Here is a 144,179-nt window from a genome sequence, read left to right on the forward strand (position 1 = left end):
CGCTTCGATATAGAGGAGACCACATTGGGAGCAGCGAATGCAGTAGACCAGATTGAAAGAGGTGCAAGTGAAACACTGCTTAACCTGGAATGAGTGTTTTGGGCCTGGAATGTTAAGCATGGAAGAGGTAAAGGGGCAGGTGTTACACCTTCTGCGATTGCATGGGAAGGTGCCATGGGTGATGGGAGAGGTACTGGGTATGGTGGAGGAGTGGACTAGATTGTCTTGGAGGGAAGGGTTTCTGCAGAATGCTGACAGAGGAAGTGAAGGGAAGATGTATTTGGTGGTGGCATCACGGTGGAGTTGCCGAAAATGGCGAAGGATTATGCTTTGTATATGGAGGCTGGTGGGATGAAATGTGAGAACGAGGGGGACTCTATCCTTGTTCTGGGAGGGAGTGGAGGGGACGAGGGTAGTGGTGCGGGAGATGGACCGCACCCTGTTGAGGGCCCTGTCCACAACTGTAGGTGGGAAATCACGGTCGAGGAAGAAGGAACACATTTTCGAAGCACCATTTTGGAAAGTGGCATCGTCGGAACAAATGCGACAGAGGTGAAGGAGTTGAGAGAAAGAGATGGAGTCCTTACAGGGTGTAGGGTGTGAAGAGCTGTAGTCCAGATAGATGGGGGAGTCAGTGGGCTTGTAGTAGATATTAGTGGATAGTCTATTGCCAGAAATGGAGACAGAAAGATCAAGGAAAGGAAGGGAAGTGTCTGAGATTGTCCACGTGAAAGTGATGGAGGGGTGGAAACTGGAAGCGAATTGAATTTTTCCAGGTCCGGGCGAGAGCATGAAGCGGCACCAAAATAGTCATCAATGTATCGGTAAAGGAGTTATGGCAGGGGCCCCTGATAGGCCTGGAACAAGGAATGTTCCACATAGCCCATAAAAAGGCAAGCATAGCTAGGACCCATGCGGGTACCCATTGCTCCACCTTTGATTTGGAGAAAGTGAGATGAGTTAAAGGATACGGTCCAATTAATTGGGGCCAAGTTCAAGGCCCGCCCAAAAGCGCACAAAGCCCCTTTGGGTGTAAGAAGAAGCCCCCGAGAGAGAATCGCTCTCTTGGACTCGGCTCTCGAAGCGGAGAGACCCGTCCGCCTGCTGCACCAGAAGCAAGTAAGTCCAAGGTCAACGCTCGCCAACAGATGGACGACCTTAGCTGTTCTCCTGTTACACCTTCGCACCCAACAGCCTCAGATCTGAATAACGGCCACTGTTCCTCTGACTGAGTGGGCACCCAAAGTTAAGTATAGGCGTTAGTGTTACAGATAGTTTAGTTTATGGAATTTTGTGCGCGAGTAGATATTACTGTGTGTGTAAATAACTAGTATTGACTTTGAACTAACTGACCTGTTCTTTGATTAGTATTCGGGTTTGAACCTTGTGGCGGTATACCTGGCGACTCTGGAGCAAAACATAATTTGGATTAAGGAAGGCGACCATATTTAGAACCAAATAAACAGACCAACACCACCTGCAGGGTCTTCCCCGTCCACATGAAATTATCACATTCACCTTCCTTTTTCTTGAAATTTAGAGTGCACAATTATTTTTTTCCAATTTCCGATTGGCCACACAATTTAGTGTGGCCAATCCACCTACCCTGCACATCTTTGGGTTGTGAGGGTGAGGTCCACACAGACACGGGGGGAATGTGCAAGCCCCACACGAACAGTGACCCGGGACCGGGATCGAATCCAGGTCCTTGGCGTTGTGAGGCAGCAGTGCTAACCACTGTGCCACCGTGTTGCCCTCCATTCACCTTCCTGAAAAAGGACTTGGGCAAAAAAGATGGGGAGGTTCTGGAACACGAACAAGAGCCTGGGCAACAACGTCATTTTAACCGCCTGCACATGCCAAGCCAGTGACACCAGCAACACAACCAACCTCTCAAAATCCGTCTTCATTCCCTCCACCCAGTCGTGCCAAATTCAATTCATGCAGCTGTGCCCAGCTCCAAGCCATTTGTATCCAAAGATACCAAAACCGGCCACCACCACCACCCAATCCATGAAACCCTGGCCAAACCTGAACCGACCCAGCACCATCGACAAATATGCCCACGCTACCTGATCAAAACCTTCTCCGCATCCATTGCCACTACCACGTCCACCTCCAGCCCCATCAGGGCATCATAATGACATTATCTGTGCTCATTTGTCGACAACTGCCGCCCCATCACAAATCCCATCTGGTCCTCCCCATCACCCCCGGCACGCTGTTCTCTATCCGCAACGCTAACATCTTCGTATCCATATTTAACTGTGAAATCGGGTGTTTGACCCACACTGCCCCCGGTCTTCATCTTCCTTTAAAATCAGTGAAATGGACGCCTGTGACAATGTGGAGGAGGTGGGGAGGTCCCCCAGCTCCCCTTGACTCGTTGCACATCCCCACCAGCATGGGCCCCAGCTCCGCACCAAATGTCTTCTAAAACTTGGCTAGAAACACATCTAGCCCTGGGGCCTTCCCGCCTGCATCATGCCTACACAGTCCATCACCACCCCTAGCCTGTGCACCATCTCCTCCACCCTTGGGAACTCCAGCCCCTCCAAGAACGACCTCATGCCTTCCTCTCCAGGTAAGAGCTCAGACTTATCCAACCTTGTGTAGAAGTCCTTAAACATCCCATCTGGGTTTGACACCACCTTACCTCTCTCACCCCTCACCCTTCCAATCTGCCCGTCACAGCTGGGGCAGCAGGGTAGCATGGTGGTTAGCATAAATGCTTCACAGCTCCAGGGTCCCAGGTTCGATTCCCGGCTGGGTCACTGTCTGTGTGGAGTCTGCACGTCCTCCCCCTGTGTGCGTGGGTTTCCTCCGGGTGCTCCGGTTTCCTCCCACAGTCCAAAGATGTGCGGGTTAGGTGGATTGGCCATGCTAAATTGCCCGTAGTGTCCTAATAAAAGTAAGGTTAAGGGTTGTTGGGTTACGGGTATAGGGTGGATACGTGGGTTTGAGTAGGGTGATCATGGCTCGGCACAACATTGAGGGCTGAAGGGCCTGTTCTGTGCTGTACTGTTCTATGTTCTATGTAAGCTGACTCTTAACATGAAGATACTGGTTTATGAGGCCTGTATCCCTCAGCACCTTGTTGTCTGGCTGTGAAACATGGGATCATTTCGTGATCAAATAAAAGCTCAACAACTTTAATCTTTGCTGTTGTTACACATTCTGAGCATCCTAATAAAAGTAAGGTTAAGGGGGGGTTGTTGGGTTACGGGTATAGGGTGGATACGTGGGTTTGAGTAGGGTGATCATGGCTCGGCACAACATTGAGGGCCGAAGGGCCTGTTCTGTGCTGTACTGTTCTATAGCGAACCTCAAGAGGGTGCGCCAACATCCTACTCGCCATTTTCCCCATGCTTGTACACTGCTCTTTTTGCCCTCGGCAATTGCTCTACCATCTTCACCATCTACATCAACCCAAACTCCATGCGGAGCTTCTGCCTCTTCTTTAGACCGTCCTCTGGTACCACAAATTCCTCTTACCTACCCTCAAAATCTCATCCATCCGGCCTCGCGCTCTCCTCTCATTTCACCTGGTTTCTATGCGCCCAAAGAGTAGAGGCTATGACCTCGCAGTGTCATTCTGCTCCACATAGCTTCAGGTGGTGTCCTCACCCTCTCATACACTGCCACATCCACCATTAAGCCCACATCTAACTTCCACTGTAGCCACTGGGCCTCCCACCCAATTTGGCGTGTGGCTAGAGACCACGACCACCGAATACTCTGAATGAGCAACCCCACCAACACTGCCTTATGCATTACAGAAAATCAATCTGAGAGTACATCTGGGGCACATGCGAGAAGTACGAGAACTCCTTCCGCCCAAAACTACATGGGTCTGCTCCCCCCGCCCAATACGGTCCATGAATCCACTCAGCTCTCTCACTAGCACCGAGATTTTCAACGACCTGGGAAAAGGCCAGTCCAGATCGGATCCAGAACAGCGTTAAAATCGCTCCCCATTATCAGTCAATGGATGTCCAGATCCAGGAACTTCTCTAACACTTGCCTCATAAAGTCTACGTCGTCCCAATTTGAGGCATAGAAGTTCACCAGACCCACAAGCACCCCTCCAACTACCCACTAACCATTATGTATCTGATCCCAGAGTCGGCTGCAAGACTGCCAACTTTGAAGACCACTTTCTTGATGACCAGCACCACCAGCCCCCTCGTCTTCACATCAAACCCCGAGTAGAACACTTGCCTGACCCATCTCTTCCTCAGCCTCGTATGACCTCCCAGTTTCAGCTGCGTCCCCTGAAAGAAAACAATTTCTCCCTTCAAACTCCTCAGGGGTACAAAAATACACGACCGTTTAACCAGCACATTCAACTCCCTGCACGTTCCATGTGACAAACTGGGTTGGGGGGGGCTTCACACTAATCAGCCATAACCTTTCTTTTTAGCCAGCTCCCCCGGTCCACATCATTCACTTTTCCACGCCCACCCCCAAGATGTCCTCCGCCATCCCTACTTAACCACTGTTTCACACAAATCACACCCACATCAGCATCCCTCCACAATCCCGTAACCAAACAAAAATTCAACCCCCCCCCCTCCTCCTGGCATTTCACTCCTGTTAACTAGCCCAGCCAGCTATCATGGTGGCCACCACCTGGGGCCCCTGACCCCTCCCCCCACCCTCCATAATCACAAACATTCAAGGAAAAACCAAAGGCATACTCACCCTCACCACTCCCCCCGTCATAACCATCGACATTCCACACAAACTGTGTGCCCACACTCTATACGAAACACCACTTCAACGTTCAATGTCCTCATACTCCTCCCAGTGCATAGACTCTCAGAAAGTACTTAGCTGCTTACGGCTAGTCAAAATAAAATTCTTGCTTTTGCTGTGTCACCCACGCACAAGCAGGATACAGAACCTCAAACCTCACCCGCTATATGTAGAGGGCAGCCTTGATCCGGTTGTACCCGGCCATCCGCTTGGCCAATTATGCACCCAGGTCCTTATAGGTACGCATCTCATTCTCTTCTCGTGTGCACTTGTTTGCTTCACACACATAAAAATCTTCACCTTGTCAAAAAAATGATGCAGCCTCACCACTATCGCCCTTGGCGGCTCCCCCATCTGCGGCCACCTACTCAGCGCCCTGCGTGCTTAATCCACCGTGAAAGGACGGTCAAAGAACCCTTCCCCCATCAGTTGCTCCAGCATGTTCACCACATACTTTGCGCCCTCCTCACCTTCCATGCTCTCCGGCATCCCCATAATCCGATGATTTTGCCTCTTGGAGTGGTTCTCAAGGTCCCCCAGCTTCTCCCTCGGCCTTTACTGCCTGCTTGTCACTATCCCCTTTCTGCCTCCAACAAGGTCAACCAATCCTCATGTCTCCCCCCCTCCGGTCTCCTCCAACTTTTGGATCGCTGGGCCCTGCATCTTCTGCCTCTGCTCCACGCGCCCAATCGTCACGCAAAGCGTCTCTACCAGCTTAGCCAGGTCCTCGAAGGCCTCCTTCCTTTGCTGCTGGAACTAGTTGTTGAGGAATTCCACCAGCTGCTGTGTATATCACTGGGCAAGCAGTGCCAACCCTCTACTCTCCACCATCTTCTCCTGTGTCGCACCACTAATACTCGCTTGCTTATGCTGCTGTCTCTTTCTTGTTGCACTCCTCGTCCAATGAGCCATAAACCAGTCCCACCAGAGGAGTATTACATTCCCTCAGAGCTCATGCACCTTTTGCCATACAACACAGGCAGGGAAGGACAAAAATATTCCACCTTGAGCTGGACCCACCAAATGTTTGACCACTCACTCATGGCCGCCACAGAAAGTCCTTGTAAACAGATCTGAAGGTTTTGTGGAAGGCAAGACTGGTAATACTTCTCCATTGCTTTGAGGTGTTTGGCGTAGGCTGTCCAAATCTCCAAAGCATTTTCGAGTGCGAGAATCACTGCTACCCGTTAAACCACAGCCTTCGTCTTGAATTCAGCACCCTGGCCCTTTAAGTGGGAAGACAGTGGATTTCTCATAGGAAAACTGGGTGAGCAACCCAGAGATCCAGGCAAATGCTCTGGGGACCTGGGTTTAGATCCCATCATTGCAACTCGTGGAATTTAAATGTAATTAATAAAAACGGAATTGAAAGCTACTCTCAGTAACCGTGACTGTAAAATGATTACCAATTGTTGTAAAAAGCCATTTGGATCTTTGCTGTCCTTTCAGGAAGGAATCTGTGATTCTTACCTGGTCTGGCTACATATGGCTCCAGAATGACAGCAAATGCTTAACGTTTAATGGTCTTCTGAAATCGGCCAAGCAAACCTCTCTGTTCAAGGGCAAAAAATGCTGGCATTGCCAGTTATGTCCACATCCCATGAAATAATTTTTTTTAAATCTATTTTTCCTCAGTTGCCTAAAGTCTGAGCTGGCACATTGGAGCTGATGAAGAATTTTGTCATCTATATCTGCCTTCATCGAGAAGGGCTCAAAAGATACAGGAAATTGTCCACATTTTCAAGGAGTTCACCATTATTCCTCATCAATGGGGACAGCATAGCAGTGGCAAAACACACAATAGAAATCACAAATGGTGAATAGAAAGTGCAAAGGAGATCAAGGCACTCGCAGAAACCAAAGGCATATGCAGATTCTTCAGCACTGTCAAGCCAATCAATGACGCAAGCACTCAATGGCCCACCCTCTGATAGCAAAGCATGGAGGGAAGCTCATTCAGGACAAGGAGGCAGTCAGTGTTCTCTTGAGAGAAAATGATGAAGGATTCCTCAGCCAGGACTCTATCTTTGACTCCAATGGTCTCAATTCCATTACTCAATGCCCTGTCCAATTCAGTATCAGTGCCACCCCAGCCTGGAGCGAGCACAGAAAATCCAATCGGCACTTGAAAAACAATACGGCCTGTGGACGTGATGGAACCCCTGAAGAAATTCTGAAACACAGCAGAGTTAAACACTTGGCACAGCTGCACAACCTCATATTCCTCATCTGGGTAAAGGGATGCATGCCCAGGGAACTCAGAGTGTAGCCACCTAAGATGGACACTGGGCTACAAAATGGAGAACTGCTAAGGCTGCAGGGAGAAAACAGTCTTAGCAAGGACAAGCAGTTTGCAGAAGGCTAATTAGCATTCTGCACATACCGAAACCAGTTTATGGCCAGGTGCAGAATCTCAGCTAAAGGTGTAAATGGCAACAACGATTTGCATAGTAATGAGGTGATCCAGATCTAGGCCCACACAATAGAAACATTTAGGTTTGAATGGATACTTTGAGTGGACGCCCAGACGAAACGGCACCATAAGTATCCATCACAAAGCACCATAGAGACCGCCCCACCCATCGAGAAGCGACCCTCAGATTGGGGGGTTTGGAAAATATCGATTGGGAGAAGACCCAATCGATATACAGCAGGTACAGACCGCCCCGAAGAGGCACGGACTTTGGGGGGACCTATAAAAGTAGACCCCGCACATGGTCCTGTCTGTTGTTTGGCTCCGGCTTCCTGTTGTTGCTCCGGCTTGCTGCTACATCGCATCCTGACTCCAGTTCCATCACCAGCCGTTGAGCCACCAGCCATCGAACTGGAAGTTTCACCACGACGCTCGCTACGTGAACCAGCCTTGCTAGACCCTGACGACCTCTAACTTTCTGAGAGTTGCAGACCAAGAACGGGACGAAGGCCTCGCTCCCTGACCTTGCCTGTTCCTGTTTAGATAAGTATTTTAGTCATTTAGTTTAGAAGTAACTTAGTCTTTAGCGTATGCATGTGTATTTATTATATTTGTTATAATAAATATCAATCGTTTGAACTTACTAATCGGTGTACAGATTTATTACTTTGAACCTGACCTTGATATACTTGTGAGGTGTCTAAATACGGCACCTGGCGACTCCGAGCAGAATTACATACACAGAGCTGTAGTAGTGTTAAGCACACGGCCTTTAAACGGAGGCGTGTTAATACACTCCAATAAAACGCGTAATACACTCAAGTAAAACATGCAACAAGAGGCACTGTGGTTATAATCAAGAACGGAGACAAGTCTGCCTGCGGTAATCACAGACACTTCCCTGCCAGAGATGATCATTGCGTGACTGCTCCTCAATAACATTCTCTTAGTGGCCACAGAGCTCCATCCAGAATCACAGTGCTGTTTTATTCTCATCAAGAAGCATCGTAGACATGGCCTACACTGTGCAGCAAACCCGAGAAAAGTGCAAAATGCACCAATTGTGGTTCCTGACCTTTTTTGACCTCAAAAGAGCCTTTCACTGAGTTAAATGTAAAGTTTTGTCCTGTTTCCTTCTCCAATCTGACTTTCCTCAGATATGTCTCACCATCCTCCACTTACTCCACAATGACATGCAAGCAGTGATCCTGATCAACGGACCCTATCTCAGTGAAGACTAGGATCAGACAAGGCTGTATATTTGCACCAGCATTCCTTCTTCTCCACTTTTCTCTGGCACCTCACATCAAGCAACTTAGCCACAGGCAAGGAAATAATTTACAGAACAGAAAGGAAACTTACATCACCTGCAAAACTTATCCAGAATCAGTCCAACCTCAGACATTCAATTCCAGTTTGCAGGGTCCACGGTAGCAGTGATTTGCGCCAGGGATCAGAGTTCAATTCCCATCTTGGGTCACTCTGTGTGGAGTCTGCACATTCTCCCGGTGGCTGTGGGTTTCCTCCGGGTGCTACGGTTTCCTCCCACAGGTATCAAAAGATGTGCTTGTTAGGTGAACTGGATATTCTGAATTCGCCCTCAGTGTACCCGAACAGGCGCCTTAGTGTGGGGACCAGGAGATTTTCACTGTAACTTCATTGCAGTGTTAATGTCAGCCAAGTTGTGTCACTAATAAAGATTATTATTAGATGCTAGATCTATATGTTAATCCACCCAACTGCTTTGAATCCATTACCCATTGAACAATCTCGACAGTTCCATATTTCGTGTGAAGGGATTTCTGATGTTGCCCCTGAACACACTCTCAATGAGACAAATAGCACTGATTTATACATTTAAATTGTGACAATTATTTTACTCTTGACTTGTTATGCATCCAAGTAAAAGAAATATAATAATCAAAACAAAATAGTAGGGATGCTGTAAATCTGACATTAAAACAGAATGTTCTGCAAATCCTCAGCAGGTTTGGTAGCTTCTATGAAGAGAGAGAAACAGACCAACATTTCCAATCCTATATAATTCTTCTTCAGAATGTCTTTCCAACATTCCGATTTCATTTTCAATTATAATTAGTGTAAATGTTATTGTTCAGATATCTGATGTGAATCTGATTTCAGACCTTCCTCTGAACGGTTCACAAACTGACCTCCATTCCTTCACCAAAGACCCGGATAGAAAATCACCACCACAAAATGGCGGCCGCCGGTAAACCGTACCGGTCAGCGAAGAGGAACTCCGTCTGCTTCCCTCTTCTCACACCAACAACTGAACATGCGAGACAATACTCAGCAGCTCCGACATAATCTGTGGAGCGAGAAAGGCGGCTCACGTTTCGAGTCTGGGTGACTCTTTGTCAAAGCTTCCCTCACCAAGATGGCGGCGCGCTCAATGAACAAGACGCTGCCTTCCTCTGCTAAGATGGCGTCCGGCGAGACTGCTCCCAGTGCGCAGGTGCGGTGGGGCTCTGAGCATGCTCAGTGTCAGTCGCAGTGAAAGAGTGAGGGGATTGTGAGCACAAGGAGAGGAATGGACACTGCGGCTGGACTGGGCACTTTATCAACTGCTAGGGTAGGCCTGAGGCCCCGAATAGGCCGTGTTTACCCCGCGGGGATGGTTGTGCTTATAGTTGGAAAGATGTGGCGGTTCCCAGACTCGTTCAATTCGTGGAGCTTTTAAACCCAGACCCTGGTGGCGGATCCCACATTGAGTGGCTGTGTTTAAAATATTTAAAAAAATATATTATTGATCTACTGATAAATATATTTGTGGAAAATATTTTACAGCATCTGTGAAAAGACCTATTATTAGTAATAGTTTGATGTATTTGCGATGAGAATTTTAATATTACTGACTGACAAATGAAGATAACAGTTTGGGGCAGGATCAATCCTAAAATGATCATGTTTTAATTTACTCCCTCATATCAGATTTCAGTTTTGATTTTTAAAATTTAATTGAGAATATCAGTTCAGGAGCAAATGCTATGTGGTTTTTTAAAAAAAGTACCAGCTGTATTTAGATTCATCTCTCACTTCTGTCAGTCACTGCCTTTGTAGGAAGTATTTACCCTGATTTTGTGGCACAAATAAATGCAGTTTTTCCGAGGAACAGGCTGGTGTTAACAGTCACCATGTTGTTTCAGTAGGCAGAAGAGCATATGTGTGGTCACTGAAAATGGAACAAGGGGGTGTGTCAGGAAAGAAAATTATTGACTTGTTGATTTTACTCTCACTCTGCACACACTGAATTCAGCTGGATTGGGGGGGGGGGGGGGAGGTGCTGGGAATGGAGACATAACATGGTGTGATGCGTTTGGATTTCAGTCCAGCACACAGGGGATTTATTGGGCAAACGAGGAAAAAATGTTCCATCGAAATGAGAATTGGCTGCTCTGATTTTTTTTCTGTGAACTTCTTTTCCAGGATGTTAGAAGAGGAGGATTTACAGATGGGAAACTCAAACTAAACTTCACATCTGACAGAGCCACTGGACTCATCATGACCTAATCATTATTGGCTTTCGACAGTGGTTAGAGAAATATTTCCCTATTCTGTCTCTGGAAGAAGATTTCAATGTGACTGGAAAAGCACCAAGACCCACACCCGAGTCAGAGTGTTCCAGTGTGCTGACTGTGGAAAGAGTTTTAATCGGTCATTTTGTGTGAAAAAAATATCACTGCATTCATAGTGGTAGAAACCAGATACATGTGAATGAGGCTTTAACTGACCATCCAAAGTGAAGGAATTCAAAGACACCGGCACCATGGAGAAGCCATGGAAATGTGCAGACTGTGGGAAAGGATTCAGTTACCCTTCCCAGCTGGCAAACCATCGACGCAGTCACACTGGGGAAAGACCGTTTATCTGCTCCATGTGTGGGAAGGGATTTACTCAGTCATTCTGCCTGCAGTCTCACCAGCGAGCTCACACTGAGGAGAGACCATTCTGCTGCACTTACTGTGGGAAGAGGTTCAGATGTTCATCCAACCTCACTGCACACCAGCGAATTCACACTGGAGAGAGACCATTCACCTGCTCCATGTGTGGAAAGGGATTCACTCAGTCAACTACTCTGCTGACACACCAACGGGTACACACTGGGGAGAGACCGTTTACCTGCTCCGTATGTGAGAAAGGATTCATTAATTCTTCCCAGTTGCTGAAACATCAACGCGTTCACACTGGGGAGAGACCATTCACCTGCTCCAAATGTGGGAAAGGATTTGCTCAGTTAAACAACCTGAGGAGACATCAGCGAAGTCACACTGGGGAGAGGCCATTCATATGCTCTGTATGTGGGAATGGCTTTACTCTCTCATGTAACCTGCTGACACACCAGCGAATCCACAGCGGGGAGAGACCGTACACCTGCTCCGTGTGTGGGAAGGGATTCACTCGATCATCTCACCTCGTGACACATCAGCGGATTCACAGTGGGGAGAGGCCATTCACCTGCTCTGTTTGTGGGAAGAGATTCACTCAGTCACAGCATCTGCTGTCACATCAACGGGTTCATAAGTGACTGTAGGTGTTGGATTCTGCTGATATTGCTGCTGTTAATGACGTCTAGGATTGAGAGTTTGACAATATTTAGTTTGCTCGTTGTAATGTTAGCTCTCTGGAGTTTAATATTCCAGATCTATCGCTGATTTTCATGATGGCCCTGTCAGTTACTTTTCAGTCGCATCTCCTGTGATCTTACCTTAATTTAAGAATTCCCAAAGGAACTGGTTTACTATAAAATACTGAACTTTTACTTCAATCCTCAGTTGATCTTCCATGCAAAATCTACAGTTCAGTTTCTGGAAACTGAAAACATTTCCAGTTATAAAATGCTGATTAATTCTTGCTTCCAATTCTTACTGACTCCATTAAAAAATAAATAAGTGGTGAAATATTTTACAACATCTGTACAAAATATGATGGCGATATATTGGACTAATGAGAGATGAACAGGATAGTACCAGTTTAGCTCACTGGCTTTGAAAGCAGACCAAGGCAAGCCAGCAGCACGGTTCGATTCCCGTAATAGCCTCCCCGAACAGGCGCCGGAATGTGGCGACTAGGGGCTTTTCACAGTAACTTCATTTGAAGCCTACTCGTGACAATAAGCGATTTTCATTTTTCTTTTTTATTTGTAATAAGAGAGATGACAGAAATATGAAAGAATTATTTTGTGTCATTGTTTCTCAAGGAGATAGAACAGTTCAACATGACACTGAATGATGAGAGGACATTGAATGTCAAGAGGAATAATAATACATCGAAAGGATGAATTGAACAAATAACCAAATGCAAAAGAGGATAAAGTGGTCCGGGTGAGTTGATAGCTTTAAAAAATAATTTAGGGAAGCGACAGCAGTGGATTTACTACATATATTTAATAATTTGTTAAAAAGGTGCAGTGCCAGAAGACTGGTGAAAAGCGAATGTTATTCTTATATTTAAAACGGTGGACAGAACATGCCCAGGGAATTCTAGACCAGTCGGCTTCATATTGGTGGTGGGATAAATAATGGAACCTTTCTAAAGGAGAAAATAGAAAATAAATATAACAGTGAGCATGGATTTCAAAAGGGAACCTCACCAACCTTATTGAAAGTGCTGAGGAGATAACAGAGAGTTGATGATGGAAATGCAGTAGATGAGAAAGATCTGGATTCTCAAAGGCCTTTGATAAAATATCCCACAGTAAACTAATGAATCAGGGAAGAGAATGTGGAGTCAGGGACAAGGCGGCACCGCGGTTAGCACTCGCGCACCAGGGACCCGGGTTTGATTTCGACCTTTGGTAACTGTGGTGTTTCCACATTTTCCCCCTGTCTGTGTGAGTCTCCTTCAGATGCTCTGGTTTCCTCCCACAGTCCAAAAATGTGCGTTAGGTGGATTGGCCATGCTAAAGTGCCCCTTAGGGTGGGGTTCCAGGACTAGGACGAAGGATTGGGCCTTGGTGGTGTCAACTTGATGGACCGAATTGCTTCCTTCAGCACTGCATAGATTCTGGGATCAAAAATCTGAAGTGGCAGAATAGATTGTGAGCTGGCTTCAAGGCAGCGAATGGGAGAAAAGGGAAAGATATTCCATAGGTGGGAAATGATGTTCCACAAAGATCAGTGCTGGGACCACAGTTGTGCACAATTTATATCAACGATTTGGCCTTTGAATCAAATTTACAATTACTGAATTTAATAATTACACCGAATTGGGAGGTTGGTCAATACTGAGGAGGAACAATTATTTTGTGTCGTGATTATCATGTTAGCTTCACAAGCAAAGGACCCCAGTTTGAAACCAGTCAGAAGCTTTATCAATGCTGAGAAGGACTGCAACAGATTAGAAAATGTTTACAAAATGCAGAATGGGCAAATAATTATCAAATGAAGTTCAACACTGAAAAATGTGAGGTAATATGTTTTGTGTGACGAATCGGGAGAACAGTTATTCTTTGGAAGGTGTGAGTATGGGGTAGAGCAGCAAAGGGAATTTGGTGAATAAATGTATTGGTCATTAAATGTTGTGTGCCAAGTTAGCAAAGATGTAAAAAAAAAACATGCAACAGCTTTTATTTCTGGAGGGATAGAATTGAAAAGTCATGTTATTAATCTTTATTGCACCATGGTTAGAGCAGGTGGATACAGTGGTTAAGAAAGCATACTTGTCTTTATTAGCCGAGGCATAGAGTTCAAGAAACCACATGGGATTATGGGTAACTTATTAGTTTGGGTAGAAGACTGGCTGACGGACAGGAGACAGAGTCGGGATTTTCTTTTCTGGGTGGCAAGGTGTAACTAATGGGGGTCACAGGGTTCAGTCCTTGGGCCTCAGCTATTTACAATCTATATGAACGACTTTGGATACAGGGATCAAAGGTTCTCTAGCCAAATTTACAGATGACACAAAAATAGGTGGAACAGTAAGTTGCAATGAGGAAATAAGAACCTGACAAATGGATATAGCTAGGTTAGCAGAGTGGGCCAAAATATGGCGGATGGAGTTGAACGTTGATAAGTGTGAGGTCATGCATTTTGGTCGTAAAAATAGAAAGGCAATTTATTATCTAAATGGGGACTTTGGGGTGCTCCGGTGCAGAGAGAACTGGGTGTCCTCTTGCATGTGTAGCAAAAACAGAGCATGCAAGTGCAGCAGATAATAAGGAAAGCAAATAGAATGTTGGCATTTATAGTCAAAGGAATTGATAATAAAGGTAAGGGAGTGTGGTTGCAAGGCATTGTTAAGACCGCAGCTGAAGTATTGTGCACAGTTTTGGTCCCCTTATTTAAGGAAAGATGCAGTCGCACTGGAGACAGTTCAGAGGAGGTTCACTAGATTGAATCCAGAGATGAGGGGTTTGTCGTATGAGGAGAGATTGAACAGTTTAGGCCTATACTCTCTAGAGTTTAGAAGAATGAGGGGAGATCAAATCGAGGAATACAAGATGATAAAAGGAATGAATGAATGAAGTAGATGTGGAGCAGCTGCTTCCTCTTGAGGGGCATTCTAAAATGAGAGGCCATAATCTGAGAATGAGGTAGCAATTTTAAAAAAAGATTTGAGGAGAAGCTACTCCCAAAGTGTTGTGAATCTGTGGAATTCGATACCACAGAGTGCGGTGGATGCAGGGACAGTGAGTAAATTTAAGGAGCAGTTGGACAGATTTTTAATTGGTAACGGGTTGAAGGATTATGGCGAACGGTCGGGACAGTGGAATTGAGGCCAGGCTGGGATCAGCCATGATCACATTGAGGGTGTTAGGCTCGGGAGGCTAAACTACCTACTCCTGCTCCTAGGTCATGTGATCTAGGGAGGAGATGCCCTGACTGATTTTGCAATCCAACTCTTGGTCTGTACCACTGTAGGTAACAGATGAGGAACATATCAGCCATGATAGAATGGCGGAGCAGACTCTGGTTGAATTACCTAATTTTGCTCCTAAAACTTTTGAACGCAAGAGCAAGGAGGTTATGCTAAAACTGTATTAAAATGTTGGTTAGGCCATAGCGAGAATATTGTGCGGAGTTCTGGAATCCACATTCGAGGTGGAATGTGATAGCACTGGAAAGGGTGCCGAGGGGATTTACAGTACTTGCCTCAGCTGGAGAGTTTTAATTATGAAGAGAGATTGGATAGACTGAGAACATAGAGCATAGAAAAATACTGCACAGAACAGGCCCTTCGGCCCACGATGTTGTGCCGAACTTTTATCCTAGATTAAGAACAAATTAATCTACACCCCATCATTCTACCGTAATCCATGTACCTATCCAATAGCCGCTTGAAGGTCCCTAATGTTTCCGACTCGACTACTTCCACAGTCAGTGCATTCCATGCCCACACTACTCTCTGGGTAAAGAACCTACCTCTGACATCTCCCCTATATCTTCCACCATTCACCTTAAATTTATGTCCCCTTGTAATGGTTTGTTCCACACGGGGAGAAAGTCTCTGACTGTCTACTCTATCTATTCCCCTGATCATCTTATAAACCTCTATCAAGTCGCCCCTAATCATTCTGCGTTCTAATAAGAAAAGGCCTAGCGCCCTCAACCTTTCCTCGTAAGACCTACTCTCCATTCCAGGCAACATCCTGGTAAATCTCCTTTGCACCTTTTCCAAAGCTTCCACATCCGTCCTAAAATGAGGCAACCAGAACTGCACACAGTACTCCAAATGTGGCCTTCCCAAGGTTTTGTCCAGCTGCATCATCACCTCACGGCTCTTAAATTCAATTCCTCCGCTAATGAACGCTAGCACACCATAGGCCTTCTTCACAGCTCTATCCACTTGAGTGGCAACTTTCAAACATCTATGAACATAGACCCCAAGATCTCTCTGCTCCTCCACATTGCCAAGAGCCCTACCGTTAACCCTGTATTCTGCATTCATATTTGTCCTTCCAAAGTGGACTTGGATTGTTTTCCTTGGAGCAGAGGAGACTCCGGGGGGGGGGGGGGGGGAATATGATTAATATGCCCAAAATTATGAGGGGATTAGATAAGAAAAAATCTTTCCCATAGTGAAGGTATCAATGACCAGGGAAGTTAATGGGCAGGAGATTCAGAGGGGATGTGAAGGAAAACCTGTTTACTTTCAGCACGGTAGGAGTTTGGAACTCGCTGCCTGAAAGGGTGGTGGAGGTCGAGACCCTCAAATCATTCATGAAGTATTTAGATGTGCACTTGTGTTGCCAAGACGATGGGGCAAGTGCTGGAAAATGGGGTTAGAATAGTAAGGTGGTTGTTTTTGACTGGCACAGTTGCGATGGGCCTTTTCTGTGACTCCAGAAACACCAGTCAATTCATATTGAGGAGAAGCAATAAGATTTACTCTGTGGGAAGATTCACTCAGTTATTCAGCCTCTGGACAACCAGTGGGTGTACACCAGGGAGATGTGTTCATTTGCTCCATACATGGGATTGGATTGACTGACCAGCCTCACTGGACATCAACAAAAAAATCTGGGTCTGGCAGCATCTGTGGAGAGAGAAACAAAATTATCATTGCATGTCTAATATGACACTTCTTCCTCATCTCTGAAGAAGTCACATAAAACTGAAAACATTAACTGTTTCTTTCTCCACAGACGCTGCCAGATGTGCTGTGGTTTTCCAGCATTCTCTTTTCATTTCAGATTTTAGCAATATTTTGCTTCTGTTACACTTAACACCAAGTTGTTCACTCAGTTAAGAGACCTTCTATTTGTTCTTACCCTGTGAAGAGTTTTAAAAACACTAAAGGTTTGATGAAATACCAACTCACTCAAACTGGAGAGAAAGCATTCACCTGCACAGTGTGCTCGAAGGGATTCACTCGGTCATTCAACCTGCTGAAATATAAGCTCCCATATGACTGTATTGGTTGGATTCTGTTGTTATCCTTAACCATAGAATCTCTACAGCAGTAGGAGGCCATTTGGCCCATTAGGTCTGCACCGTCCCACTGAATGATCACACTACCCAGGCCCCCACCCTATTCCCAGTAACCCGTGCAATGAAGATGGCCAATTCACCTGACCTGCATAGTCTTTGGACTATGGACTATGGGAGATAGCCCAAAGATGTCCCTGGAAACAGAGCCCCCGGAGGAAACTCACGCAGACACGGGGAGAACGTGCAAACTCCACACAGGCACCCAAGGCTGGAATCATACCCAGGCCCATGGCGCTGTGAGATAGCAGTATTAACCACTGTGCCACCATACAGCTCCTCTCTGCAGGGTAAGTCCTGGTTGTGGCAATGTAGGCAGCATATTTAAAGGCAGCTAGCAGCACTTTCAAAGGCAGCAGCTCTGGTGGACAGGCGAGGGAGCCCTGGCAACCGAATAAAGTGCTGAATTGGCAGGCAGCAAATTAAAGGTTACTCCCCAAATCACTGATGCTTCCTGGAGGTGCTCCTCCAGGCTGCTTGGGTTCAGAATGAAATTCTGTTCCCTCAGAAGTGGATGAGGAGATTGACACCATCAATGGAAGCAAGTGTGGCTGGAGATGGCCGACGACCTGAGCAGGCGTGAGGTACGTGGTTTCAGTGTGGCAAAGTGATCAATTACCTGATGTGTTTTGACAACGTGAGTACAGCACAAGAATGTGAACATCACAGCCTTCTATGTGAATGAGGGTGAAAGTTAAATTGGTAGAAGATCATTTCCACCCCTGCCTGCCCCCCACAGCCACTGGCAATGCCTAGGCAGCAGCGCTGACTGTCAGAGACATGTCAGCCTCTCTGTGAAGGGGCCCAGTCAGTCAGAGTATACTCCTGCAATGCCCTGGAGTGGTCAAATGCAGGAAATGTCCTTGTGGAGACATGATGGACAGTCAGGCTTCCACAAGCAGAGTGAGTGTCTTTGGGTGAGTAACAATGGAAATTTATGTGCTTGTAGAAGCGAACACACCGTGTCGGAATGAACAAAAAATGGTGGCAGCATCCAGGTCTTGCCATCCTTACACCTGTTGTGCCTCTGCTTGCCGCAACTGATGAATGCAGACAGAATGAAATACTCTCAGTCAGGTTGATTTACCTTAAGTACAGCTTTTATCGTTTCTCTATGACTACAGCTATGTGTTTATTTAAACAGTTACATAACTTTCAAGACCCATGGCTTGAATCATGTTATCTTCCCATTAGAGAGGGCCAGGTTCATGCTTGAGGGGCTGATGAACCTTAAATTAGGTCTGCACTTACGACAATTGATACCAGGTTGTGTGTGGTTAAATCTCAGTGTTACTGTGTTTTATACAGTTCAAGTTAAACAATCTTTCAAGCTTCAGAGTTATTGGAGCTTATCCTTGAGAGAGAGTGAGAGAGCAGTGTCCTGAAAACAAAGGTATTATCAGCGATAATCCAGTTGCAAGCCGCTGCTCTGTCTGCTTCCATAAATTGATTTTCCACAGGGCAGCAGTTTTCTTGTTGGCTTTAAAGTTAGTAATTGACCTCTTCTCCCTCATAGCTCAATGTTGGTTATCTTTCCCATCACACTCATAGATGATCAAGCGCTGGACCTTGGAGACCTAGAGACAGGGTGGGAAATCACTGATGGTGAGATAGGTTGTGCATCTGAGAGAGGCTGGTTGAAAACATGATGGACATGTGTCCATCACTGGCCACATGGAGTAATCTCAAGGATGTGTTGCAATGTGCATTGCCCTCTATCACTCCTCTCACACAAATCAAGGGCTGTGTGGCAGGGTGACAGTCTCATCTGTAAGCAAGGGAATGGTCCTCCTATTATTTCCCGACACCCTCAGCCTTTTCTGTGGGGACTGACAACCAGTCGCCTTGGCATCAGAGAAAGAAATAACGAGTCAGTGAAAATGCAGTGTTTGGTCCGTCGCCACCAGTACCTGGGAATTCATACATGGGGGAATGAGGGAGGCTGAATGATGCACTGGTGGATTCTGGGAAAACCTCACATAAGAATTGGATTGGAATTTCCCTGGAAATTCAAACATCTCGGCAATTCACCACCAATGGGAACCACCTGATATTCCAATTTAAATTGCAATGTTACAGTAATCGTTACCCAGAAAAAGTTAGATTAAATTAAAACCACTTCTAATTCTGGTGAACAACAGTCCTGACCTTCCCAACCAGTCTCGCCACCACCAATTGGACTCCTGCAAATGAAGCCCTCAACCACCACAAAACTCCACCTCGATGACAAACCCTGACATACCCTCCCGACTAACCCTGAATCCTGGAAAAAAATGGGCCGTGGCTTCATTACGTTTGTCCCTTTGGCACTTGGCTGAAGGATTCAGGAACCACTGCACTGTTTCATTGTCACCCGGCCTAGGTTGGAAGGTGGGATGAGACAGGTACAGATGTATTTCAGGGTAAATAACTAGGAGACGAGTGACAATCTGACTGATTCTGGCCACTGTGAGCCTCAACCAAACTGTTCATCGCCTCAGTGTGCGTTTCACCTTGAGTTGATTTGCTGACTCATACCTGCTCCATCCCCAATGCCACCTCCCCCTTTCACCTCTCACATCTTCCGCCACTCCTGATCAGCCCATTTGCTGCTGAAAGTCTCATTCAGGCCTTTTCTCACTCTGGGACTGACGATTCCAAAGCTCTCCTGGTCCATCAGCTTTTTATCTGGAACGCTGCTGTTAGTCTGGGGTCACATATAGGACAGACCAGGTAAGGATGGCAGAACTCCTTCATTAATAGGGATTAATTAACAGATGGGTTTTTTAGTCACCATTAGTGACACGAGCTTGCAATTCAGATTGTATTAATGGACTTAAATTCCACACTGGGACTGAGATTTGAACGGGTCTCCCCAGAGTATTAGTTTGAGCTTCTGTATTATTAGTCCAGTTACATTACTGCTAGACCTCCATCTCCCCATATCCTAACCTGCAATTAGTCCCATTTCACCATTACTCACTCATCAAAATTCATTCTCGATCTGGCAATGCATCAATATTACAATTTTCAGTGGTTTTCTTTCCTCAAATCCCTCCCTGATCTCGCCCTTCCCTATCTCTGTAACCACCTCATGTCTGACATCATAGAGGTCATAGAATCATTCAGCACAGAAAAAGCCCTTCGGCCCATCTTGGGTCTGCGGTGGACAAAACGACCCCAAACCATTCAAATCCCATTTTCCAGCACTTGGTCCATTACCTTATATTCCCTGGGATTGCAAGTGCATATCAAATACTTCTTAAATGTTGTGAGGGTCTCTGCCTCCACCACTCTTTCAAGCAGCGAATTCCAAACTCCCAACCCCCTCTGGGGAAAAAAGTTTTTCCCCTCATCCCTTCTGAACCTCCTGCCTTTTACCTAAATCGATGCTCCCTGGTCATTGACCCCTCCATTGAGGGGAAACATTTGTTCATGTCAACTCTATGTATGCCCCATATAATTTTATACATCTCAATCATGTCCCCCCTCAGTTGCCTCTGCTCCAAGGTAAACAATCCAAGTCTATCCAATTACTCTTCACAACTAACACTCCAGCCCAGGCAACATGCTGGTAAATCTCCTCTGCACCCTTTCCAGTGCTATCACATCCCTGCTATAATGTGAATTCCAGAACTACATACAATATTCAAGCTGTGGTCTAATCAACATTTTACGCAGCTCCAGCACAACCTCCCTGTTCTTAAATTCGATACTTCAGCTAATAAAGACAAATATACCATCTGCCTTCTTAACAACTGTTTCCAATGCTCTGCTACCTTAAGGGCATGCACACCAAGGTGTGCATGGTGTACATGCACACCAAGATCCGTCTAATCCTCGGTGCTTCCCAGGTGCATGCCATTTATCATGTATTCCATTGCCTTGTTTGACCTGCCCAAGTGCATTACCAAACATTTATCTGGATTGAATTCCATCTGCCACTGATCAACCCATGTGACAAGCGCATCTATATCCTGTAATCGAAGGCTATCGACATCACTACTTACCACCCACAAGTTTCGTATCATCCGGAAACTTACTGATCAACCCTCCTACATTCATATCTAAATAATTAAAAGAACCAAAAACAACAAGGTTCCCAATACTGATCCCTGCTGGACTCCACTGGACACAGGCTTCCAGTCAGAAAAACACCCTCGACCATTACCCTCTGCTTCTTGCCACTCAGCTAATTTTGGATCCAGTTTGCTAAATTTCCTTAAGATCGCATGAGCTCTTACATTTGCTGTCAGTCTGCCCATGTGGGACCTTATCAAAAAGCTTCGCTGAAGTCAAAGTGGACTACATCAAATGCATTTTCCTCATCTACACACCTGGTCACCTCAAAAACCCAATAAAATTGGTCAGACATGACCTCCCCTTAACAAAACCATGCTGACTGTTCTTGATTCATCCCTGCCTCTCCAAATGCAGGTTAATTCGGACTCAGAATTGCTTCCAATATGTCCCCACCACTAAGGTTAGACTGATTGGCCTGTATTTTCCTGGTTTATCCTTTCCTCCTTTCTTGAATAATGGTACTACATTGGCTATCGCCCAGTCCTCTGGCACCTCTCCCGTGGCCAGAGATTAATTGAAAAGTATTTTCAATAGGGGGCAGCAGGGTAGCATGGTGGTTAGCATAAATGCTTCACAGCTCCAGGGTCCCAGGTTCGATTCCCGGCTGGGTCACTGTCTGTGTGGAGTCTGCACGTCCTCCCCCTGTGTGCGTGGGTTTCCTCCAGGTGCTCCGGTTTCCTCCCACAGTCCAAAGATGTGCGGGTTAGTTGGATTGGCCATGCTAAATTGCCCGTAGTGTCCTAATAAAAGTAAGGTTATGGGGGGGGGGGTTGTTGGATTACGGGTATAGGGTGGATACGTGGGTTTGAGTAGGGTGATCATGGCTCGGCACAACATTGAGGGCCGAAGGGCCTGTTCTGTGCTGTACTGTTCTATGTTCTATTGTCAGCGCCCCTGCTCTTTCCTCCCTTGCCTCACTTAGCAGCCTGGGACATATTTCATCCTCCCAAGATCTTTCCTCTCCTCCAATACTTGACTCCTCCACATCACCAATTTTCATCACTCCACCAGTGCTGGACATGCATTCAGCTGCCTGGATGCTAAACTGTATTCCAGAACCATTTCCACCTGCTACACTCTCGCTCTCCTTTCCTTTCAGAAGCTTCTTAAAACTCTTTGACCCAGTGTTTGGTCACCTGTCCTCATCTCTCATGTTATGCCTTGGTGTTGATTTTTGTTTGATAACACTCCTGTGAAGCATCTTGTGACATTTGACTATGTTAAAGATGTTAAACAAATACCAGTTGTTGCTGCTGCTGTTAATCACATTCAGGATTGAACCATGTTCATTCTTTCAGATGGAGTTTATTTCTGCTGATGTCAATCTCTATATAATTGGACTGAGTTTAAAATTCTGGATTTAAGTTGTACATCCGTTTTGTTTCAGTGTGATGGATTTTTGATTTCTCTTTGATAAGAGGAGACTAACTGATGTCCTGTTACTGATTATTCCGTTTCTTGTATTTTCTCCTTTCTAACCTTGCATTATTTCTGTTCTCAAACCTTCAGTTTCAAGTCCCAGCTTCCCAAACCTGACACTGAATTTACTTTCTCATTGCACTGTTATTCCCTAAACGAATTCCTGCTGTCTGTCCTAAATGAATCTATCTAACAAATGTTGAAATGTTTGCTCCACACGCACAGGATTTTATCTGTTTAAAGCCACAAATAGAAAGGTCCAGTTTTGCCCCAGGGTTTGAGTGAAATCAGCTTTCATTCCATTCACACTGTGGCTATGGGATAATTATTGGTTGTTGAGATGAGCAATCTCTAGAAAGATGTCTGCAACAAACCAATCCACCTTTGTTCTCTTTATATTGTAACAGGAATTGCCAGATAGTTGTAGCACTCTGAACTTGTGCTGTGGGTAAGGCGTAGTCTTCTCTTGTCAATTTGCAGAAGGCTGATTTAAATAGAACAACTTAATCTACAATATAAATTTGATGTGCGTGACTGGAATGGGCATCTGTGCCTACATCTCCTTGAGCCAAGGTTTCAAGGCAATTGGCTGACATTCCGTTCAGCAAACTCCTGTGCCTTCCCCAAAGTGGCGATCCAAAAAGAGATTGAGTGACCGCTAGTGGCTGCCTCATTGTGCCTGCTCTGGACAACTCGTTCAGCAGCGCTTTGTGTGCTTATGTGCTGGGCTGTCAGCTGAGGGAGAGGAGCTGTCTTTGAAAAATGTCTTCCCCTTTATTTTCTTTCAAGTCACGCAGTTTGATTTTAAACAGCACCAGCATTGTTTTTATGGACTACAACATCTGTGCGTAAAATACAATGCACCAACTGTGGCAAGGGATTTATTTTGTCATCCCACCAGCTGACACACCAGCAAGTTCACACTGGAGAAAGACTGTATATCTGCTCGTGAGTATGGCAACTGATTCACTTTGTCATTGAGACCTACTGAGACACAAACAAGTTCACACTGACGTGAAAATTTTTAAATGTCCAGACTGCGAAAAGCACTTTGAAAATTCCTGGGAGCTGATGTTCCATCAATATGTTCATACTGATGAGGGACCATTCAGATGTCCTCACTAAGGGACCACCTCACGGTGCACCAGCGAGTTCGCTGTGGAGAGACTGTTCACCAGGCTAGTGGGCAGGACTTCACTTAGTCATCCCATCTACTGCGATACCAATAACTACAGTGATTAGATTTTGCTGTTAATTGGCATATATTTTGACTGATTGTTAAGAAATGTTTTGGTTTATATTATCGTGGGAAAATAATGTAAAACAGTTTTGTGTTAAATACAGTGTGTGGAATCTTAATATCTCTCATATAAATGTGTTCTTTTTGAACTCCTCTCTCTCCTGTCTACCCTAACCTCCTATAATAATTGTGAGGATCTTATGGACCTGAATCTGCATCTGTAGTTTCTCTTCCTCTTCATTCCCTCTCTGTGCTCACCTAGGCCATGAGCCCTATCTCCAGGTTCCTCAGAACTATTTTTAGTAAATTACTGACCATCCAGCTTTCCCATGTTTGTCAATGGCTCTCTCTCATGTCAGGCACTGTCCCTGTCTCTTTCAAATCTATCATCATCTCCCTGCTCAGTAAAACCAAACATTGACCCAATGTTCCTGCAAACTACCCCCCCCCCCCCCCCCCCCCCCCCCCCCCCCCCCGCCCCCTACACACACCTAGTGAATCTCTAACCACTCTTCCCTCTCCAAAGTCCTTGTCAAATTGATTAAATTGTTGTGTTATCCCTCAACAATTTGCATTAACACTCATAAATGAACATGGACAGTTCTAATTTGTAGCCTATGGGGAGCTTATGGACTGAACTGACCTCTTCCCACATCTTCTCTACTGAGTAGTACTACACTCCATATGCTTTACCCGCTACCTGTGATGGTATTCATTAAAATCGCTTGACTGTGGGCAGCACAGTGACGCAATTGTTAGCACTGCTGCCTACTCCATTGAGCAGCCGGGTTCGATCCTGGACCGGGTAACTGTCTGTGTAGGGATCCCCATGTGTGCGTGGGTTTCAGCCCCCACAGCCCAAAGGTGTGCAGGCTAGGTGGATTAGTAAAACTAAATTGCCCCTTAATTGGAAAAAAATAATTGGGTACTTTAAATTTATAAAATAAATTATTTCTAAAGTCGCTTGGCTGCCTGAAACTCTTACGATAAGTGCATTTGATGGTGTGACTGGAGGGCGAGTACCTGACAAAATCTATTCCAACACACAAAGCAAGTGAATTGTCTCGGCGTCGTGTGAATTCGCTAGTGTTCAGTGAGGATGGATGAAACTTCAATCCACAGGTTGCACAGCTAAATGGTGGCTTTTCAATGTGAATTTGCTGCTGTGAGTGATGACTAAGTGGATCCCATCCCACACTCGGAGCAGGTGAATTGTCTCTCCCCTGTGTGAATGCAAAAATAGATTTCCAGGCAGAATGGATAATTGAATCCTTTACCACAGACCTCATATTTCCAGTCTCTCCATTCTGTCAGTGTCTTTGCGTCTCGAGGTTAGACAATCATAAGAGTCCTGACGATGCAGAAGGAGACCATTCAGTCCATCTAGTCTGCACCGACCCTACAAAACAGCACCCTAACTAAGCCCAATCCCCCCACCCTATTCTTGTAATCCCACCCCATCCAGTCCAGGTATGTCTCCAGACTTTCCCATGAAAGGGAGATCTCAAACTTCTTTAGGTTCAGCGACGGTTCGGCCAACAATTTAGGTTGGATAAGCATTTTGTTCTGGGCAGCACGGTGGTGCAGTGGTTAGCACTGCTGCCTCATGGCGCCAAGGTCCAGGTTTGATCCCGGCTCTAGGTCACTGTCCATGTGGAGTTTGCATATTCTTTCCGTGTTTGCGTGTGTTTCACCCCCACAACCCAAAAATGTGCAGGGTCGGTGGATTGGCCACGTTAAAATTACCCCTTAATTGGAAAAAATGAATTGGGTACATTACATTTATAAAAAGAGGGAAACCATTTTTTAATTCACCGCTCATTAAATGCGGCCCCGTAGCATCTCTGGTAGGGATGGCCCATAGTTGTGAAACGCTGCCAATTTTCACAACCTTGTCAAAAACTCTGCAACGGACTTCCTGAGGTCCTCTCGGCCGTATTAAATTGATACCTCTGTACGAGAATGGACAACTTGAGGTCACGATGGTTTGCAACGGGTGCCACTATGAACTCTCAGGTTGCAGGATTCATCATGCTGTTTATGGCATTGGCCCATCGACCCTCCCAAAGGAGCACTCTACCCAGGTCCACTCCCCCATCCACCCCACCTTTTCCCCATAATCCCACAATATAACCTGCCCATCCTTGGACAGGAAGGGACTATTTAGCATGGTCAATCACCTAACCTGTACATCTTTGGACTGTGGAAGGTAACCGGAGCTCCTGGAGGAAACCCTCACAGACACAGGGAGAACATGTAAACTCCACAGACAGTCGCCCAAGACTGGAATTGAACCCGGGTCACTGGTGCTGTGGGTCAGCAGTCTGAACCAATGCACCACATAAAAAAGCGCACGCGCTCTGCCTACTGAGTCCAGTCCTCTAAACCCACATCAAAAATGTAGAATCTGCATTTTATTTTATTTATAATTAGAGTACCCAATTATTTTTTCCAAGTAAGGGACAATTTAGTGTGGCCAATCTACCTAACCTGCACATCTTTGGGTTTTGGGGGTGAAAACCATGGAGAGGTGGGGAGAATACAAACTCCGCACGGACAGTGACCCAGGGCCAGGATCGAACCGGGACCTCAGCACCGTAGGCTAACCACTGTGCCACCCCAAGGGTAGCATTTTTAAAATGGTGCAAACCTCATTTCTTCATGAAGAGAGGAGGCGGTGCTACAAATGGTTAGCAGCGCCAACTGTAGTTCCACATTACCCTCATTGCCAATCTAATGGTCACAGAGGAATCCAGAAAGGAGCGCTAAAATGAAAGGTTAATTATCAATGTAAAGTATATACAAGTAACAGACTCGGTCCCAGTCGGGACTACTCTGCACAACTGCTTCTACCTGGGCCAGCTTTTACTGTCCAGAGTTAACTATCCCGCTGATGGGCGTCTACCCCTCAGCGGGGCAGCTCGTACTCCACGAGGCTCATGTGGAGATGAATCAGGTCATCCATGTGCCCTCCTGGGGTTATAACGGATAGAATGTTTCCAACTGTGGGGAAACCAAAACTGGAGATCATCAATATAAGATAGTTACCAAGAAATCCAACAGGGAATTCAGAAGCAAGTTCTTTACCCAGAATGCGATGAGCATATGGCCCTCGCTACGACAGGTAGCCATTGAAGTAAATATTGTACATATACTTAAGGGGAAGTTGGACAAAAATATTTGCCAGCAAGCAAACAACAGGACTCTGAAGAATTGAAGATGGATCATGTGGAGATATGCATCATTGTAAATACACAAGGGGTTAATGTAAATACATGTAGACCAGCTAGAGACTAGAGGGAGCACCAGAGACATGACACACAGACAGTCAGATAGGACACGACCAATGGGCATTCACGATACACACTGAGGTGACACCACACACATGATCCTCCTCTTTCCAGAGGAGACAGTCAGTGAGTAGAGACACAGGGTTGATTCAATATCACACCCACCACGTTGATTGTAGCAGACTGGTTAGTCAGTCTGAGTAGCTATAGAAGGATTAACAGTAGTGGCGAACCCGAGTAGGAGAATTGTAAATAGTTTAGTGAACGTGTTGAAGTTTTCTCCACGTCTGAACCTTCCTTTATCAAGTGCACCACAAGGAAGCCGCTTATGCTACGCTAAGAGCATAACAAGACCGATCATTTTGTAATGAGTAAGAGAGACACAAACAGGCCAGGATCTCACATCTAAATCAGCTGGAGAGAGTGACTCAAGAGAGTCAAGGCAGGACAAAGCAGTGTTGGTGTGAGCAGTACACAGAGCTCCAGGGCCTCTGGTGAACAACCTATTAAGAAGACATTGAAATTGGAAACAAAGCAGTATTAAGATGGTTTCTTGAGATATGGCTTTATTAATTGTGCCAATGCAATCAGGTTACAAAGCCCATGTGTGAAGTATAGGCAAATGAGAGTTGGATGCTAACTGTCTGAGCTTGCAGACATCCTTTCATTTCTAAACGAACTGTACCTCAAATTGCAAGGGAAGGACGATGATTGCTTTTAGCACTGTGAAGAATAAGGTGCTTTCCCAAAGTCGTTGAATGTTTGGCAAGTACAAAGTCAAAATTACCACATGTTCCCCACACAGCTCGAAAGCGTGAGAACGGGAACTGTCAATAAATTGGCAAGTCTTATTCAGTCACATCAGGCTGTGCTGATCAACAGTTTTTGTCACTACTTTGCGGAGAAGTTTCAGATTTTGAAAGAGAAGAGGTGGGTGAAAAGTCCTTTTGAGTTTGAGACACCAGAGTCAATTATTAACTTACAGATCACTCCATTATGGGCTGCACGGTAGCACAGTGGTTAGCACCGCTGCTTCACAACGCCAAGGTCCCAGATTCGATGTCCGGCTTTGGTCACGGTCTGTGCGGAGTCTGCACGTTCTCCCCGTGTCTGCGTGGGTTCGCTCCAGGTGCTCTGGTTTCCTCCCGCAAGTCCCGAAAGACGTGTTGTTAGGTAATTTGGACATTCTGAATTCTCTCGCCCTGTACCCGAATATGCGCCAGAATGTGGCGACTAGGAGCTTTTCACAGTAACTCCATTGCAGTGTTAATGTAAGCCTACTTGTGACAATAAAGATTATTATTATTAAATTAAGAGACTGACTTCTGCACATCACTTATGACAGCGCATTAAAGACACGCCACAAGTCCATGAGACAGGCAGCACTCTGGGATTCTGTCTCCGAGGAATATCCAGTGCTGAGTAAAAGCACATTGTTGCTATTGCCCACATCCACCTACATGTGCGAGTTTGCAATTTCCATCTTCACACAGAAAAAACAACATAAAGAAACCAGATGAACTCTGCACCGGATATGCGCATTGCCCTGTCCTCCTGTGAACCTGATTAGAGTGAGATCATGAAGACCAAGCAGCTCACCTGTCATTAAAGATAAGCAAAAATCGTATGTCGCGTAATTCGGTCAGCATGGGTTTCGAAGGGCGGCCAGAGTGGGTCCCGAAGGTCAGCCGGTTGGGAAAATTGTTCCCGAGGATAAAAAGTTTGAAAAAAACTGCTTGACATCAAGAAAGACAATGACAGCAGATGCATGGATACCACCACCTGGACATTCCCCTCCAGACAGCACACCATCCTGATTGAGATTCCTTCACTGTTGCTGTGTCAAAATCAGCACTCTGGGTGTTCCTACTCCAGGCGGACTTAGCAGTTCAAAAAGGCACTTCACAACTATATTCTCAATGATAATTATAGATGGGCAATAAATGTTGACTTAGCTACTGATGGCCCTGAAAGAATATGGAGTTTAGAAGCATAAGGGGTGGGGGAAGGGGGATCTCATAGAAACCGATAAAATTCAAACAAAACTAGACAGGGTAAATGCAGGAAGGATGTTCCCGGTGTTGGGGGTGTCCAGAACCAGGGAGTCACAGTCTGAGGATACGGGGTAGATGATTTAGGACTGAGATGAGGAGAAACTTCTTCACCCAGAGAATGGTGAGCCTGTGGAATTTGTTACCACAGAAACTATTTGACGTCAAAACATTATTTGTTTCAAGGTATTGGATATAGCACTTGGGGTGAAAGGGATCAAAGGATATGGGGGAAGGCTGGAACAGGCTATTGAGTTGGATGATTAGCCACCATCATAATGAATAGTGGAGCAGGCTTGAAGGGCCGAATGTCCTCAACCTGCTCCTAGTTTCTATGTTAATATAAACAAAAATTATTTGAGCAGGTGGTAGGCTGTCAGAGAAAGAAAGTATTTTGTACTTGTCTTGACAGTTGAAGACAATAAAATATTACTATTTCTTTTTTACTATTCTTGCAAAGGTTAAAGGGAGGAAGCAACTTAAAGAAAATGTAGATGTAGGTTGTAATCCTTAATTTCCCTAGATTCTAGAAAGATCCCAGTGAACTGGAGAATCGGAAATGTAGCACAAAAATTAATCAAGAAAGGAGGGAGACAGAAAAAACAGTTAACCTAATATTTACCATTGGAAAAATGCTGGAATCCATTGTAAAATAATAATAATGATCTTTATTGTCATATTTTGGTTACATTACATTGAAGTTACTGGGAAAAAACCCCCGTCGCCACACTCTGGCGCTTGTTCGGGTACATAGAGGGAGAATTCAAAATGTCCAATACACCTAAGGAAGTAAGCAGAGTCAACATGGTTTTGTGAAAGAGAAATCATGTTTGATTAATTTATTGAAATTTTTAAAATATGTAACAAGCAGTGTGTTTCCAAAAGGCATTCTAAAATGCCACATAAAACATTACTACATGAGATAATAGCTTATAATATTGACGTAATACAGTAGCATGGATAGAGGAGAGTGAGATAAATGGTTATTTTCAGATTGGCAAACTATGGGATACAGTTGACAGCCTTCCACCTGCTCAGCTATGTACAATCAATATCAATTACTTGGATGAAGGGGCTGACTGCATTGTAGCTAAACTGATTGCTGATACAAAGATTGATAGGAAAAGAAGTTGTGAGGAGGATACAGAGTTTTCAAAGGGATATAGATAGGATAGGTGAGTGGTTTAAATTTGGAAGATGGTAGGAATTGGGATAACTGAACACGGGAGGGGAGGTACATTGGATCAGGAATTGGTCACTTAGCCCATTTCAAGACTGTTCCCCACTCAATCAGAAGATGGTTGGTCTATCAATGTCCAGACATCCATCCGATACATTATAATGCTCTTGATTAATCGGCACAGCCATGGCCATGGTAGCACTCTCTTCTCTGAGTCAGCAGCTTATGGGCTCGTGCTGCACCAGCAGTGTGACGTAAAAAGTGCCCAGTGCACCTCAAATAATCCTAGACCAGTCAGGAATCTCAAAATTTTGAGCAACAGGTGAAGCTAGCTATTTTCACGTTTCAACTGTGTGGCTGCAACATGAGTGCTATTTTCCACAAAGAGGTTGCTGACGTGAAGCCTGTTTTGCCTCAAACACAACATAGCAATGTGGTATCAGAATTTCAGTGTCGCTGTGAAGCCAGATACACAGACCATACATCCCAAAGACTGATGGATCATATCGCTATACTGGACCTAGTTTTGTGCAATGATAGGAGAGTATTTAATGATCTCATCGAGGAGACACCCCGAGGAAGTGGCGACCGCAATATAATTGAAGCTGACATTCAGTCTGAGGGAGAGAGGAGTGGGTCTGAGACAATGGGCTCAAAAGAACCAAATGGGAACTATGCCCCATTGCGAGTACGTTTAGCCGCATGTTTCCGGGCGCTCGTAGCGCCAAGGAGCACAAGGCTATCTGACACGGCTCCAGTTAGATATGGGGCCTTGGCAGGAAACGTGGCCGAGGCTGCACTTAGTCCTGTTTCCTGCACCGAGGAGCCTCGCTCGCCGAAACTCCTCAGTGCGTGATCCGCGTGCCATTTTTAAACAGGGTCCCAATCTCTTGAGCCCCCGACAGGACCCCTCAACCCCAACTCAGTTTAAGGGTGTCCCTGGGCCCCTCCTGCACCCGTGCCCCCCCCCCCCATGACCTCGCTGGGCACCCTCCCAGCCCGATCACCCTGTGCAAAAAATACCAGCTTGGCACCCTGGCAGTGCCAGCCTGGCATCTTAGTAGTTCCCCTCCAGCTGGCACCAAATGCCAAAGATGCCAGGTAGCACTAGCAGTGCCAGGTGACCACCCTGCCTTGCAGGTAAGCACCTGGGGGCTTTCAATCCCCTGGGAAACCCCCACGAGTGCCATTCGGTCTGGTCCCAGTTTATGGAGACCAGTACTGAACGACACTCACTGAGGTCTTCAAGGAAAAAGGGGTTGACCCCAATGCCTTGGTTACCTCAGGGAACTGCATATTAGAACAAGACAACTGTGTGCATATTTGACAAAAAGTGATTTATGGATTCATAGAACTTACAGTGCAGCAGGTGGCCATTTGGCCCATTGGGTCTGCACCAGTGCTTGGAAAGAGCACCTACTTAAACCCAAACCTCCGCTCTATCCCCGTAACCCAGTAACCCCAGCTAATGTTTTTGGAAACTAAGGGCAATTATGGGAGAAAACCCAGAGCATCCGGAGGAAACCCACGCAGACACGGGGAGAAAGTGCAAACTCCACACAGTCACCCAAGGCCGGAATTGAACCCAGGTCTCTGGAGCTGTGAGGCAGCAGTGCTAACCTCTGTGCCACCATGCCGTCCACAATGGGCAGGCTTCACATCGCGACGTCTCACGAGATTGCATTAGATCTTGCAAGATGCGGCAAGACGCCAGAAGCGAGGTTCCCCGGTAGTTACCAGCCACATTGCGCCGTGGCATGCTGCTTTTCGGGCGTAATGTGGTCGGTAGATTGTGCCTTATGTTTTTAAACTTAAATGAGAGCAAATATGAGGATATGAAATCTGAGCTAGCTCAAGTGAATCAGAAATTATCTTAAGTGGTAGATCAATAAAGATGCAGCGGCAAACATTTAAGGGGATATCTCAGAATGGATAGAATACTTACATTCCAACACACAAGATAATGCCCAAGAGGTGGACCTTCCATTCATGGTCAACTAGAAAGGTTAAAGATGGTATCAATCTGAAAGAGAAAGCATATAATTGCACAAAGACAGGCGGTAGGTTACAACATTGGACAGAATATAAGAAACAACGAACTATGAGTAAAAGATGAATAAAGAGGAAAGAAAGAGTATAAGGGAAAGCTCGCCAGAAATATAAAAACAGACACTAAGATGTTTTAGAAATACAAAGTGAGTCCTGAGACTTGATAATGGAAAACAAGAAAACAGCTGAATTGAACATGTGTTTTGCACCAGTATTCACTATAAAGGATACAAGTTACACCCCAGGGGCGGCACGGTGGCACAATGGTTAGCACTGCTGCCTCACACCTCCAGGGACCCTTCAATTCCGGCCTTGGGTGACCGTCTGTGTGGAGTTTGCATTTTCTCCCTGTGTGTGCGCGGGTTTCCTCCGAATGATCCGGTTTCCTCCCACAGTCGAAAGACGTGCTAAATGTCCCCTTAGATGGGGTTACTGTCTTATGGGAATAGGGTGGAGGCATGGTCTTAAGTAGGGTGCTCTTTCCAAGGGCCAGCGCAGACTCAATGGGCCAAATGGCCTCCTTCTTGACTATAAATTCTATGTTTTAATGATTCAGAAGCAACTGTAAACCATGAAATGCTTGGGGAGGAGGGAGGAATTCAGGAAAATTACCATTACTAGAAAAGTGGTACTGAGTAAATTGTTGGACAAGAGCCCTGACCTGATTGACTTCTTAGGGTGTTAAAAGAAGTGTCCAGCGATGCACTGCTTTTAATTTCCCCCAAATCCCTCAATACGACACGGTCCCATTAGAATAGGCAGCAGTGCTAACCACAGTGCCACCCGGAAAAAAAATGCGGCCTTGGGCCACTGTTTGTGCAGAGTTTGTACGTTCTCCCTCCGTCTGTGTGGGTTTCCTCTGGGTACTCTGGATTTCTCCCACAGTCCAAAGATGTGCGGGTTATGTGGATTGGCTATGCTAAATTACCCCTCAGTGTCCAGAGACGTGTAGGTTATGGGACAGGGTGAGATGGAGGGGGGTGTGGACAGGGACAGTGCTCTTCCGAAGGGTTGGTGCAGACCCGATGGGCTGAATGGCCTACTTCTGCACTAGGAATTCCATGATTATGTTAAAAAAAAAACTCTTGAGGTGCAGAGGGATCTGGTGCAGAGGGATCTGGGGGTCCTAGTGCACAAATCAGAAATGTTAGTATACATGTAATACATGCAAGTAATTGAGAAAGCTAAAAGAATGTTATCCTCAATTGCAAAGGGAATTGATTAGTTATGTTTTAGTTGTAGAGATCATTTGTAAGACCACGTTTGGAGTATTGGTCACCTTATTTCGGGATGCAAATGCATTGGAAGCAGTTCAAAGAATATTTATTGGACTAATACACGGAATGGTAGGTTGGACACATTGGGTTTGTATCTGCTGGCGTTCAGGAGAGTAAGAGGGGACTTAATTGAAATATAGCAGTTTCTGAGGGAACTGCACAGGGTGGATGTGGAGAGGATATTTCATCTCATGGTAAAATCTAGAAATAGGGATTACTGCTTAAAAATAAGCAGTTGGCAGCACGGTGGCTGTGGGTTAGCACTGCAGTCTCACGGCGCTGAGGTCCCAGGTTCGATCCCGGCTCTGGGTCACTGTCCGTGTGGAGTTTGCACATTCTCCTCGTGTTTGCGTGGGTTTCGCCCCCACAACCCAAAGATGTGCAAGGTAGATGGATTGAACACGCTAAATTACCCCTTAATTGGAAAAAATTAATTGGGTACTCTAAAATTTAATAAATAAATAAATAAATAAAATAAAATAAAATAAGCAGTCGCCCATTTAAAACAAATTCCCTCAGAAGGTCGTGCATCTTTCTCTTCCTGAAAAGGCGATGAAGCAGTCTTTGAATATTTTTAAGGCAGAGGTGGATGAATTCTTGATTAATAAGGGGTGAAATGTTTTCGGTCGGTGGAATGCAGATTTGAGGTTAATAATTGCAGGTTATTAAATGGCAGAGCAGGCTTGAGGGGCTCAATGGCCCACTCCTGTTCCTTGTTTCTATATATCAAAGTCCGTGTCTTTTTGGCTACACCCAATAGATAGACAACCAGCTCATTCTTGAAAAAGCCAGAACATAATCATCAAATATGGTTCCACGATTCAACACTTGCTGAACAACCCTCAGTGTGATAACAACTACATGAACAACCAATTTATGATTAACCATGCTCACAATGTGGCTTACTTATGCTTGCTAGAAGCTACATACATTCATAGATGGGGACCTGTCCTCTGCAGGCAGAAGGAACATGTCCAGGCATTGTGCCATTTTTGAATTAAATAAAAGTGTGTGGAATAATTGTTCCCTGGGGAATTCTCCACTGCAATGCCTCGAATGATCAGAATTGACTTGTTAACCAATCAGTACCTGTTTTCAATGCAAAATAAATTGTTGATCCTTTTGAAATTTTGTGTTTTTGCAACTGTCCTGATGAGTGCAGGTGAAAAGCTTCAACATCACGTCTCCCTTTTCTTAATAATACTCAAGTCTGCTTTATCAAGCGAGTACTTGCAGAATTGAAGCAATGCAGTCAGTTGTGAACTTGCTGGCGTTGGTGTTTCAGCAGGTAGGATGATCGACTGAATCCCTTCCCACACACAGAGCAGGCGAATGGATTCTTCCCAGTGTGAAGCCGCTGGTGGCTTAGCAGATTGGAGGCTTGTGTGAATCCCTTCCCACATATTGAGCAGGTGAACGGTCTCTCCCGGGAATGAACTCGCTGGTGGTTTAGCAGATTGGAAGCTTGTTTGAATCCCTTCCCACACACAGAGCAAGTGAATGGCCTTTCCCCAGTGTGAACCCGCAGTGGTTTAGCAGATTGGAGTCTTGTGTGAATCCCTTCCCACACACACAGCAGGTGAACGGTCTCTCCCCAGTGTGAACTAGCTGGTGCGTGATCAGGTCAGTTGACAGATCAAATCCCTTTCCACACAAGGAGCAGGTGAACAGTCTCTCCCCGGTGTGAACCCGCTGGTGTCTGAGCAAGGTTGATGACAGAGTAAATCCCTTTCAACACATGGAGCAGGTGAATGGCATTTCTCCATGAATGCGCTGGTGCTCCAGGAGGCTTGCAGAATCAGTGAATGCCTTCTTACACACAAAGCAGGTGAATGGCTTCTCCCCAGTGTGAATTCGCTGGTGTCTCAACATATTGGATGTTTGAGTGAATCCATTTCCACACACAGAGCAGATGATTGGATTCTCACCAGTGTGGACACGCTGGTGTCTCAGCAGGTTGGAGGCATGAGTGAACCTCTCCTCACACACAGAGCAGGCGAATGGTTTCTTCCCAGTGTGAATTCGCTGATGTGCCAGCAAGTCAGATGCCTGAGTAAAACACTTCCCACACACAGAGCAGGTAAACCGCCTCTCTCCACTGTGAACTCGCTCATGTCTCAACAAAGTCGTTGACTGAGTGAATCCCTTTCCACACACAGAACAGGTGAAGGGTCTCTCCCCAGTGTGAACCCACTGGTGTGCCAACTGATCAGATGACTGAGTAAATCCCTTCCCACACAGAGCAGGTGAACGGTCTCTCCCCAGTGTGAACTCGCTGGTGTCTCAGCAAGGTTGGTGACCGAGTGAATCCGTTCCCACACATGGAGCAGGTGAATGGTCTCTCTCCAGTGTGAACTCGCTGATGTGCCAATAGATCAGATGACTGAGTAAATCCAATCCCACACACATAGCAGGTGAACGGTCTCTCCCCAGTGTGAACTTGCTGGTGTCTCAACAAAATCGTTGAATGAGTGAATCCCTTCCCACACACAGAGCAGGTAAACGGCTTCTCCCCAGTGTGAATTTGCTGGTGTGCCAGGAGATCAAATGACTGAGTAAATCTCTTCCCACACACAGAGCAGGTGAACGGTCTCTCCCCAGTGTGAACTCGCTGTGTCTCAGCAAGATTGATGATTGAGTGAATCCTTTCCCACACTTGGGGCAGGTGAATGGCCTTGTATTGACTGCATTGATGAGTTTCCAGCTCAGATAGGTGTCTGGATGTCTTCCCACAATCCTCACATTTGCACGCCCTCTCTGCAGTCACATCACAATTGTGCTTCCCCAGGTCAGACGATCGTTCAAATGTGCCTCCACACATGGAACACGTGTAAAGTTTTTCCACGCTGCAAATGTTCTTTTCCATACTGTGACTAATCTTCGGGATCTGATGAATGGTGAGTCCGACCGATGGGCCTGATATTTCATCTGAGCTTCCTGTCTGCCCATCTTTCCCTGTAAAACAAGTTTCCATCAGCAATAACTAAAACCTGGAGGAAAGGAATTCAAACAGAAAATTTACTAGCTTTACCGATATGTTGCTCAAAAACCCTCCTCTCTACTGAAATTAGTCTCTCTCTTCCAGAATGCCTGTTCCTTTAAAGGGTGGGGGGGAGGGGGGTGTCACTTCAAATGTGCCGATCTGCTGCCCGAAATACGCATGCTCAGACAGGATGTGCACGCTGGGCTCCTGGGGAAGGCCGAACAATCGACGGAAAATGTGTTTTTCAAAACCGAGTGAGTCTCGAATGGTGAACTGAGAGGGAATCAAATAAAATACCAACCTGAGCTGACTGCACACCAAATCGAGTAGATTTGGCAGCGCAAGGAAGCGCAGATCAGGTGATTATGGACTGAGCAGTCGATGAGTTCTGTTATTTATTGGAGAGGACGGGGTGGGGCTGGCTGACCGAGGAGGTGGCGGGTCCTCCAACCAATGGTGGCGCTGGCGGGGCGGGAGAGTGAGACAGGTGCAATAGGGGCGGGGTGTGGCTGGCTGACGAGGAGGTGGAGGGTCCTCTAACCAGAGGTGGCGGGTCCTCCAACCAATGGTGGCGGGGCGGGAGAGTGAGACAGGTGCAATAGGGGCGGGGTGTGGCTGGCTGACGAGGAGGTGGAGGGTCCTCCAACCAGAGGTGGCGGGTCCTCCAACCAATGGTGGCGGGGCGTGCGAGCGAGACAGGTGCAATAGGGGCGGGGTGTCTCGTTTGAGCGCTGGAGCGGGATGAGTGAGGGTCTGCACAGGCTAGAGGGGTTCACGGGTAATAAGACTATATAGAATGTCAGTTTTTATACGGACTTACTAAACTACACACATACATACATAAAATCATATATATATATTTATATATGTGTGTAAAAGTAAAATGCTGAAAGTGCTGGAAATCTGCGATTTAAAACAGAAAATGCTGGAAAAATCAGCAGGTATGGAAGCATATGTGGAGAGTTAACATTTCAAGGAGATTCACTAGGTTAATCCCAGAGTTGAAGGGGTTGGATTACGAGGAGAGGTTGAGTAGACTGGGACTGTACTCGGTAGAATTTAGAAGGATGAGGGGGATCTTATAGAAACATATAAAATTATGAAGGGAATAGATAGGATAGATGCGGGTAGGTTGTTTCCACGGGCGGGTGAAAGCAGAACCAGGGGGCATAGCCTCAAAATAAGGGGAAGTAGATTTAGGACTGAGTTTAGGAGGAACTTCTTCACCCAAAGGGTTGTGAATCTGGAATTCCTTTACCAGTGAGGCAGTTTAGGCTCCTTCATTAAATGTTTTTCAGGTAAAGATAGATAGTTTTTTGAAGAATAAAGGGATTAAGGGTGATGGTGTTCGGGCCAGAAAGTGGAGCCACAAAAAGATCAGCCATGATCTCATTGAATGGTGGAGCAGGCTCGAGGGGCCAGATGGCCTATTCCTGCTCCCAGTTCTTGTGTTCTTATGTAAGTCAAATATAACGTCTCTGAAACCCTTTGAGATCTGGAGCCATAAGACATCGAGCAGAATTAGGCCATTCAGCCCATCAAGTCTGCTCCACCATTCAATCATGGCTGATATGTTTTGTATCCCCATTCTCCTGCCTTCTCCCCATTACCCCTGATCTCCTTATTAATCATACCTATCTCTGTTTTACAGACTCTCAGTGACTTGGCCTCCACAGCCTTCTGCAGCAAAGATTCACCACCCTCTGGCTGAAAGAAATCTTCCTCATCTCTGATTTAAAGAATTGTCCCTTCAGTCTGAGGTTGTGCCCTCAGGTTCTAGTTTAACCTATTCAGAGAAACATTCTCTCCGCGTCCACTCTATCTATGCATCTCTGTATTCTGTAAGTTTCAATGAGACCCCCCCTCATCTTTCTTAACTCCATTGAGTACAGACCCAGAATCCTCAACCACTCCATGTATGACAAGTCCTTCATTCCGGCGATAATTCTTGTGAACCTCCTCTGGACCCTCTCCAAGGCCAGTAATTCCTTCCTTTAGATACGGGGCCCAGGGCCCAAAACTGCTCACAATATTCCAAATAGGGTCTGACCAGAGCCTTTTCAGCTTCATCAGTAAATCTCTGCTCTTGTATTCTAACCTTTTTGCCATGAATGCTAACATTGCATTTGCCTTGCTAACTGCCAACTGAACCTGCATTTTAACCGTAAGAGAATCCTGAACTTGGACTCCTAAGTGCCTTTGTGCTTCTGATTTCCAAAGCTTTTCCCATTTAGAAAATGGTCAATGTCTCTACTCTTCCAACCAAAGTGCATAACCTCTCACATTTCTAAATTGTATTCCATCTGCCACTTCTTTGCCCAGTCTCCTAACCTTCCCATGCCCTTCTGCAGCCTCTCTGCTTCCTCAGCACGACCTGTCCCTCTACATATCATTGTAACATCTGCAAACTCAGCAACAATTCCCTCAGTTCTTTCTAGATAATTAATATATACAGTGAATAGATGTGGTCCCAACACTGACCCCTGCAGAACTTCACTCGTCACTGGCTGCCATCCTGAAAAGGGCCCCTTTAGCCCAGGAAATTAAAAGTCTCCTTCCTGCAGCAATTCTCGTTCAGTAATTCCAAAGATTCATATTGGAAGAGGAACATTAACTCTGTTTCTCTCTCCCCAGATGCTGCCAGCCATGCTGAATTTACTTCCTGTTTTCATTTTTTTTATCCATTCACAGGATGTGGGTGTTACTTTGCCTTTACAGTTGAAAAGGAGGATAACTTGCCGACAGTCCCAAAATAAATTAATAGTCGATGGAGAACTTAATACAATTAATGTAGGTACAGCATCAGTAACTAAGTGTCAAATCCCCAGAACCTGACAGTTTCCATCCAAGGGTGTCAAAGAAAGTAGGGGCGAACATAATAGATACCCTATCATAGTTAACTAGATTCAAGAGTAGTTCCCTCTGAATTGGAAAGTTGCACATGTCACTCATTAAGAAAGGTGAAAGGGAAACCCTGGTCGGGAAATTGCTGGAGTCTATAATCAGGGATAAGTAACTGAAAGCCTGTATTGGTTCATGAAGGAAAGGTCGTGCCTGACTAAACATATTGAATTTTTTGAAGAGGTGACTCAGGTAGTGGACAGAGAAAATTTTTATGGATGTTATATGAAGTTCCAGAAGGAATTTGATAAACTCCTACATAAGAGACTGTTAACTAAGTTGGAAGCCTTCGTTTTTTATTTAAATAATTTTTATTCAGATTTTCACAAAATATCAATAAAAGAAAATATTAACAAAAAAATATATTAACAACTAGGAAAAACAAAAAAGAACAATCACCCCCCCCCCCCCGTTAATTACAAAAAAGAAGAAAGAGATTAACACCCGTCATAACCAAAGAACACGTGTACACGCCCCTTCAACCCAACCCACCAAAACGACCCCCCCCCCCTCCCAGGCTGCTGCTACTGCTGCCCTTTTTTCCCTACCGTTCTGCCAGGAAATCTAGGAAAGGCTGCCACTGCCTGAAAAACCCCTGTACTGATCCCCTTAGGGCAAATTTCACCCTCTCCAATTTGATGAACCCCGCCATATCGTTGATCCAGGCCTCCACGCTTGGGGGCCTCGCATCCTTCCACTGAAGAAGAATCCTCCGCCGGGCTACTAAGGCCAGAACACCGGCCACTTTCGCCTCCTGCACTCCCGGCTCCACTGCAACCCCAAATATTGCGAGTCCCCAGCCTGGCTTGACCCTGGATCCTACCACCCTCGAAACCGTGCTTGCTACCCCCTTCCAAAATTCCCCCAGCGCTGGGCATGTCCAGAACATATGGGCATGGTTCGCTGGGCTCCCTGAGCACCTAGTACACCTGTCTTCGCCCCCAAAGAAACTACTCATCGTTGTCCCGGTCATATGAGCCCTATGTAGCACCTTGAACTGTATGAGGCTAAGCCTCACACATGAAGAGGAGGAGTTCACTCTTTCCAGAGCATCTGCCCACGTCCCCTCCTCAATCTCCTCACCCAGCTCCTCTTCCCATTTACCCTTCAGCTCCTCCACCGAGGCCTCGTCCACCTCTTGCATCACTTGGTACATGTCCGAAATCCTCCCCCCTCCAACCCACACCCCTGAGAGCACCCTGTCCTGGACCCCACGTGGGGGCAACAGAGGGAACTCCACCACCTGCCGCCTGGCAAACGTCCTTACCTGCATATACCTAAAAATGTTCTTCGGGGGGAGCCCAAAATTCTCCTCTAACTCACCTAGGCTCGCAAACTTCCCATCTCCAAACAGGTCCCTCAACCTCCTAACACCTGCCCTGTGCCAACTCAGGAACGCACCATCGATTCTCCCTGGAAGAAACCAGTGGTTCCCCAGTTTGGGGACCCCATCGAGACCCCCACCTCCCCCCTGTGCCGTCTCCATTGCCCCCAAAATTTGAGGGTAGCCGCCACCACCGGGCTCGTGGTATACCTCATTGGAGGGAGCGGCACCGGCATCGTTACAAGCGCCTCCAGCCTCGTGTCCACAAAGGACGCCATCTCCATCTATGCTGCCCCTTCCCCGTCCATTACCCACTTACGCACCATTGCTGCATTGGCAGCCCAATAGTACCCACAGAGATTGGGCAGCGCCAGCACCCGCCTATACCTGCCCCGCTCCAAAGATAACCTCACCCTAGGGGTCCCGTGCGCCCATACAAATCCCCTAATACTCCTGTTGACTCTCCTAAAAAAGGCCTTTGGAATAAGGATGGGGAGGCACTGGAACAGGAACAAAAACTTCGGGAGCACCGTCATCTTGACTGACTGCACTCTGCCCGCCAGTGACAGCGGCAACATGTCCCATCTTTTAAACTCTTCCTCCATTTGCTCCACCAGCCTTGTAAGGTTAAGTTTGTGTTGGGCCCCCCAGCTCCTGGCCACCTGGATTCCCAGGTACCTAAAGCTCCTCTCCGCCCTTTTTAATGGGACCCTACCAATCCCCTCCTCCTGGTCTCCCGGGTGCATGACGAACAGCTCTCTCTTACCCAGGTTGAGCTTATACCCTGAGAAGCCCCAAATTCCCTGAGAATCTTCATCACCTCCGGCATTCCCCCCACTGGGTCCGCCACATATAGCAATACGTCATCCGCATAAAGCGACACTCGGTGCTCCTCCCCACCCCGCACCAGTCCCCTCCAGTTCCTCGACTCCCTCAATGCCATGGCCAGGGGTTCGATCGCCAACGCAAAGAGCAAGGGGGACAAGGGACACCCCTGTCTCGTCCCTCGGTATAACCGAAAGTACTCCAATCTCCTCCTATTCGTGGCCACGCTCGCCATCAGGGCCTCCTCTGACAAACCTCTCCCCAAACCCAAACCTTTCCAGCACGTCCCACAAGTACCCCCACTCAGCCCTATCAAAGGCCTTCTCCGCGTCCATCGCCACCACTATCTCCGCCTCCCTCGCGACCGCCGGCATCATAATAACATTCAAGAGCCTCCGTATGTTGGTGTTCAGCCGCCTTCCCTTCATGAACCCCGTCTTGCCCTCGTGAATGACCCATGGCACACAGTCCTGTATCCTTGTGGCCAAGATCTTCGCCAACAGCTTGGCGTCTACATTTAACAGTGAGATCGGCCTGTATGATCCACACTGCAGGAGGTCTTTGTCCCGCTTAAGGATCAAGGAAATCAGCGACTGGGACAGTCGGGGGGCAAAGCCCCCCCCCCTCCCTTTCCTCGTTAAAGGCCCTAAACAACAGGGGACCCAGCAGGTCTGCATACATTTTATCGAATTCGACCGGGAACCCATCCGGTCCCGGCGCCTTCCCCGACTGCATGCTCCATATCCCTTTGACCAGCTCCTCCAGCTCAATCGGCACCCCCAGTCCCTCCACCTGCCCCTCCTCCACCTTCGTGAAGCTCAGCCGGGCCAAGAAGCCCCCCCCCCTGCTGGAGGTTCAGACCGATACAATTCCCCGTAAAAGTCCCTGAAGACCCCATTGATGTCTGCCCCCCCTTCGCATCCCATTCCCTCCCCTATCCTTAACCACCAATCTTCCTGGCCGCATCCCGCTTACGGAGCTGATGCGCCAGCATCCTACTCACCTTCTCCACATATTCATAAACCGCTCCCTGTGCCTTCCTCCACTGAGCTTCCGCCTTTCTGGTGGTCAGTAAGTTGAACTTGGCCCGAAGACTACGCCGCTCCCCCACCAATCCCTCCTCCGGAGGCTCCGCGTAACTCCTATCCACCCTCACCAACTCCCCCACCAGCCTATCCCCCTCTCTGTGCTCTCCCTATGGGCTCGGATGGAGATCAACTCCCCTCTAATCACCGCCTTCAATGCCTCCCAGACCGTCCCCACTCGAACCTCCCCATTATCATTGGCCTCCAGGTAACTCTTGATAAATCCTCGAACCCGCCCGCCCACCTCATCTGCCAGCAGCCGCACCTTCAAGCGCCAGAGCAGGCACTGGTCTCTCCTCCCCCAGCACGAGGTCCACCCAGTGCGGGGCATGATCCGAAATGACTATCGCCGAATATTCGGCATCCTCCACCCTCGAAACCAGCCCCCTGCTCATAATTAAAAAATTGATCCGGGAATAGGCCCTATGCACATGGGAGAAAAATGAAAACTCCCTGGCCCTCGGCCTCGCAAACCTCCAAGGACCCACCCCTCCCATCTGGTCCATAAACCCCCTCAACACCTTAGCCGCCGCTGGCCTCCTACCCGTCCTGGACCTGGATCGATCTAATGGGTGATCCAGCACTGTATTGAAGTCGCCCCCATTATAGGCCCCCCGTTTCCAGATCTGGAATGCGGCCCAAAATGCGCCGCATAAAACCCGCATCTTCCCAGTTCGGGGCGTATACGTTCACCAGCACCATCCGCTCCACCTGCAGCTTGCTGCTCACCATCACATACCTCCCGCCGCTGTCCGCCACCACATTTGACGCCTCAAACGACACCCTCTTTCCCACCAGGATTGCCACCCCGCGATTTTTTGCATCCAGCCCCGAATGAAGCCCGTGGCCTACCCAGCCCTTCCTCAGTCTAACCTGGTCCACCACCTTCAGGTGCGTCTCCGGAAGCACGACCACGTCCGCCTTCAGCCCCTTCAGGTGCGTAAACACACGGGTCCGTTTGACTGGCCCATTCAGTCCCCTCACATTCCAAGTTATCAGCCGGATCAGGGGGCTCCCTGCCCCCCTCCCCCACCGACTAGCCATAACCCTTCCCCTGCCTGCCACTGGCGAGCACACCCCGCTCGGCCTGTTCCCCACGGCGGCAAACCCCCATCCCGACCCCCCCTGCATACTCCAGCTCCTTCCTGGCCATTCCAGCAGCAACCCGGTACCCCCCCCCCCCCCCCCCCCCCCCCCCCAGCTAGGACCCCCCAAGCCGCGTTACTCCCTCCATAGTACTCCCGTAAGCCAGCTGACTCCTGCTGACCCTGGCAACACCAGCCACTCCTTCGACCCCTCCCAGCGTGGGGCTACTCCTCCTCCCCAGTGCCCACCAGCAGGCTCGCCTCCTCCCCCTCCCGCTCTCACGCGGGAAAAAAAAGCCCGCGCTTCTCAGCTCCAACCCCGCCCCCATCAACCCTCAGCACGGGAAAAAGCCCGCACTTTCCACCTGCCCGACCCCGCCTCCTCTTAAGGCAGCTCCCATTGACGGCCCAAGCCCCTCGTAGGGCCCCAGCCCCCTTCCCACCATCAGCTCCCCACATTGCCAATCTACACCTCACCTCCAGCCCATCCACCAAACCCACGCAAAAAGACAGTGCCCTGCCCGCCCTGAAAACAACACAGAACCAGCATTAAACAGAAAGCCCCCCTCAGAATATAACACAGTTACAAACAGACCTCCGCACCCAACTCTCAGTTTGAGTCCAACTTCTCGGCCTGCACAAAGGCCCACGTCTCCTCCGGGGACTCGAAGTAAAAGTGTCGGTCCTTTTAGGTGACCCACAAACGCGCCGGCTGCAACATGCCAAACTTCACTCCTTTGCTGTGTAGCACCGCCTTCGTCCGGTTGTACCCGGCCCTCCGCTTAGCCACCTCCGCACTCCAGTCCTGGTAGATCTACCCCACCGCGTTCTCCCACCTGCTACTCCGCTCTTTCTTGGCCCACCTGAGCACACACTCCCGGTCAACGAACCGGTGGAACCGCACCAGCACCGCCCGTGGCGGCTCATTCGGCTTGGGCCTCCTTGCCAATATTCTGTGGGCCCCCTCCAGCTCCAGGGGCCCCTAGAAGGACCCAGCTCCCATCAGCGAGTTCAGCAGGACGACTACGTAGGCTCCCAGGTCCGACCCCTCCGGGAGGCCCAGGATCCGCAAATCTTTTCGCCTCGACAGGTTCTCCATCTCCTCGAACCGCTCCTGCCGCTTTTTGTGAAGCGCCTCATGCATCTCCACCTTTACCGCGAGAGCTGAAGCCTCATCCTCTCTTTCAGAGGCCTGCTGTCGGATCTCCCGGATTGCCACCCCCTGGGCTGTCTGAATCTCCAGCAACTTGTCAATGGAAGCCTTCAACGGCTCCAGCAGCTCCACTTTGAGCTCCCGAAAGCAGCGCTGGAGAGTCTCCTGCTGCTCCTGTGCCCACTGTCTCCATTCCTCTAGGTCTCCGCCGGCCGCCATCTTGTGTTTCTTCCCTCGCTTTTTCTTTGGCGCTGCCACCACTCTGTTGCTTGCCCCACTCCTGGTCCAGGCCATATACCGATGGGGAACTGTTGCTGACTCCTTCCCACGTCGGGAATCCTCGAATAAGTACCGCTGGGGGCCCTAAAATACGTGTCGCGTCTTTTCGTCCAACGTCATTTCGTCCAACGACACTTCGTCCACGTCTTTTCGTCCAACGTCTTTTTGTCCGCCCGTCTTTTGGTCCAACGTCACTTCGTCCAATTAACCAATTGCAAATCAACTCCGTATAAAAGCATTTAATTGATAGAAAGCAGGCACAATACAGCGAGTGAATTTAATTGCTAAAATGCAAGTAATTGATGAAATTCAAGTAAAATGCAAGCTTAAAAATGCAGTTAAAAAGTTAAAAAATCTAAAAGTGCAGTTAAAAAGATCTAAAAGTTTACTACTGATGAATTCCCGAAATTACTTAAAATTGATGTAAATTGTGAGCAACATTCCTCAAGAAATCAATTTTCGCTGTGGGATCATATTCAACGACCAATCTTTTGAGGCGTTCAGTTATTTTCTTATATCGCGTACATGAAGTCGCCTGATCCCCCCGAAGAATTTGAGCCTTTTTGCCTATTATTAACCCTTCCTCTTCCTTCAGAATTTTGATTAACCTCCAGATATTCAAATGAGCTCCACCCGCCGAACGCTTTATCGCAGAATGAAACCCCTCAGCAGCATTATTTGTTCTCGGTAGATCTTGTAGAACACGCTGATTAACATTCCATACAGCTGTCGGGAACGTAGGTGTTTCTCTCCTTCGTCTGGCACCACGTCCTCTCACAATGCCTATGTAAGTCAAGTCGAAGTAAACGATGAATTCAGCAGGTATTTCTTCATCGTCTATCAAATCTTCATAAGCCTCTTCGACATCTTCAACGGGGAGGAAAGCTAATGCTGAAAAACATCGAATTTTAAGACAGAATTCAGAGTCTGTGTTGTATTTTTCTTTGAGACCTAAATCGGTAATTTTTCGAAACACAGATTGGCTCAAATGAAACAAACATGCCACGACAGATGCATTAAGGAATGATGAATTAATTGCCTTGTGAACTGCAGCTTCGAAATCTGCCATGATATCAATCGGATCTGCATCAGGTTGCATAATTTTCAATTGGTCAAAGAATAATTCGTATGTCTGCTTCCTTTTATTCGGCAGTAATACAAAGACCCGTGGTAGACTGCTACCTTTAACTTGTACATGAATGCAGAACAGTTGAAACCACTGTTGTGGCACAATCTTGAATGTTCCATCACATGCCCAATGACGATATGATGCTAAATCCTGAAGAGCACTTTCTGATGCGAATACTAGTAAGCGCTGTTGATCCTCGACGCCCGAATCGAACCTCAGAAACTGCTCGCCATTGTCAAGCTTGCAATATTTGTCAGGTATTTCAAAACCGTGTCTAGCCGCTGGATTAGCGGGAAATCCAGAATTTTTTTGTCGGCACCTTTGAATAGTCCTTGAGACGACGGGCAGCCTTGGGAGTTGAGAGCAGGTATTTTCTGATAGCTGCATAAACTTGGCCGCTAGAATGCTACGCGAACTTGCTGCTATGTTTTCCACTGCTTCAAGCTTTATTTCTGCAACTGCTTTTCTAGCATTTAACGAATCGACATCAGCTGGATGAAGGTGCTCATTAGAGAAATAAATAATTTTAGGCTCATTGTTTTCCGTGACCGTGTGAATCCGCACTGAACATAGCCTTCTTTTCTCACATCTCCAGTATTCTTTTCCTAGGTTTGCACTGCTCGAATGAAAATCATAGATATAGTTATTTCCATCAGCCACCTTCCGCTTACTCTTCGTTGACACAATGAACTTTGCCATTTCGGGATGGGCGAATTCGGGATTAGGAAAGAGACAGATAATATCTATCCTTTGACGAGGCTCGTTAAAGGGGAGAGAACGATAATAACTATCCTTTAACGAGGCTCGTTAAAGGAAAGAGGCCGGTAATAAAGATCCTTTATTGTATATTATGTGCATTAGAGAAGATTTCCATGTACAAAAGTTAAAGTGGAGTGGTGCTACTAAGCAAGTTACTAAAAGTCAAGTTACAAAAAGTCTTTGACAAAAAAAATCATCCAGCAAAAACACGAAAAAAGTCACAAAAAATCTTTGACGAAAAAAATCACCGGACAAAATGACGTTGGACCAAAAGACGGGCGGACAAAAAGACGTTGGACGAAAAGACGTGGACGAAGTGTCGTTGGACGAAATGTCGTCGGACGAAAAGACATAGCACCCCTAAAATGAGCCCAAAAGTCCGTTCCTGGCTGGAGCTGCCGAACGTGCGGCTTAGCTCCGCATAGCCGCAACCGGAAGTCGAAGCCTTAGTTGAGGACAAATTCTTAACATAATTTGGAAATTGATCGAGTGGCACGCAACAGAGTGGGGATAATGGGAAAGTACTCTAATTGGCAGGATGTGACTAGTGGTGTACCAGAGGACTCTGTGTTGGGGCCTCAGTTATTCACATTATAACAACTTGGATCACGGCATAGAAAGTCATACATCCAAATCTGCTGATACAAAGTTAGTAAGAAGTCTGAGTTGAGGCAGTACTCATGTGTGTGGAACTTGGCTGTAAGTTTCTGTTCGGCGATTCAGTGTTGTCACGCGTCCTGAAGGCCGCCTTGGAGAATGCTTACCTGAAGATCAGAGGTTGAATGCCCTTCTCTGCTGAAGTGTTCCCTAACTGGAAAGGAACATTCCTGCCTGGTGATTGTCGCATGATGTCATCGTTGTCGCAGCGTCTGCATGGTCTCGCCAATGTACCACGCTTTGGGACATCCTTTCCTGCAGCGTATGAGGTCGACAACGTTGGCCGAGTCGCAGCAGTATGTATCACATACTTGGTGGGTGGTGCTCTCACGTGTAATAGTGGTACCCATGTCGATGATCTGGCACGTCTTGCAGAGATTGCCATGGCAGGGTTGTGTGGTATTGTGGTCGCTGTTCTGAAGGCTGGGTAGTTTGCTGCAAAAAATGGTTTGTTTAAGGTTGCGCGTTTTTTTGAAGGCAAGTAGTGGGGGTGTGGGGTTGACCTTGGCAAGATGTTCATCTTCATCGATGACGTGTTGGAGGCTGCAAAAAAGATGTTGTAGATTCTCCATTCCGGGGAAGTACTGGACGAAGAAGGGTACTCTGTCGGTTGTGTCCCATGTTTGTCTTCTGAGAAGGTCAGTGGTGTGTTTTGCTGTGGCGCGTTGGAACTGTCGATCGATGATTCGAGCCACCATATCCCATTCGTACGAGGGCATCTTTCAGTGTCCGTAGATGTCTGTACGCTCCTCCTCGTCTGAGCAGACCTGTGTATATGGAGGGCTTGTCCATAAGGAATGGCTTATTTAATGTGTTTAGGGTGGAAGCTGGAGAAGTGGAGCATCATGAGGTTATCCGTGGGCTTGCGGTAAAGCAAAGTACTGAGGTGTCCGTCCTTGATGGAGATGAGTGTGTCCAAGAATGAAAATTATTTTGGAGAGTAGTCCATGGTGAGTCTGATGGTGGGATGGAACTTATTGATGTCATCCCGTACCTGCCTCCCCGAATGTGGGGACTAGGGGCTTTTCACAGTAACTTAATTTGAAGCCTACTTGTGACAATGAGCGATTTTCATTTCATTTCATTTCATTTCATCGTGTAGTCATTTCAGTGATTCCTGGCCGTGGATCCCCACATCATGGATACAAAGTTTGGCAGCATTGTAGACAGTATAGATGGTAGCATAACATTGCAAGGATAGACGGTTGGAGTATAAAGACACAGGCATTATGCTGCAGCTATACAAAACACTGGTTTGACCCTATTTGAAGTGTGAACTGTGAGCAGTACTGGCACCAAACCTCAGGAAAGATATATTGGCCTTGGAGGGAATGAACATAGGTTTACAAAAATGTTACCTGGACTATAGAGTTAAGTTATGAGGAACGATCACACATCGAGGGATGGAGTTTAAGACGAGGGAGGTTATGTTGCAATTGTATAAGGTGTTAGTGAGGCCACACCTGGAGTATTGTGTTCAATTTTGGTCTCCTTACTTGAGAAAGGACATACTGGCACTGGAGGGTATGCAGAGGAGATTCACTAGGTTAATCCCAGAGCTGAAGGGGTTGGATTATGAGGAGAGGTTGAGTAGACTGGGACTGTACTCGTTGGAATTGAGAAGGATGAGGGGGTATCATATAGAAACATTTAAAATTATGAAGGGAATAGATAGGATAGATGTGGGCACGTTGTTTCCACTGGCGGGTGAAAGCAGAACTAGGGGACATAGCCTCAAAATAAGGGGAAGTAGATTTAGGACTGAGTTTAGGAGGAACTTCTTCAGTAGATTTAGGACTGAGTTTAGGAGGAACTTCTTCAACCAAAGGGTTGTGAATCTATGGAATTCCTTGCCCAGTGAAGCAGTTGAGGCTCCTTCATTAAATGTTTTTAAGGTAAAGATAGATAGTTTTTTGAAGAATAAAGGGATTAAGGGTTATGGTGTTCAGGTCGGAAAGTGGAGCTGAGTCCACAAAAGATCAGACATTATCTCATTGAATGGTGGAGCAGGCTCGAGGGGCCAGATGGCCTACTCCTATTCCTAGTTCTTATGTTCTTATGTTAAGGGGTGATCTGATAGAAGTCTTCAAAATATGAACAGGAAAAGAGAGGGTAGGTAAAGATAAACTATTTGCATTGGTTGGAGATTGCAAAACTGGGGGGGCATATAGTCTGAAAATTAGGGCCAGATCGTTCAGCAGAACAATAGGACTCATTTCTTCACACAGAGGGGGGGGGGGGGGGGGGGGGGAGAGATGGGGGCGATCAATGTGAAAGCTCATGAATAAAGGAAATAATGTGGGCAACAGCTAACTGTCAATGTTAATGTGACCCTGGGCCTGCCTCTGTGAACAGTCTCTTGATCTGGGGAGGAACTGATAACAGGGCAAGTTACAGGTCTTGCTCCACTGATAGGCGCTCCCACTTTTTGATTTTTTTACATCAGCCAATACTGAGAACACCAACTCGCACAGGTAGGTTGTGGGAAATGGTAAGTGTACCTGAAATAAATGGCTATTCTTATACTGCAAGCAGCCAAAATGTCTCCAGAGGCATCTCTGTAAACTTTAGTTTCAATGTACCATCCATGACCAGGCAATTCTTTGCAAAAGAAGAAATTGTCTTTGATAGGATCCTTGTCCACAGTATGAAAGTGTGAAAGTGTTGGCAGTGCCCACTAATATCTGTTGACTCATCATTCTACAGGGAAAATTTTCCACTCATTTCTAATTTCTCCTGAAGCACATTTAACTATCAACTGTAATTTCATCAAACGCATTTGATAGTATTGTCAGAAAGAAAAGCTTTTGTTGATTTCTGGAGCAGCAGCAGCTTCCAAAATTACTCTCAAAATACTTTTGCATGCTCACAGAATTAGGGTTTTAGCAATCAATTTCTGATGAGTTCACCCACTAAGTAACTCACTGCGCATTATTTGAAGTACGCACACTCCATCATACGTTGATTTTTCTTTACGTTTTGTTCTGTTGGATGCTTGAAGTACTGTATATCTTGCTGGAGAGCGAATGGGTGCTTTGTATTGAAATTTGTATTAAAACAAATAGTTTTATTAAAGGCATTGTGTACAAACAATAATATGAACAGAAACCAACATCCCCGATACCAACACCCCAACACACCCCGCCTTCCTAATTTTACCCCCCTTATCACTTCCCTCCCCCCTATTGACTCCATAATTCACCTTGAAGAAATCAATGAACAGTTTACACCTACATGTACACCTCTCCTCCGAACGCTGCAAGGCAAACTCGACCTTCACTAAACATATTAATTCTGCCAGGTCACTCACCCGTACACCACCCTTCAGCGGCTCTGAGTCCCGCCAGCACAAGATTCTTGCTGTCAGGGAGACAAACGCCAAGACATTGGCCCCTCTCCCTACCTGGACTCCGGGATCTTCCGACACACTAAATGTTGCCACCTCCAGACTTGGGGCCACCCACACACCGAGAATCTTGGACATCACGTCCGAGGTCCCCGCCAGAACCCACTAAACCCGGACAGGCCCAGACCATGTGGACATGATTAATGGACCCCTCTGCACACCGCCCACACCTATCGTCCACCCTGCAAGAAACCGGCTTAGTCTTGCAACCATCATGTCGGCCCTATGCACCACCTTGAATTGGATGAGGGTTAACCTCGCACATGATGCAGACACATTCGCCTTCCGCAGGGCCTCTATCCCAGACCGCACCTTCCCACTTAACTCCTCCCATTTGTGCTTGATCTCCTCCATTCCACTTATTGAAAGCACCCTCCATCAACTCATGTGGGCAGCACAGTAGTATAGTGGATAGCACAGTTGCTTCACAGCTCCAGGGTCTCCGGTTCGATTCCTGGGTTGGGTCACTGCCTGTTCGGAGTCTGCACGTTCTCCCTGTGTCTGTGTGGGCTTCATCCGGGTGCTCCGGTTTCCTCCTACAGTCCAAAGATGTGCAGGTTAGGTGGATTGACTATGCTAAATTGCCCTTAGCGTCCAAAACAAAAGGTTAGGTGTGGTTACTGGGTTATGGGGATGGGTTGGAAGTCTGGGCTTAAGTGGAGTGCTCTTTCCAAGGGCCGGTGCAGACTGTATGTGCCGAATGGCCTCCTGCACTGTAAAGTCTACGATTCTATAAACTCTCTGTATCTGTCCAACACCCTTTCCTCCCCATCCTCTGGCAACAGCTTGTCTTGCAACACCGGAGATGGCAGCCCTGGGAAGGACGGCAACTCTCTCTTCATAAAATCCCTCGCCTGCAAGTACCTGAAATAATTCCCTTTGGGCAGCTCATATATTTCCTCCAACTTCTCCAAACCTGCAAACCTGTCCCCTATAAACAAGTTCCTAAAGTACTCTAGCCCCACCTGCTGCCACCACTGGAACCTCACATCCAGCTGCACTGGCACAAACCTGTGATGCCACATATCGGCGCCCACACCAAGATGTCCTGGAACTCCAAAATGTTGCCTGCACTGTTCCACACCCACATCACTGAAACCACCACTGGGCTCACCTGGACCGGCGAGAACAGAAGGGGCGGCAACAACCCGTCGCCCTGCATGATGCTGCCTCCGTCCGCCCCCACACTGACCCCTCCACCATTGCGATGTTCGACGCTGAATAATAATTCATCAAACTTGGCAATGCCAGCGCACCCCTCCCTTACTCCCTCTCTACAAAAACACCCTCCTCAACCCCCTGGGGTCTATCTTGTCCAAAGAAACCCAAAAACTATCCCATTTATCTACCTAAAAAAGGACTTGGGGGACAAAGATAGGGAGATTCTGTAACAGTAAAAAGAACCTGGGCAGCACTATCATTTTAACCGTCTGCACGTGCCCAGCCAGTGGCAGCACATCCCACCTCTTGAAATCCACCTTTATTCCTCCACCAGCAGCGGCAACTTCAATTTATGTAGGTGTGCCGAATTCCGTACAGCCTGGATTCCTAGATATTGCAAACTCGCCATGTACAATGGACACCCTGAGAACTGACCAAATTCCCTCCAAGATCTCCATGATCCTTTTGGAACTGCCCATCGTGTCTGAGATATATAACAAAAGATGGTCTGCATACAACAAGACTCTGTATGCAGCACCCACCTCTCCGCTCTATGCATTTCCAACCCTTCAAAGCCATTGCCAGCAGCTCTATTGCCAAAATGAAAAGCAACGGAGTGCAGGCACCCCTGCTTCATCCCCTGATGCAATTCAAAGTATTCCAAACTCGTCCTGTTCATCCGGACACACTCCATCGGCATCCTGGATAGTATCTGAACCAACTCCACGAACCCCTGGCCAAACCCGAGCCGACCCAGCACCTCCCAAGATATTGGCCCAGTCTACCCGATTTGAAAGCCTTCTCCATATCCATTGCCACGACTACTCGTACCCTTCCGAGGGCATCATAATAACATTAAGCAGTCTACGCGCATTTGCCAATAACTGCCACCCCTTCACAAATCCTGTCTGGTCCTCCCCTATCACCTCGCGCACAAAATTCTCTATCCGTAACGCTCACACCTTTGTTAAAAACTTTGCATCATCATTAAGCAACGATATTGGGTGTACGACCCACACTGCTCTGGGTCCTTATCTATCTTTAAAAATTAAGTACAATGGTCACTGCAACAATGTGGGGAGGAGCTTCCCCCTCCCCCCTCCCCGATCCCTCCATTTCATGTACATCCTCACTAATCAGGGCCCCCAAATCCACACAAAATCTCTTGTAAACTCCACTAGGATCACATCGGTCCCAGGGCTTTTCCTGCCTACATCGCACCAACGGCCTTCATCGCAGCAATGCCTTAGCCTGATCGGGCCCCCAGTCCCTGCACCCTCTCCTCTTCCATCCTAAGGTCCAATCTAGGGAACTGCAACCCGTCCAGGAACCGTCTTATCCCCTCCTGTGAACAGAGAAACTGTTCCCCCCCCCCCCCCCCCCCCCCCCCCGCTGCCGCCCAAAAGGATCAAGAATGAGCGGGCAAGGATTTAAGGTGATATTTTCAAAGGATGCAAATTTGATGTGAGATAAACTTTTTTTTTTTAATAAACAATTTTACTGAGGTAGTTTTTGGCTTTATAAACAGTTACAGACATCATCAGAAAGGAAGCAAAAAAGGCAAAAATGTGCAAACATCCACGTACTTTCAATACTTCCATCGTAACATATTGCACAAGCCCGCTCCCCTCCCACCGGTACTACCCGCCATATTTTCCCTCCTACTCTATTCTACCCCCCACCCCCCCTGCTGACGCTCACTCTCCCGCAAAGAAGTCAATAAATGGTTGCCACCTCCGGGTGAACCCCAGCACAGATCCCCTCAAGGCGAACTTAATTTTTTCCATCCCCAGGAAACTCGACATGTCCGCAAGCCACCACTCTGTCTTCGGGGGCTTTGAGTCCCTCCACGCCAATAATATTCGTCGCCAGGCTATCAGAGAAGCAAAGGCCAGCACATCGGCCTCTTTCTCCCCCTGGACCCCCGGGTCTTCCGAAACCCCAAAAATTGCCACCCCTGGACTCATCACCACCCTTGTTTTTAGCACCTGGGACATGACCCCCGCAAATCCCTCCCAGTACCCCCTCAGCTCAGGGCATGCCCAAAACATGTGAACATGGTTCGCTGGTCCTCCCGCGCACCTAGCGCATTTGTCCTCTATCCCGAAAAATTTGCTCATCCGAGCCACCGTCATATGGGCCCGGTGAACGACCTTAAATTGGATCAGCCCGAGCCTAGCACATGTCGCGGTCGAGTTTACCCTACTCAGGGCCTCTGCCCACAGCCCATCCTCCATTTCCCCGCCTATCTCCTCCTCCCATTTAAGTTTCAGTTCCTCTGTCTGGGACCCTTCCTCCCTCATGAGCACCTTATATATACCCGAGACTCTGCCCTCCCCTTCTTCCCTCCTAGAGACTATTCTGTCGAGGATCCCCATTGGCGGGAGGCGCAGGAAAGATGGGACCTGTCTACGAACAAAGTCCCGCAACTGTAAGTATCTAAAATCATTTCCCCTTACCAACCCAAATTTCTCCTCCAAGCTCCTCAAACCCGCGAAGCTCCCTTCCAGGAACATATCACCCACCCTTCCCGCCCCTGCTCGCCGCCATACTCGGAACCCCCCATCCATACTGCTGGGGGCAAACCGATGGTTGTCGCAGATTGGCGCCCAGACAGACGCCCCCATCTCCCCCACATGCCTCCTCCACTGGCCCCATATCCACAGGGTCGCCACCACTACCGGGCTGGTGGTGTACTTGGCCGGCGGCAGCGGTAGAGGAGCCGTGACCAGGGCTTCCAAACTGGAGCCCCTGCACGAAGCCGCCTCCACCCGCTCCCAAATAGACCCCGTACCCACCATCCACTTCCTTATCATAGCGATGTTGGCCGCCCAGTAATAATTGACCAGACTCGGCAAAGCCAGCCCTCCCTCGCTGCGGTTCCTCTCCAACATTGCCTTCTTCACCCGCTGAGACTTTCCCGCCCAGACAAAGCTCATAATCAGCCCGTTAACTCTTTTGAAGAAGGACTGTGGGATAAAGATCGGGAGGCACTGAAAAATAAACAAAAATCGAGGGAGGATTGTCATCTTTACAGTCTGCACCCTCCCTGCCAGCGACAGCGGGAGTGCATCCCATCTCCAAAACTCTCCCTTCATTTGCTCCACCACCCTGGCCAAATTTAACTTATGCAGCCTGCCCCAGTCTCGTGCCACCTGGATTCCCAAATACCGGAAATTTTCCTCAACTAGCCTAAACGGTAGCCCTCTCAATCTGTTCTCCTGGCCCCTTGCCTGGACCACAAACATTTCACTCTTGACCGTATTTAATTTGTATCCTGAGAACTGGCCGAATTCCCTCAGCATTCCCAGTATAGTTCCCATCCCGGCCACTGGGTCCGACACGTACAGGAGCAGGTCGTCTGCATAAAGAGAAACCCTGTGTTCAACCCCGCCCCTCACCATCCCCTTCCAACCCTCTGCGGCTCTCAGCGCAATCGCCAGCGGCTCTATGGCCAGCGCAAACAGCAGCGGGGAGAGCGGGCAGCCCTGCCTGGTCCCTCGGTACAACCTAAAGTACTCCGACACTTCTCTGTTGGTCCTGACGCTGGCCCTCGGGGCCTGATATAATAATTTGATCCAATCCACCAATCCCTTCCCGAGCCCAAACCGTCCGAGCACCTCCCATAGATAGTCCCACTCCACCTGGTCAAAGGCCTTCTCGGCGTCCATTGCCACCACTACCTCCACCTCTCTACCCGCCGGGGGCATCATTATCACATTGAGCAATCTCCTCAGATTGGCCGCCAGCTGCCTACCTTTCACGAACCCCGTTTGATCCTCCCCAATCACCTCCGGTACACAGTCCTCCATTCTACCCGCCAGTACCTTTGCCAGGAGCTTGGCGTCTACATTAATCAGGGAGATTGGCCTGTAGGACCCACACACCTCCGGGTCTTTACCCCGCTTCAATATCAGAGATATGGTGGCTTGTGACATTGTCGGCGGCAGGGTCCCTCTGTCCCTTGCCTCATTGAAAACCCTCGCCAAGACCGGGCCCACCAGCTCCGAGAACTTCCTATAAAACTCTACTGGGTATCCATCCGGCCCCGGGGACTTCCCCGACTGCATGGCCTTTAGGCCCCCCAATACCTCCTCTACTCTAATTGGGGCCCCCAACTCTTCCACTCGCCCCCCCCCCCCCCCAACTGTTGGGAATGTTAACCCGTCCAGAAACCTTTTCATCCCCTCCGGTTCTTCCGGCGGCTCCGAAGTATACAGCTTACGATAGAAGTCCCGGAATACCCTATTCAATTCTGCCGGATCCTCCACTTTGCGCCCCCCCTCATCCCTCACTCTACCTATTTCCCTGGCCGCCTCCCTCCTCCTGAGTTGCTGCGCTAACAGTCTGCTAGCTTTTTCCCCATACTCGTACACCACTCCCCTCGCCTTCCTAAGCTGTTCCACGGCCCTGCTCGTGGATAGTGCCCCCAGTTCCGCTTGTAGTCTCTGCCTCTCCCTGAGTAAAACCTCCCCCGGGGACTCCGCGTGCTCTTCATCTATCCGACCCATTTCCCTGACCAATCTATCCATCTCTGCCCGGTCTGCCTTGGCTCTGTGGGCCCCAATTGAAATCAGCTCCCCCCGCACTACTGCCTTTAGCGCCTCCCACACGGTCGCCGCTGAGACCTCCCCAGTGTCATTCACCTGCAGGTAATTTTTTATACATTTCCGAAGCCTCTCGCAGATCCCCTCCTCCGACAGCAGTCCCACATCTATCCTCCATTGCGGGCGTTGATAGCTCGCTCCCCCGAACTGCAGGTCCACCCAATGCGGGGCATGGTCTGAAATGGTAATTGCTGAGTATTCCGTGTTCTTTACCTCCCCCATACAGTCCCTGCTTAGTACAAAGAAATCTATCCTGGAATATACTTTATGGACGTGTGAGTAAAACGAGTAGCCCCTTCCTGTTGGCTGTCCCTCTCTCCAGGGGTCCACTGCCCCCATTTGCTCCATAAACCCTTTCAGTTCCCTTGCCATTGCTGAGAGTCTACCCGTTCTGGGACACGACCGATCCAAAGTCGGGTCAAGGACCATGTTAAAGTCCCCTCCCATTATTAGCCTGCGAGAATCCAAGTCCGGGATCTTCCCCAGCACTCTTTTAATGAAGTCCACGTCATCCCAGTTCGGGGCATATATATTCACCAGCACCACTCTTCTCCCCTCCAGTCTGCCCCGTACCATCAGGTATATGCCCCCCCTGTCTGCGGATATGCCCTCTGCCTCAAATTGCACGCGCTTGTTGATCATGATTGCCACCCCTCTGGACTTCGAGTCCAAGTCCGAGTGGAAGACCTGGCTAATCCAGCCCTTCCTAAGCCTGGTCTGGTCTGACACTTTCAGATGTGTCTCCTGCAACATAATTACGTCCGCCCTCAGGGCCCGCAAGTGCGCGAACACCCGCGCCCTCTTAACCGGCCCATTCAGTCCCTTGACGTTCCAGGTGATCAGCCTGGTCGGGGGGGCACATCCCACCCCCCCCCCCCCCCCCCCCCCACCCCGCCGGTCAGCCATAGCCTTTCTCGGGCCGGCCCCTGACCCGTGCGTCGCGCCATTCCTGGCCCGCCCTTTGGCTGCCTCCACCCTCGACCTCCTTTCCAGTGCCTATTTCAAGTCCCTCTCCCGTCAGCAGAACAACCCCCCCCTCCCCTAACCCCATCGCCCGATACCCCCACCCCTGCCATCTACTGGCTGTAACTTCCCCCCCCATCTGACTTCCTTGACTAGCCAACCTGCTAGCCCGGTGACTCAACACTCCGGTGCCTTCCTGTCCCATTCCCCTTGTTTCCCCGTCCTCCTCCCCACCCACTGGGGCAAGCCGGCTCCAGTGTCTTCCGCGAGCTGCACAAAAAGCACAAACCAGCCCAAACAGGAAAAAAAAAAGAAAAAACCACAGAAAAAAGAGAAAAAGCACATAAATGTCCATGAACAAAGGAAAGAGTCTCAAATGTTCCGCTTGGCCCCCTTGGCCCAGCAAACCGTTGAGCAGCAGTCCGGGCACATTCGGCGTTCCTTCCCACAGAAATCCTCGGGCCCTAACTCGCGTCCTTGGGGCCTCCTTTCGGGACCAGCCCCAGGTCCCTCACAAAATCCATCGCTTCTTCGGGTTCGGAGAAGTAGTGGTGTTGACCCTGGTGCGTGACCCATAGCCGAGCTGGGAACAGCAGACCAAACTTCACGTGCTTCTTGAACAGCACCTCCTTGACATTCTTAAAGGCTGCTCGCTGCCGGGCCACCTCCTGGCTTAGGTCCTGATAAATGCGGAGAACACTGTTGTTCCACGTGCTGCTCCTGGCGCTCTTTGCCCACTGCAGCACTCGCTCCTTGTCCACGAACCTGTGGAACCTAATCACCATCGGGCGGGGGGGGTCCGCCCGGCCACCCCTGCCTTGCCTGAACTCTGTGTGCCCCCTCCAGCTCCAGCGGTCGCGGAAAGGCTTCGGCCCCCATCAGCTGCTTCAGCAGGTCTGCTACAAAAGCTGCAGCATCAGCTCCCTCCGCCCCCTCCGGGAGGCCGACCATCCTCAGATTGTTCCTGCGGACTCTATTCTCCAGCTCCTCCACTCTGTCCAGCAGTCTTCTCTGCCGCTCTTTCAGGCCGTCCACTTCTAGCGCTGAAACCGTTTGCGCATCCGCCTGCTCCTCCACCGCCTCTCCCAGCTCCTTAACTTTAACATCCTGGGCGTACAGCCTCTGGTTCAGCTGATCCACCGCTTTCTGGATTGGGTCCAAGCTGTCCCGCTTCAGCGCTTCAAAACTGGACTTCATTACCTGGAGCATGTTATCCAGCGCCAGCTGGATTGCTGAGTCCGGGGTCCGTGTGTCCGCCATCTTAGGTCCCAGGTAATTTTCGACAGGTCCTTGTCTCTGTCCCTTTTCCTCCTTCTTCTTCTGCCTTCTGGAATCCCGCTGTTCCATGTGCCGCAGCCCGCTCCTCAGCGCCTTTGCTGCCGCTTTCCTTCGCCCAGCTCCTTAAATTTTACCTCCTGGGCATCTGAAGTGGGTCCAATCTGTCCCTCCTCAGCAACTCCAAACTTTTTTTCTTTGTCCTGGAGGAAGGAAGGTCCGTGGGTCCGCCATCTTACCCTTCAGGTCAGCTTCCTCCTTGCCTCCGTCTCTCTCTCTCTCTTTCTTCCTCACCTGCTGGCCTCCCACACTTCCATCTGCTGCAGCCCGCTCTCCTCTTCTTTTCCGGCAGCCTTTTTGCCGCCCCCATGGTCCCGCTATCGCGGGGAATCAGCTGTTCAGCACCGCCGGAGTGAGAGCCCACCGAATGTGCGGCTCACTCGAACATCGCCGCCACCGGAAGTCGTGAGAAAAACTTTTTGACAGAGTGGTTCGGGTTTGGAATGCACTGGCTGTAAATGTGGTGTCGACCGCTTCCAATTGAAGCGTTCAAGAGGGCATTAGATGATTAATTGAATAGAAATGATCTGCAAGGGTACGGGGAAAAGGCAGCAGAATGGCACCAAGCCATAATACTTGTTTGGAGAGCCGATGCAGACCCGATTAACCAAATGGCCTCCTTCTACATTGTCACACTTCTGTGACCCCTCTTACTGCTGAGATTTTAAGACCTACCTCCCAATCCCTCAAAATATTCCACAAATCAATGTTGTTGAGTCCCTTCACTGTTTAGTTACCTAATTTATAAGATTCTACATTAATGGTCAATGTTCTCACCGCCTATATTATCCCTAAATCAGATTCTGACACCACAAGAAATATTGAAATTGAAGTACAAACACCCAGGACGGGTCTCCATTCAAACAAAGAAAATGTCACAACTGATGGAGGCCAGAGGAATCACACCCAGATGTATATTGCATGTGTGGCTAGAGATATTCATAAAATAATATAATTTAATATCTTAACACGTCAAAACAAAAATATTAAACCATTTTTAAAATAAAAATTGAGTAATACTGTCTGACTCTAAAAATAAATGAAGGCCTATTTAATTAATCACTTATCATCTACACCACCCCTCCCCTCAATATTCTTTGCTTTGGGATTAAGTCTAGTTTCCCAGCGCACTGTATCTAAATCTTATCAATGAATGCTCCCCATTCACAGTCTGGGTCATATGAACCCCACCTGGAGCTGGATTGTGGAGATTAGTGGGATTGACTGGACAGATGTGTGTGCTGCCACTGATGTGGAGAATTGATCACAACACAATGGAAATGCTTAATTCCAGAGTTACCAGCTGTGGTACTGATAGAGGAGGGACTGAAATCATGCTGACAAGGCAACTTTCTCCTTCTCAGTTCAATATTCTAACTCTTCTATTAATATTACATTTATTACAGAGCAGGAAAAATCTGAAAACATTGTCACCACCATGGCTGACGGTCCAAACAGGGGAGAAGATCAAACATCTTCAGTAAAAATGACAATGGACCCAGGTTTGTTCACCACAATGTTTTTAAATATGTCCCTGTCCAGAACAATAGGCCTAATCTTGAGCAAGAACTTGCAGCTCACACAGGAAGAGATACCAAGAACTGGTTAGAAAGGAAAGTAGGTGACCATCGACAGGGTCATCACAATTACAGGTTGATGGAGCCCCTGAGTACTGGAACTGTTCAATGGATACCTGGTATTGGGGACTCGGTGGATCAAGATGATGGCCTGAGTATTTAGGATGGCATGGTTTCGCTTTCCATCGTCCAAACAGTTGACAGGTCACACATTCCTGTCAGCTCTGACTACCGTGCAGCCATTTAATGCTCGACTGAGCATGAGTTGGCTGCAAGTGGGTCTTCTATCCCTCACTTGGGAGGAATTGACCATCAGCTTTAGCTCTCGCAGCTCCAGTGTCAGAGCCTACTTTTTGGGACCGGATGGCAAGGTAGATTTTGGCATTCCCAGGGCAGGGAGGTCCAGCAGCCACTAGACCTTGGGCCTGAAGTCAGAAGGCAGCTTTTAATTGAGGTGTTCCCACCCTATCACACTCTCCTTCCTGCCTGAACCTTTGGTTTCCGCCATGGTAGGTAAATCCCTCAGCCAGCCTAAAGATTGAGGCTGGGTGGCAAACGCCCAAAAAGTGGCCAATGATTGGCCACGCAAGGGCCTGAATTGGGGTGAGGGCAGCCAAGAGCCCAGAGGGAACCATTCCTTTAATTTCTCGTTCCTCACCACCTGAAAAATCAATGGTAGGGAGCGTGAACTTCAGGCCAATGACTCAGACTGTTGCTCAACAGCAACGCAACAGCAGGAAGTACCATGGGTATGGTGGAGGCTGAGAGGCAGGTGGTGCACAGAAATAAGTGAATGATAGTGGGGGAGATTCAAAAGTCATATTAGACAGATTCTTCTGCAGCCACGAGAAGTCATGAATGGCAAGGTCCCTCCCTGGTGCCAGAGGGAAGAAAATTCTAGAATTTGTGCTGAAAGAGGAATCAGTAATCATCATTTTTTTAAAGTAAGAGTCTTTTAAAGAGATCTGCCTCCAACAAACAGTATTAGATCTGCAAGTTGCGTGCTCCTGAACCTGACTAGTAAACAAATCTTCAAAGTGGTAATAGCTGGGTTGTTTGAGGAGCTGGGTTATTTGAGGAGGGAGACATGCGGCAGGTCAATGTGGGAGTGGAAGGCTGGAGCAGGAGATACAGTTTCACGTTCTTGAGAGACTAGAATGAGTTCATGGGGAAGAGAAAGGAGAGCCATGATCAGATTTCACCAGTGGTTTTCGAACAAAAGTAAATTGAGCAGAGGGGATGGTATCAAATGTGGAGTGAAGAATAAGTAGATCTGAAACTGGAGAGCGGAGTTAATAAAGCATTTGGAGCTCAAATTGTTAGGTAGGAAGTTTCTTTTTTTTTTACCTTGCGATGGTGAAAGCATGTGATATATTTCTATGATGGGAAGGTGTGTGACTTCGAGAGGAACCTGTAATCCTTCTGCCATTGCCCTTTTGGGTGGTGGGGGGAAGGGGTGGATGATGTATCAATTACAAGGCCGGTGTGGGGGAATCCAACGCTGCAGCTCTGGGTTGTTCTGCGGGAGTCACTGCGGAGATTAGAGGTTGCAATTCGCTGTTGTGGGGTAGTTAGGGCAGAGGCCGAGGATTAAACTCCTGCCATACTTGGGGGCTCCAGCCGAAATGTAGAGAGTGGCAGGAAGGTTTGGCTGTGCAAGCATGAAAGATGGCTGGAGGTGATTTTCTTTGTTTAGCAAATAGCCAACCATAGAGCCGCGATTATGATGTGAAACATTGTCTGAGTGGTTGTGTGGTGTGAAAACCTGACCATCGGACCTGTGAAGGGTAGTGGGGCCTTGGCATGAAAGCGAGCTGATGTGACCACTTCAGAGCTGATGATGCCAGCTCCATGCAGTTGGAGCTCGGAGAAGTCCAAGGAGAGGTTGCTATCTTTGCTTGTCGATAACTGTGCTCTGAGCAGCCCTGGGACCAGTAACAGCTGAGTGAAACAAAGTGTAGTGTCTGCTATGTGAAGGATGATTGTTGGCAGCAGTGTGTCTGAGCAATTGGGATCCTGCCTGAGGTTAAACACTGGCTTGCCCAACACAATGGGATGTAGTATCAGATGTAGGCCTGCTCAGCTGGACAAGAAGACCAAGAATGCATGGATCTGGATCAGAACACAGTATTTAGATTCCCAAAGGATGCTGAGGAAACTGTTGTCATAATATTTTGTGGAGAGCAAAAAACAATATTTGTGGATTCCAGTATTGCAAAGCATTCAAGGACACAAATATATTCCCAAAAAATTATATTTTAAGATTGAATCTACATATATACACTTGAGGAATAGTATGGGACTAAACATTCCTTAAATAAAAATAGAAAGAAAGTCAGTGACGTTTTAAATCTTCATTTGTCTTCACAGATTCGCACTCCACAATTACTGAGTTTTGACAAAGTGTGACGATTATCAGCTGTATCAGTTAACAAACTTTTACCAGGACCGACTAGAACAGGCGATTGAAGAAGGGGTGGATGGAGTCAGCTCACTGTTAACATACGAGTGGATTTTCAGTGGAAAAGAACATCGGGTAAGTAAGGAGGAACACAGAATGACTTTATCGTTATGTCAAAAAACTGATGGAATAATAAGATGTAGGTAACAAACAAACAAATGTCTGTCTGTATTGCTTTCTAACATTCTGGTAGTCTGACAGCTGTAGTGATATAAATGTTATCGACTAATCATTGGGCGCGATTCTCCCACAAGGGAAGTGAGTCCCCGAGCGAGCATGTTTCTCCCCGAGCAAGCATGTTTAGCCGCGTGTTTCATGGCATTCGCAGTGCCCAGAAACACATGGCTATTAAATGTGATTCTCATTGGGTTAGGGGCCTGAACAGGGAACACGCAGCCAAAGCTGCACATTGCCCCATTTTCTACACAGAAGAGCTCCGCTCGTTGGAACTCCCAGTGTTGGCATTCCGATCTCCGAGGCCCTACGATTCGATCCCTGACCTCCCCAGCCTGAATGCATTATGGGAGGTTCCCGGGCCCACCCACGCCGAGCTCCCCTGGCCCGATCCCATGCGTGTAAAAAATGCTACCTTGGCACCTGGAAGTGCCTCCTGGGCACCTTGCACTGCCAGGGTGTCAATCTGGCACTGTCACAGTGCCCAGGTGACACCAGCAGTGCCAGGGCACCACCCTGCCCAAAGGACATAGAGCTGGAAACCACCAATCTCCTGGGAGAGCCTCACGAGCGCCGTTCCATCTGGTTCCTGTTTGTGGGGACCAGTGCTGAACGGAGCTTGCCCAAGGTATCTGAGGTGAAGGGATGAATCCCAAAGCCTCTTGTATCTTGGGAATTTGTACATTAGAGTGAGGCTAGCTGCTTCTGTAGAGTTTCAAAGAATGAGAGGTGATTTTCTCAAAACCTACAAGATACTTAAAGGGATAGACAGGATAGATGCAGTAAAGAAGTTCCCCCTGGTTGGGGATTCGAGAATCAGGGGACACAATTTCAAAATAAGGGGGAAGCCACGGTAGCACAGTGGGTAGCACTGTTGCTTCACAGCTCCAGGGTCCCAGGTTCGATTTCTGGTTTGAGTCACTGTCTGTACGGAGTCTGCATGTTCTACTTCTGCCTGCGTGGGTTTCCTCCTGATGCTCCGGTTTCCTCCCACTAGTCCCAAAAGATGACTAGTTCGGTAATTTGGGCATTCTGAATTCTCCCTCCATGCATCCTAACAGATGCCGGAAGGTCGCGACTGGTGGCTTTTCACAGTAACTTCATTGCAGTATTAATACAAGCCTACTTGTGAAAATAACGATTATTATTAAGCCACCGAGGAACAAGATGAGGATAATTTTTGGACTCTTAAGGGATGTGATAGCTAAATCATGGCATTAGTTTAAAGTAAATATTGACTGATTCCGAAATGCAAATGATATAATAGGATATGAGAGTGTGGGGGAAAAGGCATCCAGGTAGATAATTTAACCATAATGACATTGAATTGTAGAGCAGGCTGCAATATTCGCTCTAATATGCAGATTTACCAAGAAATGATCCCCCACAATGGGCATGGAGAGCAGGGTAGATCCCGGGAGCGGGGTGTCCTGGCTTTCATTGGCCACGCTGCGCTGCGGCGAGTTGCTTTTCCGGAGCAGCGTGGCCGTTGGATCGTGGCCATTATGTCATGAATACAAAAAATGTCTTTCCTTCAAATTGTCTGTGCGCCAAGAATTTGTACGTGTGTTCATTGTGCAGCTCCCTTTTAATTTGTGTAATTGAATTCTTAAAGTAGACAAGCTGCAGTTTTTCTGAAGACTCGCCATTGGGTGCCAGTCGGATCTTCCAGTCTCACCAAAGTCAATGGCGATTTGCATGGTGCTCCCCTCCTGCTGCCAGGAGTGATTCCGGCAGGGCTGGAAAATCCCGCCCGTGATTTCAAACACGTCTCTGTGAAACATTGTTGCAGGCCAACTTAATTATTGGCCCCTTTCTTCCAAAGTGAAGGGGTCGAAACCTGAAGTCAGATTCAGCAGCTACAATGGCTTCTGTTCTTCCTGAGCATGTTACACGTGTCATATGTTATATCCAAAGCTAATCAAATGCTGCATTGCAAAAAGTTATTTTCTGAAACAAACCTATCTTGTTTGCCACTCGCACAGGTACACGCGCACAGACACACAGTCCCCAATGCACAGGTATACACACCTCCCACATACAGGGTCACATGTCACGTGCCCACATGCTGACACGTCCACCACCACTACTCAAGCTCACTTCATGTTCCTTCTTTCTATGTCTCTGCTTTAGACAGGGAGAAATGGTGTCCCAAATGTAAGAAGTGGTGGCCCAGGATGGCTTGATTGTTGCGTTTTTTTCACAAATGATCATTAACAAAATTTCAGTCAGAGTAAGCGAACTAATATTAGGAGTATGAAAATAGAGCAGTTCTAGAGGGGTGGGGGGGGGGAATTGTTCATACAAAATAGTAACCAAATTCTAAATGACAGAATTTTAAATTTAGATCCAGAATGAGCAGCTGAGACCAATATCTGCACCATATGGAAAACTTCAAACATGTCACCTGTCACAGAATACCAACTCTCTGAGCTCGAGCTCAGGATTTCTGGGCACGATTCTCCCGACTCTTGAAAAATCGGGAAATCGGCGGGAAAAACGGGGGTGTTTCACGACGGTCGGGAAGGGTCCATTTCCCGACGTATTCACTTCCGGGAAATGGGCTAGTAACGCGGCCGCGTCAATTACGTGCACCATTACGAAGCAACGCGGCGACGACACGAACACGCCCACGTGACGCCGCCCGACGCCGTAAAAAGGCGCGGGCGAGCACAGAATCTGTCGGCCATGATGTCGCAGCCCAGGAGAGCTGCCCCTCGGTTTGTAGAGGCTGATGTGGACGGGCTGCTCGATGCCGTCGAGCAGAGGAGGGGCATCATCTGCCCGCGTAGAGGGCATCGCCAACCTGCCAGCGCGGTACGCCAGGCCTGGTGTGAGGTGGCTGCTGCCGTTAGTGCTGTGGGGCAGCCCCCTCGCTCTGCAGAGCAATGCAGGAAAAAACTGCACAACCTCACCAGGGCTGCCAGGGTAAGTGCCAAGAGGGTGCCCCCTGGTCACAACCATCCCTCCCCCCTTAACTTAATCACCCACCTGCCCCACTGGCATGGGGGGGGGAGGGGGATTGGGGCAGAATTATTTGAGGGTGGTCCACAAAGTTGTCACAGACCCAGCGCTCTGGCCTCCGTGGAGAGATGCAATGGTCTTATGACAACTTCACCCCAAAACTGTGCCAGTATCTGAACGGACTGCTGATACCTGCCGTATTGTAACGATATACCTATGTCCCCTCCCCCAACAGGCCAAGTCCGCTCACAACACCCATGAGCGGCACAAGACTGGAGGGGGTTCACCCAACCTGCACCCCCTCACCACATTTGAGCTGAGGGCACTGGACCTTGTGGAGGGGTCTGGCAACCGGGAAGTCGCGCTATGCGAGGTTGGTGGATCTGCAGCAAGTGAGACAACCCTCCTTGACAAACACCCACCCCTCCCCCATCCTCTGTCCCTTCACACACCCTGCCCACTTGGACACCTCCCCCATCCTCTGTCCCTTCACACACCCTGCCCACTTGGACACCTCCCCCATCCTCTGTCCCGTCACACACCCTGCCCACTTGGACACCTCCCCCATCCTCTTTCCCTTCACACCCTGCCCACTGGGACCGTCCAGCGGCCTGCCGAGCAAATCTAAATAACCCGTCTCATTCTCTTCCCTAGGACGTGATGCCGAACGACCAGGGCTGTCTGGCTGCAGACGGACACAGGCATCTGCCCCCACCTCACCTGGGGACGAACGACAGAGGGTGCCTGATCAGCGGGGAGTCCCATCCTCCCCAACTCAATCTGTGGAGCAGGACACCCAGAGGTTGGCGATACCACAAGCCACAGAAATGGCCAGCGATAACCCTCCGGACTCTGAGTGGCCCCACACCATAGAGGAGGCGCTAAATTGCGACAACCTCGGGCCTGCGGCACTGCTATCTCCCACACCATCCATCATCCCACAGACACTCACCCCGGTGGGCCTATTTAGTGATGAGTCTCCTAGGTCACAGTCTGGTTCGCACATCACAGCTGAGCAGGTACAGCAGGTGGAGGTTGGAGCAACCGAGGGCCCGGACTCGCGGAGGCCAGACCAGGCTCAGCATGCAGCTGGCTCCCAGACGTTTTCGGAGTTCCTGGAGTTTCTCAACCCACCCGCACAGCCGATGCCTCAAGAAACCCAGGGAAACAATGACGGGATGAGGGCTGTCTTCCAGACTCTGCAGACGCTGTTAGAGGAGTCGAACCGCGTCCACGAGCAGGGAGTGGTGCCACTCATGGCAGAGACCCAGGCCGACACCGCACAGGTGGCATCCGCGGTGGAGGCAATGGGTGAAATGGTTTCTGCGATGGGTCAGGTTATGCAAGGCGTTGGGGTTAATGTGCACGCGTCATGCGACGCGTGAACCGTGCTGCCACCTCGCCGGGTCCGTCATGCCGCCTCCTGGACATCACCAGCACCTGGGTCGTGTCTGCGTGCTGCGCCCACCACTCCGCCAGCCTCCTCCTCCTCCTCCTCCTCCCTCTCCTCCTCCTCCTCCTCCTCCTCCTCCTCCCTCTCCTCCTCCTCCTCCTCCTCCTCCTCCTCCTCCTCTGTGCTGGCACCACTGCCACTGGCTTCTCCCTCCGCCTCCTGCAGCAGGTCATCTCCCCTCTGCATCGCGATATTGTGCAGCGCACAGCAGACCACAACAATGCGAGTGACCCTTTCGGCCTGATACTGCAGGGCCCCTCCGGAGCGGACCAGGCACCTGAATCTCATCTTCAGGAGGCCAAGGCAGCGCTCCACCACACCCCTGGTTGCTGCATGGGCCTCATTGTATCGTGTTTCCGCATTGGTCTGAGGCCTCCGTATAGGCGTCATCAGCCAAGACCTCAGCGGATAACTCCTGTCGCCTAGCAACCAGCCCCTCAGCCGGGGGGACGTCCCTCAAACATCGCAGGGATGAACGACTGCGCCAGTATGTAGGAGTCATGCACACTCCCTGGGAACCTTGCACAGACGTTCATGATCCTCATGTGGGGGTCGCATACCACCTGGATATTCATGGAGTATGTCCCCCTCCTGTTTGTGAACACGTCCCTGTCCCCTGCAGGAGGGCGCATGGGGACGTGAACACAATCGATTGCCCCCTGCACCCTCGGTATCCCAGCCACGCTGGCAAATCCACGAGCTCATGAGTCTTGACTTGCTCGGTCCTCGGGAAAGGTGATGTAGCGATCGGCGATGGCATAGAGGGCGTCGGTCACATCCCGGATGCACCTGTGCACCGATGACTGGGAGATCCCGGAGACGTCGCCGCTCGGAGACTGGAAGGAGCTGGTAGCATAGAAGTTAAGAGGGACCGTCACCTTGATGGCAACCGGGATCGCGTGTCCTCCCCCCGTTCCACGTGGGGCGAGGTGCGCCACGAGGTGACAGATATGTATCACGGTCAGCCTACGCAGCCGGAGTCTCCTCCTGCAGGTGATGTCCGTCATTGTTAGGAAAGAGACCCGGACATGGTACACCCTCGGCCTTGGTCGTCGCCTCTGGCGCCGTGGCTGCACCCTCACTCTCTCCTCTTCCTCCTCCTCCTCCTCACCATGCTGCTCGACGACTGGCAACTCCTCGGCCCTTCCCTCTGCTGCTGCAGCTGGCCCTGCATCCACTGCGGGTTGTGGGTGTGGATGCTGCTGCATCGCCAAATGCAGTGCAGCGGCCCCAACCACTGCGCAGAACATAGCCGTTCTGTTCACAGACATTGTGCTAACCTACAGAAGGGTGGTGGGGGCAAAGAAACGGGACATGTTAGACGGAGTTTAGTCGACAACTCGGCAGCCGCCAGCCACGGGATACCTGTGTGTCCCGGTGGCCTGGACGCGCTGCTGACACGCGGGCAGCCTAACCCCTGGTCACTTTCTGCATCCAACGGCCAGTAAACTATGTCCTCCTCACGGGTGCGTCAGTGGCCTGTGGCCGTAAGCCACAGGGCAAACAGCGGCCTTTTCCTTGTGACCGGCACGCCATGGCATGGTGGCAGACATTTTGTTACGGGGTTGGACGGCTCACTCGCTCACTCTCTACCTAACACCCCCCCCACTCCCACCCCTCCATCTCCCCCCTCCGTCTCCTCCATCTCCCTCACTCCCCCCTCCATCTCCCCCACTCCCCCCTCCATCTCCCCCACTCCCACTCCCCCCCTCCATCTCCCCCACTCCCACTCCCCCCTCCATCTCCCCCTCTGTCTCCCCCACTCCCCCCTCCATCTCCCCCACTCCCCCTCCATCTCCCCCACTCCCACTCCCCCCCCTCCATCTCCCCCCTCCATCTCCCCACTCCCCCCTCCATCTCCCCCACTCCTCCCTCCATCTCCCCACTCCCACTCCCCCCCTCCATCTCCCCCCTCCGTCTCCCCCACTCCCCCCTCCATCTCCCCCACTCCCCCTCCATCTCCCGCCCTCCATCTCCCCCCTCCATCTCCCCCACTCCCCCCTCCATCTCCCCCACTCCCCCCTCCGTCTCCCCCACTCCCCCCCGCTCTGGACCCCCCCTCCCGTTCTCAGGGATGCCTTCCCCGTTGTGGCGAGACTCGAGCGGTGCGCTGAGCGGTGCGCTGAGCGGTGGGCTGAGCGGTGGGCTGAGCGGTGGGCTGAGCGGTGGGCTGAGCGGTGCGCTAACCTCCTGGAAGCAGTCGTCAGCCAGCACGACTGGTTGACGAACTTAAAAAGCAGGTGTGTTTCACGCCGTGTAAACAGTGCGCGATTAGTAGCGATTCTGGTCGTGTCGGGGGCGTAATAGAGGCGTTTGGTGGGAATGGCGACTCGGAGTTTGTGCGGGGTTCGGAGAATAGCGGGAGGGCGTCGGACCAGCGTCGCCGTAAAAATTTGCGCCGCCCGCTATTCTCCGCCCCGTCGTGAGTGCGGAGAATCGCGCCCTCTGAACTTGAGGGGCAGCTAAATTCACTGTGGAACTTCAGACATGAGAGTTTCGTAAACCATGGATTCTCCGCCGTCGGGATGCTCCATTTTGCCGGCAGCCTGGGGGTTTCCCGACGGCTTGGGGTTGCCCCACAATGGGAAACCCCCTTGCCCAGCCAGCGAAATGGAGAATCCCGCTGGCGTGCTGAACCAGACATCTGGCGGGACGGAGAAGCCAGCCCATGTCCAGGAGATGGTTCTGAAAGTTCAGTACGGTCGATGGGTGGCCATCTGGCAGTGTAGGAAGAGGCGGAAGTACAGGAGCTTTCAGGGTGTGCACTCTCAAGTCTATCAAACAGAGATTTCTTAAATGGTAAGAGATTAGAAAATGTTGATGTATCAATGGTCCTGGCTGACCTCATCAGTCAGCCACTGAAAGGTTTCGTGCAGGTGCAGCAGGCAGTTAGGTTAATTGAATGTTCACCTTTATCGCAAGAACGTTTAGAACATAGAACATTACAGCGCAGTACGGGCCCTTCGGCCCTCGATGTTGCGCCGACCTGTGAAACCATCTGAACCCTATCTGACCTACACTATAGAACATATAGAGTACAGAAGTAGTAAAGTCTTCAGTTGTATAGAATCTGGCTTAGAGTGCACTTGTGCACAGTGTGCAGTTTTGGTCCCTTTAACTTCGGAGGATAGTATCACCACAGAGGAAGTGCTGAGAAGGTTCACCAGATTTGTTCCCAAGAGTGGCAGGAGGATCCTATGAAGTGAGCTTGGGAAAAGTGGGCCTGTATTTTCTCAAGTTGCAAAGAATGAGAGGTGATCCCCTAAAAACCTACAAGATACTTAAAGGGATGGACAGGGTAGATGCAGTTAAGACGTTCCCCCTGGTAGGGGATTCGACAATTGGGGACACAATTTCAAAATAAAAGGAAAGCCACTGAGGACCAAGATAAGGATAATTTTTTGACTCTTGAGGTCTGAGATAGATAAATCATTGCATTTGTTTAAAGTAAATATTGACAGGTTTCTAAATGAAATAATGGGGTGTGAGGAAAACGCATCAAAATAGATGATCAACCATCACATTGTATGGCAGAACAGGCCCAATGGGCTGAATGGCCTACTCCTGCTTCAATGTCATCCGTAACCTTTTCCTAACCTTTTAATAGAGTGCTGACTTGTTGCTGCTCACCTCAGGTCCTATTGCTGCTACTGATGCCAAACGGAGCTTTGTTCCTGTGTGTGTTGCAGCACAAGTTGTAACTTGATATCCTGCTTTGCTTCATTGGTAAACTAGTTTACATCTCCATAGCAACCTGGATTATAGCCCAGTTCTTGGCTTTCCTTTTTATCTGAACCTGACTCCCCAGCAACCCTAAATCGGGGTAATTTCTCAGAAGTCTAATTATCTTATCATCAGGAATTCCAGTGTCCCCTCTTTTCAGTATACTTTCTCATTTCACTTTAGATTTAAACAGACTCACACACATGCAAGCTGTTTGCCAGGTGCATTGGGTTTTTAGAAAGTGTTTGACAAAGTGCCACATAAAAAGCTATGATGTGGAGACGCCGGCGTTGGACTGGGGTGAGCACAGTAAGAAGTCTTACAACACCAGGTTAAAGTCCAACAGGTTTGTTTCAAACACGAGCTTTCGGAGCGCAGCTCCTTCCTCAGGTGAATGGCGAGGTACATAAAAAGCTGATCAACAAAATTAATCTTCCTGGAATATGAATGTCAGTGCCTTATTGGATATAAATTGGCTGAAGGACAATGTAATAATTTTGGTAGGCGCAGGCTAAAAGGCAAAGCAGGTTTATTTGTAAACATAAATAAAGCAGCAGCCGCGGCATGTAAAACACATGTCCTAGTCTGAGACTATTGGGAACTGCAGGTCAATATTTAAGATCCTGCTGGTGAGCCCCTGTTAGGCAAGACCACGCCAGCTCAACATGGGAACTCGTATTCTACGAAGCCCACAGGGAGATCAATCAGAGATCCTCTGCGTTCTTTGAGGGTGATCTGCTTTACTCCCACAGCAATGGGGCCTTTTGCGCAATTTGGTGCCAGGCCCCAAGTCTCTGGCAGGTGCAGCCAAATCGGAGGGTGTGAGCAGACTGGAACACCCACTTCCTCGACAAGTGCCTGAGGATTATGGAAGTGAGGTCATCCTCCAGGGGCAAACCCTCGGATACCGAGTCCCCTCTGTCGAGGCAGATGACCCTGAGGTCCCCCATGGGCTGAGACCCTGTGCTGAAGATGGCGATTGGTGTTGGGTCATAGTGTCCACTAGAGTGGGCTCCCCACTCAGGTGGCCCAGATGCTTTTTCACCGTCTTTCCTTGGACTTTGACCGTATAGAGACAGCTCCTGTCTTCTCCAACACGACTCCAGGGAACCAACTCGTGCCGTTCCCGAAGTTTTGTGCGTATACAGCATCTCCTATTTTAAATGTTGTCTTGGGCCTCCTGGTGTCACAGTTCCTCTTTTGGCTCTCCAGCTTGGACTTTGTCTTCCCCTCCAAATTAGGGGGAAAGCAGGCTCAGCCCTCGTACGCAATCTTCCCCCCATCAGTAATTCTGCCAGGGTGATTCCCCTTGTGGTGTGAGACGTGGTTCTGCCTTCAAACAGGAATCGAGCCAACCGTGTCCATGCAACCCACTGTCTGTTTCTTCATCCCATTCTTGAATGTCTGTACTGCCTGCTCTGCCAGACTTTGGACAACGGGTGGAGTGGCACCGTCTGGATGTGCTTGATGCCGTTGACTTCAAGAACGGCAGGAACTCCCCACTGGCAAAGGCTGTACTATTATCCGATCCTAGAACCTCTAGTGCGCCATGTGTACAAAAACTTTGTCGGAGTTTTTGATTTTTGCATGAGAAGTCGTGGAGGATATGCGGGATACACTTCGAATGGACGTTGACCGTAATAGGGAAATTGACTATGAGAATGGACCAGCGAAGTCTCCGTGCATCTGTACATGGTTTTCCTGGCCCTTCGCATGGGTGTAAGGAGGCAGATAGTGAGAGTCCCTGATTCTCCTGGCAAAAGGAGCAATTCTGCACCAAGTCCTCCATCTGCATCGAGCCTGTGTCACCAAACACAGCTCCTTGCGAACATCTTCAGCTTAGATAACCCGGGGTGACCAATGTACCCAAAGCATAATGCCATCTTCAACACTTAGTTCTCCTCTTTTCATGAGGAAAGGCTTCATGGCGTCCATGGAGTGTCCTCGGATTCCACCACTAAGGATCATAAGACACAACTTGGAAATGTGGGTCCTTCTGGGTCGAAGCTTTAGCCTGTTTAATAGATACTGACAAGATATTTAAAGTTTAAAGTCATGATGACTTCTTCCAACACCAGCAAAGGGGCTCAGCTCATGGGCAGTGGGAAGCTACTGAGAGGCTACTGAAAGCATCCGGGTTCGCAATACGCACTCCAGGGCAGTGCTTGAGGGAGTATTCATACGCTGCCAGTGATAAGGCCCAATTGTGCGTTTGACAAGGCGATGGTGGGAATTGCTTTATCTTCTTTGAAAAGGCCTATTATGATTCAAGATGCCAGTCTTAGATGTATGGCAGAACAGGCCCGTATTGGTGGAACTTTTTCACACCAAAGGTAACAAGCCAACCCATCCTTTTCAATCTGTGAATAACGCCATTCGGCGTCTGCCAGGTCTTGGATGTGTATGCAATGGGCTTCTCCATACCATCATCTCATTGATGTCAGAGGACTGCACTTAATTCACACGGCTGCCTCACAACACCAGAGACCTGGGTTCAATTCCGACCTTGGGTAACAGTCTATGTGCAGTTTGCATATGTAAGCTTGGGTTTCCTCCGGTTTCTTCCTACTGTCCAAAGATGTGCAGGTTGGTTGATTGATCACACAGGTCATTTAGTGGAATAATTGTTCATTAGCATAAACAAGGTTAATTACTTAATCATTCGTGGTAAGCACAATTGGACAGTGGGTAGCACCATTGCTTCACAGCTCCAGGATCCCAGGTTCGATTCCCGGCTTCGATCACTATCTGTGTAGAGTATGCATGTTCTGGGCATGTCTGCGTGGGTTTCCTCCGGGTGCTCCGGTTTCTTCCCATAGTCAAAGATATGCAGGTTAGGTTGATTGGCTATGCTAAATTGCCCTTGGTGTTTGAAAAAAAAGTTAGGTGTAGTTACAGGCATAGGGTGCAGGTGTGGGCTTGGATAGGGTGCCCTTTCCAAGGGCCGGTGCAGACTCTGTGGCCGAATGGCCTCCTTCTGCACTGTAAATTCTTGTGATTCTATGAATCACATGTTCTTGCACATTGGACTACAAACTAATACACTTAAAAACAACCTTAACTTAACTTCCAGGTCACTGGCAAGTACAGAGCAGATATGGCCTTATCTGAGATCTGGTAGTTTGGCAGTCCTGGAGTTCTTGTTGCTGGTTGTTTGTGTCCTCTGTTCTGGTTCCCTCTGTGGATAGCATGGATGGTGCTCTTGGCTGGTGATGGATTCACCGTTATTGTTGTTGGCTGTCGAAGCTGCAGTTGCGAGTTGTAGTCAATAGGGTGCAGTAGCCGAGAGAGCTTCTAATGTTGTGCAGCGCCTTTTAACCTGCTTGGATTTCTATGCCCCTTTTGTGAGCGGTCTGTGGGTCGGTGTTAATCAATTGATCATCACCTTGATCATCATCTTGTGGTGTACAAGATTATGTCACGTTTAGAAACAGAAGTTTAAAAAAAAAAGCTGTACCCATTAGCTGATGGTACAACGACTAAAACAGATTTAAGGAATGTGAGGAATAACATTTTTATGCACAAATATTTTTCCCTTGGAGAGGGCTGACTAGATGCGATAGCACAGACCTGATGGATGGAATGGTCTCCTTCTCTTCAGTAATGTCTCTCTGACTCTACCCGTACACATTGAACCATCAATCCCCTCACCTCTAAACCTTCTCTTCTCCATTGAGGAGATTCCCAATTTATACAATCATCAAATTGTTCTTTTTTGTTACTTTGGTAACTTTGCTTTGGTCGCATACCATTGCAACCGGTCCACATCAGACACCATTTCCCTGGTGCTACACTCATCCCTCGAGCATCTCGAAAACAAGGACTCCTATTTATTGACTCCCGCTCCGCCTTCAACACCATAATCCCAGCAAAGCTCCAAAACCTAGGACTTGGCTCTCCACTCTGCAACTCGATCCTCCATTTTCTGACTAACAGACCACAAACCACAATCGGTAGGAATCAACATCACCTCCACAATAGTCCTCAATACTGGTGCCCCACAAGGCTGCATACTTAGCCCCCTACTCTACTCCCTGTACACACACAACTGTGTGGCAAAACTTGGTTCCAACTCCATCTATAAGTTTGCTGACAATACGACCATAGTGGGCCGGATTTCAAATAACGACGAGTCAGAATACAGGAGGAAGGTAAAGAACCTAGTGGAGTGGTGTAACAACGACAATCTCTCTCTCTCAATGCCAGCAAAACTAAAGAGCTGGTCATTGACTTCAGGAAGCAAAGTACTGCACATATCCCTCTCAGTATCAACGGGGCTGAGGTGGAGATGGTTAGCAGTTTCAAATTCCTAAGGGTGCACATACATACATAGAATTTACAGTGCGGAAGGAGACCATTCGGCTCTTGGAAAGAGCATCCTACCCAAGGTCAACACCTCCACCCTATCCCCATAACCCCATAACCCAGTAGCCCCACCCAACACGAAGGGCAATTTAGCATGGCCAATCCACCTAACCTGCACATCTTTGGACTGTGGGAGGAAACCGGAGTACCCGGAGGAAACCCACGCACACACGGGGAGGATGTGCCGACTCCGCACAGAGAGTGACCCAAGCCGGAATCGAACCTGGGACCCTGAAGCTGTGAAGCGATTGTGCTATCTACAATGCTACCGTGCTGCCCACTTCTCCAAAAATCAGTCCTGGTCCACCCACGTTGATGCTACGACAAAGAAAGCACAACAGCACCTATACTCCTCAGGGAATTAAGGAAATTCGGCATGTCCACATTAACGCTTACCAACTTTTACAGGTGCACCATAGAAAGCATCCTATTGGGCCTGGTATGGCAACTGCTCGGCCCAGGACCGCAAGGAACTTCAGAGGGTCGTGAATACCGCCCAGTCCATCACACAAACCTGTCTCCCATCCATGGACTCCATCTACACCTCGGGCAGCACAATCAAAGACCCCTCCCACCCGGCTTACTCACTCTTCCAACTTCTTCCATCTGGCAGGAGATACGGAAGTCTGAGAACACGCACGAACAGACTCAAACAGCTTCCCCACTGTCACCAGACTCCTACATGACCCTCTTGTGGACTGACCTCATTAACACTACATGCTTCTCCCAATGCCTGTGCTTATTAGTTACATTGTATACCTTTGTTGTCCTATTGTGTATTTTCTTTTATTCCCTTTTCGTCCGTGTACTGAATGATCTGTTGAGCTGCTCGCAGAAAAATACTTTTCACTGTACCTCGGTCCACGTGACAATAAACAACTCCAATTTGTGTTGTTAAAAGGAGGAGGACACATGATATCCTGGTGCATTCACTCCAAAGATTTACACAGTGGCTTAACATCTGAGGTTCCCAGCATCGTATATTTGTGTGTGGGGGCAGCAGGTGGGGATGCATAAACCATAGATGTGCTGAGGAATCCCATTCGGATGTAAGGTTTGCACAGCAATTGCCCAGAAGTGTAAATTTCTCCTGGACTATTGCTCTGCGCTGCGAACCAACCGAAAAATGCAATGTAAATTGTAAACTTTGGGTGGGTCCGACTGGATCATACCAATAGTTATCCAGAAAAAAATAGAATAAATAAAATCTCTTCCAATTCTGAACAACTATTGTACAGGCCAAAACTGACCCCCACCACTCCCTGATGCCCCTGCCAGCACATTGGTTAGCAATGCCAAGGTAATTGTATCTCTATTCACCAATGGTGGTTCCTGTATCTGCTTCCATCTCTAAGGAATGCCTGTTCACGAGTAGCCTTAATCTTGCTGGGGTTACTTTGGTTGTGACAATGCAGTTACCTGCATTGTCCCTTCATTTGGAGGCTGGTATACCTGTAAATAATGAGCCTGAGTTGGCTTTAGCTTCTTACCTGGGTGGTACATACATTGCTAATTCCAGTCGTCAATAAATTGAGTTATTCTGCAAAATTTACAACAGTCCAACAGCAGACACTTGCATTCCTCTGGAGAGTCATGCTGTTGTTTCTTAGACTGCCAGGGCATCCCTACAGAACATTCGATCGATAGGGGATGTAAGCAGGCACCTTCGCCTGAATTCCTCCAATGCTCTTAAGCGTGTGATCCCTCCCCTCAACCTGAGGATGCTACTGTCCGGTGTCCCTTTAAGTTCCTGAGCCCTTTTGTCAGTGCCTGTTTCCTGGAGAACAATGTCAAAGACCTTTTTCAGGTCTAGGTTAGGCTGTGCCAGAAATTTATTTTGGGTTGATATTTGGATCAGAGTGACTTTGCACTAATCCAACCTGTCAAAAGGTTTGGAGTTGGGGACTGCTGGACATGTTGGACGTTTTATGATGCTCAATGTCAGGACCCTGCATTCAGTCAGGAGGATTACCTTCTGGTTTTCCTCCCCTTCAATGCTGTTGGCTCGAATGAAATAGCACATGCACTGAGCAGACTGTCCCAGTATTCTACAGTTGCGTCGTATGGCTCAAATCTACCAAAGAAGGACATTTTTGAGGTTTTTTTTCTTAGTGGAGATGTTTTCTTTGCTTTAAAGGCTGCTGAGAATCATATTCTTGCTCCTTGTTGCCTATGTAATGACTCTTGCAGAGGCCAAGTTAAGCCAAAAGAAAGGATCAATCGATGTGACTCAGTGATCTTCATGGGGTTTATAACACTGTGCATTTATGTGAACGCTGAGAGTATAACATATAAGATTGGGCAATTATAGGCGCAGATTCTGTTATGGCAATCACTGACCTGGCTCCAGGGAGGGCAGGATGTGCTAAATATTCCTGGCGACAAGATGTTCAGAAAAGATAGGAAAGGAGGAGTGTTGGTTAAGGAGAGTATTGTAGTGCAGGAGAAAGAGAATGTTCCAGAGTTTGTAAGGACAGAATCTATTTGGCTAGAGCTAAGAAACAAATGGTGCAATTAGATTTACTTGGTCTAGTCTGTAGATCATCAATTAGTGAGAATGATGTAGAAGAACGAATCTGCAGGGAAGTTACAGAGATGCAAACATTATACAGTAGTTATAATGGGCTACTTTTAATTACCCGAATGCAAGCTGGGACAGCAGTGTAAAAATGTGAAGAGGGGGCGAGAGAGGCCGGAGTACTGGCCTTTGCGTCCCTAGTTGCTCGAAGAAGGATACTAATACAGTGGAAGGACGCGAGGCCTCCAAGCGTGGAAACTTGGATTAATGACATGGCAAGCTTTATTCAGTTGGAAAGGGTCAAATTCGCCCTGAGAGGGTCGGTACAAGGGTTCTTCAGGCGGTGGCAGCCTTTCCTCGACTTTTTGGCTCAGAGATAGGGTACAGAGGTCGCAGCAGCAGCAACCCGGGGGGGAGGGGAGGGGGGGTGGCAACAACGGTTGTGGTGGGTTATTTACGGTTGAAATGCGGGCAAATTTGCTCGCAGTTCATGTTTGATGTTGATTGTTGCTTTGTTTGTTTTTGGGGGAGGGGGGAGGGGGGGAGGGACAACGCGCGTGCGAGTTCGGGCGGGGGGGGGATATTTGTTAAGAGGGAATATTTTGTAATATTTTATAGTTAGTTGGGGTAAATATCTTCATGTAAAAAATTCTTTCAATAAAAATTATTTAAAAAAAAAAAAAAAATGTGAAGAGGGGCAAATTGTGTTTCGGAAAACTTTCTGCAGCCGCATGTGCCCTGTCCAACAAAGGATCCACTGTTGGACCTGGTTCTTGGAAATGAGGTGGGCCAAGTAGTGTCAATGTGGAACATTTTAACAGATCATGATCATTGTTTTGTAAGGTTTAGCACCATGATAGAAAAGGATAACAAGCAATCCAGAGTAAAAATTATTAACGGGGGAGAGTTAACTTCAATAGCATGAACGGAGCTGGGCCAGTTAGACTGGAACGAAAGGTTGGTGGGAAAACTGCAGCTGAACGCTGGGCTACCTCCAAAACAGAAATGGTGTAGACACAGTCAAGGTACATTCCTTTAAATGGGAAAAAGAGGGCAAACAAATTTAAATTCCTGGATGGAAAAAGAGATAGAAATTAAAGAAGAAAAGGTGTGCCCATGATAGATAGAAAATACAGATGAGAAGCAAGAGGAACGTGGAAGGTTCAGAGGGGAAGTGAAAAAACACATTAGAGAAACAAACCTAACGAGGGGAATCCCAAAGACGTCTATTGGGATATACATAGTAAAAGGGTGGTTAAAGGAGGATTTAGGCTGATAGGAATCTAAAAGCGAATTTACACATGGAGTCACAAGGCATGGCTAATGTACTAAATTAATACTTTGTCGCCATCTTTACCAAGGAGGTAGATGCTACCCAGGCCAGGGAGACAGACATGGAAACTTTACAGAGAAGGATTCCAAATTTATAAGGAGGAAGTGCTGAATAGACAGTTGGTACTTAAAATTGGCAAGCCACCGGGACATGAATGCATCCAAGGATATTGAAGGATGTGGGAATGGAAGTTGCAGGGGCCCTGGCCATAATCTTCCAGTCTCGACACAAGAGAGGTGCCAGAGGATCGGAAAGCTGCAAATGTTACATCCTTGTTCAGGAAAGATTGAAGCCCCAGCAATTAACAAACTAGTTATTTCCAGCAGTATTTTGTTTATTTTAGCTTCGTTTAACTTCACAGGTGGGAAAGCTTTGAGAAACAATTATTTGCGACAGAATGAGTAGTTTGATCAGGCAAGCGAGTATGGATTTCTGAAGGGGCAATTGTGTTTAACTAACTTTCTGGAGCTTTTCGAGGAGGTAACAGGGCAATAAAGGTGATACTGTTGATCAGGTGTACATGGACATTCAATAGGCATTTGAAACAATGCCACACAACAGACTTGTGAAAAACATTATTGCTCTTGGACTAAAGAGACAGTAGCAATTTGGATGCAAATTGGCTGAATAATAGGAAGCAGAGGGCAATAGTCAATTGACATTTTTCGTGCTGGAGGAAGGTTTGTAGCGGTGTCCCCCCCTGGGGGTTGCTATTGGAACTCTTTGCTTTTCCTGATTTATATATTAATGATCTAGATCTTGGTGTTTCAAAATTTGCAGATTATTCAAAACTTGCAGGTGTTGTAAACTGAAAGTCTACAGCATAGAACATCAAAAGGACAAGTTGGTGTATTCATACATTCATGCATCCCCCACAGTGCCATTCGGTCCACCAACCCTCTGAAGAAGCACCTGGCATAGACTCGCACCCCCACCATATCCCTGTAATTCCCTTGCATAGACTCACACCCCCACCCTATCCCTGTAATTCCCTTGCATAGACTCACACCCCCACCCTATCCCTGTCACTCCCTTACATAGACTCACACCCCCACCCTATCCCTGTAATTCCCTTGCATAGACTCACTGCTCCACCCTATCCCTGCCACTCCCTTACATAGACTCACTCCCTCACCCTATCCATAAGACCATAAGACATAGGAGTGGAAGTAAGGCCATTCGGCCCATCGAGTCCACTCCGCCATTCAATCATGGCTGATGGGCATTTCAACTCCACCTACCAGCATTCTCCCCGTAGCCCTTAATTCCTCACGACATCAAGAATTTATCTATCTCTGCCTTGAAGCCATTTAGCGTCCCGGCCTCCACTGCACTCCGCGGCAATGAATTCCTCAGGCCCACCACTTTCTGGCTGAAGAAATGTCTCCGCATTTCTGTTCTGATTTACCCCCTCTAATTCTAAGGCTGTGCCCACGGGTCCTCGTCTCCTCGCCTAACGGAAACAGTTTCTTTGCGTCCACCCTTTCTAAGCCATGTATTATCTTGTAAGTTTCTATTAGATCTCCCCTTAACCTTCTAAACTCCAATGAATACAATCCCAGGATCCTCAGCCGTTCATCATATGTTAGACCCGCCATTCCAGGGATCATCCGTGTGAATCTCCGCTGGACACGCTCCAGTGCCAGTATGTCCTTCCTGAGATGTGGGGCCCAAAACTGGACACAGTACTCCAAATGGGGCCTAACCAGAGCCTTATAAAGGCTCAGTAGCACAACGCTGCTTTTATATTCCAACCCTCTTGAGATAAATGACAACATTGCATTCGCTTTCTTAATCACAGATTCAACCTGCATGTTTACCTTTAGGGAATCCTCGACTAGCACTCCCAGATCCCTTTGTACTTTGGCTTTATGAATTTTCTCACCGTTTAGAAAGTAGTCTATGCTTGGATTCTTTTTTCCAAAGTGCAAGACCTCACATTTTCTCACGTTGAATTGCATCAGCCATTTCCTGCACCACTCTCCCAAACTGTCTAGACCTTCTGCAGCCTCCCCACTTCCTCAGCACTACCTGCCTGACCACCTAACTTTGTATCATCGGCAAACTTCGCTAGAATGCCCCCAGTCCCTTCATCCAGATCATTAATATATGTGGTGAACAGCTGCGGCCCCAATACTGAACCCTGTGGGACACCGCTGGTCACCGGCTGCCATTCCGAAAAAGAACCTTTTATCCCAACTCTCTGCCTTCTGTCAGACAGCCAATCCTCAACCCATGCCAGTAGCTCACCTCGAACACCATGGGCCCTCACCTTACTCAGCAGCCTCCTGTGTGGCACCTTATCAAAGGCCTTTTGGAAATCCAGATAGAGCACATCCACTGGTTTTCCCTGGTCTAATCTACTTGTCACTTCCTCAAAGAATTCTAACAGGTTCGTCAGGCACGACCTCCCCTTACTAAATCCATGTTGACTTGTTCTAATCCGACCCTGCTCTTCCAAGAATTTTGAAACCTCATCCTTAACGATCGATTCTAGAATTTTACCAACGACTGGGGTTAGGCTAATTGGCCTATAATTTTCCATCTTTTGTCTTGATCCTTTCTTGAACAAGGAGGTTACAACAGCGATCTTCCAATCGTCCTGGACTTTCCCTGACTCCAGTGATTTATGAAAGATCTCAACCAACGCTTCTGCTATTTCTTCAGCCACCTCCCTTAGAACTCTAGGATGTAGCCCATCGGGGCCAGGAGATTTGTCAATTTTAAGACCTTTTAGCTTTTTTAGCACCATCTCTTTTGTAATGGCAACCATACTCAACTCAGCCCCCTGACCCTCTATAATTTTTGGGATATTACTCATGTCTTCCACTGTGAAGACAGACGCAAAGTACTTATTAAGTTCTCCAGCCATTTCCTCGTCTCCCATCACTAGCCTTCCGGAATCAGTTTGAATTGGCCCAATGTCTACTTTGGCCTGTCGTTTGTTTCTTATGTATTGAAAGAAACTTTTACTATCATTTCTTATATTACTGGCTAGCCTGCCTTCATATTTGATCCTCTCCTTCCTTATTTGTCTCTTTGTTAACCTCTGTTTGTTTTTGTAGCCTTCCCAATCTTCTGATTTCCCAGTGCTTTTGGCCACTTTATAGGATCTCTCTTTTTCTTTGATACATTTCCTGACCTCCTTTGTCAGCCATGGCTGTCTAATCCCTCCCCGGATAATCTTTCTTTTCTTGGGGATGAACCTCTGTACAGTGTCCTCAATTATGCATACAAACTCCTGCCATTTTTGCTCTGCTGTCTTCCCCACTAGGGTCTGCTTCCAATCGATTTTCGCCAGTTCCTCTCTCATGCCCTCGTAATTACCTTTATTTAACTGTAACACCATTACATCCGATTTTGCCTTCTCTCTTTCAAACTGCAGACTGAACTCAACCATATTATGATCGCTGCTTCCTAAGTGTTCCCTTACTTTAAGATCCCTGTTACTCCACCTAACCTGCACATCTTTGGACACTAAGGGGCAATTTTAGCTTGGCCAATCCACCTAACTGCACATCTTTGAATTATGGGAGGAAACTGGAGGAAACCCACACACACAAGGGGAGAATGTGCAAGCCCCACACAGACAGTAACCCAAAGCCACGTGTCCCTGGCGCTGTGAGGCAGCAGTGTTAACCACTGTGCCATTGAGTGGGCAGATAGATGGCAGATCAAACACAATGCAGTGTAATGTATTTTGGTAGGAAGAACGTGGAGAAGTGATAGAAATTGAGGGGTAAAATTCTTAAATGAGTGCAGGAGTAGAGGGGCCTAGGTGGATATGTGCCTAGATCAAGAGTATAATTGGTGGGGCGGAATCCGTTGGTGAAGCCATTGGAGAAAGGTTATGCTCCTACAAACCACTACTGGGAAATCTTTCAAAATAAGGGGTCATCCACTTAATTTCGAAAAATAAATAAATTTAGAGTACCCAATTATTTATTTTCCCAATTAAGGGGCAATTTAGCGTGGCCAATCCGCTGACTATGTGTATCTTTGGATTGTGGGGATGAGACCCACGCAGACATGGGGCGATGCAAACTCCACACGGACAGTGGCCCAAGGCCGGCAGCGAACCAGAGTCCTCAGCGCTGTAGGCCAGTGCCACATGCCTCCCTTGGGTCATCAATTTAAGGACAGAGATGGGAATACATTTTTTTTCTCTCGGGGTGGTGAAACTTTGGAACTCCCTTCCTCAAAAGGCAGTGGAAGCAGAGTCTTTGAATGTTTTCAAGGTAGAAGTAGATAGAGTCTTGATGAACACGTTGGCTGGAAGGTAATCGTGGCTGGTAGGTTTTATGGTGAAGCAGGTGCAAGTAGCTGACTCCCACTCCTAATTAGTATGGTCGTATGTCATAAAATTCGGCCCCAAGTTCTGGTTTGGTCATTCCTGCTGATGTGTTCTGTTTTGCAATGGGTGGCACCAAGAAAACCAGCTCCAATGTCCATGGAGGGTGCCATGTCGCAGATGCTGTATGATGTGTGAGAGGAGGGCAACTATTTACACGCAGGCGGGCAGGAAATCCTACAGGAAGGTGACCAACCTTCATGGGAGATGGTGGCCATGCTGGTGCATAGCCCGGGGCCTTCTAGTCAGGAGACTCTGGGAGTATCCAGTCCATTTGACTCCCCCTTCCAGAAACTTAGGCACCTCCAGCCCAGCAGCCAGAACAGGGTGCCAGCACAACACATGTTCCATCCACAAGTCGACTGGGGCCTGCCAAGTGCCAGCTCTTTGAAATATAGAGCTCTGACGTTTGTACATATTTGATCTCGGTGCATTAAAACTGACTTTTGTTAACTACTTTTAGGCATACTATCTCCACTGAATGCAATGGCTTGTCTAATGTTGGGATGCACTTGGATATATAACACTGCCTCCATCCCTTCTGTGCAATGATGTCAAATCGGTGCTTATGTTTCCCTCGCACTGGCAGGGTTGAGTAATGAGAGACAATTCTCTGATGGACTGTACCAGCCCCTGATACAGCATCAGGAGAGAAATTATGCAAGCCACGGGGAACCTGAGAGTTGCCGAAGGCCAGGCAGGTCAGACATTTGTAGTAACTCTGAGGAGCATCACAGCCCTTTCCTCACTGCGTCATCACCAACCCCCTGCTGTGAATGGGCAGCTTGCACTCGGGGATTCCCCATCACCAACTGCCTGAGTTTTGAACCCGATGAACCCTCCAGGCACATAGGAATGGCCATATCTAGAAGGGTCCTCAAGTTGCCTCCCCAATCCTGGATTTCCTGGAACCTGATTGTGATGAGGACCACTTGCCCATGCACCCCCTCACCCCCGCATGGCTGCCTTCTAGCCCCTCCTCTGGCAAGTCATCTTTGGGACCCTCCTCGACATCTTCCTCATCCCCGGAGACTTTCTGGTCCTCCAGAGCAAACCCCTCCATTGCAGCACCAGGTTGTGGAGGGAGCAGCATGCCATGGTGCCAAGTGGCACGGAGAGCCACATGTGCGATCAATGGCCCACTGCACCTGTGCGGACCAGTGATCTTTCCGAACCCTAAGGATCTGTTATCCTGGCTCACCTGGTCCTGATAGTGATTCACTGGGAAATTGAGCATCAGTTACCTCCTTGATGTACTCGTGTGCGGGTGCCTGGGAGATGCAAAGGATCCTGGTGGAGCCCTGGAAGGGACCACTGGCATAAAAGTTGAGTACAGCCGTTAGCTTCATGGCCAAAGGCAGTGGGTGTAATCTCATGCTACGTGGCACCAGGTCCTCAAAAAAATGGCAAATGTGCCTCACCATCTCCATCATCAACCGTAGTCTCTGGTGGCGCAGAGTCTGTGGGAGAGCCTACGATGGTAGAATCTTGCGTTTAGACATCACCAGCGAGTGTCCATGTCAGCTAGTCCCACTTCTGGCTGCTCAACTGGCCCTGAGGCTCCTTGGTCCTCAGGGTGATGCTCTAGCATCAGTGTATCCGCATGTTGATGATGGAGTCTTTCTTCTGCCATTGCAGTTAGAATATGACTGCCACCTCCACAAGCTGCAACATAATATCTGAAAATAAACTGAAAGGGAATAGAGAGACTCCTGACCATGCCTTGACCCAATGGCCATGTTTACCATGGAGTAGTCAGTTGCGACACATCGCCTGCAGCGCTCACACACTCAGTTACTACCGTCCCATCTCTAACACTGGGTGGTTCATGGAATGAGCCCTCGCGCACTCAGCCTCGCAGATGCGTATCAAAGAAGGGATGCTTTCCCTTGCGCATAGGGCCACCGAAGGCTTTCAGGAGGGTCTTGGGTTATCTGGGCACAGCAGGACATTGACATTTGGAAAATCAGGTGGATGTTGGGTATGTGGGGTGCAAAGTCCAGTGGGATTGCTAATGCAGAAGCTGGATGCGCTGGGGAGGGGTGAACACCTTGACCCTTGTTTCCGAGGCACAAGGTCTGTTAGCCGCCTCCTGAAAGCTGAGGCTCTGCCTTGGATTTAGTGCTATGAGAAGCTGATGGTGCAAATGGTTAACGTCTGAGAGCTCATCCGTGTCACGAGCAAAATCTCACATTCCTAACTGAGCACACTTGATTCCTCCCTAGGCTGTGCTAATGGGCGCTTTGGTAACCCGAGCGGCAGACACCAGGGTGTCATTCCACCATAATAAAACTCACTGGGTAATAGCCCCTCCCCCCCCATCCTTTACTCTGCAGGAGGGAGCTCCAACAAACATTTTCCACCCCGGCGCCCACCTACCGAGCCCAACTGGCCAGTCTTCATGATGCAAACCAAGAGCAGATCCTTCCCCCTCCCTCTGAGACACCCCGCTCCCTTTGAGACTCCCGTCCTCGAGATAGCCCTGTCCTTCTTGACCCCCCATCCTCTGAGAGCACCCAAGATATTGGAATAGTGAATTCCAAAGGCACTGAGGCATTCCGGAATGTATCAGCAGCAAATGAGCGGTAAAACAGGCTTTGTCATTAGTGATTTTATAATGATGGTAGGAGATGGTATTGGTAATGAAAATATGAGATGAGAAGCTCTTTTTTCAGAAAGTGGTGTTGGTCGTTCTAAGTTAGTGTGTTTAACACTCCTCCAATAGAGGCAGTGTGCTTAACACTTGTTTGGCTCTGTTTCTTATTTCTATGCTCTGGAGTCGCCAGGTGCCGGAAGAGACACCGTCACAAGTGCTAAGGTCAAGTTCAAGTCAATAAAGTTATACACCGATCAGTAAGTCCAAAACAATTAGAGTTTATTATAACAATTATAATAAATACTCATGCACACGCTAAAAGACTAACTTACTTCTACTATTAAACGACTAATACTTACCTAAGTAGGAACGAGCAAGGTCAGGGAACAAGGCCTTTGTTCCTTTCTGGACTGCAACTTCTGTTCGCTAATAGTCAGCAAGAGTATAAGCAATGCCTGGGTCACGTAGCGATCGTCGTTGGCACTTACTGATCGATGGCTGCTGCTCGACAGCTGGTGTAAAAGACAGGAGGCTGGAGTCGGAGACCGGAGACAGCAGGAGCCGGACAAAACAGGACACAGCAGGCCGAACCATGTGCGGGACCTTCTTTTTATAGGTCCCCAGAGGTCCGTGCCCCTTGGGGCGGGCTCTCTCACCTGCTGGGGATCGATTGGGTCTTTCCCAATCGATATGATTCGAACCCCCCTATCCTAGGGTCGTTCCTTGATGGCTGGGGCGGTTCTTAGGGCTTATTGTCCTGGTTTCGTTGGCGCCATCCTGTCTGCTTAGCTACTGAAAGTATCGATAGATACTTAAATGTATCTATTGTATCTGGGACTGTCCTGGTATCACCTCATTAGTATGCAGATCATTTTCCCATTTACAGTGCTGCCTGGGCTCTGCAGCTGTGGGGAAACTGGTTTTTGCACGTATCTGAATGCTGAAAGCTTCTGCAAGCTGTTTGCTCTTTACTGTTCGTTTTTCCCTGCAGTCTTTGCAGTTCTCCATTTTGTGTTACTGGTGTCCATCTTAGATGGCTACACTCCCTCCTTGTGATCCTCACGAGAAATTGTGAAGGATCACCTATGTACGGTTCCTTTATGTTCCTTTTTGGGTTCCTTTTTGGGTTCCCTGACCTTAGTAAGTTCCTGGGCGTCTACTCTGTCCTTAACTATGGGAAAAAAATTTTAGCTCACATTTTCTACTTGCCGCTATGTCAAAGGGGACATGCATTACCAATAATCGGGAACCTCTACCTATCATAATTACTACTCTCGTCTTACTTTAAACATTTCATCACAGTCTAAAGCCTTATTCATTCATACCACAGTACATCTCGCTTTCTGACTCGGCAGTCGAGTTCAGAACCATATAATACATCCATGTCATTTTTATTTACAGATCGCTATAAATACATTTCTTATGCATCAAGGGGTTGGGGGGGGATTGGTGAAAACCGAAAATAGGGGATTGAACTCCGTAAATGGTTGAGGGGCAGGAGCGGGAGGCTCTCCTTTTCCATTTCCTCAACCTGAGGGTCTGCACTATGATGCAGAGAATTGCAATCACCAACAGTGATTCAATTATATACGACATCGAGTACCAGGTCATGAATTTGGTGCACCAGGTCTGAACCTCGCTGATCTGCGCTGAGCACGGAGAAGTCGGTGTGTGGGAAACATTAAAGGCGGGGGTCGTGGGGGAAACATGGTTTGCTTTTACATCCAAAAATACAACATTTAATATAAATAGGTAGGCTTCCATCATGGTCTTCTTTGTTCTCTTCCTTCTCTTCCTTTGTATGGCCGATCTTGCCGTGAACCCTCCTTCGACTGTTCGAAAGCTATGGGATCAAGCACAGTATCTGTCAATACACAGCTTAATATCTGTACTGCTAGTGTATCTGTCCTCTCATTCCAATTGACCCTTAAATGAATGGCCAAGTCACACCCTGTGACTCCCCTCATTTTTTTTTTCCAAATGCGAATTTAGGACCAGATATACACCTAACAACTTTTCCACTGCGAGCCATCTCGCAGGCTTTGCGATTTACCATCCGAATGTTCCTGGATGTAAATAGTATGTGGGATGGCTGCCGAAGGGCTACCTAAAGAAAAATGAAACCAAATTTTGAACGAAAAGGTCGACTGAGTTGCGTATGGGCCGCTACAGGTAAGATTTGTATGGGATCCCCGGGTAAGGCGTGCTGTGCCGTACCCGAGCTTGGCTGACCAAAGGGGGTTCTCAGACAGGGCGGGTCCTCAATGCCGTCTCTCCACTGCCTGAGCAACCTGAAATGAACGGGTATGAATGGATTTGTCGTGGATTTGCAGCCTCTATTCACAGAATAGAGGGGCACCTAAAAAAATAAGGGAGGAGCCAAGATGCTCCAACATTTGAAAACATAAGACAAGTCGTGAACTTTGTCGGTTCACTAGAGGATATTTAACTGAAGTTCTCAGAAGGTTCTGCAGACAAGCTAACGTGTGTGCGAGGCGGTCACAAGCTTTTCAGCTGAAAAGACAGTGATCTGATCTCCAATCAAACCTTTAACATATAAACAGACAAACAAAACATACGTGCAGGTTCCATCACTGGTGGCGTGGGGCTGTGAAAAGCTGTTTAAATTTAAACACTGAACATTTAACAAACACGTACAAACAAACATGCAATGAATATCGTACAGGTTCCATCAGAACAAAGGATACTGTAAATTACATTTGGCTTGGGGTGTAACTAGCATATGGAGTCAGTGCACTGTGACCGAAGAAGAGGGGAAGGAGAGAAACAAAAATAAATTGGCATTGCTGAGGTATCCCTGCCATGAGAAGTGGTGGATAAGCGCTCATAGTTTGCATGAGGCAGCTGGGACCTTGTAACTGCTGTGGGTGGTGTTCTCTTTCATATCTGGGGGCGGGTCTAGCTGGTGCTGGGGGTCTCCTGCAATCTCGGACGAAGTGTCCTGGCTGTCTACAGTTGTAACATGACCCCTGAGGCACATAAGGCGGAGCAGGCACTCTGGTGCACTGTTCCCTTGTGTATTGTTCCCTGAGTGGGGGGTCGGGGCTGTTGGTTGTGTTGCTGCTTCGGGGGGCATTGGTGGGCTGATTCTGTTGCTGTTTTGGGGGGGCTTGACATTCTCGAGCGTAATGTCCTAACTGTCCACAGTTAATACATTCCTGTGACTTGGTCTGCTGTGGGCTGTTCCTTCCCTCATTTACACATGCGGGGTTTTGATGTGTTTTAACTGGATTCATGTCTGCATCTGCCTGCTCTTCTTCGGGATTTATAAATGCTGTTTTATTGTGGACGGATTGCTGCCAAACGCAGGACAATCTTTTCAAGACCCATTTTTCATTATGGGCCTCTTCTGAGGGGTCATAATTGCTACAAACATTCTGTCCTGCATCTGTGGCGTGGGAGATTATGGTGTGGGTCCATTTAACCATATTGTCTCGGTTTAAATGTGCGCGGTCTAATTCGCCAAAAACGGCAGTGAAATGGATCCACAGCCTTCCTGCGAATGCTGTGGGATGCTCTGTCCTCTTCGACTGGGTCTCCTCTGTTATACCCTATCGCATCTAAAATGGATGTATGCATCTCTTCGAGGGTGCCTCCTCCAACATTCTGTGGGTCGGGGAGGGCTGCAACTACTGATGGGTCTAAGCTCAAAACAGTGAGCTTAACCTGCTCTCTTTCGTCCAGGCCGTACATGGTAGCCTGCTGTTTTACCTTTGCGAAAAATTGGTGGGGATTTGCGGTGGGGAGAAACGGAGTGATTTTCTCACACGCGTCCCTGAGTTGTGTTACAGTTAAGGGGGTGGTGTAGGTGATGTCGGGTGCACCTTCTGTGGTTGCCTTTCTTTGGGTGGTGACTGGGTTCATAGGTGTGGGTGCTATCTGATCTGTGGGGGGTTGGGGTGCTTTCCTTTTCTGCTGCGCTGCTGGCGCACATGTTCCCTGAACATAGTACTGCGCTGTCTCACTTAATTCCTGCCAATCTGGGGCATTCTCCTCATCTAACTGTGTTCCAAAGGTGCTTTGGAACCCACTCTGCACTGAAAGCAGCGATTGCAGCTCCGCAATCTGCTTCCTGCATTTTGCATGGTCTACTGTGCTCTGTCTTTGCTCAGTGGTGGCAGCGTGGAGTGCTCTTAAAGCTGCTTTTAGGTCAGAGCATTGCCTCTGCAATGCCTCTACCTGCTTTTCTGATTCCTCTCGTATCAAGACTGCACGTTGCACATCCTGATAGGCTTTTTCATATTGGGTCTGGGAACTGCTCAGATGGGCTAGACACGACTGATGTGCCCTCTTGGCATCATCTACCTCTCTACCCTTCTCTGCCAGCTTCCCTCTCAACTAGAGGTTTTCCTTTTCTATGTCCCTGACATCCACTTTACTCATCCTGTTTCTCTCCTCTAACTCTGCTCGGAGCATCCGAACGACCTCCTCAGTGCCTCGCAATTGTGCCAAACAGGACACGATTGCCATCGGCTTGCGTGCTTTACTAGCATTTTTCTTATGAATTTGAGAGAGGTTCTCCCACCAAGTATGTCCTATACTCCCGGGACCTGTCTCCTCATTCATACAGAACTCATTCCAAAGGGGCCATCCTTTCCCTTTCGGATACTTGCGGAGTTCCAGCTCCCACACGGGACACTGGCTTACTCTGCTACTGCTGGTCGCTGCGATCAAGAACTGCTCTGGGTTCATGAGGCGTTCCATTGCCTGCATGGCCATTTCCTCCTTCTGTCTTAATTTGGCACAGGGGATGTTCAGGTAATGTTTTAAAAGACGGATAAGGGTTTCACTATGTTCCGCTTAAAAAACTTCCGACAGTTTGTCGCAAGAAAAATCTCTCAGGTTAACCTTACAACCCTGTTAGTTACGCATGCACAAAACACACTTCCGAATTATCGTTATTGGTTTGAACTCCTTGAACACTTGAGATTTTTCCTTTTTCCCAATTAGGTTTCCAATTCAAATTTCTGGGTTCTCTCGGAGTGGGGGTGCCACTTCTGATTGAGTTCCGGCGGAGTCGCCACTAAATGTTGGTCGTTCTAAGTTAGTGTTTTAACACTCCTCCAATAGAGGCAGTGTGCTTAACACTCGTTTGGCTCTGTTTCTTATTTCTATGCTCTGGAGTCGCCAGGTGCCGGAAGAGACACCGTCACAAGTGCTAAGGTCAAGTTCAAGTCAATAAAGTCATACACCGATTAGTAAGTCCAAAACAATTAGAGTTTATTATAACAATTATAATAAATACTCATGCACACGCTAAAAGACTAACTTACTTCTACTATTAAACGACTAATACTTATCTAAGTAGGAACAAGCAAGGTCAGGGAACAAGGCCTTTGTTCCTTTCTGGACTGCAACTTCTGTTCGCTAATAGTCGGCAAGAGTATAAGCAATGCCTGGGTCACGTAGCGATCATCATTGGCACTTACTGATCGATGGCTGCTGCTCGACGCCTGGTGTAAAAGACAGGAGTCTGGAGGCTGGAGTCGGAGACCGGAGACAGCAGGAGCCGGAGACAAAACAGGAGACAGCAGGCCAAACCATGTGCGGGACCTTCTTTTTATAGGTCCCCAGAGGTCCGTGCCCCTTGGGGCGGGCTCTCTCACCTGCTGGGGATCGATTGGGTCTTTCCCCAATCGATATGATTCGAACCCCCCTATCCTAGGGTCATTCCTTGATGGCTGGGACGGTTCTTAGGGCTTATTGTCCTGGTTTCGTTGGCGCCATCCTGTCTGCTTAGCTATTGAAAGTATCGATAGATACTTAAAGGTATCTATTGTATCTGGGACTGTCCCGGTATCACCTCATTAGTCTGCAGATCGTTTTTCCATTTACAGCGCTGCCTGGGCTCTGCAGCTGTGGGGAAACTGGTTTTTGCACGTATCTGAATGCTGAAAGCTTCTGCAAGCTGTTTGCTCTTTACTGTTCGTTTTTCCCTGCGGTCTTTGCAGTTCTCCATTTTGTGTTACTGGTGTCCATCTTAGATGGCTACAGTGGACACAATCATCTCTGACTTTGGGCGGGGAAGGTGCCGAGTGTGGGGAGGACCCTGCTACAGAGGCAGTTGACGTTGCCAAACTTGCTTCATTATTATTGGGCGGTGAATGTGGACAAGGAACGGCAGTGGTGGAAAGGAGAACGGTTAGGGTGGAGGAGGAATCTTGTAAGGGGTCTAGTTTGAGGGCTATGGTGATGTCAGCATTGCCAATGGCTCCGAGTAGGTATTCAGGGAGCCCAGTGGTGCAGTCCACGGGGAAGATATGGAATCAGCTGAGGAGGCATTTTGGGGTGGAAGGGATGTCGGTGCTAATGTCTCTGTGCGAGAACCATGGGTTTGAGCCTGGGGACGGATGGATAGTGTATACAGGAGGTGGAAGGAAGTGGGGTGAGGGATTTGTATTTGGAGGAAGGGTTTGCCAGTCTGGAGGAGCTGAGGGAGAGGGTAGAGCTGCCGAGGGGTAGTGAGTCCAGGAATCCACATGTTAAGGACTTTGCACGAAAGGTCTGGAAGGGGCTGCCTAGATTTCCGGGGTATACCCTGCTGGAGTGACTGCTGCTTCCGAATGTGGAAGGGGAGGGAAGAATTGGGGACATATATAAGTGGCTGAGGGAGCAGGGAGGCGAGAGGGTGGTGAAGATCAAGGAGAAATGGAAAGCGGAGTTGGGAATGGAGATCAATTGGGGAGTATGGAATGAGGCACTGCAAAGGGTAAATGGGACCTCCTCTTGTGCAAGGATGAGCTTGATACAGTTCAAAGTGGTGCAAAGGGTGCACATGACGTGGGCGAGAATGCGTGGGTTCTTTCAGGGGGTAGCAGATGAATAGGAGAGGTGTGGGCGGGGGTCAGCGTATCACCCTCACATGTTATGAGGTTGGGAAAAATTGGGGAGATTCTGGGCGGGAGTGGTCACTGTCTTAGCCAGGATAGTGGAGGAGGGAGTAGACCCGGACCCTATGGTGGTAATATTTGGGGTTTTAGAGAAGCCGGAGTTCATGGAGAGGAGGAAGGCCGGTGTCACGGCCTTCGCCTCTCTGATTGCACGGCGACGAATTTTGCTGGTGGCGGTCGACATCGCCACTGGGGGGTAGCAGCCTGGTTGGGTGACCTGTACGACGTCCTGTGGTTAGAGAAGATAAAGTATGAGTTAAGGGGCTCAGCAGGGGAGTTTGAGAAAAGGTGGGGGATGTTTGTGACCGTGTTTGAGGATCTGTTCGTCGCAAGGGGTGGGGGGGGGGGGGGGGGAAATCTGTCCAATCTATATAGTTGATTGTTGGGAAGAGTGTTTCCCAGGGTGTTTATTTGCTGTAACCTACTTTGATACAAGTTTGAATAAAATGGGTTTTTAAAAAAAAATAATAATGAGGTGAGAAGCTCCGATCAGGGTCAAATTGGTGTTGGTTGGAAGGTGCCCTATCACAGTCCACCACATACCCAGTTAACACAGTACCACAGAAAAACTGTCTAAGATCTGGTATAGTAACTACAAAACTGGTCTCCAGACATAGTATGCCCATCTCTCAGTCCAGACAGTTCCCAGATAACCTGACCAAGATCGGATATAGTAAAGCAGAGCTATTCTAACCGTTGACAACACATTCCACGCAAAGGTGATATATTTAGTGTCCCTGTTTCCCAGTTCTGCACAAGGTGAGCAAACTTGATCCAGTAGAACCTCCACTGACTCAAAATCATCATGAGGATTTGGAAGGAGATGTTTATAGTTCAGGGCGGAACAGAGTGTAATAACCATCCAACAGGAAAGATAAGTTTCAGAGAAATCTATCTGTTCAGTAAGTACAAGAATTCGGTAAAAATTAGAAAACTTGGTTTTTAACCTTGAAATGAGGTTTCTAATATCTATTTAAAAAAATAAAAAAATTTCATTTGAGTATTTATAGTTTTTATAATAATAACAATAACAACATAAACATAGCATATCAAACATTTCCAACCCTGACACATTCCTCACACGCCCAACAAAGAAAAAAAGCCTAAACCCCCCCCCCCCCTAGATTTCTGCCTCAGTTGACATTTAAATTTCCTTGCAAAATTCATCAAACGGCTGCCACCTCCGTGCGGACCCTAGCATTGACTCTCTTAGGGCGAAATTTATTTTCTCAAGATTGAGAAATCCAGCCATGTCGCTAACCCAGGTCTCTGATTTTGGTGGCTTTGTGTCCCTCCACATTAACAGTATCCGCCTCCGGGCTACCAGGGAGGCAAAGACCAAAACGTCTGCCTCTCTCGTCCCCTGGACTCCCGGCTCTTCCGACACTCCAAAGATTGCCACTTCTGGACTTGTCACCACTCTTGTTTTGAGTACCGTGGACATGACATCAGCGAAACCTTGCCAAAATCCTCTAAGCTTCGGGCATATGGACATGATTTGCATGCTCTCTTGCGCACACCTGTCCCCTATCCCCACAAACTTGCCAATCGCTATTTTTTACATAACTAAATGGACCGATGTTGAAGCTGTGAATTAAATCTAATGTTGCAACATTTTTCTGAAAATGGAAGTGGTCTTGAGAAGTTTTTAATTCAATATAACTAACATTGAAAATCACTTTCTGTCTGTTCTAATTGAAGATGTTCAACACAAACACAAGGAGACACTCCGGGCACAAACTGAAGCACAAACTGAAACACTGAGAGTGAACACTGTCCTCATAAAGGAGAAGGTTAAGATTTTCCAGCTGGTTGATCAATACGCTGAGCTAACGATCATTTCTACTGTTCGAGATTGGACACTTGTAGGACATGAACAGCTGGCAAGAGGCCGACACCATGAAGAGTGGAGAAAGAAACAACTCCGGAAAGAACTGGAAAAAATCCAAACTGATCAGTTGTTACAGAGCAGCTTTGCCCACAGTTTCAGGCACAGAGTTTTGAAATCTTTCCACCAATTGCATAGATTAAAATCTGGAAGTTCAGCAGTAGTGAGTGGAGTACCGGGAATTGGAAAATCAACAATGGTACAAAAGATTGTTTATGACTGGGCTACTGGGAAAATATACCCACACTTTCAATTTGTTTTCAGTTTCAAATTCCGGGATTTGAACACTGTTGACTGTAGAATAACCCAGAAAAATCTGATACTGGATCAGTATCCTTATTTTGGGAATGTTCTGGGAGAGCTCTGGAAGAACCCAAAGGGATTGCTGTTTATATTCGACGGTTTGGATGAATTCAAGGACAGGATTGATTTTGCTGACAATCAGAGAAATACAGAACCTCAGTCCATGTGCACAGATCCCGAATGCTGGTGTGAAGTGTCTGACATTGTGTACAGTTTAATACAGCACAAGCTGCTCCCAGGATGTTCAGTGCTAGTGACCACCCGCCCCACTGCATTATATTTATTGGAAAAGGCTGAGATCAGTGTCTGGGCTAAAATCCTTGGATTTGTTGATGATGAACGGAAGGAATATTTCAACAAGTTTTTTGACGATCAGACAGTGGCAGCAGCCGTTTTCAAATATGTGGAGGAGAACGAGATCCTGTACACCATGTGCTACAACCCTTCCTACTGCTGGATCCTCGGCCTGTCACTGGGTCCCTTCTTTACACAAAGAGACAGGAAACAGCAGCAAGTTCCCAAGACCATCACCCAGCTATATTCCTACTATATTTACAACATTCTGAAAAACCATGGCCGAGAGATTGAAAGCCCCCGTGATGTGTTACTGAAGCTTGGTGAGATGGCCTTCACAGGAATCTCCAAGAAGAAGATTGTGTTTAGAAATGGAGATTTGATCAAGTACAATCTGCAACCTTCCCAGTTCCTGTCTGGGTTCCTGATGGAACTTTTGGAGAGAGATGACTCTGCCCAGAGTGTGGTTTACACATTCCCACACCTCACCATCCAAGAATTTGTAGCTGCACTTGCACAGTTCCTGACTCCAGATCATGGGGACATCCAGAAACTACTCCATGAAGCCCACAGCAAAGAAGATGGACGATTTGAGATATTTCTCCGTTTTGTTGCTGGTCTCTCCTCCCCACAGGCTGCGTGGCCCCTGGCAGAGTTTCTGGGTCCGTTTCATCATAAAACTACCTGTCGAGTGATTGACTGGGTGAAGGAGGAGTTTAAGGGACAGATTGCGAACACAGTGAGAGAAACTGATAAAACGGACCTCCTGAACACATTGCACTACCTGTTTGAGTCTCAGAATGAAGCACTGGCTCAGGCTATAGTGGGATCTGTGGAATCAATTAGATTTAGAGGATTGCAACTGACCCCAATTGACTGTGCGGTCCTATCTCATGTCATTGGACTCTGTGATACAATAAAACACTTTGGTCTTGCAAAATGCTTCATCCATTATGAAGGACTCCAGCAGCTTGTATCCGTTCTGCACAAATGCCAGGAGTTCAGGTAACTGCTTATTTGGTCCCATAGCTGGTGTTTTCATTCTTGAAAAACCATTTAATAATGGAAAAAAAACCTTCCAGTTGAATAAAAAGGCAGTCAGAAAAACGTCACAAGATAAGAACACAGTGTAAAATTCCAAGCTGGAAAATAGGAATGATGCCTTTGCTAATAGGTTGTCGGTTTACTTGCTGATAACTTGGTTTGACTATGGAATTATGATTGAAAAGGTGCAGTGAAATCTGTTTAGAAGAACAGAAAATAGATATTTTAAACATGTGAAACATCAATGCGGAAAATAAATGCTTTAAAAAAAATAAAATTGTTAATTAGCCACATAAATTGCCAGCTGTACCAATAATCAGGGAATCATAGCATAGGATCCCCACAGTGCAGAAGAAGGCCTTCGGCCCAGCGAGTCTGCAACAATCTTCTGAAATATCATTCTACCCAGGTCCACACCCTGACCAACCTGCCCTATCCCAGTAACACTGTAACCTAACCTGCACACCCTTGAACACCCAGGGGCAATTCAGCATAGCCAATCCACCTAACCTACACATCTTTGGACAGTGGGAGGAAACGGGAGCACCCGGAGGAAACCCACGCAGACACTGGGAGAACGTGCAAACTTCACACAGACGGTCACCGAAGGGCGGAATTGAAACTGGCTCCCCGGTGCATTGAACTGCTGCCGATAAGACCTACATAATATAAGTAATCAGCTATTTCCTGTTGGGGAAAATGACATATCATGGGCTGATTCTCCGATGGCCGACACCAAAATTGGGCGCACGATCGGGTGGAGACTAGATTCCGACACCGAAATCATGTGAGGCACCAGTCTGACGGTGAATCACGTTGCTCCGCCTCCTTGGAAATGGCGTCAATGCGACGCACGTCCCGTATAGTTGAAATACCGTTTGCATCTCATTAGTGGGCCCACCCATGATGCTCCTCCTCCGATGGGCCGAGGTCCTGATGGCGTGGTCCATGTGTGGTCTCACAAATCGTGAACCTGGCGTGGTGGTTGCTGACAGAAAGCGAGGGCTTACAATGCAGCACCTCCATACTTCACCGACAGCCATGCCACTGCCTGGGGGGCTTCTATCAGGGCTAGGGGCAGTAGTGGAGGTTGGCCAGGAGGTGGACTGTGGGGTCGGGGTGGACAGGTACGCAACACCATTAGCGCAGCTGGCAAGGCAGACATGCGCCTGCGCAAGCCACTCGCAGCCGTCTATAATCCTGTGCCCTGGGTCATATTGGTGATCCCTTTGGCCCCAGCCGACCCATCAACTGTATCGGCGCTCCAGCACAACCTGTCCCATCTTTTCAACCCCGATTAGTGTGTGTGGTGGGGGGGGGGGGAGTGTATAGTTTAAGCATGCCTGCAGATGGTCAGCCCTGCAAATGTCCATCGTGGACCCTGTGATTCCCACACCATTTTTTGTGGGTCTTGCTGGTGTTCCAGGCGTCGCCGGTACGAGCCCCTCACCGGTTGCAGAATCAATGCAGGTGCAGTGCTGATTTTTCTGACGTGAAGTTTTACGGATTCTCTATTGGCGTCAGCCCTTAGACTCCAAAATGCAGAATCCAGCCCCTTAAAGTATGATAATTACGCAGCAAAACTTTTTCAGGTCTAATTATTTAAAATTTCTCACAATTTTGATCTTACTGTATTTGTTCAGGGGATGTGGGCATCGCTGGCTCAGCCAGCATTTATTGTGCAATGGGTAATAAATGCTGGCCTGGCCATTGACATCCTCACCTTGTGAACAATCAAACAAAATGGAAGTATTAAGAGGAGTGAAAGTGGTTTTCACCAGTAGTTAAACCAGTGATCATGAATTGTTCATGAATTTACACTGCTCACTACTTTTGTTCCCATTTAATCGAAAGGACAATGGGGTGAGGTGAAGTATGGGCGAGTGATCCAATATCGCCTATGATACATTATTGACGAAAAATCAAATGACCGCCAATTGTGCCTACACCTTGAGGACGACAGTAGTTCAAGAAGGCAACCCACTACCACTTTCTGAAGGGCACCTAGGGATGGGAAATATATGCTGGCCTAACCAGCGATGTCCATATCCCATAAATTAATTTTTAAAAATTGATTTTTCAGTGGCAGTAAAATCTCTGCATTGATTTCTGATGTTACTTCCATTATTCCTTTGATATTGGGTATATGATTTGAATCAGACCGGTGTTTTGACTCAATGGGCCAACTTTTAGGTCTTCTGAAGATGGGACAGAGCTGGGTGGAGATGTCAAGGTTGCTGGTGCCGAGCAACATGTCAATTTCAAGCTGCTGATTCTGGATCTGGCAAAAAGCATCAGGCAGACATGGGGAGGGACAGGATCTTAACTGAATCCAATCAAAAGGTTGAAAATCTTTTTTGACACTTAAGGTTTGAAGCTTCTGCTTTCCGTGTGACATCTCACTTCTCTCTCGTGCTGTGGAGGCTTTGACGCCAACTGCACTCCCTTCCCTCGGGATAACATGCAGCCTCAGTGATGGTTGGCATGTGGGTCTAAATGAGTCCTCACTTATTTGCCTCCATTCCCACCCCCACAGGATCGAAGTAAGCAAGAAACCGATCTCCATTCCAGTTAATGGTGACCCCTGTGAAAATCATAACTTTTATCAGTTTCCCACTGGTGCTGGGTTCCTGACTCGAGAATAAAACCAGCTCTTGTTTCTTGCCTCCATGGTGAAAGTTCAGCCCGTTTTAATGTGTTTCTCATTCTTTCTATCCAGTCTGAGTCACAATAATCTGGGGGATTCAAGAGTGAAACTACTGTCTACGGCTCTGAGGAATCGAGACTGCAAAATACAGAAACTGGAGTAAGTACCAGACTGTGTGACATTGTGTTTATAACAACTGGATGCCTGACACTAAATTATTATTTGCATCAGCAAGTGTCATTAATAAACACTGAACATTATCATTCCAAACAGTAATAATGTTACAAAGATTACAATATAGAAAGATTATAATTCAAATTCTACTTAAGTTTACACAAAGTGAGTTCTCATAATAAATGTGTTGCCATAATCACAATTTATAAAGGTTATACAGAGTGAATATACAATAATAATTATAATTATTATTATTATATGTGTATGACAATAGTCACAGTTTATAATATGACATTTCACACCAGTCTCTTACTTTTATTTCATACATAGTGTTCAATAATAATGTAAAGATTGTACCATTACACACATACTGTTACAAAGTCTGTGATAATGCAAGGCTAGAATAATTGCTTCTTTGTAGCAGTACTAAGATAGCATATAATGAGCATCTGCGATTCTGTGGTTCCCCCCTCCCGGGCATCTGCAGTCCTCTATTGATTATTCCATCCGCTGATAATGCATGTGAGTAGTCTCGCTCCCTTGAAGAAGTAAACCTTCGGTGATGATTGTTTTGTCTTTTGTGTCATGTTAATCTGGTCTCAAGTCTTAAATTATCAATGATCACAGCCAGCGTTTGGTTTAAAGGAAGCCTTTCTAGCTTAAAATCTTAGAAGGAAGGGAACTGTTGGTGCTGACAGTGAGTTCTCAGTTCTGTTATTTCAGATGGCGGTCATGTATGTTATGGGTTATGTTACTTTCCCACAGGACAGATGTTAATGAAGCCAGAGTTAATGAAGTTTCTGTCTAAAATGCCATAGTTATCTCTGAAGGCGAATGGGACAAATGTTCACAAAACAAAAAGCATTGTCAAATGGCCCTGAGTTACGTCTTCGGGCAGGTAAGAAGCAAAGTTCTCTAAACTGTGTCTGGTCTTGATGTGGTGTCCAAAATAGAGTCTGTTATGACCAACCCAATTGGATGAAACCTAGATCTCGAACCCTTCAAAATCAAACCAGACAGATGGGTGACACGGTAGAACAGTGGTTAGCATTGTTGCTTCACAACGCCAGAGTCCCAAGTTCGATCCCCGGCTTGGGTCTGTGCGGAGTCTGCACGTTCTCCCCGTGTCTGTGTGGGTTTCCTCTGAGTGCTCCAGTTTCCTCCCACAAGTCCCAAATGACGTGCTTGTTAGGTGAATTGGACTTTCTGAATTCTCCCTCAGTGTACCGAACAGGCGCCGGAATGTGGCGAATAGGGGGTGTTCACAGTAACTTCATTGCAGTGTTAATGTAAGCCTACTTGTGACACTAGAAAAATCAAACCAGACAGACCACTCGGTATCCACCCAGGCACCGGATATGAAACCCTGTTTACCCTGACGGATTGTGCCAAAATTCAGAGAGAGCTTTCCCACACATAAGGCAAGCAACAGACTGACAAAGCTATCCTCATGGAATCACACCTTGCCGATTATGATCCCATCAACACCATCTCCATCCCCATGAATATCGTTTCTCACAGGCAGGAAAGACCCAGCACGTGGCAGCACAATGGTATGCAGTCAGGAGGGAGTTGCCCTGGGAGCCCACAACATCGACCCCAGAATGAGTCAGCTCATGGCATCCTGCCAAGCATGGAGTCGGGAATCTCCAGCAAATTACATCGGCTGATAAATCAGTACTTATTCATGTTGAACACCACTTGGAGGAAGCACTGAGGGTGGCAAAAGTACAGTGGGTGAGAGATTTCAATGTCTATCACAAAGCGTGGTTCTATAGCACCAGCATAAACTACATAGGCCGAGTCCAAAAATATATAACTTCTATTCATGTCTGTGGAAGGTGATGAAGCAACCTCTAAGAGGGATACTCATATTTGACCTCACCTTCACCAACTTACCTGCCGCAGATGCATCTGCCATGATAGTATCAATCGGAATAAGCACCACAGTATCAATCGGAATAAGCACCACAGTATCAATCGGAATAAGCACCACATCGTTCTTGTGAAGACAAAGTCCTAACTTCATATTGAAGATACCCTCCATCATGTTGAATGAAAATGAAAAACTGAAAATGAAAATCACTTATTGTTACAAGTAGGCTTCAAATGAAATTACTGTGAAAAGCCCCCAGTCGCCACACTCCGGCGCCTGTTCGGGGAGGCTGGTACACTACCACCGTGCTGCATGAGATAGATGTCAAACCGATCTAGCAACTGGGCATCTGTGAGCTATAGGCCATCAGCAGCAGCAGAATTGTACTTAACCACTGAATCACAATCTGTAATCTCCTGACTTTACATATCGCCCATTCTATTATGACCACCAAGCAATCAACCCTGGTTTACTGAAGAGTGCAGTAGGTCATGCCAGGAGTAGCACCATACCTAAAAATGAGGGGACAACCTGATGAAGCTACAACATAGGTGTAATAATCCAGGAGACACAAAGAAGAAGGCTAAATAGGTTTATTTAAACTCAAAAGATAAAGCCGCTGCCATGGCAAACAACACAAATATCCCTGCCCGGAATTATCAGAACTCTCGGTCCGGTTCTGGCAGTAGCATTAAAACGTGTCCCAGTTGGGTTGGCCTCCGCCCGCTACCACAGGACCCTGTATTCTACGTGCTCCACAGGGCGATAAATAAGTGGTCCTCTTGAGGGTTATTGCATTCCTCTCTCCTCTAAGTCCAGATCATAACTCCCATGGCAATGAGGCCTCCTTCGCATCTTGGCATATGGCCTTGGGTTAACCATCAGTGGAGCTGGATCGGGGGACGTGAAGCAGAAGGGGGATAGTCGCTTCCTGGCAGAGCATTGAAAAGCCACTGATGGGGGCTCCTCTTTGGTGCTGATCTCCGGCTGATGGTCAGTTGTCTCAGTCTCCATTTCTATCCCGAGTCTCTGCCCTCTAGGGGAATGACTCACGTTTTCTACTGATTGAGCAGTGAGCACATTAGACATTGAGGGCATTGTCCCATCCAGAGTAGTTTCAATAGGGCAGGACTTTATGGCCTTCTCTTTAGTCTTGACCTTGTACGAAATGGGGCCAGTCTTTCCCATAACTCCTGGGATCCAAGAAGATCTATCTCTAAAGTTACGTACAAAGACTGTGTCTCCAGCCTTGAAGGTCCTGTTGGGTCTTGGCATGTAAAAATTTATTTTATAGACTGGAAACAATAGGCTGAGTCTGGACTAGGGTGGATGGCCTAAAAGCAGCTGTCCAAGTGTGACTCCTGTTCTGGTGTGCGGCATGGTCCTGTAATTGAAGAAGGACAGGGCCAATTTGGTGTTGAGAGAACCAGTGGTCAGTTTCTTCATGCTGTTTCTAAATGTTTGGACTGCCCGTTCAGCCATGCCATTGGAAGATAGATAGTATGGCACCATTTGGACATGTTTAATCTCTTTGAACTTCACAAATGCCTGGAATTCTCCACTGGTGAAGGGGGGTACCGTGGTCTGACATGACTTCCAGTATCCCATTAACGCATAAAGATTGCCCGAGTTTCTCTACGGTAATGTTCGAGTTGTGGAGGACATCTTGTGTGTTCATCCACTTATGATGGGTGCCAGCCAAGATTAAGAACATCGATCCCATGAACGGCCCAGCGAACTCCACATATATCCGAACCCAAAGTCTTCCCAGCCATGCCCATGGATGCAGCAAGGACGAAGGTGGGAGCTTCTGGTTGTACTGACACAAAGAGCACAGTTTCACCAGATACTCAATGTCAGTACCAAGCCTGGGCCACCAGGTGTAGCTCCCTACAAACATCTTTATCTTGGAGACCCCTGGATGACTGTTTTGTAGCTCGGTCAAGATTGGGCGCTGACCTGGGCAGAGGACGACTACTCAGGTTCCCCCTGGGATGATGCCACCTACCACGCTCAATTCTTGGAGTTTGGATGGGGAGGGCTTCATATTTTCTGTTGGGTTCTCAAATTCTTCCACTTAGGATCATGTGGCACAGTTTTGAATGCATGGGTCCTTTTGGGTACACGCCTGGGCTTGTTTTGCAGATGCAGGCAGGATATTCAGGAAATTTTGTGTCATTATGACTTCTTCCATTCCTGGCCGAGTGGCAAAGATTGTGGGCATCGACAGGCGACTAAGGATGTTGACGATGTACTTGCCAGGAGTACCCAATAATAGTGTCCAATGTTGGATCTGAGCCAAGGAGATGGAGGGATCGCTTTGTCCTCCTTTAGAGGCCCAACAGGGCTTTATGGTCTGTGATTATTGTAACTGTCGGCCGTGGACATATGGATGGAATTTCTTTACTTCAATTATCATAGCCAGTCCCTCCTTTTTCGACTTGTTCATAGAGTCGTGATGCATATGCAATTGGTGCCTTGGTGCCATTGTCCCATCGATGGGAGAGGACTGCCCCTGCTCTGTACGGTGAGGCATCACATCTCCGGAGGATTGTGATTGTGGAAGGGGAGGGGGAAGAGGGAAAACACTGAAGGCTACTGCCGGAGTTGGCGAGGAAAGAGAGAGGGCGGGTGGGGCGGGGCAGGAGGTATTGAAGCTGAGCAGCGGTGAGGGCAACACTGAATGCTGTTGGGGGTGGGGTGATCCACAATCCACAATCCATCTCTTGTGGATTGTAGTTGGCCAAGATGTTGGATGACAGCAGCTGGGTTTCACTTTTGTGAATGCTTCATCTTCTGGCACCTGCCACGACTACCCCTGCTGCTTCTTGAACTGTGCGTACAGGGGTGCCAGTAAAATAGTCAAGGTGGGGATGAATTTCTGTAATAATTAATGAGGCCTCGGAATGATTTCAGCTCTGTCATATTTCGCGGATCAGTGTCCCTTTTATGACCTTTCTTTGTCGTCGACAGTGTGCAACCTGTCTTTATCGATGCAGTTCCTGAGCTATGCTACCTCTGCCAACTGAAACACACGCTTTTCCCACTTAAGGCTGACACCCGCAATGGATAATCATCGTAGAACTTCTACCAGGTTTGCCAGATGTTGTTCTTCGGTGGCTACTTTGATTAACACATCCATTTATACATTGGAAAATGGAGCACGTAGATGATATGGTGGTTCCTATGGACATTTTAAGGGAGTGACTGTTGAAGTTTGATTTCAACTGGGCCATCCTTGGGGGGGGGGGTGGGGGGGTGATACAGTTCAATTGTATCATTTTGTCCTGTTCATCCTGGGCCTGAGGTGACTTTGGCTTCTGGACTGTACTGTCCTGTACTGTTGATTCTGCCAGTGTTGCCTTCAGCTTCCAGTATTGTCCCCTATCCCAACAGTCTTCAGACTTTTCCCTCTTCCTGCAGCAGCTGTCAGTCTCCTCACCCTACCCCCAACAGCATTCAGTGTTGCCCTCACCGCTGCTCATCTTCAATACCTCCCGCCCCGCCCCACCCGCCCTCTCTCTTTCCTCGCCAACTCCGGCAGTAGCCTTCAGTGTTTTCCCTCTTCCCCCTCCCCTTCCAGTAGTCTTCCAAGTTATCCCCTCCCTCGAGTAGACACTTGCCTCCCTTGACTTCAAGGCTCTCTTATCCCTGAACATGTGTACTGGTCCATAAGACCATAAGACATAGGAGTGGAAGTAAGGCCATTCGGCCCATCGAGTCCACTCCGCCATTCAATCATGGCTGATGGGCATTTCAACTCCACCTACCAGCATTCTCCCCGTAGCCCTTAATTCCTCGCGACATCAAGAATTTATCTATCTCTGCCTTGAAGCCATTTAGCGTCCCGGCCTCCACTGCACTCCGCGGCAATGAATTCCACAGGCCCACCACTCTCTGGCTGAAGAAATGTCTCCGCATTTCTGTTCTGAATTTACCTCCTCTAATTCTAAGGCTGTGCCCACGGGTCCTCGTCTCCTCGCCTAACGGAAACAGTTTCTTTGCGTCCACCCTTTCTAAGCCATGTATTATCTTGTAAGTTTCTATTAGATCTCCCCTTAACCTTCTAAACTCCAATGAATACAATCCCAGGATCCTCAGCCGTTCCTCATATGTTAGACCCGCCATTCCAGGGATCATCCGTGTGAATCTCCGCTGGACACGCTCCAGTGCCAGTATGTCCTTCCTGAGATGTGGGGCCCAAAACTGGACACAGTACTCCAAATGGGGCCTAACCAGAGCCTTATAAAGGCTCAGTAGCACATCGCTGCTTTTATATTCCAACCCTCTTGAGATAAATGACAACATTGCATTCGCTTTCTTAATCACGGATTCAACCTGCATGTTTACCTTTAGGGAATCCTCGACTAGCACTCCCAGATCCCTTTGTACTTTGGCATTATGAATTTTCTCACCATTTAGAAAGTAGTCTATGCTTGGATTCTTTTTTCCAAAGTGCAAGACCTCACATTTTCTCACGTTGAATTGCATCAGCCATTTCCTGCACCACTCTCCCAAACTGTCTAGATCCTTCTGCAGCCTCCCCACTTCCTCAGCACTACCTGCCTGACCACCTAACTTTGTATTATCGGCAAACTTCGCTAGAATGCCCCCAGTCCCTTCATCCAGATCATTAATCCGGCCCCAACACTGAAACCTGTGGGACACCGCTGGTCACCGGCTGCCATTCCGAAAAAGAACCTTTTATCCCAACTCTCTGCCTTCTGTCAGACAGGCAATCCTTAACCCATGCCAGTAGCTCACCTCGAACACCATGGGACCTCACCTTACTCAGCAGCCTCCTGTGTGGCACCTTATCAAAGGCCTTTTGGAAATCCAGATAGACCACATCCACTGGGTTTCCCTGGTCTAACCTACTTGTCACCTCCTCAAAGAATTCTAACAGGTTCGTCAGGCACGAACTCCCCTTACTAAATCCATGTTGACTTGTTCTAATCCGACCCTGCTCTTCCAAGAATTTAGAAATCTCATCCTTAACGATCGATTCTAGAATTTTACCAGCAGGAACAGAAACCTCGGGAGCACCGTCATCTTGACTGACTGCACCCTACCCGCCAAAGACAGCGGCAGCATGTCCGACCTCTTAAACTCCTCCTCCATTTGCTCCACCAGCCTTGTGAGGTTTAGCTTATGCAAGGCCCCCCAACTCCTGGCCACCTAAACCCCCAAGTACCTGAAGCTCCTCTCCGCCCTTTTCAGTGGGAGCCTCCCAATCCCCCTCTCCTGGTCCCACAAACATCTCGCTTTTAGATTGGATTGGATTTGTTTATTGTCACGTGTACCGAGGTACAGTTAAAAGTATTTTTCTGCAAGCAGCTCAACAGATCATTAGAAAAGGGAATTAAACAAAATTCAAGAAAATACATGAGAATTCATAATAGGGCAACACAACATATACAATGTAACTACATAAGCATTGGCATCGGTTGAAGCATACAGGGTGTAGTGTTAATGAGGTCAGTCCATAAGAGGGTCATTTAGGAATCTGGTGACAGTGGGGAAGAAGCTGTTTTTGAGTCTGTTCATGTGTGTTCTCAGACTTCTGAATCACCTGCCCGATGGAAGAAGTTGGAAAAGTGAGTAAGCAGGGTGGGAGGGTTCCTGGATTATGCTGCCCGCTTTACCCCGGCAGCGGGAGGTGTAGATGGAATCAATGGATGGGAGGCAGGTTCGTGTGATGGATTGGGCGGTATTCACGATTCTCTGAAGTTCCTTGCGGTCCTGTGCCGAGCAGTTGCCATACCAGGCTGTGATGCAGCCCGATAGGATGCTTTCTATAGTGCATCTGTAAAAGTTGGTAAGGGTTAATGTGGACATGCCGAACTTCCTTAGTTTCCTGAGGAAGTATAGGCGCTGTTGTGCTTTCTTGGTGATAGCGTTGACGTGAGTGGACCAGGATAGATTTTTGGTGATGTGCACCCCTAGGAATTTGAAACTGCTAACCATCTCCACCTCGGCTCCGTTGATGCTGACAGGGGTGTGTACAGTACTTTGCTTCCTGAAGTCGATGACCAGCTCTTTAGTTTTGCTGGCATTGAGGGAGAGATTGTTGTCGTTACACCACTCCGCTAGGTTCTCTATCTCCCTCCTGTATTCGGACTCGCCGGTATTCGAGATCCAGCCCACTATGGTCGTATTGTCAGCAAACTTGTAGATGGAGTTGGAAACAAGTTTTTCCACGCAGTCGTGTGTGTACAGGGAGTAGAGTAGGGGGCTAAGTACGCAGGTGGGGACCGCGGAGTGGAGTAGGGATAGGTTAAAGATGTCTGTGATTACCTCTGCCAGCTGGTATGCGCAGGCTCTGAGTGCACGACCTGGGATCCCGTCCGGGCCCATTGCCTTCTGTGGGTTCACTTTCAGGAAGGCCGATCTGACTTCGGAAACTGTGATGGTGGGTATGGGTGAATTATGGGCTGCTGGGGCACTCGACAGCGGATTGTTGGTTACCTGCTCAAACCGAGCATAGAATGCATTAAGTTCATCGGGGAGGGGTGCGCTGCTGCCAGAGATACTGCTCGGCTTCGCTTTGTAGCCCGTTATGTTGTTTAGTCCTTGCCACAACCGCCGAGAGTCTGTCTGTGACTCTAAGTTTTCCCAAAGTTAAGCTTATACCCTGAGAAATCCCCAAATTCCCGGAGAATCCCCATCACCACCGGCATTCCCCCCCACCGGGTCCGCCACATACAACAATAGGTCATCCGCATAGAGCAACACTCGGTGCTCCTCCCCACCCTGGACCAGCCCCCTCCAATCCCCCGACTCCCTCAGCGCCAGAGCCAGGGGTTCAATTGCCAGCCCAAAAAGTTGGGAGGACAGGGGACACCCCTGCCTCGTCCCTCGGTATAGTCGGAAATACTCCAACCTCCTCTTATTCGTGGCCACACTCGCCATCGGGGCCTCATACAACAGCCTCACCCAACTGTCAAACCCTTTCCCAAGCCCGAACCTTTCCAGCACCTCCCACAAGTACCCCATTCGACCCTATCAAAGGCCTTCTCCGCATCTAGCGCCACCACTATCTCCGCCTCCCCTTCCACCGCCGGCATCATAATAACATTCAAGAGCCTCCATATATTAATGTTCAGCTGCCTCCCCTTCATAAACCCCGTTTGATCCTCGTGGATAACCTGCGGCACACAATCTTCTATCCTCGTGGCTAAGATCTTTGCCAACAACTTGGCGTCCACATTCAGCAGTGAGATCGGCCTGTATGACCCACACTGCAGGGAATCCCTGTCTCGCATAAGGATCAAGGAGATCAGCGCCCGAGACATCGTCAGGGGAAAAGCCCCCCCACTCCCTCGCCTCGTTCAAGGTCCAAACCAACAGGAGGCCCAGCAGGTCTGCATACGCCTTGTAAAATTCAACCGGGAACACATCCGAACCCGGCACCTTCCCCGACTGCATGTTCCCTATCCCTTTAACCAGCTCCTCAAGCTCAACTGGCGCCCCCAGACCCTCCACCCGTCCCTCCTCCACCCTCGGGAATCTCAGCCGGTCCAAGAAGCGCCCCATCCCCTCCTTCTCCGCCAGAAGTTCGGACCGATATAGTCTCTCATAAAAGTCCCTGAAGATCCCATTAATGTCTACCCCTCTTCGCACCACATTTCCTCCCCGGTCCTTAACTCCACCAATCTCCCTAGCCGCATCCCTCTTACGGAGCTGGTGTGCCAGCATCCTACTCGCCTTCTCCTCATACTCGTACACCGCACCCTGAGCCTTTCTCCATTGAGCCTCCGCCTTTCTGGTGGTCAACAAGTCGAGCTCAGCACGAAGGCTGCGCCGCTCCCTCAGCAATCCCTCCTCTGGGGCCTCTGCATACCTCCTGTCCACCCTCACCATCTCCCCCACCAATCTCTCCCTTTCTCTCTGCTCCCCTCTCTCCGTGTGGGCCCGAATGGAGATCAACTCCCCCCGAACCACCGCCTTCAGCGCCTCCCAGACCATCCCCACTCGGACCTCCCCATTATCGTTGGCCTCCAGGTACCTCTCGATGCATCCTCGAATCCACCCTCTCACATCCTCGTCCGCCAGCAGCCCCACCTCCAAGCGCTACAACGGGCGCTGGTCCCTCTCCTCCCCAGCTCGAGGTCCACCCAATGCGGGGCATGGTCAGAAATGGCTATCGCTGAGTACTCAGCATCTACTACCCCCGCCCCCCTCCCCCGTCGACTAGCCATCACCCTTCCGTAATCCGCCACGTGCCCGCGCCCCCCGCTCAGCCCGTTCCCCACAGCGACAGACCGGCATCCTGATCCCCTCTGCATGCTCCAGCTCCTTCTTGGCCATTCCAGCAGCAACCCGGTATCCCCCCATCTTCAATCCCCCCCACCCACACAAGCTGGGGGCCCCCCTAGCTGCGTAACTCCGGTCATTGTACTTCCGTAAGGGGTTGATACAGTTAAAGGTGCACCTGACAAAGTCGAGGATGAGCCAGTTTGAGGGGATAGAGAATATTTGTGAATGGTGTGGGAGGGTCCCAGCTAGTCATGTACAAATGTTCTGGTCCTGCCCAAAGTTGGAGAAATTTTGGAGGCTGTTTTTCAGCACCATGTCGGCGATCTTGCATGTGGACTTGGAACCTAGTCCCCTTGATGGCCATATTCAGGGTGTTGGACCTGCAAGACGGTCAGAGCCATCTGAAGTTTTCAATTAAATTTGGAGTATGAGATGGTTCCCATTGAAGGCCTAACAGAACTTTGAGGGCATTTGAAATATAATCCTGAGAACTGGGTGAATGGAAGTTGTGGACCTTTACAAAAACTGCCTTTACTCTGACTCCTGTTATTTCTCACTGTCAGTGCCACAGATTTGTGTGCCGAGGGTTCGGGGGAATAAGGAGACAATGAACCCTCAGGTCCCCTCCTCCTCAGTGATGGACTGCTGTTCTCCAGTCACCATAGCCTTTGAATTGTGAGAGAGAGATGAGTGATTAGAAGGTTCCAACACATCCTTCAGACATCTCTATTTGACCAGTAATGGACATTTCAACACTATATCTTGAGCTCATCTGACGGCCTCCCACGCCCATTCATCTGACCCCTCACTCTCACAGCTCCACAACTTAATTCACTATCATCGATTTCCCACCTTGTCTCCAGGACTCCCAGCTCCAGCACTTTGTCTTCTTTGGACGTAACAATAGGAAGATCTGGATGCTGCCACCTGTCTTCCCATAGGCTTCTCTTCTACAAATACATAGATTTCCATTGTTACTCACCCATCAAAGGCACACACCATCCTATTTTGCTGAGAGTGTGATTGTGCATTTTGGCACCACAGAGATGCCTCCTGCATGTGACCGCGCAGTTGTGGCAGTTCAGGGGTCAACACTGACTGAGAGGACCCTTCACAGAGAAGCTGACATGCTTCTGACAGCCAGTACTCCTGACTGGGAATTGGCAGTGACGGGGTAGCATTTCTTTTCTACCAACTTCAATTTAATCCTTAATTCACATGTAAGGCTCTAAACTTAACGTTGTGGACAGCATTCATAGCCGTTATCTTTTCCCCCAGCATGCACTCCATTTCTTAACTATCAACGCTCCAACCCTACACAGTATTGATACAGGTTTATGGTCCGGAGTGCTGTGCTTTGTCCTGCACCATCACCACTTTTGTCACTTGAGTCATACCTGCACTTTCATATTGTTCTTTCCTGCTTCTCCCCCACTTCCCTGTTGCTTAAAACCTGTCCATTCACTGCCATTTCCCAGTTCTAATGTAAGCTCATCAAACTGAAACATATACTGTTTCTCCCTTCACAGATACTGTCAGACCCATTGAATATTTCCCGAAGATTATTTATCTTTCGCAATTATGGTGTCATTTGTATTTTGCTTTTGTATTTTTAAAGTTCTGTTTCTGGAATATTTCACAATCTCCATTATTATTGTTGTTATAGTGTTCTTTAAAACACGGGGATGTCCCCTGATTCCTGTTATGTTTATCCATCTGAATCCAGGCTGAATGATAACACTCTCACATATTCTTGTGCTGAAGATCTCGCCTCCGTGCTCAGTACAAACCAGTCACTGACAGACCTGAATCTGAGTGATAATAACCTGGGAGATTCAGGTGTGAAACTACTGTCTGTGACTCTTAGGAATCCAGATTGTAAAATACAGATCCTGGAGTAAGTACCAGACTGTGTGAGATTGTATTTATAATAACTTGATTCCTAACAATGTACTATTATTACAGTAATAAATAAACACTGTCAATTATTATCAGTGTCAGTATTAAAGGGCCATAACTTCCATGGAGTGACAATCAGAGTCAGATTGTCGATCTACTTCTCATTATTTACTCTGAAATCATTTTTTTTCTCTCTTTTTTAAATTTAGAGCACCCAATTCATTATTTCCAATTAAGGGGCAATTTAGCGTGACCAATCCACCTACCCTTTGGGTTGTGGGGGTGAAACCCATGCAAACACAGGGAGAATGCTAACTCCACACAGACAGTGACCCAGAGCCGGGACGAACCTGGGACCACGGTGCTGTGAGGCAGCAATGCTAACCACTGAGCCACCGTACTGCCTTCTATTTACTCTGAAATCTAACCACACCTTCCTCACCCTACCTTCCTACTTGGGCTGGGTGAGAAAGGTGTAATGCAGCAGGTTCCAGAGTCCTTTAATTGAGTGCAGAAGAGTCAAAAGTAAGAAATGTCTTGACACAAATCTTTTTATCCTCACTGGCGACAGGTGAGGTCCCAGAGGACTGGAGACTAGCTAATGTTGTTCCTCTGTTTAAGAAGGTTCGCAAAGATAATCCAGGGATTTACAGGCTGGTGATCTTGACATCAGTGGTAGGGAAATGATTGGAGAGGGTTCTCGAGATAGGATTTACCCCCATTTGGAAGCAAGTGGAAGTAATAACGAGAGGGAGCATGGTTTTGTGAAGGGGAGGTTGTGTCTCACGAACTTGATAGAGTTTTTTGAGGAAGTGATAAAGATGATTGATGAAGGTAGGGCAGTGGATGTTGTCTACATGGATTTTAGTAAGGCCTTTGACAAGGTCCCTCATGGCAGACTGGTACAGAAGGTGAAGTCACATGGGATTAGAGATGAGCTGGCAAGATGGATATAGAATTGGCATGGTCTTAGAAGACAGAGGGTAGCAGTGGAAGGGTGCATTCCTGAATGGAGGGCTGTGACTAGTGGTGTTCAGCAGGGATCAGTGCTGGGACCTTTGCTGTTGTATACTGTATATACATTTTGTGAATGAAAATGTAACTGGTCTGATTGGGAATTTTGCAGATGACACAAAGGTTGGTGGAAATGCAGATCGCGATGGGGACTTAGTTAGTGTTAGAGTTAGTGTCCTGATGGATGAACACAGGAGAGCCTCTGCTGATCAAACAACAGTGGTTCTTTTGTCCATCACTGGTTACATGGAGTCGTCTGAAGGATGTGTTGGAAAGTGCACTGCTCCCACATCAAGAGCTGCTTTGATTGGGCTACAGCCATCCACCTTTGAGGAGGAGGAGCCGCCCGTTTTCTCCATTGTATTGTTAACCTGATGGAGCAACAAAGGGTAGGAGTGAGCCCACGATGTAACGCTTGGCGGGGTGGACTCAGATTCAGCCCACCCCACCAGCAAATTAATTTCTTAATGATCAGGGCGCACTTTTTAAAGGCCACCAATGTACAAAAAATTAGAACACGCACCCCCCCCCCCACCAACACCCCTCCCACCTCCCACAGAACAACCCCCCTCCACAACACAATTCCAGACCCACGGAAGGCAGCCCATGGAACACCCCTTAGAACACTCCCCCACCCCACCAAGCACTCACCATCTGGAGAATACTCCCCTGGCACTGGCCCCTGGACCTGTCTGGGCATGACCCTCCCTCCCCGAGCGATGCAGCCAACTGGGCTCCTACAGGTGCATGCCGAGCTTTACTTCAGCATGAAATGCGATTTCGGCATCCTGTGGGATTTCCCACTCCCATCGCAGATTCCACCCAGCAGTAAGTGGGCTGGAAAATCTGCTGAACCTTCTGAGTATTTGCACAATAATTTATTCAGATATCACATCAGAGCATCATTTGTACTTTGCTTCTAGATTTGAAAGTTGTTCTGAAAGGCAGTGTTCATTCTCATTGTTATTAATATTGATCTTTCAATCACTGGAGATTCACTCTGATTCCTGTTGTTTTTCTCAATCTGATTCAAAGGTTATACAATAACACTCTGACAGATTCTGGTGTCGAGGATCTCGTCTCTGTTTTCAGTACAAACCGGTCACTGACCGATCTGAACCTGGGGAATAATAAACTGGGAGATTCAGGAGTGAAACTACTGTTTGCAGCTTTGAGGAACCCAGACTGTAAAATACAGAAACTGAAGTAAGTAACAGATTGTGTGAGATTGTGTTTATAATAACTGGATATCCAACAACATGATTTGAGCACTGTTAATATTTATTTATACAATTTACAGTGCAGAAGGAAGCCATTTGGCCCATAAAGTCTGCACCAGCCCTTGGAAAGAGCAGCCAACCCAAGCCCACACCTCCAACCTAACCCTCCGGAACCCAGTGACCACAGCTAACCTTTTTGAACACTAAGGGCAATTTAGCATGGCCAAATCACCTAACCTGCACGTCTTTGGGCCTGTGGGAGGAAACCGGAGCACCCGGAGGAAACTCACATAGACACGGGGAGAAAGTGCAAACTCCACATAGACAAGCCGGGAATCGAAACTGGCATCCTGGAGCTGTGGAGCAACTGTGCTACCCACTGTGCTACCATGCCCCCCCCTGTAGTACCAGATCTGCTGAGTATTTCCAGAATATGTATTTATATTTCAGATTTATATATTTTGCTTCTATATTTGGAAGTTATGTTTCTTGAATGTTACACACTGTACATTATTATTGTCATTGACTGTGCTCTTTAAAATACTGGAGAATTATTCTGACACCTGTTATTTTTCTCTATCTCATTTCCAGACTATTTAATACTGCTTTCACAGATTCTTCTGCCAGGGACCTGGCCTCCGCTCTTGGTACAAATCGATCCCTGACAGATCTTGGCCTAGGTAACAATAAACTGGGAGATTTGGGGGTAAAACTACTTTCTGCAGCCATGACGAGTCCTTTTTTTACAATAAGTTTTAGAGTGAATTTTTACAATAAGTAAATATTTAGCAACGTATTTTGAACACCGTTACTAGTATATTAGTAGAAAAATAAACACTGTCCATTATTCTTCATGTCAGTTCGTGTCGTGACAGTAGGGTCTGTTTAGCACAGGGCTAAATCGCTGGCTTTGAAAGCAGACCAAGGCAGGCCAGCAGCACGGTTCGATTCCCGTACCAGCCTCCCAGAACAGGCACTGGAATGTGGCGACTAGGGGACTTTTCACAGTAACTTCATTTGAAGACAATAAACGATTTTCATTTCATTTCATTTTCAGATATCAATTTTTTAAAAACTGCATTTACCCTGAATCCTGTTTCTCTCTCCTGATCCCCAGCTTATGGGATGTCAGTCTCACAGATCTTTGTGTCAAGGATGCAGGGGAATAGCCTGATGGTGCACCCTCTGAGATCCCGCCTCTTTGTCCGAGGTGGATAGCTCTCCCTGGTCACAGCAGCCTTTGATTTGCAAAAGAGTGATAAAATGGCAGTGAATAGAAGGATAAGAGGGTAGGAAATATTGGGGAGGAGGTTCTGTGAATGACCGATGACATCAGTACAGTAGTGAGTTGTGACCTTAGTTCAGATGATCAAGATGCAGAATCAGTTTGGGTAGAGATGAGAAATAGGAAAGGCAAGTGGTCACTTGTGGGAGTAGTTCTACGTGCCTCTAACACTAGTCACACTTTTGGACAGAGGAAATAGGAAAAAATAATTGTGGCTTCTAATAAAGATACTGCAATATCACAGATTATTTAAGTTTTGTTATAGAATCACTACAGTGCTTGAGGCCATTTGGCCCATCGGGTCTGTACCGAGCCTCTAAAAGAGCACCCTACTTAGGACCGCGTTCCCACCCTATCCCCGTAAAATAGTAACCACACCTAACCTTTTGGACTCCTGAATTGTGCTTTCTGAATGTCTCTTCCTGTACATTATTATTGGTGTTGATGAAATTCTTTAAAATACTGGCATTGACTCTGATTGCTGTTATTTTTCTCTCTCATCCCCAGTCTGTATAATAATGCTCTCACAGATACTTGCGCTGAGGATATTGCCTATGCTCTCAGTACAAACCAGTCACTGACGGATCTGAACCTGCAGGCAAATGCCTTCACAGACCAATCTGTCCCTGTTCTCCGTCGCTTCATAATGACCTGCAGGAGGCTGGCGGGGGTAAAGTGAGTGTTTGTGTTAATTTCTGGTGTAAGAATTAAAATACAAAGGGTATTTTGAAATATAAATCGGCCAGAATCTTCCAAGCAGCAGCAATTATAAGCGAATAGCAGCTGTGTACACAGATTCTTCGAACCTGAAACTGCTGCATATTTGTGCAGAATCTTCAGCGCAGTGACCCCAAGGAGCTCCATCAGAGCAGAGTAGAGTCGAGGATGATGGGGAACACATCGAATTTACAGCACGAGCTGTCTCTGATGAGGTTCAAGGTCCGGAATATTTATTAATATTAGTAAATGAGTAGATGGTTGGGTAGTTAGGTGGGTGAAGTGTGTGGATGAATGACACTTGGGAGTGTCAAGGAAGTAATAGCTGGGTCATGTAGTTTGTTAAGGGATCAGGAAGGGAGTTGGGGGATAGCCAGGAGGTTGGGGGTGCCATTCAGTCTGATCGGGATTTGAGAGGTTAATTGGGGAGGGGTCTCGTTGGGTTGGGGAGGGTAGTTGGGTCATTGAACTCAGTGGATAATGGGATCAAGTCGGGGTAATGGAGTTCGGTCAGCAGCATTGTCAGGTCAGGGTTTGGTCAGATTTGGTCAAAGAGTATGTCGGAGGGGTTCAGGAGGTAGTCGAGTTGGTGGAGTGGTTGTGGGGTAGTTGAGATGAATTGGGAGGGTGGTCAGATGGAGGGAGGGTGTAGTATGGTGATCAGTGGAGATGATTGAGGGATTGTGTTGTTGAGTTACCCAGCTATTAGAAGGTTTCAATTTGTCTAACTTTTCCTGGGTAATTACCTAGGGGAGCCCTGCGGATCGTTTCCAAGTTTGCAAATCTAACTCGGAGCCAGAGACATTAACAAAGGGTCACTGGCAGCAGTGGAATTTCCCAAAGGAAGTTTGAACCCTGGGGCAATTCCCATGTCGGTCCATGTGTCTGACATCCTGAAGCACATTGTCAGTCGGTTGTCTACTTTCCGGTAATCCAGCGACCAGGAGATTTGTCTGATCAACTCCACTTTCCTCTTATTTCACACTGTTCTTCAATCTTCTTATTTCCTGTTCAATCTTTAATTTGTTTCAGGCTGGAGGATAATCAGTTCAGTTCACATGGAAAAAATCAGCTGAAGTCGCTGCAGGGATCCAGACCTGGACTGAATGCTCTCATTGTCTGAAGGTTTCTGTCTGATTTCCTGTCCGTTCCCTTTAACCGGCCGGGCTCCAGGTTGAAATCCTATTGGCCGTTTCCCAGTTTCCACCTCGAGCTGAGTGAGTGTAATTTCCCATTGTGACATCAGAGACCCACCAACAGGGTCACGAGACTCCGCCTCCCGACCCCACAGTGCTGCTTCTGCAGGAGATCCGGGGCTGAATGTTCCCCAATGGGCCACTGGGGAAATGTACAGACAGGAAGGGCCCAGGGTGGGGCATCAGTCTAGGCTGTTAAGTAATGGGTTAAGAGACATTGCAATTAGTTGTCTCATTCATGTTAAGTGTTCAATGATTGACACTGATATGTAAAGGAGCTTCAGGTGGCCTCTGTGGCTGATGATTTGTAGAGTTCTGTGCAGAGTCAGTTGGCAACAAATAAAGGTGTGTTGGTGAAAAAGGAGCAGAACTTTTGCCTCTTCATACCACAGCATTTAATACATCAAACATAGGCTTCAGTGGGGCATTGACAATTACACTCAGTATTCCTGGGTTTGGGGGTTAAGTACCCTGGGTTGCTGCTCAGTATCAGTGACTAATTCCCTGCTGGGAAGTTAACCTGTCTGGGTTCAGAATGGGGACTGGGTCTGTTCAACTGGGATAGATCTCATCATCCAATAGGGACAAACACCCATTGCAAAGGGTTACAGGGAGAGTATCCTGTTTGGAGGTTCCAACAGATTGTGTAACTGGGGAATCATACTGCAAGTATTAATGATTTTCCATCTTCCCGAAGTAAGGAAACAGAGCAGTATCTTCCACCCAGGTTTCAGGTAAGGATGGCGTGACAATTGCCTGCGAAGGTCAAATTTCTGGTGGGCAATTTCCCTGCACTGGGAACTATCTCAAAGTGTGACTTAAATCACACATTTTTGATTATTCCGACTGCTGTTACATCGATAGTTACCCAGAAATATTTTGAAGAATTCAAACTACTTCTTGCTGCTTTGTAACTCTTGAATTGACCTTCACTCCCCAACATGGGATACCCACAACTTTCTCCTCCTACCCCACAGGACGTCCCCCCCACACCCCTCCACTGACCACCTTCCAGCCCTGTCGACCTGTACACTCCCCTCACCCACCCTCCCCCCTAACAGGACTTCCCCCAAACCAGTCATGGGACTCCTCAACACCCCACTCACCCCCCCCCCCACATCCTGGAAGACCCTTCTCCACACTCCATACCCCTCCCCTCTGAGGTATCACCTGACTCTTTTATACCCCCACCCCAAGCCTGACTCAACCGGAAGTTGAGTTACCCTGTGTTAACTGCACTTCACTAAATGGACAGCATCCATGTCGGGATCCACAGTCTGAACCTCTGTGGGCCTAATGCATGGACTGAGGACTAAACACAAAGCATGATCTTTAGCATTTAATCAGAGAGAAAATAGTGTGATGTTCTGGGTCAGGTTCCAATATGATATAACTCTGTTGTATTGATATTCTTTTCCAGATACTGGTGGACCTGCTGCACATTAAAATTATTTCCTGCTTTATTTTACATTCCCTATCTTATGCGGTTTGTTATTCTCTCCTCACTCTGATATAATAAATGATGAAGTTTCACTGTATTCGTCAGACTTCCAAAATCAAGGAATGAGAACCAATAATTTGTAATCGACAATGACCTGATTGGAACAACAAGTTCACACAAGAAAGATGACTCTTTTTAGATATTGACTGGGGCCACAGACTGACAGATCAAGGGCAGAGATAAGACTATATTTAATGTCAAAATCACAACAAATGTCAAATTAATCACCATACTGTAATGAGGAATTAATACAGATATAGTGAAAATATCAAGTAACATGAAGAAAACAACACATTTCATTATAGTTTTCATATATGTTTGTGATGCTGTGTCTGAGACCCAATTAACACAACACAAATTGAAATGAGATCAATGGCTATTTAATGGAATGGATTTCAGTTATTGGGGAGGGAAGTGTATTGGTTATGGTGCTGTACTCAATACAGAGGTTACGTTGATAACCCAGAGAACAGGAGTTCAGATGGCAGTTTGAGAATTTTAATTCGGTTTCATAGAAACTGAATTTTAAAAACAGATTGTTGTCAGTGATCACTAATCTGGTCTGTTCTGTATCTGGCTCCAGACGCCTTCAAATTTGATTGACTGTTATGTTAGATACCTCCTGAAGCGTCCTAGTATTCTGCTTAGTTTTATCGAAGAGTGACATCAACGATTCAAGAAGACGGCACAACAGCAATATCTCAGAACAATTTGAGTCGACAATTTTTGTGACTTTACCAATGATTCCCACAGCTGGGAAATGGATGGAAAAGAAACTTGTCAATCAGCTGTAAAACTGATGCTTTAAACACTTGACCTGGGACTTGAAAGGTTTTTGTGAGGTAGCCGATTTCCAATAACAGCAAATTGAAGGATAAATGTCCATGCAGACACTGGGGAGCACCCCATATCTTCTTGTAGTAAAGCGGTTGGGATCTGTTGTATCCACTTGAACAGACAGAGGGCGCCATTGATGAGCACCTAATAGGTGAAAGCAACAGACAATGGAAAAGAGAATCGGGCCGAGTGCAAAAAGCACGGCCTATTTACTATCCCCCGTTTCGTGCAAAATAACAGTATAAAACATATCCTCCAAGCAGCTGCATTGGATAGACAGAATACTGAATGGATTAATTAGATTCCCAAATAGTTGATACTAACTAAATCTCAATCTGCAGTAATCTTTGATACTAAATGGAACTGAACTATAATTTGATAATCAGTGGTCTAGTGAATGTTTTTTTGGTGGTGATATAATGAGCTGACAAACTCTTATTCATTGTGCTATTTACCTATTAACTATGTTATTAATGTTGCTGGGTATCCGTGTCTGCAACTTTCTCAAAGCGATATTGTTCAAAGCAAGATTATGTTATTGAGTCAATTAAACATTGACTGGATGTCTTTTTTGTCTGACTTGGTCTTTGAAGATTTGACAAGAAGGGGTTAATTCATTCTCACAGGAAATTGTGGGAATTTGAATTAAGGGTTGGTGAAGTTTAAAAAAATGTTTTTATTGAATTTTTTGTGGTGTATACAAAAAAAGGGTAAGTAAGGAACAGTAAGAGACAGGAAAGAGAAATATTTACACATCGATTGGATTCCGCAACCCCAGCTGCCTCACAGAAATGCCATCTTTCACATTATACGGAGGGGTTTCCTGTATGGGATGCTGATGTCTACCTTTCATCTCCTTGCCATCGCCCAGACATGCCTCCGTGCGCCATGTTGCTGTTTGGCCGCAGAGGACCCCACTGGGAGGTCCCTCTATGGAGAAGTCTGTCCCTTCAGACTTGGGGACCTGGGGTTGCACGCAGCAGTGCCATGCAGCCATCACCTGGGCTGCTTCATGAGCTCCCAAGCTGCCTGCCTTTATTGCAGTGTTGTGAAGTCTGTGGGCCGTATCTACATTAAATGTTTTAGGACTGTACCCCTTTTAAAGTTTCCTATCAAACCTTTTATTAATGTTTTGTTTGCTCTTCAGTGCCATGCTCCTGATCTATGAGCACCCTGTGTGGAGAGGAGCTGGGAAGGAGGAGGACTTCCTCGTAAACCTGGGTGTGGTGAAACTTTACATCAACAGGTCTAGGCAGCGGGGTCATTGAGGGGCTCATCCAACCCGACTGTCTGCCCCTCTTCCGCAGTTTAATTCCTGGCCAGGTGTCCCTGGGGCGGGAACATCAAAGGCTCTTATGCACAGTGGCCACCCACAGTCTGGGGTGCTTTATCAAACCCCTTTAATCACCTTTTAATTTCGTGTATTTCAGTTCCAGTTGATCTTTGTTTTTGTTAAGGACATGCCTCTTTCGGGGTGGCCCCATCTACTATCTGGCAGGGCATGGGGAGCAGATGTATAGGAACACCACCACCTGGAAGTTCCCCTCCAAGTCAGCCACAATCTTGACTTCAAAATATATCACCGTTCCTTTGCTGTGACTGGGTCAAAACCCTAGAACAGCACTGTGGGTGTACCTACACCTCAGGACTGCAGCTGTTCAAGAAGGAAGCTCACTACCACTTTCTCAAGGACAATTAGGGATGGGCAACAAATGCTGGCCCAGCCAGCGAAGCTCTCATCCCATCAAAAATAATTCAATTGATTTTAAAAATTGATTAATTAAAAAAATATTCTGCTAGAACTGAGCCACAACTAACACTTGAATGGAATGAAATATGAATTAATCCGTGAAATATGGTACGGATGACAAAAATCATAGACTATCTAAATTGCAGGAGGAGTCTGCACCGACCCTCTGAAAGAACATCTTACTGAGGGTCAGGTCGCCACACTATCCCCATTACCCAGTAACCCCCACATAACCTTTTTGGGCACTACAGGGAAATTTAGCAAGGCCAATCCATCTAACCTGCATATCTTTGGACTGTGGGAGGAAACCGGAGCACCCGGAGGAAACCCACGCAGACATGGGGAGAAAGTGCAAACTCCACACAGACAGTGACCTGAGGCTGGAATTGAACCCAGGTCCCTGGCGTTGTGAGGCAGCAGGGCTGACTACTGTGCCACGGTGCTGCCCATAACTCAGTTTAGGCCAGGAAAAGCTGGGCTGCGGTTGTCAAAGTACAAGTCCAGTACTCTGTCTGTCTCATGAGGAGAATAGAAGCAGAGAAGATTTACAATACGGAATGTTATTCAGCCCAATGTTCAGTGCTGATAGAAAAAAGACAGCCAGCCTCATCCCACTCTCCAACTTTTGGTTTGTAAACCCTGTATGGCGTTTCAGGTGTATATCTAAGGGATTTTTCAATGCAATGAGTGTTTCTGCATCTGCCAGTTTTCAGGCATAAGTTCCAAATCCCATCATCCTCTGGGTGAAAAGAATGATCTCCCTTCCCCCTGAATTCTTTATATCAATGCCCTCTAGTTAATTCCCTCTCACTGGAATTATGTTTATCCCAACCACTCTAGGTCTTTCAGAATTTTATACATCTCCAATTAAATGTCCACTCAGCAACTTCAGTTCCATAGAAATAACCCCCAGCCAATCGAATCTTTTCTCAGAGCTAACAGTCTCCATTCCTGGTAACATGTTTATAAACATCTATTTGGCCATCTCTGGAGTGATCACACCGTTCTTGTCATGTGGTGACCAGAGGTCTGTAATATTATAGGCGTATTGTTTTATTCAGTTCAAGCACAAAGCTTCCCTTCTCTCATGCTCTATCCCTCGGCCAATAAAGGACGTTATCCAGTAAGTATATCTCCTTGAGTCTTGACCACTTTATCGTCCTGTTCTGCTACCATCAGTAATCTGTGGACATACAGTTCGGTATTCATGGCCTTGCTGCCCCTTCCCAAAAACATTCTCTTTATTCTGATCAGTAAATGCAGTTGCAGCAAATGATTCTATGAACTAATCTCTGTTGAGAATGAACCTGGCCACAGTAACATTTCTGTGGCCTCCACTCTTTTCAGAAAGATGGTCTCTAAGAATATCCTTTGGGTTCAGAGTTTAACATGTTGCATTTTTAATTTACTTCCTGGGCATTGGCCCTTTGCTTTCTGCTGATTTAGGTTTGGGCTAAGGGAGATACCGTTCCAGTGCTGGGTGTGGACAGTGGATAATTGCAGGCAGAATGGGAAAATTATCATTTAAATTATTTTCAGAATTTCATATGAGGTACCACAGATACAGAATTAATCTCAGCAACAAACGAGAGATTGGTAGTTCAGATTGTTTTTATTAAGTAATAAAACGTGACATTATTGGCAAGGCTAGCATTTGCTACACATTTCTAATTGTCCTTCAGCGGAATAGCTTGCTATGCCATTGCAGGTAGCAGTTACATTCACTCTCATTCTCTTATTCTACTGTTCATTCAGATATTGTGCATGAAACCCCACACATCACAGGAAGGGAAAAATATGAAACTAATATTAGGCAGATCTAAAAGTAATGTTTTCCTGGGAATTAAACTGGAATAATGGGTAAAATTTGTTTGGACATTATAAAAATATTGGAATCTGCTCCATGCAAGAGTTTGAGTGCTGGCAATCTCTGCAAAATGGACTGTGAAAAGCATGAATACATGTCTTTTACAGCCCTGGGACAACATTCTCTTGGCTGGGGAATTTTGGCTGCTGTTCAGCAGCTCAATGGATCGAATTGATTTTCTGTGAGAGATACAGTTATAATCAGATTTTTTTGATTCCATTAATATTGTTGCCAGTGCCTGTGAAAACACAATCAGTATAACGGCTACTGACCGATTCCTCGGGCACCTTTCAAAATTGACCTTAAGGCAGACAAATATCATCTGGGAGGTACTATTAGTCTCCATCCTCTTACTTTGCTGCCAGTTCACTGTTCAACCTTTGGGACTCGATTAGGTGGAGGGACAACATTTTGGGTCTCCATCCACTGCCTTTCCCTTTCCTTTACATACACGAACAAAAACATGTTTCCAGATGCAAAGAGGATGAGTATAAAATAAAAGCAAAACACTGCAGATGCTGGAAATCTGAACTAAAATCTGTAATCTTTTAGTACAAATCGTACAAAGAACAAAGAAAAGTACAGCACAGGAACCGGCACTTCGGCCCTCCAAGCCTGCGCCGACCATGTTGCCCATCTAAACTAAAATCTTCTACACTTCCGGGTTCTGTATCCCTCTATTCCCATCCTATTCATGTATTTGTCAAGATTCCCCTTAAACGTCACTATCGTCCCTGCTTCCACCACCTCCTCCGGCAGCGAGTTCCTGGCACCCACTACCCTCTGTGTAAAAATCTTGCCTCATATGTTTCCTCTAAACCTTGTCCCTCACACATTAAACCTATGCCCTCTCGTAATTGACCCCTCTACCCTGGGAAAAAGTCTCTAACTATCCACTCTGTCTATGCCCCTCATAATTTTGTAGACCTCTATCAGGTCGCCCCTCAACCTCCTTCGTTCCAGTGAGAACAAACCAAGTTCATTCAACCTCTTGTCATAGCCAATGCCCTCCATACCAGGCAACATCCTGGTAAATCCCTTCTGCACCCTCTCTAAAGCCTCCACTTCCTTCTGGTAGTGTGGCGACCAGAATTGAACAATATACTCCCAAGTGTGGCCTATCTAAGGTTCTATACATGACTTGCCAATTTCTATACTCAATGCCCCAGCCAATGAAGCAAGCATGCCGTATGCCTTCTTGACTACCTTCTCCACCTGTGTTGCCCCTTTCATTGACCCATGGAACTGTACACATAGACCTCTCTGACTGTCAATACTCTTGAGGGTTCTACCATTCACTGTATATTCCCTATTTGTATTTGACCTTCCAAAATGCATTGCCTCACATTTGTCTGGATTAAACTCCATTTGCCATTTCTCCACCCAAGTCTGCAAACGATCGTGGGCAGCACGGTTGCGCAAGTGGATAGCACTGTGGCTTCACAGCGCCAGGGTCTCAGGTACCATTCCCTGCTGGGTCACTGTCTGTGCGGAGTCTGCACGTTCTCCCTGTGTCTGCGTGGGTTTCCTCCCGGTGCTCTGTTTTCCTCCTACAGTCCAAAGACATGCAGGTTAGGTGGATTGGCCATGATAAATTGCCCGGAGTGACCAAAGAGCTTAGGATGGGTTATTGGGTTACAGGGATGGGATTGAAGTGATTGTTTAAGTGGGTCGGTGCAGACTCGGTGGGCCGAATTGCCTCCTTCTGCACTGTTTGTTCGATGTTCTATGATTTAAATCCGGCAGTATCCTCTGACAGTGCGCATCGCTATCCGCATTTCCACCAACCTTTGTGTCGGTTAGCAGCAACATTTGAGAAAGTTAACCTTGAAGTCCAATAGAACTCTTCTTTGGAACCGAAGAGAGGTGGAAATATGATTGGTTTAATGGTGTTAAAAGTGGTAAGGGTGGGTGGGTTCCACCTGGAAAGTAAGGGAATTGGTTAGAGGGTGGGGAAGATTAAATACCGAAAATGTCAAGAACCAAAGGCAAAGGATTATAAGGGTTTGTGTCACGTCCAATGATCTCCCTGTTTTCCATGTATCATAAAATCCAAGTCATTTTCCACTCTCCCCTCACATACCAACCTTCCGAGGACATCAAGAAGCTTGTGACGAGTAGGGAAATAATATGTTCCCTTGACCCCAGGGTATCACCATTCTCCAAATGTGTAATCTGCATTTAGATATGGATGGACGAATATTTTTCCGAAGGAAAGCTAATCCATTATTTAATTGTCCTCTTTGTGTCCCATCAACATAATTGCAAAGACCGTTTTGACTCTTGTTAACTTCCCCGCGGGCCCTCATGCGGTGTATCTGGGCCAGCAGCGCCCGAGCCTGTTTATCACATGTCGTTAGGACGGTTTGCAGGCCCGGCTGCATCCTGACTTCGGATAGACGCAATGAGCCATCGGTCCGTTCTTCTGGACCCCGGAGGTAAAACCCACCACCTGCTCCGACCAATTTTCACAAGGAGAAAAACTGAAAATGTAGAATAAAGAGTTTATTACAATATTACAAAATCGAGGCATTCAAATCTGCACAGAATCTGAACAAACTGAGAAGCATACTATATTCTGTAAGTTCACGATGATAAAAACTGTAGCTGTAACGAATTTGCTCCTAATAAAAAGTATGAACAAATGAACAGATGGAACATAGAACATAGAACAGTACAGCACAGAACAGGCCCTTCGGCCCTCGATGTTGTGCTGAGCAATGATCACCCCACTCAAACCCAAGCATCCACCCCATACCCGTAACCCAACAACCCCCCCCCCCCCCAACCTTACTTTTTAGGACACTACGGGCAATTTAGCATGGCCAATCCACCTAACCCGCACATCTTTGGACTGTGGGAGGAAACCGGAGAACCAGGAGGAAACCCACGCACACACGGGGAGGACGTGCAGACTCCGCACAGACAGTGACGCTGGAAAACATTTATTATCCTACCTAAAACATTTTGTTTCTAGCCTTTAGATCTGCAAATCTTTTCATGGCACTTTCTGTATCTATCTTCTTTACAAGATCATTTTCTATTGACAAAATTGCCAAAGAATTTAATCTGTCTTGAGTCATGGACGACCGTAAGTATGTCTTTGTAAGCTTCAGTTTACTAAAGCTTAGGGGCCTCACGGTAGCATGGTGGTTAGCATCAATGCTTCACAGCTCCAGGGTCCCAGGTTCGATTCCCGGCTGGGTCGCTGTCTGTGTGGAGTCTGCACGTCCTCCCCGTGTGTGCGTGGGTTTCCTCCGGGTGCTCCGGTTTCCTCCCACAGTCCAAAGATGTGCGGGTTAGGTGGATTGGCCATGCTAAAATTGCCCGTAGTGTAAGGTTAATGGGGGGGATTGTTGGGATACGGGTTACGTAGGTTTAAGTAGGGTGATCATTGCTCGGCACAACATCGAGGGCCGAAGGGCCTGTTCTGTGCTGTACTGTTCTACGTTCTAAAGCTTCTCTCTCCGGTGGCCACAGTAATAGGTATTGTAAGCATTATTCTTAATGCAACCCACAGATTTGGCATGACAGCCTGTAACTTATTAATGTTTATGAACCTAACGGCTTCTATTGGAAGCTTTACATCTTCAGGAAATAATTCTTTTGCAATATCCAGTTCAGTCAAGAGATCACATCCATTAATATCACTATTTTCTTGGTACTTTAACTTATCCTCCAAACCTTGACATGCTACTTTGAGTTTACTTTTATCTGGCAGATCTTTTAGGTTATTTAAAAATCCCCATGTGTTATTGAAACTTTGTAACTGTTCAAATCTCTCTGATAAAGAATTAATAGCTCTGTCGAGTATTACATTGAACACATGATTATGAAATCTTTTTTCTGGGTCATCTGCATTTGGAACCTCGTCAATGCACACATATTCAAACAGCTTCCTTTTTCTGCTTATTCTTTTACTTCTGAAAATGGGCTCTACATCTAATTCTGTAACTAATTCTTTTGCTGACTCTAGTGCTTTTTCATATCCATTTGCACGATAATCAATTAAGTAATCAGTGACATTATTCATTAATGAAACTGCGGTAGACATTTCCACAGAGGTGTTCTGCATAGTTTTACTGACAACATTTACTCTGCCTAAGACATCATACCAGACATTCAGCATCCCTAGAAAACTGTAATCTTCTATTTGTGTTACAAGAGTCTCTGCTTCATGTCGCATTGCAGGATCAGAAGCAGGCATTTCTGAAAGTTCATAAAGAGCTTCTCGGATTCCTATAATTTCATATTTAATGGCTTTGACACATTCTAATCTGCACTCCCATCTAGTCTCGCATAAAGGTTTTGCAGTGAGGCATTTAACATGTTTTTTCAGTGCATGCCATCGGCAAGGAGAGGCAGAAAACAAAATATATATGCGCTGGACAGTACCAAAAAATGAAGTGGATTCCCGGCAACTTGTTGCCCTGTCCCCAACCACTAAGTTTAGGCTATGACATCCACATGGCATATAAAACGCCTGTGGATTTTCTTTCATGATCCGTGCCTGAACCCCTTTATTCTTTCCTTTCATATTTGAACCATTATCATAGCCCTGACCTCTGCAGTTATGTAAGTCTAGCTCGCTCGCTCTCAGAAAATCAAGTATACTTTCATATAATCCTTTGCCTGTAGTATCTATAACTGGTTTATAGTTAACAAAATGTTCCTTTATTGAAATGTCTTCTACATCTAAAAATCGTATTGTAAATGAAAGCTGCTCCACATGACTTATATCTGGCGTACAGTCTAAGATAAGACTAAAATATTTGGCTTCTTTAGCTCGGTTTAATATATTTTCCTGAACAGCATTTCCCAACAAATTGATTATTTCATTCTGAACATTTTTTCCGCAATAGTGAATGTGAGTTTCTTTAGACACAACCCGACGTAAATGTTCACTCATTGTCAGATCATATTTTCCAAGTAGCTCGACAAGACCTAAAAAATTCCCATTGTGCGGTGTAAATAATGTGTCTGAAGTTCCTCTGAAAGCCAAATTATGTTCAGCTAAATCAGAGCTCATTAAACGTTCCAAAACTTTACACCAATGCTCTCGTTCTTTTCCCACTCGTGACTGCATCCCCTTATCAATAGATTTATTAGTCTGCAATCGCAGTGATGTTTCAAACCACTTCTTAAGACATTCCAGATGATGTACTGCATTTTCATGTGACTGCAAATATTCATGAGCATGCTTCCAGTCATTAATTCCAGATTTTCCTAACAATGACTTATTTGAGAAGCCAAAAATTTTGCAACAAAAGCAATAAATTTTATTGGTGCTCTCTGAATAAATAAGCCACCTTCTAAGAAAATTCTCACCGTTGTGCATTTTCCTATACATCATTGTCACAGAGAAACTACGTTTATTTGCATCTTTTGGAAAATTGTACTGTTTATTAATAGGATGCGGCCCATTCATAATGATGTGATCACTTTCAGCCATTGATAATTCATCTGGCCAGTGTGCTGGATCATTGTAGTTGATATTTCTTTTGGGGGAGTTTTCAAATTTACTTTCAACATTCTCAGTATTAACTGCTGTGACATTATTGCCTAAGTCGTCAACAGCATTACAATTGTGATCTTGATGTTTTAATTCATGCATGCAATTGTTCTTTCCTTCAGAAAGTACAGTATCTTCAGTTGGTTTGACTTCACAATCATTAGATGACAAATCTGGAGAGATAGATGTAGCTGAAGAAGTTGAGCCTGCATTGTCCCCACTGTTAGACTTAGGACTGAAAAAACTTGATAGCTTTGGGTGTTTCCTGGCTGCTTCTTCTTGTTGAAGACGTCTTTTTCTGTTTTCATAGCCGGATAACTTTTTTGGAGGCATTTGCTATCTAGGAAAATAATAAAACAAATCTAAAATGGAATATAATATATATGTATAGAATATTCATATATATATATATATATATATATTGTTGGTGAGTGTAAGATACTGGTCTTTTTGTTCCAGTCTGATGAGGAACTGTTCAGAATAAATCTGTTTACCACCAGTGTGGGTTTTCTTCATATAATGCTCTTCACGTTATTGTGATTTGTCCGTGTGTCAATGTCATTGCGTCAACATCAGGGGCAGCATGGTAGCCTTGTGGATAGCACAATCGCTTCATAGCTCCAGGGTCCCAGGTTCGATTCCGGCTTGGGTCACTGTCTGTGCGGAGTCTGCACATCCTCCCCGTGTGTGCGTGGGTTTCCTCCGGGTGCTCCGGTTTCCTCCCACAGTCCAAAGATGTGCGGGTTAGGTGGATTGGCCATGATAAATTGCCCTTAGTATCCAAAATTGCCCTTAGTGTTGGGTGGGGTTACTGGGTAATGGGGATAGGGTGGAGGTGTTGACCTTGGATACGGGGTAGGGTGCTCTTTCCAAGAGCCGGTGCAGACTCGATGGGCCGAATGGCCTCCTTCTGCACTGTAAATTCGATGTAAGTCTATGTAAATCAGATTCAGATAATATAAAATATAGTCAGGGTCAGTCAGTTGCTTAAATGTATTGTAACTGATGAATTTTGAAAACCTAGTGTGTCTGGGCGAACTCTGAATCACGCAATAAGCATCGACGCTTAGGTTTCAAAATTCAGCCTTGCAAATAAACTTAACAGATAAGGTTAACTCGGCAAGGAGTACCCAGAAACTCCCTCCAAATGCTATTTACGGCGGCAAAGTCTGCCTCGTGTGTGTGTTTTTTTAAACAACACTTCGAGAGAGCACCAGAAGTATAATGAAATTTCGGGAAGCTAATTAGACCCAGTTAGTTAATCTACAATACCTGACTCTATTATAAGAGTTATAAAACTCTATATTTTATAATAGAGTCAGGTATTGTAGATTAACTAACTGGGTCTAATTAGCTTCCCGAAATTTCACTATACTTCTGGTGCTCTCTCGAAGTGTTGTTTAAAAAAACACACACACGAGGCAGATTTTGCCGCCGTAAATAGCATTTGGAGGGAGTTTCTGGGTACTCCTTGCCAAGTTAACCTTATCTGTTAAGTTTATTTGCAAGGCTGAATTTTGAAACCTAAGCGTCGATGCTTATTGCGTGATTCAGAGTTCGCCCAGACACACTAGGTTTTCAAAATTCATCAGTTACAATACACTACAGTCAGTTGCTTAAGTGTATTGTAACTGATGAATTTTGAAAACCTAGTGTGTCTGGGCGAACTCTGAATCACGCAATAAGCACGACGCTTAGGTTTCAAAATTCAGCCTTGCAAATAAACTTAACAGATAAGGTTAACTCGGCAAGGAGTACCCAGAAAAAAGAAACTCCCTCCAAATGCTATTTACGGCGGCAAAATCTGCCTTGTGTGTGTGTTTTTTTAAACAACACTTCGAGAGAGCACCAGAAGTATAATGAAATTTCGGGAAGCTAATTAGACCCAGTTAATCTACAATACCTGACTCTCGCTGACCTCAGGTGCGCATTCCAATTTCCACCAAGAGGGGACCCTGATCAATCCTGTCACCCGTCATCCGCTAATCCTCCCTGCCAGGAGGAGGAATCGAACCCCGCATGGCTGCCGCATGAGATCGTCAGCCGCACTGTCCTTGATGACCATCGTGATTGTCTTGCACTTCTACTTTCTGGTCTTTGCTCCAATAACAGTCTGATCAGATTCCATATACCTTTAAAGAACATTAATTTACTGGGCGATTGGGGAAGCTGGATTGTGTAACAATTATTTCCCAGTGCCGGTAGAGATTAGCCTCCATGATTGAAATTATTATTTATTCAATTGACACAAAGCTTAGAAAGGCAAATACTTGGTAGGAATATCGGAGCAGGAATCGGGCATTTAAAGCGTCAAGCCTGCTCCCCTATTCAACAACATCATGGCTGATCGGACACTTCAATGCCTTTTCCATTTCCTATCACCATAACCCTTTCCGTTACTGCCAATCAGAAATCCATCAATCTCTACTTTAATCTTACCCTGTGACTGAGCTTCCACCGCCCTCTGGCCCAAAGAATCCCAAAGTTCCACAACGCTCTGCCGAAAGACATTTTGTTGGTTTCAAAGAGACCACCTCTGGTTCTTGGACACTCTGGGCAGCACAGCCCCAGTATGTCCAATCTGTATTCATAAGACAGTCCCGCCATTCCGGGAATAAGTCTGGTGAATTTTCGAAACACTCCCTCAATAGCAATGATATCTTTTCTGAGGCAAGGCGACCAAAATTTCAAACAGCACTTCAGGTGGGGCCTAACCAAGCTAATGTACAACCGACGCAAAGTTTTACTGCTCCTGTCCTCAAATCCTTGAGTGTATCCAAATCAATGAGATAATGTTGATTTGTTAGCAACTGAACAAAACAGTAAAATGCAGCAAACGCAGAAAGTAGTTTGAAAATAAATTCTAATTAAGAAAGGTGAAATATTTGGGGCAAATACGAAAACACGGTTAAATTATGTTGGACCTGGATTATCTGTGAAATGATTACAACAGGTCTCAAACCTGCAATCTGCAGCACCATTCACATTGAAGTCAAACGCTTTACTCAGTAGCCCATACGGCCAACACCAGTCAGGTTTTGGGGACGTCAATGAATAAGTAAACAGCATGTTTCCCTTTCAAAATTCCCAATTTCCTTGTCGATGCTCCACTCAAACAGCTCCTTGGCAGAAAGGGATGTGAATTCGATCCCAGCTCCTCGTTCTTTCTGCTCACCAATGTTGCATTTTTTTTGCTCTCTGTAACTCATTTCTCCCCCTTAACATTAAACCAAAGTTCAGTCTTAAGTAATTTAACAAAGTCCTTCCACTTGATTGAAATATTGATTTGAATTTGGTTTTGAATTGATAAAGAGAACATATGAACACACAGGAACATAGAAGAGGTACACGAAATTGAAATTTCAAGAGCTCCTTTTCATCAGACACTTTCACCCACTGACTCAAGGCATCAACTAACAAGCGAGCATTGTAATGCATTATTTCGAATTGTATTCCATTATTTCGCTGCAATATCATTGGAAATTCTTCATTTGTTATAGACTGTGTGATAAAGAGAGTTGGCAATTATCGGGAAGGTGTCATTGAGATGTAAACTTCAGCCAGGAAGTTTTTGAATCTCCGAGAAGCCGTGAAGTACATAATCCACCTGCTCCTAATTCTCATTATTTTGCTGATACGACTCAGAATTATATTGACCTTGGGGTGTTTCACCAGTCGGACATTTTTGTTATCGAATTTCAAGGTCGATAATCCTAGAATGGTTAAATCATACATTGGGTGCAGTACAAGAGAAGGCTATTCGGCCCGTCCTCTCTGAGATGGCTCTCTCAAGGTGAAATGTACCTTATTCACCTACCTTATTCCGGATGCTCCTTGCATTGAAGTAGACACACTTCAACCCACCTCTCTGCACGGTACACTCCTGCGACCTTGATACCCTCCTCAGTACCTCACTACTCTCAACATGGCTTTTGGACTACAGCTCGTTTTCCCAGCCCTCTGACAAATTAGTTGAAATCCCCCCGAAGAGCCGTAGCAAATTTTGCTCCCAGGATATTAGTGCCCCTCTGGTTCAGGTGCAAACCGTCCTGTCTGTACAGGTCCCACCTTCCCCAGAATGTGCTCCAATTATCCAGGTAACTGAAACCCTCCCTCCTACACCATCCCTGCAGCCACGTGTTTGTCTGCACTCTTTCCCTGTTCCTCACCTCACTAGCACGTGGCACCGGCAACAAACCAGAGATGACAACATGGTTTGTCCTGGCTCTCAGCTTCCACCGTAGCTCCCTAAATTCCTGTTTTAAATCCCCGTCCCTTCTCATACCTATGTCGTTGGTACCGATGTGTACCACGACTTGTGAATGTTCCCCTCCCCCTTACGGATTCTGAAAACATGGTCTGAGATGTCACGGACCCTGGCACCTGGGAGGCAACATACCATCCTTGAGTCTCTTTCGCTGCCACAGAACCGTCCTATCTGTCCCTCTAACTATCGAGTCCCCAACAACTATTGCTCTCCTGCTCTCCCTCCTTCCCTTCTGAGCCACAGGGACGCACTCAATGCTGGAGATCCATTCACCGTGGCATACCCCTGGTAGGACGTCCCCCTCAACAGTATCGAAAACGATATACTTGTTACTGAGGGGAACGACCATAGAGGGTCCCTGCACAGACTACTCTCTCCCAGCCCCTCCCACCATCACAAATCTATCTTGATTCTTTGGAGTATCTACATCCCTGAAGCTACTATCTATGACCACCCCTGCCTCCCGAATGATCCGAAGTTCATCCAGCTCCAGCTCCAGTTCCCTAACACGGTTTCTGAGGAGCTGGAGATGGGTGCACTTCCCACAGGTGAAATTAGCAGGGACGCTGACGGCATCCCTCACCTCAAACATTTTGCAGGAAGAACATTGCACTGCCTTCCCTGCCATCCCCTCTAGATAAAAAAAGGGAAAAAGAAAGAAAGAGCTTACCTGTTATTCACTTTACCCCCTAGGTTAGAGGAGGTGAAAGGGTGGGGGACACTACAAGTGTAGTGTCTAGGGTTTAGGAACTGCCCAACTTAAATACAGGCAAAAATAAAACACAACCAGCAACCACATCGCCCCACAAAAGAACAGCAATCAGCTGTTATGGGCCTGCGCAAACAATTAAAATCTTTACTACTTACCCAGTAGTCACTCTGTCCTCACTCCGACCAGATTCAGCTGGAAACTCCCATCAGTAAGATTTTTAAAAATGTACTCCCCTTCTCAGCAAGCACTCACTCAGCAACCACTGCGCCCTGCACAATAACACCTCAGGGAAAAGAAAACCTACTTTCCAGTCAACAGCCAATCATTTAGCTGCAGGCTGTGTCGTCACGGTTCTACTTCTTTCTACTTCTACCCGCCCTCGACTCTCCCTCTTTACTATTACTCGGCTGGGATCCTTACAGTGATTGTTTTTTTTTGGTTAGAGGTCAAGGCAGAGAGGGAAACAATGAAGAAGTGTTTGGGGTTTAACTGTCACTTGACAACAGCTCCTCCACAAACCACCTTCAAGATACGGTGACCGCAAGGCACTGATGCAAATTTTCCCCCGCAACAGCCAATCAGCAGCTCTTGAAAGTGCATAATGAATAATGCCCATGAATTGTCGAACCCCTCCATCCTTCCCCTCAGTTCAAACTTAACCTTCTCAACAGTCAAGTATTCCAACAGTTCCCCCGCCATGGCAGGGCACAGGGTGGAGAGGCTGCCCTCCAACCCATCAGGATCCACCTTTGGGTGATCAACGAGATGAAGGCTACAACATCTACCTCCACACCCTTTTCCAACCCTGGCTGTTCTGACACCCCGAATATGGCCTCCTGGGGGCTCGGGTCCAGTTTCACGTGCACCACTTTAGAAATTATCCTAAAAATCTCATTCCAGTAATCCTCTAGCTTTGGACAGGGCCTAAAAATATGAACGTGGTTAGCGCCCCCCCCCCCCCCCCCCCCACACCGCAACGTTCACACACATCCTCTACTCCTTCAACGAATCTGCTCATCCTCGCCCTCGTGAGGTGTGTTCTGTATACCACCTTCAGCTGTATCAGCCCCAAACTCGCGCACGAGTTTGAGGCGCTCACTCTCCGGAGCACCTCACACCAGAACCCCTCCTCCATATCCTCTCCCATCTCTTCCTCCCACTTTGCTTTGATCCCTTCCAGCGGTGCCTTCTCCTCCTCCAAAATAGCTCCGTACACTGCTGACACTACCCCCTTCTCCAGTCCCCCTGTCGTCAGCAACCTCCTCCAGCAATGTGGAGGCCTGCTCCTCCGGGAAGTTCTGTATCTCCTTTCTAGCAAAATCTCGAACCTGCATGTACCATCCAAACATTGTTGATGGAACTCGAGGGCAAGTGACGAGACTAAGATGTCACTAGCTCTGTACAGTTTTCTTTAATCGTTCATGGGATGTGGGCCGGCTGGGCCAGCATTTATTGCCCAACCCTGAGGGCATTTGAAAGTCAACCACATTGATTTGGATGTGGAGTCACGCAGACCGGGCAAGGACGACAGATTTGAGTCCCAGATGGGCTTTTACGACAATTGTTTCATGGTCAACTTTTTAATTCCAGTTTTTTTTATTGAATTCAAATTTCACGATCTGCTGTGGTGGGATTCCAACCCGGGTTCCCGGAGCATAACTCTGGGCCGACGGTTAAGGTTAGTCTCAATGAACGGATATCGGGATTGAGAAATTCATGTTAAATTAGAAAGAGACTATCAGCGTGTCTGAGGCGAATCTGTATCAAATTCTTTGCAAGTACTCTGCATGGGAGATAATAATGGTTTAATTAAACATAGGAGTCGACAATATCAGGAGACACCGTGCCGGCAAGTAGGAACAGAGGAATTAAAGCGAACACAAACACTTTACACGAACAAAGAGGCTTACGAATTACAATCAGAAATGAATAGATTTGACAATTCATTTGCGTGTTCCTTTTGGATGGTCCGTTTGATTTAGCATTGATTTGGATTGCTGATGTTTGCTTTAGAATCATTAATATAATTGAAACATTTTCCGGCTGCCAGATCCTGTCTTCAATCCTGTTGCTCTTTTCTTTTTACTGTTAAAGTGTAATGCAGTTATTACGGAGAAATAAATGCAACTTTTAGTTTACCATCAGTCGAATTGGTAGAGCCTGGCCTCCACTAGATCCTGTAACAATATAGAGTTTGGCTTTCGGAGAACCTAATTGGTTAAGTGGAACTTTAAAGGGTGACGGGCACAGAGATGCTTCACAACAAAAAAACTAATAACGTTTGTTCACAATTGAAGCCCAAAGTTCATTCTACACGTAAGGTTTGTAATAATGTTTTTGACGGCTGAACTGATGTGATATTGGTTTATTAAGGCTGCAATATTACTCAAGCGCGAGGAGGAAATTAAAACCACATTCAATTATTGTTGCTGGTTGACCCACAGATGTCACAGCATAGAGGTCAGTGTTTAAGGCCGAATAGACAGTCAACGTTACTCAGTGTACAGGATTTCCCCTGCACGCGAAAATCAGTCCAATTTACATTGCGAGATGTATTTTTTTTTAAATAATTTTTATTCAAATTTTTCAACAACACATTTTCTCCCAACAATAAAATAAACAAGGCATAGAAAAAACAGAAAGAAAAGCCCCTCCCCCAATACAAAGAAATAAATTAATAACAGAAAAGAGTCACAAACATATAGTTGCAAAAAAAGACCCATAATCCTCCCCCCCCCCCCCCCCCACGTTTCCCCCCCCCCCCCACCGGGTTTCTGCTGAGATTGACCACCCCCTAACACTCCACCAGGAAATCAAGAAAAGGCTGCCACCGCCTGAAGAACCCTTGCACCGACCCCCTCAGGGCAATCTTGACCCTCTCCAGTTTGATGAACCAGGCCATATCATTAATACAGGATTCCAGGCTCGGGGGCTTCCCATCCCTCCACTGTAAAAGAATCCTACGCCGGGCTACTAGAGAAGCAAAGGCCAGAATACCAGCCTCTCTCGCCTCCTGCACTCCCTGCTCCTGATGCTACCCCAAAGATAGCGAGCCCCCAGCCCGGTTCCACCCTGGAGAAGACCACCTTAGACAAGGTCCCTGCCACCCCCTTCCAGAACCCCTTCAACGCCGGACAATGCCCAGAACATATGGGTGTGATTCGCCGGGCCTCCCACACCTGTCCTCACCCCCAAAGAACCGGCTCAGCCTGGCCCCAGTCATATGCGCCCTATGCAGCACCTTCAGCTGAATTAAGCTGAGCCGTGCGCAAGAAGAGGACGAATTCACCCTCCCCTGGTCGTCCGCCCACGTCCCATCGTCAATCTCCTCCCCTAGCTCCTCCTCCCACTTCGCTTTCAGCTCTTCCACAGAGGCCTCCTCTTCCTGCATCACTTCATAAATTGCCGAGATCCTACTTTCACTGACCCACGTCCCCGCGAGCACCCTATCCTGCACCCCCCTTGGTGGCAATAACGGAAACTCCACCACCTGCCGCTTAACAAACGCCCTAATCTGCATATACCTGAAAGTATTCCCAGGGGGGAGACCCTACTTCTCCACCAACTCCCCTAAAGCAAACTTCCCATCGAGGAAAAGGTCCCCCATCCGCCTGATGCCTGCCCTATGCCAACTCAAAAACCCACCATCTATTCTCCCTGGTGCAAACGGTGGTTGTCCCGTATCGGGTCCAAACTGAGGCCTTCACTTTCCCCCTATGCCGCCTCCACTGCCCTCAAACTTTGAGCGAAGCTACCACTACTGGACTTGTAGAATACCTTGTCGGGGGGAGTGGGAGCTGGGCCGTCACCAGTGCCTCCAAACTCGTGCCCACACAGGATGCCACCTCCAACGCTTTCAATCGGCACCCTCCACGTCCATCACCCACCTACGAATCATTGCCACATTCGCAGCCCAGTAGTACCCACATAGGTTGGACAATACCAAACCACATACCTCCCTGCCTCACTCCAGGAATACCCTCCTCACTCTCGGCATCTTCCGCGCCCACACGAACACCAGAATACTCTTATTAACCATCCTAAAGAAAGCCTTCGGAATCAAGATGGGGAGACACTGGAAGAGAAACACAAACTTCGGGAGCACCGTTATCTTAACCGACTGGACCCTGCCCCCCAAGGAGAGTGGCAGTGCATCCCACCTCCAAAACTCCTCCTCCATCTGTTCCACCAGCCTCGAAAAGTTTAGCCTATGTAGGGTCCCCCAGCTCCTAGCTATCTGGACACCAAGATATCTAAAGCACCTCTCTACCCTCTTCAGCTCACTCTTCCCCACGTTGAGCTTATAGCCCGAAAAGTCCCCAAACTCCCCAAGTATCCTCAACACCTCTGGCATCCCCCCCCCCCCGCTGGATCCGCAATGTACAACAGTAAATCATCCGCGTACAGCAACAACCGGTGCTCCTCCCACCCCCCCCCCCCACCCCGCACAATCCCCCTGCAGTTCTTCGAATCCCTCCGAACCATGGCCAGGGGTTCAATCGTTAACGCGAAGAGCAGGGGAGCAAGGGGCACTCCTGCCTCGTCCCCTGGGAGAGCCAAAAGTCCTCCGACCTCCTCCCGTTCGTCACCAGGGCACTACACACCAGCCTCACCCAGCTAATGAATCCCTCACCAAACCCAAATCTCCTCAACACCTCCCACAGGTAGCTCCACTCCACCCTATCGAAGGCTTTCTCCGCATCCATCGATGCTACTATTTCCGCCTCCCCATCCACCGCGGACATCATGATAACATTAAGAAGCCACCGCACATTGACATTCAGATGCCTCCCCGTCACAAACCCCGTTTGGTCCTCATAGATAACCAGCGGGACCAGGGCCGGCTCAAGGTACCGGCAACTCGGTCAGTCGCCCGGGGCGCCATGTGCTAGGGGGCGCCATCAAGGAGTGCGTCACCGGCGTCAAAGACCCGGTGCCGCGTAAAAGACTCGGGTCCCGCGCATGCGCAGTTGGGCTGGTGCCAACCAGCGCCTGAGCGGTGGCCGCCCTCCCCCAGGCCGCCCCGCACAAACATGGCGGATGGATCCAGGCTCGCCGGTGGAAGAAAGGAGGCCTGCCGACAGAGAGAACGGCCCGCCAATCGGTGGGTCCCGATCATGTACCAGGTCACTCCGGCCCCCCCCCCCCTCGGGCCCCCTCCACCACCCCCCCTCCGCGCCCCGCCTCCCCCTGCGCCCCCCCGGCTCCGCCCCCCCTCCGGCCCCCCCGGCCCCGCCCCCCCCGCCCCAACGCCCCTCCCCCGAACACCCCCCGAACCCCCCCCGAACCCACCCCCCCGAACCCCCCCCACCCCCCTACCCCCTCCCCCCCTGGAAGGGAGCCGAAGTTCAGCTTGCCCTGGGGCGCCAGCAACCCTAGGGCCGGCGCTGAGCGGGACCACATCTTCCACCCTCCTGGACAGTGTCTTAGCCAACAACTTTGAGTCCACGTTGAGGAGCGTGATCGGCCTGTAAGACCCACACTCGAGGGGGTTCTTCTCCCGCTTCAGAATCAGTTAAATTATTGCTCTAGGCATCGTCGGGGGCAAAGCCACCACCTCCTTGGCCTCATTCAGGGTCCTCACTAACAACGGGCCTAGCAGGTCTGCGAACTTCTTATAAAACTCCACCGGGAACCCATCAGGTCCCGGTGCTTTCCCTGTCTGCATGCTCCCCAGCACCTCCATCAGCTCCTCCAACTCGATTGGGGTGCACAGACCCTCCACCCGCTCTTCCTCCAATCTTGGGAACTCCACCTTATCCAGAAAGCGGTCCATCCCGCCCACCTCCCTAGGGGGCACCGACCGGTACAGCTCCTCGTAGAAGGACCTGAACACCCCATTAATGTCCCTAGCATTCCGCACCAGGTTCCCTCCTGCATCTGTGACTCCCCCTATCTCTCTCGCTGCCTCCCGCTTCCGGAGCTGGTGGGCCAGCATCCGACTTGACGTCTCCCCGTACTCATATACCGCCGCCTGCGCCCTCCTCCACTGCACCTCAGCCTTTCGGGTGGTCAGTATGTCGAACTCCGCTTGGAGACGCGACTTTTCCTCAAAAGCCCCTCTTCCGGGACATCCGCATACCTCCTGTCCACCTTTACCATTTCTTCCACCAATCTCTCCCTCTCAACCCTCTCCCCCCTCTCCCTGTGCGCACGAATAGATATCCGCTCCCCTCTAACCACCGCCTTCAATGCTTCCCAGACCACCCCACCTTGCACCTCTCCATTGTCATTAGCTTCCAAATACCCCTCTATGCACCTACGGACCCGCCCACATACTTCCTCCTCTGACAGAAGCCCCACATCTAACCTCCACAGCGGGGGCTGAACCTTCCCCTCCCCAAGCTCCAGGTCCACCGAATGCGGAGCGTGGTCAGATATGACGGTCGCCGAGTACACCGCCCCCCCCCACCCCCATCTCAGGATTAGCGCTCTGCTGAGGACAAAAAAATCAATCCGGGAATAAGCCTTGTGGACATGGGAGAAAAAGGAAAACTCCCTACCTCCCAGCCTCAAAAACCTCCAAGGGTCTACCCCTCCCATCTGATCCATAAACCCCCTCAGCACTGTGGTCGCTGCCGGCCTCTTGCCCGTCTTAGACATCGAACGACCCAGAGCTGGGTCCAACACAGTATTAAAATGCCCTCCCAAGATCAAGCCCCCCCGTCTCCATGTCCGGAATCCGGCTCAACATTCGCCGCATGAAACCTGCATCGTCCCAATTGGGGGCGTACACATTAACCAGAAAGACCCGCTCCCCTTGAAGCCTACCACTCATCATTACGTATCTGCCACAGCTATCCACCACCACACTCGACGCCACAAACGACAAGCTCTTACCAACTAAATTCGCCACCCCTCGATTCTTCACATCTAGCCCCGAGTGAAATACCTGTCCAACCCAGCCTCTTCTCAGCCTCACCTGATCCGCCCTTAAGGTGCGTCTCCTGGAGCATAGCCACGTCCACTCCCAGCCACTTCAAATGCGCCAAGACCCGGGAACGCTTCACCGCTCCATTCAGCCCCCTTACGTTCCATGTGACCAGCCGAATCTGGGGGGGTCTTCCCCCTCCCTCTGCGCCGGTCAGCCATAGCTCTCCCTCGGCTCACCACGTGCCCGCAGAACCCCCCAGGCCCGTTTCCCATGGTGGCAGACCCCCTCCCAACCCACCCATCACCAGCAGTTCCCCTTCGGCCCCTCCAGCAGCAAACCGGTAACCACCCCTATTCGCCCCCCCAAGCCCCCCTCACCCCCCCCCCCCCCCCAGCTCGGGCCCCCCTTGCTGCATAATCCCTTCCATCGTACTTCCATAAGTCAGCCGACTCCTGCTGACCCTGGCTGCTCCCACCACCCAAATGACCTCCCCCCCCCCCCGGTGTAACACACCCACCATACCCTCCACCCCGTGCCGGTCCCGCCCACTGCGCCTCCAGCGCGGGAAGAAAGCCCACGCTTCCATCTCAGACTCCGCCCCCCCTGACCCAACACGTGGGAAAAAGAAGGGCACGTGACCCACTGGGCCCGCGAACAGCTCCCCAGCCCTCCACAAGTGAAAAACAAGAAAGCACAAAAATAAATAAATAACAACCCCAAAAAGCAAAAAAGCAAAAAAGCAAAGAGGCATCAACAAACACAACCAGAAAAACGGAAGGATACCCAGGAGGACAAGGCCTCCGGACTATGAACATCAGTTCCAAGCCCCCCAGTCCTCAGTTCGAGTCCAACTTCTCAGCCTGGACGAAGGCCCAGGCATCCTCGGGGGAATCGAAGTAAAGCTGGCGATCTTTATAAGTGACCCAGAGGCAAGCCGGCTGTAACAGGCCAAACTTCACCCCGTTCTTGTGAAGCACTGCCTTCGTCCGATTAAAACCAGCTCCAATCCTGATAAATCCAGATCTCTGCATTCTCCCACTTGCTGCTCCTCTCCTTCTTCACCCATCTCAGCTCACACTCACGGTCAACAAAGTGGTGAAAACGGACCAGCACCACCCTAGGCGGCTCGTTCGGCTTGGGCTTCCTCAACAGCACTTGATGGGCACCCTCCAGCTCCAGTGTCCCCTGGAACGACCCCGTGCCCATTAACGAGTTCAACATCACGGCCACATAGGCCCCCAAGGCCGACCCTTCCAGCCCTTGCGGGAGGCCCATGATCCGCAAGTTCTTCCGACGGGAGCGGTTCTCCATCTCCTCCATCCTCGCTAGCCATTTCTTGTGGAGCACCTCGTGCGACTCCACCTTCACTGCCAGGCCTAGGGTTTCGTCCTCGCTATCTGAGGCCTTTTGCCGTAGCTCTCAGATCTCTGCACCCTGAGCCGCCTGAGTCGCCATGTGCTTGTCCAGCGAGGCCTTAAATGGTTCCAGAAGTTCAGCCTTCAGCTCTCTGAAGCAGCGATGAAGCAGCTCCTACTGCTCCCACGCCCACTGCTGCCACGCTGTCGGTTCCCCGCCCATGGCCATCTTGTTTTTCCTGCCTCGAACCTTTCTTTGCTCCAAAGCCGATTTTTTAACCGCTCCGCTCCTGGTCCAGTCCATCCACCGGCAGATAAGCCCAGTGGATGTGTTCCCACACGGGGAAAAGTCCAACCAGCACCGCCACGGGCCCTTAAAAGAGCCCAAAAGAACGAAAATAGCGGGAGCTACCGAACGTGCGGCTTAGCTCCGCATCGCCGCAACCGGAAGTCACCATTGCGAGATGTATTAAAGATAGAATAACTGTAAAAGATACTGTAGTTTTTTTTATTTATTAACGGTTTCATTATTGAACAATATCCATCAACAAAAGTCTGTTCTTGTTCCTCTATTGCTGAGAGGAAATAAAGTTGAGGTATGCACAGATCTTTTCTTTGCAGACTGTAACAACACGGTTCACAAGAATGGTTTCTGCTGACTTAAATCGCTGAAATAACAATAAATGGTTGGATTAAATAAAATCCCTATTATTCATTTCGAAATTGAATATTGCTGCAGGATAGCTTTAAACCAAAAGACCAAAGGCACTTTGTAAAGGCTGTTTCTTTCCTGGTTGCCATCGAACAAAGCATAAGGAGAGGATTATTATAATAGAACAGAAACCGAATACAACGCGCCTAAACACGCATTAGGTTGGGCTAAGTAATGCCTGCTATTGGGGTGACAACATTTGAGGTCAACACTAAACCATATCTTACGACTATCATATCTCTGTTCCTCCAGCCTCTGTCCGTTCTGTTTATGCATTGGAAACTCTGTAATCAGGCTATTCATTTCATGTAACAGTTCTTGCCTTGCTTTTGAACCCATCTTCGGAGCATTTTAATCATGTATCCTGTTGCTTTATAGTCACTATTATTTTTTATCAGGTACAGAAATATAAATACTGTACAATACATTCAAAACAGGCTGGTCTGGGGAGTCACGAGGGGGATCTGTAGCTCTTTGTTTTGAAGTTCGTCCTTCCATTATCCCGATGTTTAGGGTAGTGTTCGAATGATGAAAGCTATTCTTCACATTATTTATTATCAACGCGGAAACAACCAGACACAAGACGGATCTATCAATGAACTCCGAATTCCACTTCCTTGACCTTCACTGGCTTGGTTCTTGAAATCGGGTTGATTTTATTTGTCGAGCCATTCCTACATGAGTTATATTAAGGGCGCGGGATAGATAGACCCAAGAAGCTCCCATTAGTGGAAAGACAAAGTGCTAAACTCCAGAGATAAAAGATTACATATAAAAAAGAATCAGAATTCCTTTTAAATAAATCGAATTATCTGGAGAATTGGGAGTGGCGGAATTCATAGAGACATAAATTATTATGAAACTAAAGAGGAACATAATTATGTGGTTGAATAAAACAGGCGGGTAATATCATGAAAACTATATTTTTGGCTGAAGGGTAAGGCCCCCCAAATTGTGGGTGGTCGGAATGATCTATTCCCCTGTTACAAGATAGTAACATTTAGTACCAATTCCAAGTTGAAGTTAATATTTGCAATAGAAGAGATATATAATCTCATTTTATTGAATTAAGTTCTTGCTGCCTCCACCATTAAACATTGATCAGGAGGCGGGACGCTCTTCTGTCCCCCCGAAAGACAATGTGGAGAGGAATTTAATGGAGAATCCGGGTTTTAAACTTTCACACCAACGATGAACTATAGAAAAAACAAT

General features: G+C 47.6%; 2 protein-coding genes across 6 annotated transcripts; both read left to right on the forward strand.

Annotated features, from left to right (window-relative positions):
• The first annotated feature begins 9,515 nt into the window (after positions 1 to 9,515).
• Positions 9,516 to 95,594, forward strand: LOC119967815 (zinc finger protein 235-like). Of its 5 annotated transcripts, XR_005461075.1 has the most exons (6): positions 9,631 to 9,764; positions 10,619 to 11,719; positions 12,390 to 12,513; positions 60,745 to 60,840; positions 63,286 to 63,451; positions 95,466 to 95,594. XR_005461075.1 is itself a non-coding variant. In XM_038800828.1 (2 exons), the coding sequence occupies exon 2, from the start codon at positions 10,959 to 10,961 to the stop codon at positions 11,715 to 11,717; it is 759 nt and encodes a 252-aa protein (XP_038656756.1). In that variant the 5' UTR covers positions 9,516 to 9,647; positions 10,619 to 10,958; the 3' UTR covers positions 11,718 to 12,093. The 5 variants fall into 5 exon arrangements, 2 of the variants coding, with proteins under 2 accessions (XP_038656756.1, XP_038656755.1); XR_005461076.1 differs by lacking the exons at positions 60,745 to 60,840; positions 63,286 to 63,451; positions 95,466 to 95,594 and adding an exon at positions 23,007 to 23,437; XR_005461077.1 differs by lacking the exons at positions 60,745 to 60,840; positions 63,286 to 63,451; positions 95,466 to 95,594 and adding an exon at positions 23,389 to 23,407.
• LOC119967993 (NACHT, LRR and PYD domains-containing protein 3-like) lies at positions 86,821 to 120,490 on the forward strand. Its single transcript, XM_038801093.1, has 9 exons — positions 86,821 to 86,896; positions 95,466 to 97,254; positions 100,013 to 100,099; positions 111,976 to 112,146; positions 114,198 to 114,368; positions 114,997 to 115,062; positions 116,175 to 116,342; positions 117,417 to 117,509; positions 119,001 to 120,490. Exons 1-8 carry the CDS (start codon positions 86,821 to 86,823, stop codon positions 117,505 to 117,507), a joined length of 2,619 nt encoding a protein of 872 aa, XP_038657021.1. The 3' UTR covers positions 117,508 to 117,509; positions 119,001 to 120,490.
• The last annotated feature ends 23,689 nt before the right edge of the window (positions 120,491 to 144,179 follow it).

The sequence above is a fragment of the Scyliorhinus canicula genome, chromosome 6 (genome assembly GCF_902713615.1).
Source record: "Scyliorhinus canicula chromosome 6, sScyCan1.1, whole genome shotgun sequence".
Lineage (NCBI taxonomy): Eukaryota > Metazoa > Chordata > Chondrichthyes > Carcharhiniformes > Scyliorhinidae > Scyliorhinus > Scyliorhinus canicula.

Coding starts and splice junctions, on each gene's coding strand:
- LOC119967993 (XM_038801093.1), top strand. CDS start 86,821: ATGTATCAGCAGCAAATGAGCGGTAAAACAGGCTTTGTCATTAGTGAT. Junction 115,063..116,174: donor CCTGACAGATCTTGGCCTAG/GTAACAATAAAC, acceptor TCTCATCCCCAG/TCTGTATAATAATGCTCTCA. Junction 116,343..117,416: donor AGGAGGCTGGCGGGGGTAAA/GTGAGTGTTTGT, acceptor AATTTGTTTCAG/GCTGGAGGATAATCAGTTCA.
- LOC119967815 (XM_038800828.1), top strand. CDS start 10,959: ATGGAGAAGCCATGGAAATGTGCAGACTGTGGGAAAGGATTCAGTTAC.